The sequence below is a fragment of the Amblyomma americanum genome, chromosome 4 (genome assembly GCF_052857255.1).
Source record: "Amblyomma americanum isolate KBUSLIRL-KWMA chromosome 4, ASM5285725v1, whole genome shotgun sequence".
In the NCBI taxonomy this organism is placed as follows: Eukaryota; Metazoa; Arthropoda; class Arachnida; order Ixodida; family Ixodidae; genus Amblyomma; species Amblyomma americanum.
In genome coordinates this window covers 172,201,826-172,346,004 of record NC_135500.1, presented here as the reverse complement: position 1 = coordinate 172,346,004, position 144,179 = coordinate 172,201,826, and positions in this window count along the sequence as shown.

The following is a 144,179-nucleotide window of genomic DNA, read 5'->3' as shown; positions in this document are numbered from 1 at the left end:
CTTTTTTTTTTCGTCAAGATACACTTCAAATTTTATTTTTCTAGAGGCAGAAGTTTTAGCCATATTTATATATCAGAAATTTTAGCTCTGAAATCAATTCAAACCAACCGATTTGCTTAACTCAGTCTTACACTTACGTCGACCTCCTTGTTATCATTGTGTGGCGCAGGCCGTCTCCGTTTTAATAGTTTACTCTATTGGTCTTGTTTCTGAGGACATTTTTTCGGCAGCTGCGTTAGAATACGCAACAGTTAACGGTCCGTAGCTGAATTTATCAAAAGCAGTAAGAGCAAAAATATTTTCTTGCTTCCATATGTTGTGATAATGCCGTCCTTGGCATTCGCCAGTGGTACTAGGTCATTTTGATCATAATTATGCCTGCTCCCCAGATTGCATTGTTCCAATGTGTCCCTGAAGCTCCGCCTTCTCTACAAAGACCGCTTCTGAGCCTTGTATCCAAACTCATAGTTGCAATGATCAGCAAGGAGCACTCTTTACTGCATCAGACCTTGTGCCAACATCGTAAAGTTCGTTTTTAAGTATCTGCAGTCACGCGTTCACTGCCCAGTACCACTTTGTGCCCTTCAGGAGATTTAAAATTTAACCTCTTAAAAACAGTTCACTCTGGAAATTGACGCAGTAAGGAGCTAACTTTAGAAACAACCACGCAACAAGAAAGTTCCTCAATGTGATGGAATATTCAGAATGCTATCCACCACTTTTTCAGGGAAACGCTGTAACATGAAAACCATACCCAGTACAACTGGATGGTGGCTCGAAGAATCTTCATCAAATATTTATTTACAAGCCGATCTGCATCCTTAATTCTGCATGCAGTATGCATGGTTGCTTTCCTGCACAGGGCAAGAAAGTTGTGAAACGATGCTGCGACGGCCGCTGCAGGCGGGTTTACAGGCCTCCGTTCCGCTTCGCAAGTGAAAGTAATGCCTAGGCAGTGAATTTTCACTGCATAGCGAGACGCGTCGTTAGTTATCGCTAGGTTGAAAACTTTCCGAATTTAACTGAGAAGCAACTGGAGGTATACACCTGTAACAAAATATGGAATCGGTTGAGGCCAAGGAACAATAGCCTGTCCAAGAGGGGACTCCTCGACCACCGCGTTAGCAAATGAACCTCTTAATTATTTTACATTTAAAGCAAACAAGTACAGCGGAAGCGTTACAAGCAGTTCTTTCCGTATGTGTACAGGTGCGGACATGAGCAAACAGACAACGCTCTTCCGTTATAATTGCAATCAGGCCATCTCTATCAGAAATTAAAAAAAAACACGATTTGTACAAGAGAAATTGCACTAGCGTCCACTAGCATCCTGCGCATGCCAAGCTACCAGATCCAATTTGGTAACACAGGAAGAACGTTAGAATTCAATAGCGTACTCCATTTACTTTTGTCCACAGCTGTACGTCTTCGCCGGTACTTTATTTTCCTCGGTTCGCACATACTGCGGCTCCTTTAGGAACAGTTCTTGCCGCCCTAAAACAACTGCTTTTATGGTGGCAGTCTGGGCATGTTGGTGATTCATGATAAATGCACAGCACAAATAAAGACGATGACACAAGGTATACGTACGGAACACATGAGCGCTGATTTGCAACAGGTTATTTGGAACCTCAGACAAGTATATATAGCTGAAAATACCGGACAAACATCACGCATGCGCAGTAGGTGAAGCATTGATATTAACAAAAATATAACTGCTCCTTACGAGTAAGAACAATAGATTTCTTGGCCACGCTAGACCCACCCAACCGGTCATTCACTTTCAGCCTCTATAATTTTTGGAGTCAGTTGGCAACGGTTTTTGGCAAGAACAGAGCAATCTTAGTAACCAGGCTGGCGCACGAACACTTCATCTAAATCACTATCATTTTCACCTTCACCGTTTTTGTAAATTTTCTGCAGTGTGCGTCCAGAAACCCTCCGGGCCTTTTAGACAAATTATTGCAATGTTCTCGGAGGCGGTCGTTCAAACTCCTTCGTCCTATATAGTTCTTCTCAAGCTTGAAAGAGATGCTGTAGACAATAGAATGCGTACATTCTACGAACTTTGGTCGGTGCTTCTTCTTGCAACTGCGATTCTTCGAATCAACGGGTCTTGGCCGTGCGCAGAATTTGTGCAGCTTATCGGGGGCAGAAAAAACAACTTTCACGTTCTTCTCGTACGCCGATTTGTTTTAGGCGATGAGACAGGCCATGAATGTACGGGATCACAGCAATCCGTTTTGTTGAAGGTAGTAGTGACGTACGAGTCTCTTTGGGCACAGGCATTTAAGAAGGGCTTCCACGGCAATGATCAATACATTAGTAGGATACCCCGCGGTTCTGAGACGAAGGGTCTGTTCACTGAAGCTGGCAACCATAAGGACAAGACTACAATTAAAAAGCGCAGTTTTCGAGCATAACCCTACAATGCGCCTCTACCAGTTTAGAATGCGCTGAGGCGAGTGGAAGCAGTGGCTTGTTAGCGAGTGGCTCGTACATCCAGTAGATCTGTGCATTACGAAATAAAATCCTGTTATCCAGAAATCGAATACTGTCGTCAGAAGGCATCTCGTGTGTTAATTCTAAAGGCGACAAGCCTGCGCGTAAGAAGTTCAGTGTGTTAGCAGCTAGTACTTCAAGAGTCTGAGGAAGGATTATTAGAAAATCATTGGATAAAAGTTGACACATTGCATAAAGTTTCACATTGCATAAAAGTTGACCGAAGATAAAACTTTAGAAGTTCTAAGAAACCACTGCTTGACATCCCAGTTTCATTCATAAAAGCTACATTTCGAGATATATCAATATAGTCTTGGACACAAGAGAGCAAGCTTGACTGTGGCAACGAATAGAAAAAATCCTTAATGTCTACAGAGAATGCAATGAGGTTTCTATGAGTTGAACAGTTGAGGTAATTCAAGACGGCAATTCTGATGAAGTGTTCGTGCGCCAGCCCGCTTACCAAGATTGCTTTGTTGTTGCTAAAAACCATTGCCAACTGACTCGACAAATTATCTAGGCTGAAATGATATGCCGGTTGGGTGGGTCCTGCGTGGCCAAGGAATCTATGGCTCATACTCCTAAGGAGTTGTTATACTTATATCATCACATGAATGTGTCGCCTTCTGCGCATGCGTGATGTTTGCCTGGTTTTTTGAGCTATATATACTAGTCCGAGGTTCGAATAAACTGTTGCAAGTAAGTTATCCACATGCAAAGGGAACCGCTGATCTTTTCTGAGCATACAGAAAATTATTTTTTCATCGCAGCATTTGTGTTGAACAGGGAACAGTCGGCGAGATGAAGTTTTCAGCGTTGGATATGTGGAGGGGGATGATAACCTGGTGATAAATGAAGATAATTACTTCAGCGACCTCACGTTATCTAATGACGTCATCACTACCTGCCCACTGGACTGTGAGAGAACTGCTCATCGATGCCATGTTCAATGTAATTGTCAGTTGCCCACAATAAGGCACTCTGCATGAGCACTGCGAAAACCTGGGAAGAAGAACTTGGGTCTCACAGGCCTCATTGCTGGATGGATGGATGGAAGGTAGGAGCGTCCCCTTCGAAACGGGGCAGTGGTTGTTGCCATTATGTTCAGTTTTTTTCCTTTATTTTTGTTTACTCTGCTGTAAGTTAATACAATTCGCCATTTCCTTAAAAAAAACGTCTTCCTACACTTTTAAACTTATGTCACCTCTCTGCTTTAGAGCCACCAATCCTCCAATCGCTTTTTTTTTAATTTCCCTCGCAGATTTATTTACATGACTATTGCTATCTATGAACCGTAAGGCCTCAGGAAGAGTGACTGTACCTGCATCGACATCGGGATGGATACCATCGCATTTTAGGATGAGGTGTTTTATTGTTTCTTCAGATTTACCACACACAGCACATGTGTCATCTCCTTCGTTAAATTTTTTCTTTAGCTGCGCGTTCTAAGACACCCTGACCTAGCTTCAAACCGCTGTCTGTATTTTAAAACGCCACCTACTGGGCGAGTGGTAAGATGACTCCCGATATTTATGAATGCTATCGAGAAAGATAGGATGTCATTAATATACTCATGATCACCTTTGGACCAATCTTATGGGAAAGCCAAATTTGGAAATCTGAGGCCCTCCAAAATTTGTGTCGGCCTACCGCCAAAAATACAAAAAGAGCTCAAAAATTTTGGGTGTAGGCCCACCCCAGAAAATGCACTGAGGTGAATTAGTGCGACGAATTAGTGCGACTAGCCGCATTCACCAATGAGAACATTGACACTCATTCTAGACACCCCAGCAGGCGAACTAAATCCTGTTACATTTTTTTCCTTTGCGAATACGAGCAAGAAGGCTTTAAAGTTATTTTACTGTGAGATGGTCAAAGCTACACAGAGCTTTAAGTTAGTGCTTTAAAGCTCCCAGCGCTCGTAGAGACTACCTTAATTTTTATTGGTGTTATTTTGAGGCGAGACGCTGCTTTGTGCAATAATTGCAAAGCGTCCTGAAAGGATATTTGCTTGTCATTTGTCACCATGACATTAGCACTGTCAAGTGCTAATGTCATGTTCTGGGCCTAAATTAGTTTCTTGAAGATGTTGAGGTACTGGTATAATTGAGCCTATTACGCCTGTAAAATCACGGTACATCTTTAGTATCATTGTAATACTAAAGCTATATACTAAAGCTAGACTAAAGCTAAAGCTACTATATACTAAAGCTAGACTTCGAACGTCTCTATGTTGACGTCGCGGTTGGCCTGGTCGGTGTGTGCCGTCTACTGTCTGAAGCAAGGACTTCAGGTATTGAACAAGCCATGTATTCTAATTGAGGACTAATTTAAACCATTCCCGGAGAGACATTGTTTTTCTTTTTGCACATCAGCTTCTCAATTTTTGGTGGAGTTCACCTGACCAAGATTCCATCTCAAAGGTGGAATAAATGACATTGAATCACCTCGGCTATCTCCGTTAATCGCAGGACATGCGCCTGCGTTTATAAACCGGGTGTGCATGGCAATTGCCAACATTTTGACAGCCACGAGTTTGCCACCTACTGTAATTGGAGTAAGTTTTTGTTCTGCTGATAGTCCGTTTACTACATCCCATACTTTTCGTGGTTTAGTGTAAACATTTCGAAATTGGCCCTGACAGTATTTTTGCTTTGCTCTTTTTAAGTCAGCCTTTAAAGTATTTCCGAAATTTTGTATTTTAGAAATAGCTGATGTTCACGCTTTTGTAGGAACTTATGATATAGTTTGTTTTTTATTTGAATTGGTTTGTAGAGCGCCGTGTTGATACACGGTTTTGATATCTTTTCCTTTTGCGATGTGTAATGCTTTCCATGGGAAATCCAGCGTCATAATAGTATTTTAATATATTAAGTAATGTGCAGGCTTCGCCTGCATCATTTTGGACGTTCCATTCAACTGTTTCTGCAGAAGAGTAGAAGTTTTGCTTGTGCTATCAATAATTTGTCATCTGACGGACTTTAACTCAGTGCAGTTATTTTGCCGTGATATTAAGGGGTACGAAATAACACCGGTAGATGATCGCTTAAATCACACGAGAAAAGATCGCAGTTGAAATGTTGTTTACTCATATTTGTGACACAGCTATGTTTTAACATGAGTCTGTGTTGTGTTAACCTTGTTATGTCACGCACCCTGCTCATACAATTCGTGTTCATCATCAGAGATGGTATGTACGCTGTGCGACACGCCACCCGAAATTGTTCCGATCAATCACTTATGCCTAATAAGTCAGTGAGGCAATCACTGGAACAAAAATTTCAAAAGAATGCTGGAACGTACCGACATGGAGGGAGGTGCGCACATTCGGACATTTCTGTATGATATCTTATAAGTGGAGCCTAACTCTCATCCTCTCCCAGTCGCTGAAGTCTCCGCGCTGAAAAACTGCGTTATCCAGAAACAAGCAATGGTGCTCGGAGGCAAGTCTGAGATAAATTACTCTTCGAAGTTGTCAGCCTTTCAACGTTGTTGAGAAAGAAAACTTCGAGACTGTGCTTGGAGGAAATGAAAATCGCCAGAGTTCAGGACATTATTTGATGATAAAAACGAAAAGCGGTAGTGCGAAAAAAAAATGCCACATCCGTCAGCTTGACAACCGGGCGCCAAGATGAATGCGCTTGCTTTCAAGCTACTTTTTCTCGGTGTGAATACTGGCAAGAAACTCGAAGACAAAAAATTCTGCTCTGTTTCATTGATGTCACCTTGAAGACACAAAGCCTTATTCTTTTATTTGTATCTGGTTTTTCGGTATATCGATATGCTCGGTTGGGTGATATAAAATGCTAGATGAAAAAAAAGTCGTTGCGAAACGTCTTCAAACCAAAGTTTTTAGAGACCGAATGCGCACTGTAATTCATGAGAACTTAGAACAAATACGCAGGAAGGCAGCGAGCCGTGGAGTTTCCGCCACATCAAAAGGCGCGGTCATTCGCCGTGAAGGGTCTGCTCTGTATTGAGCCTTGCCCCGTCGGGGTTAGAGAGTTCGCTAAGGCAATAAATCAAAGAAAGGAGTGTCGATTGAAAGCTATAGGGAACTTATTACTAGAGACCTCGTAGGGGGTTGGGGTAGTTTCCAGAAGCATTCTTTTATGCCTTCTTTTTATATCCTGTCTTCAAGAAGTAGCAAAACTTGTGTTGCAGAAAGTCGTTTCGAAGCAGAGAAAAAAAATGGACTAAAGATCAGTTCTGTAAAAAATACACATCTCGGCGCCAGCTGAGCAATAATTTTTTGCCCCTTTTTAGTCTCAGAAAAAACATTCCTCTCAAAATATAGTAGCTAGCGGGAAGTGCTATTCACACGTGCTTACATAAGCAAATAAGTAGTTATTTCAATGACAATTTCATGCCTACTCACCGAATATGCTTTTTTTCCCGCTATAACTGGTTCAGAAATTTGCACTAATTGGTCACGAGGAACTTTCTTCAAAACTAATAGCATCCCTTATTGTCATTGTTCTATTTTCGGTGCAGTACGTCAAAAGTTAGAACTGCTTCGACGGCGCTTTGATGGATGAATCTGAGGCCCAAAAGATAAAAGAGACTCGAGGAACATGAGCCAAGAAGTAGGGGCTCTCCATAATGTGCACTGTAAATCACGCCACTCCCATGAGACTATGACTTAGGGAACTTGCACTGGCCTGGGGCATGCCTAAATCTAGCACACAAAACCACCTGGTTTTAGAGTGAGCAATCTACATAGTGTGATGGAGCAGAAGAGGCATTGGATCCTTGCTTCTGCGGTCGCCGGCTTATCAGCTTTCTGTTCCATTTGTATACTTCCAATCTGAGGTTTAGAGAGCACTAAGTGTTTTTGTTCAGGTTTTTTTAAACATCATTTGATTCTTGCAGTTGCCTGCCACCGTGGGTATGAACCGGGCCATCGAGCACTTCGGAAACAATAGCCGATAATGTTGCAGTTCGCGTTGAGAAGTAATCACTGCAACACAGAGAAACGCTTTTGTGCTACTACGACTATTTGCCATCTTTCTTTTCTCTATTGACGCTGTATGAGTGGTGAAAAACTTGCCTTAATTTTTCCATTATTCAATGGGGTTTTGAATAAAACACTTTCATTTAAGCGTCGTTTTGTTTGCTACGGGTTGCATGAGAAAGACGGAACCATTTGGACGGCCAAAAACGTGTACTCTGGAAAAAGAAACGCTGCCATAAAAGCTAAGTTTGTGAAAACTCACGAAATTATTTTTTTAGCTGATTCCTTTGAAATGGACGCTCTACACGCTATAAACGTGACCACTACTTATCTTTTACACATTAAAAACTGGTGCACTATTTTAACCAGCGAACAATCTGCCGACCAGAGTTCTACTAGCGAGTCTTAATTTAATACACATGCAATCTGAAGGGCGTTAACCAACGAAAATATATCGGTGCCTCAACGCGTAGGAAATTGCTTACGGCCGCCTACTATTGCCATTGCATTGGTGTCATTCAGCTTTCCACCGTTTATGCTTAGTTGGCTTATGGGCGTTTAACGTTCCAAAGCGACTCAGGCTATGAGGAACGCCGTAGTGAAGGGCTCCAGAAATTTCCATCACCTGGGGTTCTTTAACGTTTACTGACATCGCACAGTACACAGTCCTCTAGAATTTCGCCTCCATCGAAATTCGACCAACGCGGCCGGAATCGAACCCGCGTTGTTCGGGTCAGTAGCCAAGCGCCATAAACACTGTGCGACCGAGACGGCGCATTTCTGCATTCAAGATTGAAAACAGGTGTTATTTCTGCAGGCGCATGGTATCATGCACATGCAAAAAGGTTCGCTTTAAGGACACTGCAAGCATGACGTCACTGCAGGGATAAGTGATGGTTATAAGCCGTTCTACCCCCAAAAGACGCAGGTATGAAGGCGCGAAAGCGACCATCAGTAGCAGTCTGCCAACGTGCTTTCCGTGTTAGGAGCCAAAAAATAAGGCACTCTTGGGTTTTCCATTCAGTGTCGTTCGGGAAAGCAGTGCTTGCCTTGAAAAAGAGGTTGGTTTGTTATCTGCCTCGATAAGCGAATTTAGTGGCAGGTATGACTTTTGATGCGTGGCACAGACTCCTTCGACATGTAAACATCCGCCCCTTTAGTACTTCAGCTGCCAAAAAATCAGCGCGTGTGACATCGTAGAATAACGCTATACAAAGATTGAAAAACTGAAGTGTGATCGTTAACCGCAGCTTACTGCAGAACATTTGAGTGCAAACAATTCTGACCACTTTGGATTCCTCAACGTGCACTGACATCGCGCAGGAAACAGCCGCATCTAATTTCGCCTCCGCAGAAACACTGGTGCCACAACTGCGAACGAACCCGCATCCTCGGGATCCTAAAGCGAATGCTATAACCCCTCGGATCAGAGTGGCGGGTTGTGTGTGTGTTTGGCATGCTCTATGATATTAAGTAGTGTGGAAATCAATAATGAAAGCGCTGTAGAGAGTTGCAGCCGGATATATGGTACTTACGTCAAAGCTCTGTATCTCGTACCTGAAAATTGGTACAAAAAGTTTTCATTTCTTTTGTCCCTCACAGGTCTTTTTCTGGGTTTAGAGCACAATTAACGGAGTAAATTTGGTGTGCATAACGTGCTACACACTAAAAAAAAAACTGACAACTGCAACGGGGGACACAGTTGTCGTTTTTGTTAGTGTGTAGCGCTTTATTCACACCAAATGTACAACCAACTAGCCCACATTGCTGCCATGAAGTAAATTTATTTGAGCGCTTTTGATTTGATATTGACAACTAAGCAGTGGGCGTAGAGCAAAAACAAACTGCAAATAGCAGAAGCTGTTCCTCTGGATGTGACTGTTCTCTCGATTGCTTTGTTGTTTTTCTCTCACTACTGCAATCTAAAAACCCTTCTGATGTTTTGAAGGGCCCAAAGCGCCGGTATCGATATCAAAAGTGCTTTGTCACGTGACGCTCCTGTACAGAGCGCTGAAGGTCGTAATTTGAAGGGAAGTCTCTTAAGTTCACCCACAATGGTACGTGTACAATAGAAAACATGTTTTCTGCAGCAGCATCAGTAAAATCCATACAGCCTGATACTAGGATACATTTGCACCAGAAGTGAGACTGAGGAAATGCCTGACCTTACAAAGGCGTTTCCTTCCTGCCAGAAAACGACAGTCCCCATTGAGCGAGAGGTTCGCTGGATACTGCAACGACAAAAGGGCGTCGAAAGTTCTAGTGAGAAACGATTCGACTTCGGTGTGTACAGAGAGGCAACTGAAAATTTTCCTTAAAGTCTGCAGCAACCAAGTTCCAAATAACACCATCCATTGGGGCACCATGAGAAATAAAGCAAAACAAGGATCAGCAGCCAAAAACGATTCTCGGGCGAGCTGACATATGAAAGATTACGGCGCGCTACGTTTCCAATCGCTTCCAATCGACTTTGCGCACGTTTGATTTACTGCCCTCCCACGCTTCGAGTCAGTGAGCATGTACAGCTCAATAGAGCGCTTTCACATCACACTGAATGAGCCCACTCCTGAATGCCTTCAAAAACTGGAAAGCCGCATCATTCTTAAGTCTTCAAATTTTGTTGTGGTATCTTTTTGCTTGTTTCATGTTTTTACCTCTTTTTTTGGGGGAAGAATTTCTCCGGCAGCCTTTGGCTGGGCAGGCCTAGGAGCAATTTTCCACTGAAAAGCTAGGAGTCCACTCCAGCTTATATATAGGCAAGCTGTATCATTCTGACTAATACGTTTTTTGAACATGGAGCTATATATTAAGGAAAATAAATATTTCTCAACCGAAGAGCTTAAAACGTTCAACAGAAACTTTTTGCTCAAAATGTTTGCAGGGTTTTTTACTTCCGACTCTTCTTTGTCTTCTTTGAACAATAAGAGCGCCTAATAGCGGCTAATATATTGACTGATATGTTTGTGCTCATATAAGTGTCATGGAGTAAGCATTTCTTCTTCCCAGCAACACTTCGTGTAAGATGTGATGGTGCACATGCAGCACAAAAGGGGGCGCGCAAATTATTCCGCATGCGTCTCTAATTAGGTCACGTGATGTGCCTAGTCCCAAGTACTAGCCATGATTCGCAATGGCGGAACCTGTAAAAGCCTCTGCACGTGCAGTAGATGAAGCAAAAACAAGTCAGCTGACGCGAATACCACCATAGGCTGGCCCGTCAAGCGAAAGGAATTAGTACATATCTCCAGACGGGCAGAGTGGAAGATTCCGGTGAGCGGCAGCCAAGTGGATCAAAGTAAGGACCACTTCTAGCTTATGCTAGGCTTGGACCAGGAAGCTACTATCTCGGGATCACCCATAGCTTCTATTTCCGCATGCCATAGCACCTGTGCTGTACAGGAAAGGAGGTGCATGAAAGTGCTGCGACTTGCACGTGACCGCATAAGAAAAAGCTTCCTAAGAAAAGAGACTCGTAGCTGAAACAAGCGCTAAACAGAACACATGAACCAAGAAAAAAAATACAAGAAGGGACGCTTTCTTTGTAATTCGTTCTCTTTCTTCGTGTGTTACCTTTCGCGCTTTTTTCAGCTCTGCATTTTAACCAACTTGCGCATCCTGTTCTAAGGAAAGAAACCCATAGAAGTTGAGGTGTACATCAGTTGTCGTCTTGAAATTGTGTCACCTATACAGTCGACCAATGTTTCTCCGCTAAGCTGGAGCCACCAGAATGCTTTTTTACGCCATGTCTGTGCTCCTTTCGTGGCACCGATTTAGGCATCTGTATCTGGCAATTTTTATATTTTGCAATTCTTGAAAGCTGTATGCGTTGCATTCTTTGAGTTACATTTATTGCGTCGTCGTTCGTGAGTATCTTTTCACCACTTCAAATAACTCACCCATGCTGCAGAGAGACTAGTACAAAACGCCGCTTTTTCTACGACCAAAAACTGTCTGATAACAAAAAACTGAAAAGCATTCTAACCCATTAAGTTGTCGTAAGAAGTACTACAACAAAAGAGGTTGGTGCCGGCACCACTTACAGTTCATCAGCTTTGAGCAGCGGAAGAAGGATCGCGGTAGCCAATCCGCGTTCTTTTGTTTATCAAACAACGAAATAAATACCCTGTATGGCGGAGAAAGCTTGAATGGTCATTAGATTACGGCAACGAGGGTAGGTCATGACTGGCTGCTACTACTAGAAATGAGAGTTGAGCGACAATGTAGCCATTTGTTGTTCCGGTGGCGACAGCGGGCCAATGAGATCATGCCGGAAACGTTTTACACCTGTTCATAGTTTCATAGCTGCTTCAGCCGTTCGCCAGGGAGGCACAAAGTTTCAGTCGCTACTTTTATGCGCAGTATAATAGTCCCGTGCTCTCACAGCCATGCCGGTGTTGTACTTTGCCACCGACAGGGTGCAACAGGCAGATGGCAACCATGGCAACAATACCAGGTGGCAAGAGCCACTGGCCAAGGCTGGTATACGGAAGAGCCAGCGGCGGCCTGCCATAATTGCCAAGTGGCTATGTGGAGAAAAAAAATCCCCTTTATTTTTTAAGAGGAGAGGAGGGCGAGACCTGAATGTGCCTGCCACTTGAAGAACCCTGTGACCTTCCAAGGTTGACAAACACAAGAGGCAGCGTCAGCCTGTCAGTTGCCTCGGTTCGCAGGTTGCAAAGTAGAGAGAGCGACATCTCCATTTGTATCACGAGAGAAAGAGAGAAAGGAAGGTAATGAAACGAAAAGTGGAAAGATGGGCCGGCAGTAGGGTGACCCGCCTGCTACTCCACCCTGGGGAAGGGAGAAATGGAAAGTAAAAAAAGAGTGAGGGTGCGAATGGAGAGAGATGATATCATAATGCTATGAATTCCTCGAGGTGGTCTGGGTTAGAGAAGGCTACGCCCACACTGGGTAACACTCATCTCGCGAAACGTTACATAGCACATGAAGGGGATGCCTTCCTCATGCAGCATATGTCTTGCACGCAAACACACACCACGCGCGGTGCAAGCCCCAGAAACTCCACGTATTGAATTCGGACTCAGAATCTGGTTTTTGAACCTAATTACGATGTGTGTTCTATAGCCGTCTTATTAGAAGGTTGCAAAAGCAAGGCATTATACAGTGTATTTGCAAAATAAAAGGACGCTATGATAAAAACATCACACTGATTACCGCATGTCCCACAGAAAAGCCCGCATACCATCCTATCTATAACAACCACAACAACGTCGCGAAGCTAAATTTTAAATAAAAATCAATGGCGTGTAGGTTTTCAGAAGCTTTGCACAAGAGATGAAATGAATGCTTTGAAAATGGGTTCAGAGTTGGATGACATTAGTGTATCCGCGTTAACGTTTCACAAAGCTTAGCGAACTAAATTACTATAAAAGCATCGTCATTTGTTGAGGCCTGAAAGACCGGCATATTAAATGCCGCCGCCTCAGCCTTCAGCCTTCGTAAACTCGTGCTAATTCTCTAAATGCTCTTGGCCTCTGTTCAAATCTTTTAAACGCGAAAGGAATTGTTGGCTTTTCACTAAGCCACAGAGCGCCTTCATGAAGCAACCATGATGCAAACAGCCCCTGGGAGATGCAGCCATTGACGCCGAACCGACGTAAATCCGATGCAGAAGCGTCAATTAATTTTATGCGACCCCATGTGTGCAAGAGGACAGGAAATGACGCGGCTAGAGAAGCAGTTTCCGGAAGCACTGTCTCCTTCCGGTCGAAGCTGCTTCTATCTATAAAGTTGATGGTTTTTCTTTTCTTTGTTTTTTTTTTGCAAAGCAGGAAAAGACATTGTTTACCTACTGTCTCGTTTTTCTGCTGAAAATCTTATTGCTCTTCCATCGAGTTACTGAGGCGGCGCGGCTGCTGCTGACTCAAGCTGCACTGAGCAAGTCCCATCGATGGAGAACTCCTAGACCTCTCTGGATGAATATACGATGGGCGCTGAGCAATTTTTAATTCTGGTATCTCAGCGTTAAGAAGCAATAGCACTCAAATATGTTGCATACAGATGAGAGTTTATAATGTGCTTTTTTCAGAGATAAGGCCGCTTTCCACTACATAAACTACCAGCAGTGACGAAATGCTTGAAATTTGCAAATGTGCAGTAATATCAGCCACTGTGCAGCCCGAGATCAGGGCTGTAGTGTGGCCGGGGCCAAACATTAGCTCTCTCTGAACTCTGAACATAAGCGTGCAGTGATTTTCTCAGTGCAGCTCCACTGGTGGAGGATGTGACAAAAAGTACCTTTTCTGGGAAAGAATTCGTATCAAGTTTTTATTTCGAAGAAACAACATTAAATCATAACTCTTAAATAAAATTGCAGACCATGTGGCGTATTTTTTTCTGGATATTTGTTTTAGCACCCCTGCCTTGGGGATTAGGGTGTTTCGAGCATGGATCATGCTATCTGTGATGATTGTAGCATTATTAATTTTGAAAAAAATGGAAGAAAATCTTCGTCTTAGTAAAAACTCGAAATCCCTCCAGTGGTAATTCTTGAAAAATGTTTCCAGCAGTATTTTACAAATCTCTAGAAAGATTAGTAGCACCTGTTTTTTTTTCAGATTTCGCAGTAAGAGTATCCCTAAGATTCGTAATTTAGATATTCGGACAATTCACACGCCACTAGTCTCTAAATATAAGTTCATGTGTTACCCGCCACCCCCGTGACCCCACGCTGCACGGCTGTCCCAAAGAAAATTTTGCTGCTTTATCGGCAAAGATAGTCCTCGTGATGTTGCTACTTGTCACTCATATTCTCACCTAAAAGCAATGCAATGAGCATGCATGGTTCAAATTAGTCCCTTTCTTCTTTTTAACGCATTTCCGATAGTGCTGATGCTGCATTTTTTTTTCGAAGGGGGACACGTCATGACAATTTTCGAACACGTACTTGTTAGAAGGCAAACAATTTTAACAAAAATTATAGCCCCTATTGCATTTCTGATGTTTGTCGTGCTCTTGTAAATTGTTATACAGTTTATTCCCTAACACTCAGTTCCAAGATTAATAGCAATGATTTTATCGAATCACTTTCAATCATGTGCGGTAGTATATCTTAGAAAATACGAAGCTCACAAAAGACAACTATTATTAAGAATTTACTGTTGTTGTTTTTTAAACGTGGTTAAGGTTCAAATCAATCAGTCTGCGTCGGGGAAAGAAACGTATACTCTGATATATTGTTGCTATTAGTCTAACCTAGGACACACGAATCTAAATCTTCAACAGGCAGCTTTATGTGGTACATACTTTGGCAGTTTTTGACATTTTCTTTGGCGTCAAGGCACCCAGGGCAGATTCAATAAGGCGCCCTCTATACCTAATCTCCCCGAAATATTTTCTTATGTGGCGCAAGCAGCCCCCACTAGAAATGTGTCACAAGCCGCTAAACAGAAATTTTGATTAGTGCCCCATGCTTTCGTGATTTGTTGACTAGTTTTATTTTCGCATAGTCGCTTTCGCTTCAAAACATCCGGTAGGCATGTGAGTATTTGCGACGTCAAAGAATCAACGGAACTGATTTCAGCAGAGATCAAAACTCTGCTTGTCTGTTGAATCGAGAAATGCTTACTAATCCTATGTGCGTTTGACATCAGTGTGATATTCTGAAATTTTTGGAGGTTTGAATTACTGCAGGGAGGTGGCAGGCGGATAGTATATTTTTAGAGGTCAAGAATTTCCGTTTTCTGCTTGCGCGCGTAATTTCATGCTGGCAAGTAGTTAACCATATTTACCAAGAAAAAAAATCTACACCTAGGCAAATTGGGCTAAAATCATTTTTACACAGCCTTGTTTCTCGCACGTACACGAAACATTGGTAACTGCGCCTAATGATTTTTTTTCCGCGCAGTGAAACAAAAATCGAATGTAAGAGCATTTTTATGAGACATTCCAAATGATCCTGTATAATTTGAACAGAAGCCCTGCACGGCCACTGATATTTTGGGGACAGCAGCAGTTGTTTTCATAAAATACCATGGCGGAACCTCTTATTACTTTGATGCCGTCTGCCAAAATCACGCTCCAAGAAAGCAATCTAAAGGCTTATAACTAGCTTTGTTGATGTGCTGCTTACGATGGCATTAACCTGCATCCGGCCAGGCTCCCGAACAAACTAATGTATACGTTCGTGTGTAAGCTACGAAAAAAAGAAGTTCGGTGGACGTTCTTGAGATGGGACATTGCATACGGCGCGGAGAAAAATAAATGCGCCAAAGTTAAGCATCCTCAAGTAGCAGCACGTGGTGTCTGGAGTTATTGATTATGAAACACTCAGTCGACCTTGAAGGAGACAGTGGTTTTGTCTAAGAAGTAAGTTACTTCATACTGCTAAGGACCTAGCGTGAAGTCGAAGTGGCTCATTTGAGAGCCCAGTCGACGCAACTTGAATAGACGGGAAGCTGGCGCAGCAAATGCACTTCATCATTCCCCTTTCCATGTGCAGTGTGAGTCCCTAAGCTATTTATAACATCCAAAAAGGCGGTCCACAAATGATGCACGGGCTTCCCAGCAAATGCTGTTTTGGGGCAGACGAAAAGGAAAGAAAAATGAAGTGCCGCAGACCGGGCTACAGAGTATAACTGCCTTACGCGCATCGACCCAACAATCCGGCCGCTGCCGACCAGTGCCGTGGAGTTGTCCCAGGCATGTACCGGGCAGTAACAATAGAAACGTGTTGCAGCAGCGCTCACAGAGTGCAGTTACACATACGAGGTTGCTTGGACGACGGCTGTCAAATGAGCCTGTTGCAAAATATTTGCGACATTTTCTCGCTGCATGTTCCTTTATACTCGCGGAGGCAACGCGGGGAGGCATAACCGCGTCGTGTTTCGTAACCAAAATTGCAGAGCACATTCGCGGTTCTGGTTCGAGCTGTGCTGATTTAGAAAGAAGCAATTCCTTTGTTCTCGGTTCGTGCAATGGTGCTGTGGTACTGCAATAATGTAGTCGTTATGAATGGTGAAGTGAATTCAGATTTTAGATGGTATTGGATGACCTGATGGTGAATTCCCTTGAAGCTGTGTCGCCGGGATAAAGAACGTCGCTTGAACAGCTCTTTTCGAAAAACTTCTAATTAATAGGGTGTGTTACAACATGTTCAGTGTTAATCCTGAAGACTTTCTGCACACGTGTACGCGAATAAGTATAGAACAAGCTTGTCGCTAGAGATGGTTACGTGATCACTCTGAATACTTCTATACACCTTCCACTCCAAACACATCAACGCCCGCCAACTCCACTCGCTTGCATCACCCTTCTATGGTTATATAAAATTACTTTTTATCCTTCCGTCTTCTGTACAGGTAGCTCACTAGGTAACTTTAACGTTGTTGATGGGTATCAGCTGCAGGCGACAGTTTCCTGTCGTCAGGGAGGTTCCTTTGATTGCGTCAGATGCGGGTGCCGGCAAAGGAAGAGTAAGGTTAGCTGTGTGCTGAACTTGCTGGTTCTGCGTACAGCGTACACCGCTAATATGCAGCCGAAGTTTAATCACTGCGCATAACATTTTCAAGTTTATTTTACCCGCGGTTGGGAACACGTGCAGCGCTGTGCATTCAAATGATTATCGAGAATGAATTAGCAACACGCTGGTTCACTTTTATTTGGGAGCAACTCGTACCGCTGCCTTCGTGAATACGTGAGTGAAGTATCCTTTTTTCTTGTGACCGCCCAGCATCGCCCAGTGGCTACTCTCTTTGGTTTGATAGCATCTTTTGGTGGGCTCAATGAAGACCGCTAATGTACCTTCGTAATATAGGCCACACGCAATAATTTCGCATTGCTGAGACCATAGTGGAGGCTGAAGAATCGAGCGGTAGGAGAATTAATCCGGAGGCGCCGATAACAAAATCACTAATATGATTTATTATAATGAAGGCAGGTTACCGTTAGCGATAAATATTTTGGTATTTTAAACGAAAACAACAGCAAACACCCCGCGTTCTTGCAACAAGCAGTTTAGTATTTTTGTTTTGTTGTACTTGTCCGTTTATCGCACTTCTGTTAAGCGCCCGTTCCCTGGCTTGAGCGACATTGTCGTCGTCGTTAGCTGTAGCAGGATTAGGCGGAAGGTCAAAGATTGGGGGCATGGAGAGGGCGCGAGCGCTACAATTAAGTCGAACGAGAAGAAACAGGTAAGAACAGCTGGAGACAGGGTCGTGGCATGAGACGAAATGGTCAAATGAGGATGACATGCAGAGAGTGGAAGGGCTTAGAATAGGAAGTAGAAGCAGGCAGAAGATGATAACAAAGAGGCCTTCAGATCGCATGAAAGAAGTTCTGGGGATCAATGGGCGCGTCTTGAAAGAAGGCGAAGAAGAACGATCAAAGACCTGTCTGCTTGAGTCTAGAAATTCTCATACTGTTCTTGCTGTCGCATGCAAATAAAACCTGTGAAACATGTTATAAGCATACTGAGCCCCATCCTGGCATATATTTTTCATTTTTTTGTCTTTCTGCAGCTGTTTTCTCGGCTAATGTGCAAATTGCTCGCGTAATGGCTCGGCAATGGTCTGTTCAGATAAGGACGGCAGTCTAGCTCCCATGGCCACCTTTTTTTTTTCAACTATATATTATATGTGATGGGCAGCTGTGGCGACATATAATAATGAACCCTACATTCGCAAGAAACACTGTAGCTTTCTAAGAAAAAAAAATCTTGTATCACTAGAGGCGGAAAACGTGGCTTTTTCAATTTTGCCGAATCGCAACGTTGGATCCCCGCTCAACGAAGACTGAAATTTTGTGCAACCTGACTATTTTTTCAGCAACTACATGCAAACTTTTAGGTTGAAGCAACATATATGTTTTTATTTTTTGGAACTTCGAAGCAAAAAAATTGCGAAGTTTGCTTAAAAACGTTACGCTTGCCAATAAGGGCACGTGCCAGGCCGATAACGGGACTATAAGGTGTAAGAACTTTACGCGGAATTTTTCAGTATCATTTTTCGTTCATTTTTACTACCGTCTAGGAAAATTTGTAATTCTAGAAGGGAACCCGTTTTTGTAAATAAGGTATTGATATATTTTGGAGTTGAAAATTGCAAAAATGGCCACCATTCGGGCTGGGGCAAAGCGGAGAATGGATCGTTATGATTCTGCGAGGTGGTAACTTAGAGATGTGGACGCAGAGCGAGCTGCACGGTGCTCCAGGTGGATGCTTCGGTACACGTTAGCGCAACATAAAACAATCACTTGAAAGGAAGGCAACACGACGCACTTGATTGTTTGATTCTCTTATGTTCTGGCAACGTTTACCAAACAATACGCGCCAACTCGCCCAGCAACGAGTTTTACATGAACTGCAAGTGAATGCTCCTAATGTCTGAGAACTAAAAGATCGTCTAGTGAAAGCATCCGCGTTTCGACACTTGAAGCTTTTGGGTTTCCGACTATTTTTAGTTTACCATACATAGGTGAGAGTTACGAAGGCTATATGCAATTACCGACTGGATATGCCACAGATGAGATTTCCGCAAAATTACGATTTTGCTCGGTCATGGCTTACGTTTCTGTCGCTCCAAAATGGTTTTTAGGCTTGTTTCATTGCTGAAAATTTGAGTAGGTAGTTTGGATATGTGCTGTGACAAAAAAAATGATGACCAAATTATAAATCCTTACATTTTGCCCTTTTTCGCTGTTTGATATTTGGTGAAAGGTAATGAATTTCTATATACAGGGAGTTTCACCTAATACTTTACACAAATTTACTTTACACAAAATAGGTTTAAAGATACGTCAGCGGTTTTAAAGCAATTATGCTTTGTGCGCCTCCATCTTGGTTTTTCTCTAGTCCATCGGTCGGGGTTAAAGAAGAGAGGTCATGGACGCACTGGGTGAGGGGGAAGAAGACAACTTGCAAAGTCAGTTCACTCGATTGACCTTTTTCGTGTCCCTTTGAGAGCGTATTCGAGTCCATGAAAAGCGGAGGCCTGATAACTCAATAAAGCGGCACATTGGGACCATTTACCGGCGTCATTGCATAGTAACCACATTAACGAAGTCATTTTAGTGGATGTTGACTCTGTTTCCGCATAGCACGCTCGCGTGTGCGCTTATAATGTGCAAAGCTTCTCGCATGAATGCGTTCAGAATTTGAACGCTTGTACAGAATGCACTCTTATACTTCCTGCTTAAAAATACGGGAACCGACACCTAATAGAAACTCTGAGACAAAACTAATCGTACTCGAAGGAACACTTCCATAAACGACAACTTTAAATTTGAAAAAAAAACAATAGAACATACACAACGTCAAGAATGCGTAAAGAATTTTCAAAGTAAGTGCCGTCTTGTAACAAATACCAATGTAAATACACCATTTAAAAACTTGCTTGGCTGCGTTTTACCGATATCTACGTGCTTTATCGTGAATCGCCTTTGAAGGCCTTGATTTTTTCACAATCGCAGGCGACATCTTTCGTATGCTCTCTGCTTCGAGCTTGTAGCATGAAGTAACAGCTTACCTTTTTCGTACCGTGGAAGCTTTTTATGACTGAAGTGATCGTTTCCGCATACCAGGGTGGTCTCTGGGGATCAAATATTTTCTCCATTATTCAAACAGCGGTTTCATAAGAAGGATGTCGAGATGGGCGACTAGCGTAAATTCACACCGGCTTTTTGTTCATGCAGTCATCCTTTCCTTGTTGGCGCCTCCAAATACCAATCGTGAAGCCGAGAAAAGAACCAATGGTGTTTTGGTCGGAGACAGTCATACTAAAACGTGAAAATGTAGGCGCAGGCCAAGAAACAGAGCAAAACAGATTATAAGATCTTTTCAATCACTCACAGTAGCCGAAACGTCTTGTTTCTGTCTTATTTCTTGATCGGAGTCTGCATTTACGTTTTTTATTTGCAGTTCTCACGAATTTTTTGTGTATAAAACATGTTTTTTGGAGAGATGTTGATTTAGAATGCGGCCCGAACGTAATATTTTTATCGCTTTGACGCTCAAAAGAGCTGTGCGTCTAAGATTCACTGACGTTACATACACATGCAGACTGTAACAGCAGTGTATTGCCTTGAAGACAACTCGACTGGATTCACGCACTCCTCGCACGTGTTGCAATCTGAGAGAGAGAATTAGTCCTGGCTCTCCTCTTGCTAAATTCGTTTTGAAAGCCCGCGACAGCAGCGGATTGCCTCTGAGCCATGTTGTCTAGACAAAGTAGGTGTTTGGAGTAGCGGCTTGCAGTACGATGCTGCAAGCGCAAACTCCTACACAACTTCGCTGAAGACTCACGGACTACTTGCAGGATGGTCGTAAATAATTTGCAGAGGACAAAGTACGAGCGTTATGAAGCGACGGAGACTGCCTATACCTGGAAAAATGAACTATTGCGCTATTTTAGAATTTGAGTGGAGAAGAGCTGACAAGCCAAACACACCGATACCTGATTTTCAGGTTTTGAAAGACACACATTTTACAGAAAAAAAAAACGGGGCGAGTTGGAGGCTATTCATGAGGGTTTTGTGAGCGAAAAATTCGCAAATACACAAAAAGAAAACGGCGCTCGTCCTCTGTCCTCTTTCTGCTTAATTGTAAAGTTTGCATGGATAAAAACATGAGGAGTACTCATTGGAAAGATGCAACGTTTTTGCGAAGACACACACGAATTAAACTGCTTTTTTTCATTGTGTCGCTTGTTAAAGTGCACGATGTCTCTGAGAAGTCGTCTCTGCAGCCTATATGTAGTAACGTTGACATCCAGGACGCGAAGCGTCTAGAACACTCGATCCCACAATTTTCTACGCTTAGAGCAATCTTCGTCCAACCGTAACACCTTTTTTCTATTGGCTGCTCCTTATTAACCAGCACGATAATCGAATGAGGTGAATTTAACGAATACCTCGTTTTCAAAAGACCTGTCTGAGCCTGCGTGTCAGTACGCGGTGCCGGACACGTTTTAAGAACACGCTGCGAAAGCTGTAATTCAGAAATGAGTTCAAGTGTGCAGGCAAACGTAAGCACCTCCAAGCAGTCCCAGCGTCCCCTCTCACTGCTTTCTCCATTATTCCTGCCCCCACTTTTCATTCTCAGCACCCCATCTTTTACCTGTTCAGCTTATTCCTCCTTATCTACGTTTTCATCATATACAGGAAAGTTGGCTGTTCAATCAACTAATCGACTTAAAATTAAGTATATATACAAACACACTCTTCACCTAGTCCAGTGTTATGACGCTGTACTCCGCAGTCTATACTTTGCATAAAGTTAGCGCTCATTTCAGTTAGGATGATTCGGAGGGTGGCACACCGACAACTTTAAGTTGTATTTTTGTATTTATTTATCTAGTGATTACGACCAACGAATCGGCAATTAGTGTTCAACATTTTTTACATGCAAAAAACCTCAACTGAATATAAGCAAAAAGTTTGATCACTAGAAACCAAAAAGAAATTTCGCGAGCTTTACTTAAAGTTTTGTTTGGGTGAAGATGTTTTCAACCTCCTAAAGTCATAACCTGAATTATTCATAAACCATTCTTAACAAAGGAGAATTGTACATAAGCGCCAGATTATCCCTCGCCACGATTAAAAATCTTTCATAGTTCGAGAGAGTTTTCGTTAAAAAAAATATTTTTGCTCCACTTATCTAAGTCGTCAGGCAACGACTCTTTAAAATGATAACTAAATAAAATTTTCTTCTTGCAAGTTTTGCATCATCTTAACTGATATCACGCGTAAGAGCACTGCTTTACTCCTTCTTCAACACAGGCATGACAGAGTGATTCCTTGTTCATTATATTTTTCCGAGTTCCTTCCTTGGCTTCGGTATTTTTACAGGCTTCCCTTTCCTCTTGCTCTTTTTATCTTATTTTGATGCCAGATAATATTGGCCTTCTGAAATTAACTTAGCATGAAATCTTAGGCAAAAAAAAAACTTTTACGGGTAGTCACACATCAGTCAGCAGTTATTTCTGGCAACATAAAGAGCAAAAAGCGATCACATACTAAGATGTCCGGCTTCCTCTTGTTCGCTATGTGATCACATTTTGCGAGAGTACGTGACAACGAAGCTGATTCGCTCTCAATCTCTCGCTAAGGGCTGAAAATCTCCGCATTGTTTGCCGCGCCCTTCGGTATCAACTTAGCTTAGTTCGCGGAGCCGAGTAGCACGCCACAGCACTCGCGTGAGCGCGATTCGCAGGCGGCGTTCCTCCATCGATCAATGTCTCCACCGAAAGTCCGCGAATAGATCCTCTACAGAACTAGCAGGCGCCTGCCTCAACTGCGGGAATGAACACCGCCCTTCTGCACACTCTTGAGAACTCAACATCGGTCACCATCTGTTGATTTATGCACCCAGCTCTCAGTCCCGCGTGGGCGCCACCCTATATGTCCGGACTGAATGAAGCCTCGACCTTAGCGTGCCCGTGGCCAAAAACGCTGGCGTCTATGCAATACCTTGGTGCGAAGCACAAGAAAAAAATAGATGCTTCCCTACAAAGTGAGGCGCTGTGTGCACGCAATTTTTTTTCGGAGCAATCCTGCAATCTCACTTGGTACTGTTATGCTAAAATGAAAAATGATCTGCTCTGTCTTGAGCTATCTGGGAAAGTTGTCGCCACTTAAGCTGTCGAGCAGGCCTGGAAAAGAGAAATAAAAGCAGACGAAGGGGGCGGAAATATAGATGCTTAATTCTTTTCAATTCCCGGGGGCTATTCTATATGAGGGATGAATATATCATGTATGATATAACAGGCGAAAACACTCAATGGTCATGTGGGTTTATCGGCTGCAGCAACATATGAAATGCCTGAAGCCGATGGTGTCTGTGATAACGTCTTTCAAATGTTTTGGCAACAATTAACCGTTTCCATTATCTCCTACTTCGGAGCTATTCTCTATCGTAAAGTGTGCTGAAAGCATTAAAGCTTTCTAGAACGAGAATAAGCTGATTGCTCTCAAAACACAGAATATACGCAATGCACTCTGTACAAGGGAAACATTTTCTATGCTTTGAATGAGTAAATGTTTTAGTTAATTTATGCTTCTAGAACAGACACCTCGCGGTAGTGATTTTAATGAACGACATGAGAACACTTGGATCTGAGCGGGTTATGAGAATTGTATGACTTCTAAAATCAGAAAAAAATGACTAGACATAGAAAATGAGATCCACCAGCTTCCCCGAATCACCGTGTACAGTCTGCAGCAGTGAAGCCATGAAACAAAGCACGCGCTTGGTCAGACTCGTTATGGGGCTGAGGCGTGCACATACCATAATTAGTTTTGTCGAACCGGCTAAAGTTACAACCACGAGCCTCCCTAAAATTTTCCTTCAGGTACATACGATATCCTGTCCTCTGGCAGCTTTCCAGCAGGCGTCCTGATAATTCAGGTTTCAGCATTAGCGTCAGAATTCTGAAACTGAATTTGCGGGTTCACTTTTTCTTTGAAAGCAAACGCACGCACTCTATTCATTACCTTGTTTTAATGTCAAGGCAATGAGTGGCAAGCATTTAATCAGCCAGACAAGCTCTTTTCAGCATTAAAGGAAACTGAGATGAAGTTTTAACTTCATCTTTCGTGCGTGACGCTAATCTTCAACGGGTGTCCAATTCCGTACTATCCTTCACCGGCATAAAACACCGGAGACACCCTCTCTCTTATGCCCTCACTAGTGTCCTCACATAGCCCTCTTCTCTCGGCTTCGGTCGGAGGGAAGTGGGAAGGAGAAATACCAGCGCTGCCTCATGGGCCGCCATCCTTCTCTTCTCTCGTGCTTGGGCAGTGTTTAGAAAGACGCGATAGACAACAGAGGGACGACGAGATAAGGAAACGGACTGTGTATAGTGGTGAGCGTCCGCCCTAGTGACGACTGTCATCTTGAGCCTTCCACCTTCGCTACTGACCGATGCTACCGGTTCAGGAAGTTCACCAATATAGTTATTTTTGCCGATGTTTCGCCGGTGTGTCGTTCACAGCCACAGGTGGGGTGAGAGCTAGCGTAGCAGTTTTTAGCCTGACCATGGCAAATGCTCCTACACGTCCTTTATTAACAGGGGCAACCGGGGTGTAACTGCGCCTTAGCATCAAGGTAACTTCAGTCACACGACTAAAAAAACTTTCTAGCAGCTTCGCTGTTGAAATTATTTATCTCCTGGTGCGAGCAGGAAGTTGGAATCACCTCTTATACAGAGCAGTAACTTGCCTAACTAAGCTATCACTAAGGCTAGCAGATAGTAGGGTGAGGCTGAATTTCTGAATTCGATACGGGAACGGAGTTAGTCCAGCGAACTGACGTGAAACTGCCATTGTGAACCAGATTTCTGTTAGAGAGCATTTGCTCGTTAGCATCCACATGATTGCAGCCAAGGGGCTAAAAAGAAAGTTTTGTGGTTTCTCAGAAGCTCCGCAGTTGAAGAAAAATTCATCCTAGACCGGAATGCGAACCCCGGACAGTCCCCTATCCGGGGAACTAGATTGCAGGATTAAACTGACCAGCGCGATTCGCAGATGGTAGGAAAAGGCCTGATCGATTAACTCGATGCGGCATCAGTGTTAATCCAATTTATTGAGGCGAAGCTCCCGAGGTGGATCACACTTACAAAGGGAGGCAAGTGCTCCCGTGAGTCAACACCAGCTATGCCATTCGACTAAAAAGTAAAGCGCTACAGCTTTATTAGAATCTTCGCAGCTAAAGAAAATTTCTCCTCGTTCAGTGCATCTAACATGCCCGAACTTTAGTTCAACTTCGAAGCTTTAGAGAAAGCTGAGTACCTTTCTTTTAAAGTCGTACGGCTGCGTTAATGTGCATGCTATTGAACTATAGCTCCGTACTTAAAATCGACTGCCCTTTGTGAAGTTCCCCTAATACATTGGATCAAAATGGCCAATTACGGAGATTATCACCTCTGCAGGATGGGACTTTCGAAATGGTTCGTGAAGGTTTTGTGCCGAAGTGAGTGCAATCGTCTTCAAGTCTTTCAGTGATGCATCCCCTGTCTTTTTGACAGTCCCTACGAGTTGCCGTGTCCCGCCAGATTAGTAGTGATAAAAGCAATCGTAGTACAACAGACTTGGAGTTTCAAACGAATTATGGCCTCTCTCTCCGCGAACACGTCACAAGGTAGGAGCAGCGAGCTCTCATCCGGTCCCGCACTAGAAAGAAAAATGAGAACAGATATTAAAGAAAATTATGGCATGCACTTCAACCGCATGACCTTGAAGTCTTCTTTCCTTAAAAGCAGCAAGATACATGCTGAAAAAGAAAAAAAAGAAATTGGTGACTTTCTAAGCACATTCGCGCTCAAGATCTCAGCAGACTGAGAAGTGTCTTAAAAAAAGAAAAAAACACCGGTTCAGAACCAGCTTGACCTCTGTCGGTCTGTGTTGAAAACTTTTCTTCTCGAGCCTCACGGTGAAGAATATCGGCAAGGTTGACCTGGATATAATCTAGATCTGGGGACGCTACATTTAGTAGTTCTTGTACTTCTATCGGAGTACAGACAGAGTAAGTTTGCAAGTTGCTCAATGGAGCCCGAATCGCATCTATTTGATGCAAGCGCAGTCTTTTGAACCAGTGCAGTTGGCGTCAGATATGCGGTTACCATAGAAATGAAGCTTTGGGTTGTCGGCTGGCGGCAACAGGACCTTTGTCAACTAGTCAAGGCCGGCCTGAATGCTTCTGAAAAAGACCTCTGAATACATCCTTAAAAGGACTAAAACATCCTGTTGGACAAACATAAAGTAAACAGCCTTAATACTCTCCTAGCGAACGCTTTGATCGCGAATGATGGGGCAGAAAAATTTTTAGCGAACGTGTTTTATATGTATAGGTAAACTAAATGTCTACGAATGCGGGAGCAAAGAATCTCGCTTCAGGTGTGTGACATGCAATCGCATTCGCCATTCTTGATTTCTACAAAGTGAAAGAAAGGTAACGTACGTCTGAAATGAAGCTAGAGAGAGAATGCTTGATCCTGTTGTCATCACTGCACGCTTGATGAATAGGAATCATGAAAAGAAACAGCTGGAAAGCCTTTGGAGTGACAGGTACTGAAAATACCGGCAGCCATGTGATCAAATGTAGACCGCTTTCTCGAAATACACTTGACCCCCTGGCGCCAAATGATGCACCACGTCATTCTAATTCCACGTTGTTTATTTGGTCACATTCAGGGAGAACGCGTGAGAGCTAGATCACCTTTGCGCGCATTGAAAGTTCCCATTTCAGGAACACAATCACATCCACCGATAGAGAGGGCCAGGAAATGAGACTATTTATATTTTTTGAAGACGGAGGCACGGAGCAGCAATTGCTCTCTCTGCCTAAGTCAGTCTTTCCTGCGGTGATGAGCTCATGCCTCAAATTGTTTGCAAAGAAGTTGCCTTTAGTCCAGAATGGTAGAAACCTGAAACTAGAGCCTGGAAGCGCAATTTGCGTTAATGAGCGCTGTAAATAACTTAGACAAGTCATTCTTTCATCTCTAGCTGGACATATGCATGAAGCGCCTAACAGCAAAAAAAAAGGTTAGTCGCTTTCATTCTAGAGAGCCTCATTAAGTGTTGATCTTAGTAACTTCAGCCAAGCAGATATTATGTGGGCCATTTTACAGAATTATTTCAGGCGGTTATTTGTATTTTTCGTGAATTATTAATAAACCTTAAGTGCCCAGTTTTCATGGGTGTCTTCCTTAACCAGGATGTCTCGCCATATAACTTGCCGGAATGTATAATTTGGCCTGAAACAAAACCGCAATCTTCATTTACCATACCATTTGCAATTTGTGAGCTGGTTAAGAAATATTACTTAATTGGATTATAAGTAAATATTCCTCGACGGGTTTTTCTCCTGGGATTTCTACGCCTCGATTGAAATCGAGAAGTTACACTCATAAACAAATGCCAGCATAATTTACGGATCGAATGCTGCCATTTAAAAATAAATTCCCAATACTGAAAATTCTCCTTTTATGGGGTCTTTAAAGCGGACTTCAGCATCGGTATTAATAACTTAAATACGGTAGGGGCGTCACTGAAAGCACCTGCGAGTGTTTCATTTCAACCGATAATATTAGAAGTGTTCGTTTTAAAAGGGAATTTTTTTCTTCGTCATCGAGGATAAACTTCGCAGTCTATAAAAAGTTCCTGCGCGTGAGTACACCTCTTTAAAAAAGGAGGAATACATAAATAGAATACTATGTGCGAAAAAGCAACCATGACCCCTTAAATCATTTCCGAAAAAAATAGACAGGAACCAAGGGACGGAAACAAGCCTGTGGGAGTTATTTTGGAAGGAAAAAATAATGTTTAGGGCAACATCTACAACACTATTATTAATTAAGACCTTCATTACGCGAAGTTATAAGCTGCAAATTACCAACTGCATTCTTTGCTACGAAAATCTAATTTCATATTGACGTGCGAATAATGATGAAGTGAATGTTATCATTTTGCTCTCAGAACATCTTTTCGAGAATATACGATAAAAGCAAGCTCTGAAAGGCACCAATCTGTCTGTTATTAATTTCTTCTTTACCTAACACGACCTGGAACAATAGTAAACTATCATTGAAGAAATGTTGTGAGGGCAATTTTCACACTCTGCGCTAAGACCCTAAAAAAATTCGAACCTTCAACAAAGCAGAAATTTATTGCGTTGGGATCTGTATTCAAATGTTCAGCACGGTTGCGCAAAGGGGCATAGGCATTTTTGAACCACGTGGCACCAGCCTTCTAAGCGAATTTTTGCGCGATTTTAAGTCATTCCAGAAGTGAAATTCTCCGTCCTTCCTGATACAACAGTTTCTCCTTCATATTTTCTAAATATTAGCAGCATCGCTTTATACTCGACCTCTTTACATAGCCAGATTTATTCGATGCTATTGGATTACTCATAGTTTCTTATGAACTGGACAGCATGTACAAACACGTTAACAACTGGCTCCTTTAGTTACCATCAAACTTCTGACAGCTCGGCCACTCCTTTAGTATTAGCGCGATTCTTGAGAAAGTGCTTATAGCGACCAAGAAAGCCCCTACGTTAGTTAGGGATAAAGAAGCGCCAGTGATCCTAAAAATGACACGATACGCACTCTGCAGAACAAGTGTTTAAACTGAGGAGATTTAACGTTCCCAATGAGTTTCGTGTTGCCCTCCTTTTCAAATTTTGTTTTCTAACACTGTTTTGCTCGCCTTCGTTACGAACAATTTTTCTTCGATCCTCAACATCGTCTCAATAGGATTTGTGCAGAGGAGCCAGGAACATGAACAGTCCAGAAGAAAAGCAAAAAATACAACAGGCTACAGTGTTCGTTGCAGGCGTGCCGTGCGGAATCGCGTGAATGGAATCCAGACCGCGGGATCGGTGTACGTGCCGTGAATGCCTTCAGCTCAAAGCTGCGCCTGACATGCCGAGGCATCTGTCCTAGCCTTGAGGGTCTCCTTAACGCCATTGTTGCTTGCTCTTGCGTCGTCGAATTCGGTCTCTGGGGAGCGTGATTCAAGAAATGTTCTCGCTTGAGCAATGATTCTGTGTTCAATCGCATTGTTATGAAAAGTGCATTAAGCTGTGATTATTTTTTGTATGTCGCTGCTCTCCGCTTTCTAGCTCACTCTCTCCTCTCCTTCTCTATTTATTTCCGCTAGCAGCAGCTCAGGCGCTTCGGGCCTCTATGGAAGACTCCATGGCTGGCAACATATTTTCCTTCTGTTTTATTCTACTGCGAGTAAAAAGTCACTAATATTATTACGTGAGTGCAAATGACTCCGTTAAGCAAACGCGATTTCGTTTTGCCGTTTTCCGCATTTTACTGTAATCTATTCGGCAATACTTCAGCCCAGTTTTTAAGCCCATCCTTGCGTGAAGCTCTTGCTCTGCCTCTAAAAAGGCTGTAATGTCTCAGCCTCAAAAAGCAGCTACGAAAATAAAACAACCGTTCTTATTTAAATGGTTATGAGCAATACGCCTTCTCCAATATTACACAGATTGCGAGGAAGATAAGTCCCAGCCCTTTACAGAGTACACGTGCAATGCCAGTTACAGCAGTAACTGCACGATGTAGCAGGAATAATCATGCAATCTTCCAAATACCTCAAACGTTAGCTTAGCGAGAGAAATTTGTGTCTATGTCTACTAATTTTCTTCGTAGCCTCCACTGTCTTTATTGTAATATTGAATAAGACACCAATCACTCGAGTTTATTCGCAGTATTCGGATTCCATGAAGTACCATGGTATTGGTTTCTGCTCTTTTTTTTTTCCTGAGGAGACAATAACATCAATCGAACCGCTTTGCTGCGAACACATATACTGTAATTAAAACTTTATATAGGAGAGTCAATTAAAGTTCCGGCCTTTCCACTAGAAAAAGAAAAGGTTAACTTAGCCGAGTCCTACCCAGTTTTCTTGAAATTCCACGAAATGCCTTATAACCTTTTATGCAATGAAAATGTGAGCTCGAACGGTAGCACGAACGTTTCATCCACACGAAGCTGGCTGCCACGAAAACAAGAAATCGTAGTTAGAAGATAAAAAGAATTGCAATTTCAAAATTTAGACGACAGGGCGGGCATAACAACTTTCAAAGCAATAAAAGAGAGCGCTTAAACCTTGCACCAATTTACACCACAAATTGAATAATGCTATTTGCTAACTAGTTTCTCCAGATATTTTTTAGGATTGCTAGATTTCTCGCAGTGTACAACGACTCACCTTAAACCTTTAAATTAAGTGCAGTGTATGCCTTATATCTAAGTATCCCATCTCATTCATAGGCCGTGTGTTACAAAGTACATACATCAAGCTCACGTCCTATTGCATTCCTCAACGAAATATAAAATGAAGAAGTATTCAGTGTTGGCGTAAAAAAAAAACCTAACCGCGGGAAGCGTCGACAAAGGTGGTAAGAAAGACAACACATAAGAAATAAAGCGAACGCTAAGAAAGAAAGATGTGATTCTTGACAATGGGAAGCAAAATGAACGAGGCCCTTCTTGGAAATTTGCTCTTCGGAAACGCGCGAAAATAGAAAGCGGTTTACAGGCACGGGGTCCCAAGAGTATTACTTTGTTTATTCAGTCTTTCTACAAAATAAAATAAATTTTATTCTGAAGTACAAGTTACCTTACAAAGCTGGAGTATTTGCCACTGGACATCAATAGCCCTTCATGGTGTCGACCGCAGCTCTGAGAACGGGCTTCCTGAGGGAGGAATGTCCAGACCACGACCTCCGTAGAACAACGCCTCCTTTGCTCCTATAGTGAAGTTGGTAGGATTTCCTTTCTTCCAAATCTTGGAATCTTTTTAACACGGTGCATGCCTTTCAGAAAAGGCACATTGAACAAGCTCTTCAGATGAACTCATTATTTTCAGGAAGACAGCAAAAAAAAAAAGTTACAAGTGCGGGCAGACAAGTGTCTAGCGATGGCCCGGACACTTCGCGGTGGATGTTTTTCTCTAAATACTAACGGGCCCGCATTGTGGCTTAGCCACTTTTTGAGGTCAAAGAAAAATTTGGCCAGTTAAAAGCAGAAGTGGTTCGCAGGCGTGGGAATCGCTTCAAGTACATAGTATTTTGTTGTGAACCAGGTAAGGGCACTTAATATCTTTCGCTGTTCAAAAAGAAAATACACGATTCAGCGTGTGACCGCGTGCGATGGGAAGTCAAAGTTGTTTGCGTAGTGAACCAGTCGTGCTTTTAATTCTACGTGGTGGTCATTGTCACGGCGGAACGCCTAGCTTTATTTACTTAACTGTACTTATGGCATTCTATCACTAACGAAGTTTCTTGTTGTAGGAAACAATCCCCTTTTTCTTAGTCTCCAACACAACAATTCAGTCTCTTTTATGGTTGGAATAAACATTATAGATACTTATTTCGCACAGGCCGCAAACGCTTGCTCTTTGAAAGAATACTATAGTTACAGCCGACACTTGTAATTATGCTCGTTTTATTTTCGTTGACGTAGGGTATCAAAATGTAGTAATTCTAGGCGCGCTCAGTATTTATCAAAACAGTGTAATTACGCTTGCCTTTGAGCATAATGAAAATGATGGAAAACGCACCAATAAGAAGTGAACATCGGGAAAAATTTCAATAGTCTGTGCACTTTCAAAGTCCCACATAAATTAGCGTGGAGCCAACTTTTGTTACATGGCCTAAATTATTGATGAAAGTCAGTGAAAACGCGTTATGCTGATAAATAAGGGGTGGCGACATTGAGCTTCCTCTACGGTCAATTGAGCTTCCTCTACGGTCTGCAGGGTGTTCTTAGGCTGATGTTTTTTTTATGTAGTGCACGCACATCTTTTTTTGTTTTTTGAGACTTTTACAGTCGTCCGAATAGCCTGCTGTTAAGCGTGCCCTGCATGCATGTTGCTTGCCTGTGAGGCGTGCTTTGCCTGCAGCATCAAAAGCCATAAACTAGAAAATTCTGAAAAACTGAAGTGCACCCACCACCAGAAAGACAGAGAACTGAAATAAGAAATTGAAGTCGTTTTTAACGGCGTTTTTTGGCTCGGTAGAGTCGGAAATTTGTATGCCTGCAAAGTTCTTTGTGCTCATATACTCGTACCCTCCGCCATTAAATTTCGCAACAACACATATATCTACCTAATTCCTGGTGTTTCCTTGAGATGGCAATAAAAAATTAAAGCCGCATCGTACATTCGAACCTTAGTCCAAACAAGCCCTTGAGTAATTCGCTACATTAACGGCGACGTTCTTACCGGTATGCGACAACGCCCAAGGTAATTGTCGTGTACAATGTAGTGAATGCCGAAAGAGAGTGCGGCTATTTAAGGTGAGTCACGGGCGAAGAATGGAGGTCTTTGTTTGCATTTTGAAAGATTTAAACAATTCAAACCGTGCACATCATTAATGTGTGAGTTTTGCGAGAAAAATGTTCCTTTAGAACTGTGCAATACAAAAGCAGGTATAGTGTTTTCATCCAACTACAGGAAAAAGAAGAAATTGTAAAATAGATAAGAAATAGAAATAAAATAGATTGTAAAATCTCTTGAGTGTTCTGAATACAGGCTTAAATTAGTATTTTCTGTTCTTAAAATATATTTATTAGTGGATCTCAATCTTGCTTGCTAGAAGAACAATAATCTGTGAAAGGAAAACGAAAATAAAAGTTTGCATGTAAGACAGCATCCAGTTTGTTTTCCTTTCCACTATAGTAAGGAAAATCAATGAGGATAAGTGTCACGAGACTTTGCTTCAGTGTAGATTCGTTCTTGGATATTTTTTTGCAACTGCTTTCGTTGTCACATGCAAAACAGCAAAATGTAGCGTGTGGAACAAGAACGCTCAGTTTATACATGCTGAGTTGTCCGAAGGCAGTGCTCAGTCACGGTGCCTTATTCGTTTTCGTGGCGATCAGATACGTATGCATTAAACCTCTTAGTGCCATTGTATTAGTGCTTACGACTTAGAGTGCATAAACAAATACACATTTTAGGTTCACTTTTTAGTCTTCAAAACTGCGTTAGTTTTTCCTGTCTCAACACGTTGTTGTGCGGTTCAAAGCAAATTCGTACAAAAATTGAAACCGATTGCATACGTCACCAACACTGAACGCTTGTGACTGAGTCCTTCAATTTTTATTACAGGTAAAAGATATTTGAGCCCTTAATCCGCCGTCGTGGGCTGAAAATCTCTGGGCTGCGCCGTTGCTCGTCAATCTGTTGTTAGAATCTAACCGCTGCAATGTGAATTTTCATTTCATTCCGTTTTGATATCGTCTTTTGTATTCTTTGGCCTCGCTTACTCGTCTTCGATAAGAAAGAGACGCATTGAAAAGGAACTGTTGGCTAGTTTTTTTCTTTTCGTCTCCATAACTGTTCAGCCACGTATGTAGTGAAAAATCGCCGCTGCGCAAAAGCCCCTTCCACCGGAAACATTCACCGCCAAATGAAAAGGTAGTAGTCACAAATAACACCTGCTCACCACACAAGCGCTTTCGCGGGACCACTCGAGGGTTGAATGCTTCAGAGGCAGCCCCACGTTGCTTTGATATATAAAGTGCTCATAAATTGGCGCAGACATCGCCATTCGTCTCTCTGGCGATGTGAAGGTGAAGCGCGCTCTTGCTGTGGCAGACAAGCGGCGATTCCCTTCGGACGGATTGTCAACCTGCATGACAGTGGCCGACGAGAAGAATGACCTCCATTCTCTGTACTCCTTTGCTGTATCCTCTTGCCTAGCCTTTCAGAATGATATTTATTGCCGCAAGAAGCGGAAAGAACGTGTCAGCTATGGTTTTGGCGTTTTTTTTTCTAGCTCGCTCGTTCCGCATGTTGGTCCTTGGCGAAAAAACTGCAGCCATTTTTCCTCTTCTTTTTGTATGTGCACTTGAAATTTCTTCAGTCGTTTGTCGCCTGAGCGCCTGTGTGTGTCTATGTCAGTGTCCTTTCATTTGTCATTCACTCTTCTTCTTTCCGTCCCTTTCTGCTCGCGTGCATATTTTTACCTGTGGATCGCATTCTTCAACGCTTCATGCTTGAGAAAAGTATACAGCTGGCTACTCGTCAGTGGTCTTAGCTCCTTCTGAGCAAGACGGCTATGACTTATATGTTGCCTTACATGTATTTACTCGTCGTCGTCCTCGTTCTGTTAGGTAATGAGACGTAGGTTAGAAACAAGTGCTTTCGCGTCAGCTCCGCAAGTGCTAAAAATTTTCCTTCTGCCATTTGTTGTTCCTAGGACGGTTTAAAGTGCTCAGTAGATTCCTGACGTGAATGAAGGCTTGCGATTTTCCCGCTGTGCAATCTTTGCATTAACCGCTGCTTCAAGTATTGCCAAAATACATAAGTTGCTTGTATCTCCACCTACTTGAAACTGGTGTTACTTGTCTAGCCAAGCAGGTTTTGATCCGAAGCGTCATATGTTGCACGCCTGAAAACAAATTTTTTATAAACAGAAGCAGTTACATCAAGCCACTAGCAAAGGAAGTAAAACGTTTGGAAGCATTAGGAGAATAATGAAATTAGGAGATATAACGAACAAACGAAGCAAAAAGAAAAAGCAGGGAAAGAAAAAGAGCAAAAAAGAATGAATAAAAATTTAGTTACCCAACTAAACATTGAAAGCACCCTGCAAAAAGCTGCGAAAGAAGCTTGACAAGTGCGCCAGTCATTTTCATATAGGTAGCAGTCCGCAAGAAACATATACAAAGCAGACTGCAACATCGTCGTGATCCCCGTTATTCAACACACGGGACCGTTGAGTGCAAAACAAGCTATAGATATTTAAGTACACGAGGATTTTAATACATGAGTGCACATACATGTATATGCATTATATTTGCATACAAAGCTAGAGTAATGAAAAGGTAACTACAAAAGAAGAAAGAAAATTCTTTCGGGATAGACCAGGAGCAGGAAAAAAAAAAGCTAGTTTCTAAGCCACATTGGCCATGTGGTCGGAGGTGAACTAGGTCAGCGCTAAATTCAAGAAAAGAAGAAAAGGCTAAATCGAAGCAATTAGGCTATACAATTGCAGAGGCGCAGATTTTAAGATATTTTCATGGGGTGCGTGAAACTTTTTTCAAAGACATGGTAAAGTGCCCCATACGTTGCCTTCGCGTGATATGTAGTTGTAGAAACATGACGAAGTTGAGCTTATATTCTTACAGACGAATATAGGACCGTGAAGATTCGTAAGCTTTTGAAGATTAGCACCATTCCTTACTAATTTCTTTTTTTAAGCATGAACAATTATAGTTCTGTATTTGTAAGGAACATTTGGTATATTTTAGTCTACAAATAACTGAATGCTGGGTAGTCTTTTACCGAAAAAGGGAATCACTTGCAAAACCTTTTCTTTCGAAGGTAAATCTTCATATTTTAGGAGGTAGTTGTTTTTTATACTGGATGGCTATAAACTAAACATGACCAAAATTTTATGGGAAAATTTAAATGTAGAGGTAATAAATAAATAAAGCAGCTAGTGGTTTCTACAATATGTGATAGCTTATTTACTACTGCATTTATCGCAACTAAACACCTTGCACCTTATACTGTTTTGCAGCTTCTGCTAAAACAGGACATAAACACTGTGCACAACAGCGGGTGCCTCCTTTCGTGGGCGCAATTCAATAGCTTTAGATTTAAATGCACTATTTTTATTCATTTAATTCCACACCAGCTGTAAAGACTGGCTATTGTTTCTTCCTCATAAACTAAACATTCCAAATAGTTATAGAAAAATAATATAAATACGTCATCAGCATACAATTCGTATTTTGTATTTTAGGACGTAGTTGGAATGTCATTAGCGTAAACTTTAATAAGACGAGAAGGTTAACCTGCGCTTAATCTAGACCACAAGTTCGACTGGGAACAATTACTTTCCACTTTGAAATGCAGCTGCAGTGGACGGGACTGACGTAGCGTTTCCGTGCGGGCGGAGTGAAGGACGTGACTTGAAGGCGCTGTGCAAGACAACAGATGCACGTCCTATTCACAGCGTTGTTCTGTATCCTAGACTGCGCCTTCAATGCTGCCTTTCTGGCACAGTTCCGGTGTGGCTACCAAGTGCGACACTGATTTGTTTGTGACCGTCTCACAGGCCCGTTTTGGTGCCCCAAAGGAGATTCCCTGGGGTTGTTCGCAGAGCCCCGTTCAGGCGGGAGGTGGTTTCCTGGTTGGGCGTTTGCTTTAAATGAATTTAAATCTAGCTAAGTCTTCAGCAGAGCTTAGCTGCTCTTTTTTTCTTGTCTGGCTAGTTCACAGACCAAGTTATTCAGTATAACCGTGGCTGAATCTCTTTGGTAAACACCGTTGCTGCATCCAGATTGCTCAAAACAGGCGGGCCGACGCCTACAACAGAGTGCAAACCCAGGGTAACAATTTCTTGTAATTTCCTTGAGGGTTATTCAACTCCGCAACCTTGCGAACTCAACCGACCCATACCATTTCAAAGCCCTGCATTACGGCACCTCTTTCGATTTTACTCCCTCCTACACGCCCTCTCTCAGGGCGCGCTTGAGGTGTCCTCATTTATTGTATCTTCCCTTTCCATTCCAAAAACGCAAAGCCACCAGGGTCAGTGTAACCTGCTCTTCGGCTACTTTCTCTCTTTCCACCTGCAGATCATGGGCTTCGCGCCAGAGCCATGCAGCAGGAATGCGATCCTCGTTTCACCTAAATGGCTTGATTGCGTGTAAAATGAGGGGACCTAGTATACTGCCGTAAGGCACCCCGGGTTTGATCCTTCCAACAACTGATTCGGTATTGTTGATACTGACGTACTGACTACGATGTTTGTGTACGAGATAAGAAGTGCTTGACGGAACTAAAGTGCACACTATTCAGTGCAGTGTGCATGTTGCAAAGAGATGTGATACGAGTATGAATTAATGTTCCGAACTCTTTTGGAAATACCGCCAGAATAGATATTGGCCTGCAGTTGTATACGCATTTTTTATCGCCTTTCATGAACAGAGCTATACCTTTTGCAATGGCGAAGTACCTACTTACAGATAGAGATTCGAGATAATGGTGAGAACTGGACAGATAACATCTGGCACATACTCTGCTTGCCGAATGTTATTGCTATCTGTATCCCCGGATCGGCTGGTGCTCGTCTTCGCTAACTCAATTAGTATTTAAGAGCCTATTGAAGGGCTTATGTGCATGTTGTATAGAGTAACAAAGGAGCTGTAGTCATTAGCACTACCTACAAGCATCGTTTGGTCCGTTATCGCCCTCTTCAAAAAATAATCGTCGAGAGTCTCAGAGAAATGTTTTCCGGACAATAGTTACTCTTCAACAATTATTTTCAGAGAGCCAAACACATGCTTGGTTGTGCTGCACATGCGCGTTTCCCGCACCCTGTTGCTCCTTCACATGATCCAAGCCTCGTGAAATAGGGCGATTCTCTAAACAGTCTGAGTTGCTAAGTCAATTTGTTCCTTTCGACTTTAAATGCGGCATAAACGCAAAATTGCGATATGCAACAAATAGCTTGTAATTTAACGTAGGGTTTGTGCAGTCTAATATTTGCAGGCACAGCTCAACTTCAAATAGGTTATAAAGAAAGCGTTTTTATAGAAAGAAAAGCTGTGAGAGCAACATCATACGGTATATCAAAAGCTTTAACCCCCCCCCCCCCCCCCCCTCCACTCCATACAGAGCTCAACCACGCTGGAAACCGCATTTCTGAAAGTAAAGTTTTTTTTAATGCAGGAATCTTTAACCTTTACATTTCCCCTGCTCTTTGTTTGCACGCTTTGTACATCGGCTTTCTGTGCGTCCAAAGCTGCAGTTTTAGCATACGCATAAATACACGCGAGGTGTTTAAACCGGGCGCAAAAATTCTCGTTTCCTTTTTCTTGCGGTCATGATGTAACCGATGTTTGCTGTCTATACTACGCAGCGTCTTAAATTATCACTGACACAGACGACGTTGCGGAGGCAGGCGGTGAGCGGTGAAAGCCAGGAGAAGCCTTCAACGTGTGCGCACAGGTAACGAGCGCTACGCGGCCCTATTACGGTCAGCCAGTGGCTCTAGGCCCCCTACACAGGGATCGCCGTTAGTGTAACGGCGATGCAACGTGTAATTCAGGTAGCCGCACGTCTGCTGCTTCTGGGCCAATCAGTAGGTACACACTGTTGGCGCGAAAGCTTGTCGTCCGGCGCTGGAGCTGCAGACAAAATTTTTACTGGCTTTTGGAAATGTTACGCGCTGGGTTTCTATGACCCAGCACAAGGGAGTCGACACCGGTCGAAGATTCCACAAATACTGCTGCCAATCTCTCGGAAGAGAATTGTCTTCTGAAGCGAAAGGCAAAAGTTTAATACTAAAGAGGACCGACAGCGTGATCGCCTAAGGAATCGTCAGGAGAGATCTTTGGCAACAGAACAGAAGCGAGGGCAAAAATGCCTTCGGAAGTAGAGGTTAGAGGTACGGTTCAGCATGCATGCATTACTTCAATGGGTTAGTCTAGTTGTATTGCAAACTACAACGGTAAGTTTTAGTAATGTTGGGAAAGAAACGCGCAAAAGGAACCGCCTCTTTTTGTAATCGTGTTTATGGGAAATAAAATAACCAAGCGGTCACCGTCTTAGCTAACGACCCACGCTCGGAATTGACTTTATTCAAAGTTTTTATGTAAGAGTTTAGCAAATGATATAAATCACTAATGACAGCGGACAGTGGATTCAAGCAACCGCTTGTGGAAATACCTTAACAAAAGTATTTAATCAGATCACTGTACACGAGTGAGTTAATAAAGTCACCACCTAACAACAAGCTGTACTGATTCATGTTTTCATAACTGAGGAAGGAAGCGAGAAACTAGATGATGGTTTAGCTTGGTTTATGAGACACAATGCCGGTGCCTGCGAAGAGACGGCGCCGGTCTTTCCACTGTTAGAGACCATTTACGCTATCGCGTTTAAACGTGCCTTGGATGAAGTCAATGACCGATAGCGCTATTGAAAGAGGAATTTATTTCATTATTTGAGCAGTGCGCCACTACGCATAGATTTGGGAAGGGGATGTTTATGGTTTTATGGGAGTTTAACGTCCCAAAACGACTCAGGCTATCAGGTACGCCGTAGTGAAGGAAGGGCTCCGGAAATTTCAGCCACCTGGGGTTCTCTACCGGGCACTGACATCGCACAGTACACGGGCCTCTGGCATTTCGCCTCCATTGAAATTCGACCACCGTGGCCGGGATCGAACCCACATCTTTCGGGTCAGCAGCCGAGTGCCTTAACCCCTGAGCCACCGCGGCGGCAGAAAGTGGACGTGGACTTAGGGCATAGTTAAGAGAAGGAATGTAGCCCAATATTCTGAGAAAACCGCAAAGTGAGAATAGATTGGGCCATTGTAATGTCCACTTCAGATCTCCTTTTGCGCGGGCAGTGTTAGTTTGCAGAAGCCGTCACTGCACCCGTTCGCATAAAGTGTCGCACGGCACAGAAGTTTAGTAAAGGGACACTGTAGGCGCTCTTCTCAGCCATTGTTTGTCACGCTACCGATGATGGTAAGACGCAGTCAACGCCACTTCCTGAATCAGAGGCACGAGTACCTTTTCGAGCGGAGCAAGACGGAGGAGAAGGGTAAACAACTCTGACCATTTACCTGGAAATATGACTAGAAATGCAATTATCCCTCCCACTTGAAAGTATTGCTTAAGCAACACAAGCTTACGCTCCTCTTAAACCTCATAATCTAGGAGCAAGAATACATTAATCAGATGAATGGCTCGGGCCTTACCGTGAGCGCTGTCTATACACGCTAGCTCAAATCGGCAATAAAACTGAACTACCAATTGAAATGCAGCAAGGAATACAGCTTAGTTCATCTTCTGCAAAGTCGTGCTCCGCTGTTCTACCTATAGTCTCCTGGCTATTTCGAGCGGATAATCAACGTCGCTGGGCGCTGTCGACATACTGTGCAAAGCAGCTTCCTTCAAACAATGCATAGCAAAGTAGTTGGCCTTAGCCTCATTTGCAATAGTCACCGGTCGCTCGCCGGGCCCTTACGTTACGGAACCGCTGATTTAGTACCGACTGCAAGTGCGCAGTTTAGGCGGGAAGCCACTCGGCCACTGGGTCGCTCGAGCAGCGACCAATCGTTAATCGTTATCTCCCGCCGCCTGTTGGCGAATCTAACAAAGCCGCTATAGAGGAGTGTCCGGCGCACCAGCTATTAATCAGCGAGCGGCTGCATCGACAGGATAGATTTCCGCTTGCAGCCTTTTTCTACTTGACTGAGCACTGCCGTTCTGGATTCTGACGTGATTTGATGCAGGTTAGACTACGCAAAGTGTTCGCCCGGGTGGTTTGTGAAAATTTGGCATTCCGAACAATCGACCTACTTTGTGCACGCTCGAGTAGTGACAAGGCGGGCGAGCATCGTGTCTCGTTTCGTACTTGAAGTTATATCTGTACCTCTGCCATCATGCGTTTGGTGTTCCCAAAGGCACACATGAGAGAATACGAAAGAAAATGCAGGAATATGACGGACAGATACAGTATAAAAGCTCAGACAAACCTCATCGCGGCCCCTCTGCATGGCGGGAATGAATATGTTCATTCCTCCATTGTCAATAGGTGTTTTCAAATATCTGTAGCTATTTGACTACGGAATGGGTGTGAACCTATGCTGAAACACCAAAGTAGCTGCCCAAGGGTGCTTTCCTGTTTAACCATGTAAGCCATTTGGTGGTAATGCTTGCTGTTTTGTAAACACAATACCAAGCCCTCAAAAAGCTCACGCACAAAGTCTGCGCACGCGGATTATGAAGGTTTTCCTGAACAGGTGATCAATTTTGTTCTTCCAATTTTTATCCTTTCCTGAAGAGCCGAGGTTAAACAGTGAAAACTCTAACTATTGTGCTAACTATTCAGCAGGGCTTAAAAGAAAGGGCTTAGAATAAAAGAACAGACTGGCATCCTAAGCGGTGCATATCCTGGATGATATATTTTCAAAAGTCTGCATTCCATGTTTGTCTTTCCCTCAAGCTAGGCAAGGCAAAACATACTTCAAACTAGCACTGAAAGAAAAATAACGCGCTGAAAACCAGTAAAGTATAAACCACAGCTGGAGCGACATTCCTAGGGAAGCTGACTTACATTCCTTGCAAGTAGCCATGTGGCATTTTCATTTGGTTACAAAGAGACGGCCTGTCACACTGCTCGCTTGGGAAAGGAAGCGAGCAGTGTCCGCCTGTGAATGCGAATAGTGGCCTTTTGTTGGGCATCTCTTTTTCAAGAATCATCTCGAGCAACATCAGCGCCTTTCGGCGACGTTTTAGAAATGCAGAGCCAACCATTGATGTCTCTCGACTTAAATTGTCACCGCCCTCTCGGAAGTGAAGTGGTGTCAGTTGTAAATGCCACTCTCGAAAAAAAAGTGCCAGGGTAAAATAGTTCTGAATGAAAGAAAACGTGCTATTCTACAACGGCGGGAACTGTATGACTGCCCAGGAACTCGTTTTTCTTACTTCTCCATGCATCTTGTCTATTGGACGTTCTCAATGGGAATCACGAAGTTTTTGTAGCTCTTTCACATCCTCTTTTTATTTTATCTCTTCTTCTTGGTGCCGGGATCTGAAGCCAGGAATTTCTTTGCCTCTTTGTGATCTTGGTATACCTTATTTGGTTGTTCCCCTCTAAAAGTTTTGTCCCTCCTTCCAAGGCACAGACATAAACAGAACTGCGAAAGATTACTTTGACATTCTTTCTTTCTGTAAAGCGCAAAAGAAGTGCGCCTTGCTCTGATTGATATTGCTTCTGGAAGTGTTTCTGTGCGCTTCAAGAAATATAAATATAAAAAATATGCAGACATTGGAATGTCCGGTGGAGTAGCAGCATTCGGTCTTCTTTCGACGTGTCCAGTGAGAATTGTCTGTGTTTGTGTATCGCTACTGATTTATATAATGTAACGCGTATACCAGAAACTGGTGTCCAGAATGAACAGATGGTAGGCTTCGTTCTGCACGCCATCTTCTGCAGTCGTTTGTAGTATCACTCCAAGTAGGCTCAAAATGCGGTTTTAGCGCCAGTATACCTTGGATGGCAATAGAGAGACAGCGTTTGATGCGACAGGAATATAAAAAGTGTACTTTAGGTAAAATGATTACCTGGTTGGTCAGTAGCCGGTACAAAGGTATTGCGAAGTATCAAGCCGTGTTACGGTGCCCATGACTCTTCAGTATATGTTCCTCTACGCGCTGGTTGTAAAAAGCTTCCTAGGCTCTCTATTTTTGCTCCGGAGAGTTATACCCGCGCCTGACAGGAAAATTTATTGCCAGTAAGTGCTTACTGATCTAAATTTTAATAGAAATATATCGGTGCCACACGTAAAAATTTAATGTCATTACCCTCACTGCCATTCGCTACCTACTGAGTTTGCCACAACTCATTCGCCCGGGAAATGTGTACTCTCGTCCCCAATCCACGCGCAGGAAAGCACGTAACCTTGCTAGTAACGACTTCCTAACTAGTAGTAAATGGTTAATTCATAGCTTTCAGTCACATGAGGAATATCTACTGCATTTTTGATGCAAAGGGTACCGTTTTTACCAGCACTTCTCACAGGTACTTTCGGCTTGTAGGCTGATACTCTAGTTTATGACTATTTTTTTTAATTGCCATTCAAGAGCAGCGGCATTTTTTTGTCAAAATAATTTTTATATTCCTTTTGAATAACATTCCATAGATACTGTGCTCATTAGCACTGTTTATATTTAGGTGAAATTTTGCACTGCTTTGCTTGCGTTATTGTGATCGTGACTTTCGTAGAATATTATTAAATGTGGACGTGTAGCATCATCTCCGAAAATAATGGAATTTACAAACTTAAGGCCTTAACCATTTACTGCCATTTCTTGTGCGCGTGTGGCACAAGTACTATCCTTTTAGGGCTCGAAGAATAATGATTTAACAGAAAGCTCACAGAACGCAATGTGCTTCTCAATCGTCACTACAGTATTTTCTTCGCCCTGAGAGGGAGACAAGGCTCTTTGTACGGCTATTCAGTATTATCCCCATATCTCTTCACGAAGTAGCTATGTCTGAAAAAATATCAATGAACGAGTCCTTAGATATTGAAAAATTATGCGGCTAGAATTAACGCACTAGTAGTGGAAGATTATTTCATACAAATTCTCATTAAAATGTATCACAAGCTTTATAGTGCTGTAAAATTAAGAGCTTTGTTAAACAGACAAGAAAAAACACTGAGATTCGGTTTTTTAACCGTTTTCCGCTTCGTAGTAATACTAATAATTGCAGTTACCTTGTGCGGCACCAGTTCAACAGCGATTACTGTTCGTACAGTCGCTATATTTCGACACGAAATGAATATTAGATAAGTTTGTGACGATGAACTTTTGAAAAGCTTCGATTTTTAGCGGTTGTTTCCGACTAGCACGCAGGTTGCTGCGCATTGGAAAGAAAAATGATTACAGTATGGACTGTGCACATTAGTATGAATTGATGCTAACATGATAATTTTTTATAGAGGCTTGGTTACAGCCGTGAACTCGAGGCCTTAACTGTTGCAGTCACATGGCAGGCAGCAGTAAGAACACATTGTTGGACCAAATTAGAAACCATCCAGATTGCAATCGTAGCGGGCCAGTCCAGAACCACAGTAAAGGAAACGTATTAGCATGAGCGCCACGTTAATTTATTAATGTGTTAGGATCAGAACGGTTGCGTGAACGAAAGCCAGCCGTTCGATGCATGGACGCTGAGCGTGGAGGACAAACAAAACTTACAACAGATATAGCTTCGAGTAAGATTCGAACCCAGAGTGGCGCGTACAGAACAGCTCCGCTGGCCAATGATATATATATATATATATATATATATATATATATATATATATATATATATATATATATATATATATATATATATATATATATATACTATAGGGCCGTCTATTGAGATTCGGATGCAGGCAAAACCGAGGCACTTGTTTATATTATTTGCTAATTGAAAAAATATATATACCACAGAAGCTCTCTAAATTCATGTTCCTATGCCGCATAGCCTTACAGATAAAAGTGGAGAAATCTTCTTTCTCAAATATATGCTGCTAGAACTTTAAAATCTACAGCACTCAGACCTAAATCAAGAGGATAAATGAAGCCATATGTACACTTGTTCGACCGTGGCTAAACAATTTACTTCTAGGAAAGAGTTATTCGCAGTCAAGTCTGTGTTTCCTGCCTCGACAAAACGCGAGAACATGTCGAACTATTTGAAAAAAATTGGCTAAATCAATAACCATAAGAATGTAATATTTTAATTTGTGGTTCTGGTATATTTACGCTTGTTCTTGACTTTGACTGATCGTGTCATTTCCGAAACTGTGACTTATGGTCAGAGCATGCAGAACACTATGGAAAATTTCGAAAGTGCAGTAGCTCTGGTATGATTACAAAAACATGAGAGTTCTCGTTCAGAAGATGAGGGTCTGATAAAACGACTGGGAGGGCTCCTGTGGCACATGCGGGTAATAAATTCGCTCCAGCTAGTGACGTCCAGTGGAGAGCGGCAAGTAAGGCAGGTGATCGTTTGCGTGGTACGTATATGGTCTTTAAATGCTGCCGTCATGTGCACAAACGCGAATTAATTGTGCTTCAAAGATCGTTTATAACACTGCACGGACCCCCTCAACAATGCATCATACCTAGCAATTCTGGACAAAATCATAGTTAATCAATAAATCGTTTATGAACGCATTTTTTGTATATTATACGATTTCACTATAACAATCAATATCTATTTAGATCACCCAACGGTTTTTGCTATCGTCAAGACCATTCTCAATTGATTTTTATGACCGCTTTAACTGTTTAATCCGACCGATGGAAACACAAAAAAAGCACATTTTCCTACATATCAGAACGGAGCATTACCTTCAATATTTTCATAACGGTGTAATACAATTTTACAATTGTCAAAATTTTTGCCCAAGAAAGCTGGACATGAATACAAATGGAGTTGAAAAAGTGACAGCCCGGGCGGCCCTCCGCGGCGCGAATTTCAGCGAGACCTGTTATGGTGGGCACAGTGTTAAACGCAGCTGATATTTAAGGACTAGTGACAAATGGAGCCGTTTACTTGTTGCGACGAAGGCCTTGTGATCAGTTAAGGGCACTTTATGTTTTAGGTATCTGGCACAGGATCTGCATTTTAAAATTGCATGTCACTCACCATGTGTCCGATGGAGGTGAGATTTACGGCTTAGGTGGCAAGGTCCTCCACTAACTGTACTCTAGGGTTGGTGACAGAGGTGGTTGTACGACAGTCCACTCAGGCAGAAGATGAGGTTAAGAAAAGTGTTGAAAAATTTTTCTGCCTAAGAATAAAGAGCTCTATTACTCTATCCTTGCTGTCTCTGACTAAAATGAACACTCGGCGTCAGTAAATTTGCTGGCGCTGTATTTTTTTACCTTACTTAGGCTTTCGTCCCGATTAGTTACATCTTGTTTACCAAACTTGCAGGATATGTCATAACTAGTCCCGCAGTAATAATGATCATACTTCCATTATTATTTGGTCGTACTTTCATTTGCACTAGTGGCAGTGTCACATTCCTGATATTCAAACTGCTGCTGTCGCCACGAAAGAACAGCATTAGGAATCAGGGCACAAATAAAAGCTCGTGATTTTTTCTTTACCCGCATTGTTTTTTCTTTAGACTGCATTTATTCATACGCATATTAACTATGACATTGTAGCATGGTGAACGCTTACTACTGTCATTCGCACTCGACTCAACACATTATAATTAAGACAACGCATTGTTAGCAGGAGTTCGTGTTTCCATTGATATGCCTTTGCTACGTGGGTATAATGTCTCAGCACAATCTAGCCATCAAGTGTTTAGGTCAGTTAGCAACAAACTTTGCTTTCAATTGATTTACAACAGTTTTGTGAAGCTGAAAAACAAGTTTTCATTATTTATGGAAAAGGGAGTGCCCATTTCGCCTATATTTCATCATGCAACAATCCACCCCTGAGTTTAATGTCACAGGTCACCTGTGCTCTTCTCTATGTAAAAATCAAGTTTTAAAACTTTTATTTTACCACAAAAAAAGTTAACAGCATTTTTGGTCCTTTTCTTGAAGTTCTAATCCTTCAATATTTCGAGGAATCTTGGTTTTGTTGAATGTATTCTTTGACAATAATCCGCCCCTTAGTTTAACATCACCGATGTCTTTGTCTAAGTTTGAATAAAATTTCAAAACTTTTCTTTTGCAGCAAGAAACAGCATATGAGGGTCTTTTTCTGAATTTTTTGTCTTTGAGCATTTCGAATAATCATCATTTTTATGAATATATTCTTTGACAACTCTACCCTTAAATTTTTTGCTTCAATTGTGCTTTTCTCTTCCTTGTAGTAATTAATACCCCAAGAGTTTGCCTTCCGCTGAATCATTCCTGTTTTTTCTGCTTTCCTTGCAAAATGATACAAGTAAAACAGTGGTTAATTATTTAGCCATATTTGCTTTTCACTCCGTTAATTAAATTGTTTCGTTAGCGCTACATGTGAAATTTCTGTATGTAAGTTAACCATGCTACTATTTTAGAAGTACCTGTCTGTGTTGCTGCGTGTTTATTTGTAGCTTAGTTTAGTATTAGCTTATTGAGGGTGCCAATTTCTCGACTATGGGGCCGTCACCTTCATTTTGATGATTATGTACTCAACTCTCTTGCACTGAATAATTTTTTTTCGGCATTTCTCTAGGGACACTAAAGGGGAATACTGATAGGGTAGGCTAACCTGATGACAAATGGGCAATTTTCCCGTAAATAACGCTTTTATAAGCCAGAAAATTGCATAAAAGCAGTGCGCATGGGGCGCCGCCGCTGCAAGGTTCGTGAAGCGGCGGCGAACGATGCATTCATGACCGACCACTATTTCGTCGTCTCGACAGGCAATGGGCGCGCGATGGGCGCACAGCAATCTGTGCGAAGGGTATCGTAATTAAAGCAGTGCAAAATAGACGGAAGGGAAAGTTAGTTGCATGCACGAGCGCTGAAATTTTCGCTTCTCATTCTGCGTATTCTGCGTACTCAGGCTGCACGTGGCCGTTGTACGCAGCAAGTTCGGAACCGCATGCTCTCAATGGCATTTGCACTGTGTGCACTTGGTAAGCGGCCGGCGAAGCGTTTTCTTCCTCACTTCAGCCATTGAGACGGCTACTTAGCACAAGCTGCGGGTGTTATGAAATGGCAAAGTGTTTCCTTAGTTCTAGTACGCGCTCATACGGAAACACGCATTCATGCATGTGGTAAACATGTGAAGCGCTATGTAAGCGCGTGGTCTTCCTTGTTTTCTGCGTAGTGGAAAAGCGAATGCGCTTTTATATGAGCTGAACAATAGCCGATAATTAACATATGTATGCACCTTCACCTCTCATTTGGCTCATTAAAGCAAAAAGGCTCCTAGTGCGGGTGATCATGCACGTAGTACGAGTGGCGCCGGCACGCAAGACACAGTCTTTCGCTATAGAAAACATTCAACCAGCTGATGTGTGTCCATTAAAAGTATGCGTACATTCCCTGCCGACAGCTACAGGTGATACTCGGCAGACTGCGGCTAAGCGTTCCTTACCCTGATTCGTTTCCGCTTACAGTGCACAACAAGCAGTTCACTCTCGTAGAAACCGCAAGTACCACATCGGTCCATCGTTAGGGCTTTCTGCGATAATGCCTACTGCGCAGCTAATCAACAAACACGCATTAATCAACAGCCCGGTGTGCAATTTGTGGAGGAATGCGGGTGCATTTTTTCAACCAGGATATGGTGGCGAATTAATACTTTAAAGCGTGACTGCTGCTCGCATGCTTTTGAAGATCCTTCGAAGCATATCTGCATACTTCACTACGACAAACAATGCACCGAAGGCCGCCCTCTCTTGTTATCCTCGCCAATGCACGCATTCGTGAGAGCGATCTGCAGATCGTCCCGCAGTCTGCAGCTGCCCTAGATAATTTGAAGTAGAAATGCAAACTGAAATACAAGTGGAGCGGGGGCAGCGGTGGCCTGCACTTGCATATCGCTGTCGTCACCACCGATCTGTTGACTTTTGATTTTCGGTTTCTGGCCGAGTTTACGGTCCTTAAAAACGGCTCCTCTCATTGATAGTGTTGCAGAGAAGTCACACGACAGATCATTCTTCGGACGCGCTTTGAATCTGGAAGGATTTTGGGACTTTTATTTGTGGTTTTGTCAGCAACGCATCCACCTTTCCGCGCAGGAAAAACGCTGGTAGCGTTCCCGCAGAATAATCTATTTCGTATTCCTTAGTTAGATATTTTCTTTTAGCATCCTTTGAATGCTATGCTACCAAAGCTCAAGAATTAAGTTATACCGAGAGAGCTCTTTGCTCGCAGTTTACGGCTTGTCGAAAGCCGGAGCCTGTCTACTTGGTTCAACGAAGCCTGACTAAAAACCGCTAAATACTACGCAAACAACTCCTAAATAATTAAGGACGAAATTTCTGGAAGCGGGCGGCAGCGCTGAGAATGCTCGAACCATCTCTCCGCGCTGTCTTCTTCGCCAAGGTCGCGGGAAGAGGAGCACCTGGGCCACGCACTGGGATGCACCTGTGGAAGCCCAAGCCTTCGAAGGACTTAAACAAAGTTCTTTTCATTCTTCTACTTCGGCGCGCGCGCCCCAAAGCCCTGCATTAGCTATAGCAGCCCTAAATTATCTTCTGCGCCTAAATTCATTTTTACAGCCATCAATTTACGCCTCAGGACATCGAAATTACTTTTCAGCAAGAAAATCAATCCCTCTTTGAGGCTTGCTTTATCGCAGTGATCTCACGTATATATCAGAATTGCGGTTTCGAACTGAAGCCTCCCTGCTCAGCGAAACTCCGCACAAAATAAACTCTTAGACTAAGGCAGCGCCAATATTTTCATTTTGTCAGACATAATTAAGATCGCAACAGCGTGGGTTTCGTGCATAATACGGACGGCTTGCATATATTGCTTCCACAAGCCTGCGCTATGCCAAGGTACTTCCATTTCGTCGATACCCGAGAAAAGGTTGTCCTTCTCATGACAGAGTTTCTTCAAAACCGATTTTCCCCCTCATAGCATTAACGAAGAGACCGCGCGTTGTTTTCAGCGGTAACGCAAATAATCTTCAGTGAATTAATGCGCAGCTGACGTTCCCATTCGTGTGGCACGCGGATCGTGCGAACAAAAGAGACAATGAGGTTTGAGGCGTGCCCACCTATCACATTCGCCGAGGAGCTCAACACCGGGTGCGAATGGCGTTCACATAAAAATTTAGCATACTGCGGCGAAAAGTATATAGATTAGTGCTGCTTCCTTTTCGTGAGTCGTCACGCGCTTCAGCGCTTCGCTGTTCTTACTACGCGCAGCTGTGGGCTTGTGCTCTAATTTTCGCGTTGCGAGCCAGCAATTATGGAGTATTCTTGTTCGCAGCACACTCATCGCGGAAATCGTTATGTTGTGCTTAGTACCAGTTTTCATTCCCTGAGTTCGCAAGAAATCTAGCCGCCTCAGAGTATTTGCTTATTGCAGGATTTCACACAGAGGCGATACTGCCCAGAGATTTGAGTATGCAGGTACATACACGAATGCTGAGTACTTAAACTAATATAGCGTTCATTTACATTAGCGCGATACCTTATCAATTTGTTCTTAATGATAATGTATCGAAAGGATACACCTCCCTTTGACTGGTTTCTATAGGAGTACCTAGTAGCTTTCTTGTGTTCGTTTTCACTAATCTTTATGTAGCGCTCAGTTTACTCGACCGAACAAAAACGTAGTAGAACCGCAGCTAAAGACCATTAAAAAAGTTAGCACTGGAGAAATCATAATTGTCTCGATATGTGTAGTGCGCTGGAAGTTTATTCGCCGCAGTGACAGGGAGGCTAGCGCGTTCGGCTACGAATCAAGGCAGCGGTGACCGCATATCTTTGGAGGCGAAGCGGAGAAGCTCGTGTGAGCTGAGCTATGAGAGGGCACGTTACGAAGTTCTAATGTTCTAACTTACTCCGCAGCCGTTCACTTTGGTGTTCCAAATTGCCATTGTATGGCTCTGAGATGTTAAACTCCGCATAGGATGGATGGTGGCACTGCAATGGACTATGCTCTACTGCGACTGAATGTGTGCATAGATGGTGACTGCGGGAGTGGAATATGTTCTACTGGGACTGAATGTGTGCATAGATGGTGACTGCGGGAGTGGAATATATACTATCATAAGTGACTGTGCGCATAGCGGGGCCGATAAGGCAGGTTTTAGGTCATTATTGACATATAAGTGACGCTACGGTGGAGCAATTGCCGGCAGAACAAGCAAGGCTAATCACACCTGTACCATACAACTCAACTAAACTCTGGTCGTCGAGAGGTACGAAAACCCGCCACAGATATTATACTCTATACCAGCTCTAGCATGCCGTTGGGTGTGTTATTTTATCCTAACTGTTCTCAGAACGACACGGTGGCTGCCGACACACATTGCGGACACGACCTCGCCGACTTTGACAAGTAATATTTTCGCGTTAATAGTTTTTTTCTGTGGTGCCGTCGCTTTCGACTTTTGCTCGAAAAGTGGTCGAAGGTTTTATGATAAAAACCTATTAGACACATGACAAGTGTTTTTACTTCGCGGATCATCTTACATGGCTGTAACACCGTTATTGACAAAGCTGACATTGAGCTATGGTACTCTTGTCGCAGCACGAAAAAAATTTACGGGTCTTTAGAGAATAAATAGTGTACGCTTATCGTTCGCTAAACCCACGAACTGTCTGAAATAGTCGGCACTCCAGAAGAAGAAAAATTGATACGAAGTAATGGATAGACCACCTGACATATCTAAACGGGCGTGGCTGCAGTATCCCTGTGGTATTTTTAAGCGCTACTTTTAGCCCTGCTCAAACGTATATCTCTGCCACTCGTGAGTGTTGTTCGGCCACCTTCGGTCGAGCGCTAAGAAATTTAATCACGTACATAGAGCTCTAAATAGCTGCCCACTTGCTGGGGTAAATATCCTGTTGATTTTAGGTTCTCAAAAAGTTTTCGACAGTAGCAATGAATTGAGTTGCCCTCACTACCGATGGAAAAAGCCTTTTTGGATAGCCGCCTTAGTGGCTGAGTGGTTGTAGTGCTCAGCTGCTGGCCCGAAAGACGCGGGCTCGATCCCGGCCGCGGCGGCAGAATTTCGATGGAGGCGAAATTCTAGAATCCCGTGTGCTGTGCGATGTAAGTCCACGTTAAAGAGCCCCAGGTGGTCAAAATTTCCGGAGCCCTTCATTACGGCGTCCCTCATAGCCTGGGTCGCTTTGGGACGTTAAACGCCCCAAAACCAAACCAAACCTTTTTTGGATAACTTAAGAGTCATGTACCATTTGCTCTGCAGTAGATTGTGCGTGTATGCAATGCCACATAGAAGAATTGGACACTATTTCATCAAAATCAGAAGGTTGCTGTGGTGCTCGCAGTCTTGGTTCAGTGACAGTTGCCATCAGGTAGAGAATACGTGTTCGAAGCTTTTGTCGCAGCTTCTGTGGCAGCTTTTCGGTGGAGTTCTAAAACGCTTCAGTGCTTAGACTTCACCGATTTAGTGAATCTGTGGCGCACAATGATGCGTGAAGCAAAGCAACCGCTTTTATTGTTGCATATTCCCGGCCATTTACGGGTGACGATGAAGCAAGTGCTGAGAAGGTGAGTGCGATATCTGCAGGCCGAGCCGAACGCCTGGCTTTCTTTGTTCTGCTCGCGCTCACCTAGCTTCCTCGACATCGCTCGTGCTTGAACGGTGTGCTACAAATGCTGTGTGAATGAAAATACTTTGGAGCCTCACACTGCGGCGTATCATCATCATCATCATCAGCCCTACTACACCCATTGCAGGGCAAAGGCCTCTCCCATGTCTCTCCAATTAACCCTATTTTTTGCCAGCTGCATCCAACCTTTGCCTGCAAACTTCTTAATCTCATCCGCCCATCTAACCTTCTGCCGCCCCCTGCTAAGCTTACTTTCTCTTGGAACCCACTCCGTTACCCTTAAAGACCAGCGGTTATCTTGCCTTCGCATTACATGCCCTGCCCAAGCCCATTTCTTTCTCTTGATTTCTACTAGGATGTCGTTAACCCGTGTTTGTTCCCTCACCCACTCTGCCCGCTTCCGATTTCTTAACGTTACACCTATCATTTTTCTTTCCATGGCTCGCTGCGTTGTCCTTAACTTAAGCTGAACTCTTTTCGTTAGCCTCCACGTTTCTGCCCCGTAGGTGAGTACCGGTAAGATTATGCTGTTGTACACTTTCCTCTTGAGGGAAATTGGTAAACTGCCACTCATGATCTGCGAGAATTTGCCATATGCGCTCCACCCCATTCTTATCCTTCTAGTTATCTCCCTCTCATAATCCGGATCAGCTTTCACTACCTGCCCTAAGTAGACGTATTCCGTCACTATTTCTAGGCTCTCGCTGCCAATTGTAAACTGTTGTTCCCTTGCTAGGCTGTTGAACATTACCTTGGTTTTCTGCATGTGAATTTTTAGACCCATCGATCTGCTCTGCCTGTCTAACTCGTTGATCATGATTTGCAGTTCACCTCCTGAGTGACTCAGCAAGGCAGTGTCATCAGCAAATCTCAGATTATTTAGGTATTCTCCATTTATTCTTATTCCCAACTCTTCCCAACTCAGGCCTCGAAATACCTCCTGCAAACATGCGGTGAACAGCATTGGCGAGATCGTGTCTCCTTGCCTGACGCCCTTCCTTATTGGAATTTTATTGCTGACTTTATGGAGGACTATAGTAGCTGTGCAGTTGCTATATATATCTTCCAGTATTTTGACATAAGGCTCTTCCACCCCCTGATTCCGCAATGCCTGTATGACTGCTGCGTATAATAAGGCTTTACTTTCCCCATTGAGCGAAAACCCACCTATGTGGGTGTTTGTGCATTATTGGGACTGGGCATCCCACTGCTGTCACCACTGTTGGGTCTCGTGCATCCCACACTCGCGCCTTCTATTGCGTTGAAAAGACTGCGCCAATGACCCAAGACTGTGTCTCTCCTCACCTGATGTCTCCGTCTCCGCTGTCAGTTCAGCACGGCTCGGTTTTTATAGCCTCGGGAACCGTTCCAGCAACCAGTAGTTTGAACCCTCCAATCAGGTCACGCCGCTGGTGGCCGTTTTAATCAGAGGAGTGGAGGAGAGGTGCTCAGCTGTTAAATGTTTGGGGCTTGGAAAGGGCTGCTGGCGAAAGGTTGGCTGAGTCTCGACCCGGCTGTAGTCAGGGGGGAGTGATTCAGTCGGGCAAGCCTGGATGAGGCAAGTTTGGCTGAGTCATGCTGCAAGCCGCGGCATGTCCGATATTCCGGGATTCTTTCAGCGATGCGGGGCGCACGGCGCATGGTTACACTTTGTGCCAGAGGAATGCGAGCTTGGCGATAACAGTGTGTGCGTTGTGTGTTAAAACTCAAAGGTACACATGAAAGATGACGTCCTCATGCAACTCGGCAGGCAGCGGTTATAATATTGAGTGGTCGCGACAGGTAGTTCGCGAAGAGCAACCGTGATCGTATTGTCCTACTGGTGGCAGCACCTGCCTCTCCAGTGCACTTGTAATTAAGGTAATGATTGGTCGCGCGAGGTTGATCGGGAAGAGCAACCTTGGTTGCATTGTCGCACCGGTGGGAGCACCTGTTATCTCAGGCGATTGGAACGAGGTAGCTAAGTTAATGACTGGCCACGTAGGGTTGCTCGGGAAGAGCACCTTGAATCGCACAAAGCCCACTGGTGACAGGATGTGCCATCATAGGATAGTGGCGTGCCACTTAATTCTTGCACCACTGGGCCAGGAGTGGTATGATGATTCCTAAGGATCGATGAATGTAAATTTGTGAATTACATCATGCAGACGGTTGGCGCATCCAAATGCAACCTGATGCGGCAGCTAATTGGAGAGGGGGCGCTGGCCTCAGTAGGGAGGCGACTGCCCTCACGAATTTAGCGCGCAGATCTGAAGGGATGCGGCGGCGTCGCAGCGGCTACGTAAAGCCATGTAGATTGCTTTAGTTTGGTATATGGGGGTTTAACCTCCAAAAAGCGATTCAGATTAAGGGGGATGCCGTAGTGAAGGGCTCCGAAAATTTCGACCACCTGGGCTTATTTAGCGTGCACTGACATCGCACAGTACATGGGCCTCTAGAATTTCGCCTCCATCGATATTCGGCCGCCGCGGCCGGGATCGAACCCACATCTTTCTTGTCAGCAGCCGAGCGCCATAGCCACTCAGCCACCGCAGCGGCCTGTAAAGCCATGCAGAGGCAGAATTGTCAGCTGCATGGCATCGGGTTACATCACGCGGCAGCGCTCGGCGACTGCGTTCACAACAAAGTGAGTTGGCGGGCTTACGCCTTCTCACACCTAAGCACTCTTAAGTGTCTCTGTCAAGTTTTTAAAAAATTCTCTGCAGTTGTGCCGTAGGATGTGAAAAACGATTATTGCGCATATTTTTTGCAGAGAACACCAGGAATGTATGTATGCAGGCCATTTTACAAGACACAAAAAGATGCCACTGTATACGAAACCGGCTTCGATTTAGAACCAAGCGTTAGGCTCCGCTCGGGAAGTTCGCAAGAACAAAAATCTGCATGTAGAACATAAATTTCCTTCGAGTGGGGAGACAGGCAACGGCATTTTTCGACTTTGACATCTGTCAGCAGAAGTGACACCTCTGCCACTTTTCGACTTTTGCAACTTTCTTACAGCAAGTTCAAGTTTATCTGACTGTCACTTGGACGCAATCTGCTTCCTGGAGGTGCATCGATATTCGCGAGCTGGGACGGCTCCGAGAGATACGGTTGCCCGGAAATTTGTCCTCCGGATGCGGACATTTTCCGGCGCACTCCTCTTCTTTCTGGTGACGTCGACAGCGGCGCTCCATTTCCTTCCGCCTGGTCTTGCGACGAGAAACCACCACGTGTTTTTGACGGCCACTCGTCGGCGCGTTTTGCATCGTGCATAGAATCGCGCTCCTGTGAGTACCTAAACGTCTGTGAAAGTTACTGCCCCGAAACGGTAATAATGGCTGCATCATCTCTGTACTAAACAGGCAGCGGCACCATCTTTTTCTGCGGTTATGCCGCATCAGTTCTATTATTAAATGGGCTTAAGAGGTTACAGGTATATGCCGGTTAAAATTTGTACATCTGAATATATCTCATATATGTATAAAATTATTATTTTATGGGCGCAAACGAAAATAAACACGGACGGATACGGTTCGCACTGATATGATGCATTCGCAATCTTAACTGTTTTTGGCCGCCTATTTTTCGCCGTACATTTAACGCAGTGGCAGTGTGGTGAGCACAGCACTGTGCAGATACGATGTAAATAAGGCGATTTTTATTACTTGTAAGCTTGATAAAAAATGGCCTAAAATCAAGCTAGGCCGTTAGATTCTGGGGTTGCAGATGGTGACTTATAGGCCTTTCTCATGTCGTCATTAGTTTTCAGTAATCTCAAAGGAAATGTTAGAATTCACCGCAACAGGTATACATACATAGGCCTAGCGATAACAGCTCTGCGATCAAAAGTTTATCATTTTCCGCCACCATTCACTGAACAATGCATTAAAAAAGGCTAGGAGATTGAAGTCAAACGATTTTATATGGCGCGAAAGATTTGAAATATCTTTTATTTGGAAAAAAAAAGGTTACAAACAAGTCAGAAAATTCGAAAGCCTTCGTCATTAAGAACAGCTCACGTCCAACGTGTCGCTCTGAGAAATTATTTTCTGCGACAGACTTGCTTCGGCCGCTACTTTCGGTCAAATATTTGCAAACTATCGGCAAACACACATTTAGAAGAAAAAGATGTCTACATCAGCATCAGCTTCACATAGATGAATAAACTCCGTTTCGAGAAAAGCAATTACTTCCTTCAGAGCTCTGAAGTGGTCAATCTTCCATCGAGAAATTATAGAGTATTTCTGTACTACACCTTTCCTTTTGCAGTTTTTTATGAGGATAGGAGCACTAAAGAACGAAGGCTGTTGGCAAGAAACCAACGGAATAAGTTTTTCTTTTTTCCTGCTCGTGACATCTAGCCATATATGTTCCCCAAGAGAGGACATGCTGAGATAAAAAGGCAAGGTATAAACTCGTGCAATTCTATGGTAACAAAACAAAATTCTTTCGTATTTATACCTCCTTTTTTACTACTCTAAATAATTACACGTGCTTACCATAACTATCAAAGATTGCTTCGACCTAATAGGGTATCAAAGCGCAAGAAAGATTACCGCTAGGATACACGTTGGTCATTTGTTTAAAAAATTCTTCCCAAATAGCGAGAAAAGCTCTAAGCAAATTAGCTGGGCGCAAATTTATGCTAGCCTTCCTCTGGAATGGATCTTACCTGTTCCAAGAAAACACTGAAGACGGCGCCAAGATTAATGACGTGAAAACTCGACCAGCGATTGTAAAGAGCAAAGTAAATCATCAATAAAGAAAAAAAACGTATTTCGACACGCTCATACTTCTGTTCAGAGAACTAAGCGAGAAAACGCGGAAAGATATCTTGAGGAAGGGAAGAGCAACAAGCAACTCTGGCGAGGGAGGCTCGCGTGGTGAAAATATCCATGTAGGTAGACTAAAATAGCAGAGAGTGAAAAATAAGCAACGAAAATAATACCTGGCGGATCTTTTGCGGATAGCGCCTACGGAAAAGCGCGTCCGTGTCATTAGGCTGATGGGTTTTTCAAGGGTTTCTGATACACAGCTCGTTCCCGGTCCCTTCTTCTCGCGGCATCATTCGTTAATCCTCTGTTGAGCTCCAGAGTGCTCAAACTGTCTATTACCGCCGCTGCTGGATGTCTCCTTGTGTCTTCGTGCTTATGTCTTCAGGACTCGTTTTGTAGATACATGTCGTCTAACCGACTACACGTGCACAGTCTTTCAGTTGCACTAATGAAGCGGGCGCGGCTATCATCCTTTAAAATAGACCGTTTCAGAGCTCTTCTTAATATTCGAACACGTGAGGCATTAAAAAAAAATGGAAAAAATCGCGCCAAACGCTGTGGCGTAGGCTACTCATCCATACTGTTATCCTCAGGGTATACCAAATAGATTTATACCAATTCTTTTATTTTCTGGCTGTTCATATCTTTATATTCTTTGATTGGTTGAATTGAATTTGGCGACAAAACTGGCAATAAAAGCAGGATTTTTGTGCGTTTCTTCTGCACAGTGCCGCAATTAATATTATACTCGCGAGAATCATTTTCCGAATATTTTGCTTGGTGCCCTGAGCAACATTGAAAAAATTGAGATATATTTTGAATGGGGAAGAGTTAAATGAAAACTGGAAAAAGACGACAGAAAGAGACGATATACAACATGCGAAGGTTGAGGATTCGTGCTGGGGCAACTTTTGTATGCTGGAAAATGGCACATGCGTCGACTTGTAGTTGGCATTGTGCGCGGGCTTTTACTTGGTGTTAGCAGAAATAACTAGCCCCAGTGATCACCTCGCGTAAGCGACGTTGGCTGTGCATCGGTACTGATAAATGAAAGCCTACCTAAGAGCCTGAGTGGTGGCCCAGGCACATTAATTATTCCGGAACGTATGGAAACCGCTTCCTGTATAGAGCTGTGAATGCAGAAACCCATCAACTGGCTTTAAATCACAGATTTTTTAAATGAGCGGAAGACCCCATGAAACAAAACGGCGCTGTTTCTTCTTGGCAATAACGATTACCACAACGCGGGCTATTGTTGCTAATAAGCGGCCGAAAATACTATTTATAAAGCCGCTTCATTATTACGAAACATTGAGAAAAACGTTTCGCGCTGACTTTGCTGAAAACTGCACCTCTGATACAGGCAGTGGGCTCCATTTTACTGGTTGTTTACGCTTCGGACTAGACGACTTCTATCCAAATGCACACTTTTTGACCGAACCTCAATGAAAATTTAAGACGTGAAATGTAGGCCACCATTACTGCGCTAAACAAGTTATTTGCTGCAGATATGCAAACACAAACACGCAGTATATATATATATATATATATATATATATATATATATATATATATATATATATATATATATATATATATATATATATATATATATATATATATATATATACTAATGCATATGGCAAACAGTGTACAATAAACAATCGGTATATTCACAAAGTTTGCAGCTTTCCGAAAGAGACTGGCCTCCATTCTTTCTTGCAAGTTCGTCTTGCGTCACCCATTCCTGACCCAAAACCTATGCTTTCGTTCACACTTGTCGAATGAAAAACAATTTTGACTCTATGGCCATTGGCACCAACGACTAGCGCATTGCAGTTGTATATTTACAATATGCATGGCCTGTTACGCGCCTTTTAATTTGCGTGGAATAATTTGATCAGAACAGAAACTTTTTCTAGTGCCTGGCAAGAAGTGAACGACAGTATAAAATTTGTAATATAATAAAACTGATAACGCTTCAGGCGACAGCACGCTCAGAGTTGCGCTGTACAGAATCAGTCTGTAGGCTTTTTGTGGGTGTCCCGCTTTTTTTTTCAGAACTAAAGGACCGCGTGGCCGCTTTCCATGCTACGGTTTAGTAGCTTTTCGTTGCTTTTTTTTATCCTTCCGCTTGCTTTATCCCCCTACACTCGTGTAAAGTAGCCGAGAGGGCTTTGCCTGGTAGACCTCCCTGCTTTCCCTTTCTTCTGTCTCTCAGAGTCGATCTTCCTCTCTTGCGCTTGCACCACCTGAGCCCAACACCACTCAACCCAGGAATGGGCGCTCAAGAGCCATGCTGTGAAGCAAGGAGCGAAAACAAAAATTGGGGATTCGACTGACAACTTATAAGCGCAGCGTGGTAGTCCCATCGTTGTGCAATACAGACTTTATGTACCTCTGAGTGAAGAAAGAAAGACTGTGTATAAGAACAAAAGAAAATGGGTTTACAGTCAGGAGGCAGATCAGGCCAGTGAACAATTTATGCAGTGTTTGTTCTGGTGCACTACTGAGGTGTAAAGCTGGAATAGTGCTTACCTTTACTCAAGTAAAACTCTAGTTTGGGCGAGTTGGTTCATGTTGAAAGAAAAACTGGTAATGGCGCAAGAAACAGGGACACAGAAGGCACACAAAAGACAGGACTGACTACCAGTTTTTCTTTTTACCTTTACTGCGCCTTCTTTAAAATGATAATTCTAAAACATGACTGCTGTTAACAATTTCAGAATGTTTTTCTATTGGCACATCCAGCTTTATTCCTCTTTTAAATAAAGTGACTGTATTCCGACGCAAGGCAGTCCGAAATCCTTGCGAGAGTGGTAGATTGATTTTGACTCTAAGAAAGCCGTTTTCTCTGATCAAACGCCATCTGCCTATGAAGCTTTGCGATCGACAAAAGTTGTGTTGATCGCTATAAAAAATAAATAATTGTCCTTCTTTTGTAACACGATAAATAACAGCCATAACTTCACCATATGTAACTTAAATTTAGGGAACTGCCCGTTTCTGCTCAAAACGACAGAATGCATTGAGGAAGGCATAGAGGGCAAAAATATTAACTGGAAAATAAAGGACACGAAAACCGCGGAGTTATAGTGCAACACAACCCCCCCGTGGAGAAGCTGTGTTCCCCAAGCCTTAAGGGATGACGACCGCCCCGCAATCGAACAAGTGCCCTGCTTCTTATCGAAGAAGTTCAGGATTCAAGGAGCTCGAACGGAAGTACAGCGCTACGTTTACCAATTCGTAGATCGGGGGCAGAGAACACGCGTATACTCAATAAATTTTTGTGCAACTGGCTTCAAAGCAGGATTTTGAGGCACATGTGAACACGCTTGATATGCTTCTCATGAAATATTCAATAAAGAAATAATCTGGAAATGTATTTGCCGCTGGACAAGAAACCCTCAGGTTCCTAAAAGGGCAGTTTGACCACGTTTGACATGGTCAGAGACTGCATTTCTTTCTTTCCAAGTACTTAATTGTTTCGTGCAGTCAGATAAACAAGTCGACACATATGCGATATTGTCGATTCTAACATCGTTTTACAGAACACTAAAACCATCTTTTGCGTGCATGCCCACCTAGCTAGGGCAGGAGAAATCACCTACTGACAATAGAATGTTGAACTGGGCGAGTGCGAGCAGCTTCATAGAATTCAGCGTGGACAGACAAGGAAGAGACAAGACGAAACGAGCGAAAACAGACAAAGGCGAGAAACACTCGTGTGATCATTTTTGCACATTGTAATGATTTCCGTTCCCTGTGCATTACGTGTGCATTCTGAGTTCGATCTCAACTTTTTCGCCATTGTCTGTTCACGCCGAATTCAATGCGGCCATCAACAGACGCAGCATTTTTTTTGTTTGCTTTGTTAACTAGCTTGCAGCCCGCATGACTTTATAACTGCGTTGAACTCACATATACAGGACGCTTTGTTATTTTGGGACGTTAGCGTTACGCTGAGGTTGTTTCAGGAAGCGAGGTCAGAAGCGAGCGTGCTACTCCAGCCGCCAATGCATGCACGTCTCCCTGGGCTCGTTCTCTGCCCACCAATGGCGGGTGTTTTTCCGGCCCTCACTTTCGCGTGCGGTCGTGCTCGAGCGCGAGCGGCAGGCATCTGCTTTCCTCGCGGGCTACTCGCAACCCAGCACGATATTTTCAATCTTGCAAGCATCGTACGCCTGTGTTCGCAAATAGATCTCCTCCTCTCCGCCACTGTAGCCATCGGCCTTTGTTCGGACCACAAAGCTGTTGCCAGCAACCTATGGGAATGCGGAGAAGTTCGCCACGTGTTATTCTGTCTCCCTTTGTTTCCCACGCTTCCATTATCCAGGGCATCGGAAGTGGCCGAAGGTAAAGGCACGCTGACATGCCACGCGCAGTGGGCCTGCGTGTGAGGACGCTCAGAGCGAGCGCATTGTTTTCGCTACGCAGGTAATAAGGCAGCGAGAACACGAAGCCGGAAGCATCGTTGATGACAGCGACCGAGTGCGGAGAACGCAGACACTTCCCACTTAAGCTTTCCGTCATGTGTTGCTTTCAGTACAGAGGATTGACAGCGTTTTCAGATTGCTTGGTTAGTACACCACAGCTGGTTGGCGACGGAATCCTGTGCGTCGTCGGTGAGAAGACAACCACGGGATAGAATCCGCATCGAGCAGGCTTGTATCAGTAAGAGACACAGATATGTAGAATTCATGTTGGATTTTCTTATTTTCTGCTAAAACCTTTCAGACATGCAAAATGCAAGTTGGATCTTCACTGTTTTATGAAAAATAATACTGAGAAGAGACCACTAGGTGTAAAAGAAAACATCACCCAAGAGGCATTGACAGTTTAAATCATAAGCGTCTTTTCAAGACGTTAAATACAAACAGTAGGCTGAAACAGTGATAAGATCTGAAAACAAGGCGTACATATTACGCACAAAGCCACGTGAACATCATGCACAAGAAACAAGAAAACAATAGGTTACATTACTACATTGGGTACACAAGGATTAAACACGCGCTTGTTGAACTTTACATACTCGACATAAGTGAGCCTCTGTTGCACCGAGGGGCGCTGAAGGTTTCAGCAGTGATGGGATTCACGGTAGACCAGATGGAGTGAATCAAGCTACAAATGGCTTCTATAGACGGGCAGTGATACTTAGCTTCACACTAAATCCCCGCTTCGTGAATATCCTTAACCAGGGCCCTTACACAGTTAATCAGAATCTTTTACAGGGGGTAGGCTGCCGGGCTGTGCAGCTGTTATTTTGCATATGCTCGATGGATCGTTGACGTCTGAAGAAACATTCGGGGGACACTTAGGCTCCGCATAAAGATTATGACTGTAGGGAGTTAATACTCACTACACGAAGCCGGAAGCATCGTTGATGACAGCGACCTGTGTTCGAGCTTGCGCATCGCTTCGCAGATCCGGACACTGTCGGACAAGATACACAAGGCCTCCCTATAACCAAGTCGACCAAACGTGCCTCTATGGCCTAGGGGTAGCATGTCCGAGTCGAAACCAAGGGTCTCAGGTTCGATTCCCATCGAATTATCAAATTTTCGTTAAAACTGAGTTAATTTACTTTACATTCTTAAATATATAATGCGTACGAGTGATGTTTCTACCTTATGATCATGAGTTGCGAAATGTCTAAATAAATTTTCAATTCAGCAGCTCCACGTGTGACAAATAGCGACCATCTTTACTCATCCAGATTTTTTTGACTAGCTAGCGCCCATTACGACGTCGTATTCTTCGCTGAATGCCACACTTACGCTATCGCGTCAACACGCACATTGACGGGCGCATGTGTTTTGGCGAAATGTTGCCGTTGCAGAGACCTAAACGAGCTCCTTGCCTATACGCAATAGGCCCCAGCAGACCGCCCTATTGCCGCTGCACACAGAATACCGAAGGGAGCCTGAGCACGCATTACATGCGCTTCTTACGCCGGTTGTTTCTAACTGGATATATGCGGCATGGCTCCAGTATACGCGCAGCACGGTTACCTAAGGGAGATACTTCTCGACACTTATGGAAGAAAGATTTAGTGCTTGGGCCTCACGCCACCCGTTTCATCGATCTTTTTTGTGAAGTCTGCTTGACCTGTACGGTGCCCCACCTCCCACGGTGGGAGGGGGGAGGGGACCTGCCCTAGTGCTAAGCCCTCAAAACGTTAATCTGACGTGATATGACTGTAGTCTTGAAGAAGATGGGACCCTGGTCGAAACGTCGAGGATATGTCTTTGAGATGTGCCTATTTTATTCATTCCTGTATATATGTATAGTTATGAAAACAGGTAGGCTTCCGAAGCAAAAATGTTGAATGAAGATAGGAACTGCTCAAAGGCATTTATTGTCAACATTTCGAACAGCGTCCGGCCTTCTTCAAGACTACTGTGGTATCTCGTAAGATTGAAGTTTTGAAGCCTTGTGAGCTGCAGAGACAGGAGAAAAGAAAGTAAACTTGTGAACAGCAACAACAGCTCAAGGAAGGGGGAGGAAGCAGACAGGTACAAGATCGGGAGGGCAACAAGGAAAACAAAAAGAGAAAAACGAGTGAACGGGGAGGAAGGTGGGGCAGGGGACATTCCTAGGGCCCCAGCGCCGAAAGTACAGGAAGAAACAAACAAGACAGTAAGATACGCGCCACCTTCGATGCAGGGCCAACTATCCGCTGAGAAAATCATTCAGGTGGCGGCAAATATACAGAGCGAGAGCTTTTCACTAATTTTCACTAATTATCTATGAGCGCACTGATGGAAATGCTAGAAAGAGACTGAAAAGGTTAGGTCGTCACGAGCATGTGGGTAAGAACACACACGACATGGGTCTGCGCTTAACTGAGCAATGTTTCTTTCTAACGGCGCGGCTGATTCTTCTTGAGCAGGTCGTTGAACCGAGACCGCAGGGAGTACCTCTTTATTAGTGGCGGCGACGCAAGGCTCTGTGAGGCTTTCAAGCTCTCGCAAGGAGCAAAATAAGAGAAATAGAAAACTAACTGGCCAAGAAAGACGCTCAAGGTTACAGAACGATGTTCCCAAATGTTGATCATTGCTTCACTTCCTGCCACGTGCAATATACTCATAGCCCACGGAAAGCGCAACATTAGCATGCGGCGTCAACCATAGCCGCCACATATCAATAATTACCTGACATTCGTGATAAATTGTGAGACAATTGTTATCGCAGTGTATATTTGCTTGAATGAAACTATCCCTTACCAAGGTAAACCAATTATTCTTTAACAAATAGTGCGTTCTTCTTGTGAGGGAATGCGCTGTATGTGTTTTCAGATATGATAGAAATTTTGAATTTCCCGACAATAAACATGGCGGTCGTTATTGTGTGGCTAGCGAAGCCACTTAACTACCTTTAGCATTCACATAATCTTATCATACGATCTAAAATACTGCGTCCGCCCATTTGCCACACAAATACGCCATTCCATTTGTATGGACTGTGCTACTGCGCCTGCTAGCCCGGATTTTGGTATAAAGCATTTCGGGTATCTGCTTTCAGTGGGCTTTAACGTTCTAATCACCTGCAGTGCCTTCGCAGAAAAAATACATTCTCCTTTTGCGGTAATGTCATTTAGTTCTGAAGAGCGAATAAAACTACACGCTCAACAAAGAAGTCTTCCATAGCCATTGTAATCTACCCCTTTCCGGGTTGAGATAAGTTTCTGCGGGCTGCCAAAGTAGAAATGCGTCTTGAAATCAGAAGTCTTTTATGTCAATGCTTGCTTTGTAGGGACCATGAGAGTAAATACTTAGGTGAACTGGTGTGAACCGCATGAATGCGTTATTATGATCTGGTCATTATTTATCTCCGGTTAGGCCACACGCACCTAACGCGCAACTTCCTGCTAACAAAGCAAGACAAACCTGTTTGCGAATGCGGAGATGGTCTTACTGTTAATCACATTTTATTTTCATGTGTGAAACTTGAAACACCAAGAAAAAAGTATCTTACTCAATTTTACAACGAATACATTCCTTTTAATCCAGCACTGCTCTTAGATGATAATGCCATTGTTAACAAACCTTCAGTTTTTAGCGTTTTAAAAGAAGCAGGGGTACTTGAAGAACTGCAAATTCTGAACCACTGTTTTGCTTTATTGCATGGTACACCTCAGCCACATTCTCATTTCTGAGAAGAAGGCTGAGCCCTTTGATTTGTTGGAAACCTCAGGATCCTTGCCCAGCCAAGGATAGCCGCTCAGGTTACCTTACCTTCTCTGTGGCTTTTACCATTAGCTATTTCCCGCTTTCTTCTTCTCTGTTTCTTACCAAGCAGTTCAATATTTTTAGGGCACCTACATCATCGACTATTTTTCATATTGCTAAACATTCCATAGAAAACCATTTCTATACCTTGAGCTTAGCGCATGATGGCCTTAGCTGCCTATGTGCCACAAAACCCAACACAACACACAACACTCTACAGATATAAGCAGAGTCTTTGTTCCTGCTCTACTTTAACCGGCAAGTTTTCTTCATTTTTGTTTGTTCGTTGCGCTTTCGAACTTTCTGCCTTTGATCCTCGAGAAGATAGCAAGTTTCCGAGTTCGGCAGTAATGTCACATTGGTAAGACAAATGCGCTTAGTGCCAGGAAAGCCTCGGCTGGCGCCACAACAAAGAAGATCTGTCTTTGCAAGGACTTCGTGTGGACGCTCCCGCATTGAATGTAGAGAGACAGCGAGTGCGACGTGTTCCGAATGCTCTCTTCACAAACCTTGGGATGCCACCCCGCTCCACACGTCGTTGGAATATTTCTAGGCCCCCGACGATTCTCTGAGCTGGTACGTTTGGGCTCGCCTATGGCATTGCTGAATGAACCCGAAATATTTTTTGTGTTTTCAGTGTCATTCTCGCTGGCATCAGTGCAATTACAACGATTTGGAGAGTTAAGTTTGTTCGCAATTTTTTTTCTAAGTATACTGCAAGGGGTATACTTCTACGCGTATAGGGAAACAAAACGCAATATAAATTTCTACTCCTATTTGACCCTTGTCAAATGAAAATGGCATGTATTGGATGTGCTAGATTCTAATGGCAGTTGATGCGGCATCACATAGACGAACATCGTTTCTTGGTGTCGGCTCGTACAAGCGTGATAGTCATTGAAACAGAGTAGCTTGCTTCGTTAGCTAAGTTCGCACCAATAATCGTCAAAATATTAAAAATTTTGGGGCAATATAAGACTACTTACGTGCTATGAAGTTGAAGGATTAGTGTGTCATCGTGTCTGTTTGACCCCGACACATGTTGTGCACTGAGAAATGAAACTAAGGCGTGCCTCGGAACGCTGGGAATGAGCCAGAGAAGGCATACAATTAAAGGGTAAAACTTCGTCGGTTCGAATGCCTGTCGCGAGCTAGCCTCCAACTTGACTAGCCCATGCATACTATTTGCAACGAACGATCGTATGGAATCGTCTGGAACGCTGTACGAATCTGGTCTTGAAAACTGGCGCCACATGAGATGAGAGTCCTCCAGTTATGCCGTTGAGGGATTAACTAAGGAGTGAGACAGTTACTGCGCCATTAACAATCCTCAAAACCACTTTTCGAAGAAGCCGCCGAGGATAGCGCCGCAGTATTTTATACCGTCCGGTGCGCATTAACGAACACATCACACTGTGCAGAGAGGACATTTCAGTTGGCCTCTGTCGGACTTTATCCGCAGCAATCGGGCTTAGCTCTTTTTCTCAGTTTAGAAACCGAGCGCAGAGCCCGTGAGCCATTGCGGCGAGTGCGTTTCTTCGACTTGAGAGATTTCTCGGTTGTATCGCTTTTTATGACACACAAATAATACAAGCTAACAAAACACACTTTCCTAAACTATCAAGCGCTTCCTGTCAAAAAGTGTGCTGAACATTGTAGAAACGTAAGAAACAATTGCCGGTTGCAATCGTAAAACCTCAAGTAAACGTTTATAAGTCTTGAAGAGCACACTAATACCATTTTTTTCGGCGCAACCATTACGGGCGCTTACGAGCGATTTAATTGATCCGTGCTTAATCATGAGCCCCCCAATACTATAAAACGATGTTTGAGACGGAAGAACAAAAACGTGATGTGTGCAAGCTGAGCTCAGGAGTGCAGTTTCCTACGCGTGGAGCCGTGATAGCTTACATTGTCGCTTCTTTGCATCCAACTTTCTGGATGCACTATACCGGATGCAATTCCGTACGCGTCGGAGGAAACGTCGCTTTTAAAAGACTCAATTTCCATTTCCGAAATTACTTTCATGTTTGATTTTCCTGTTGTGTTCTCGAAACCTGCTTGAGGGCCGAAATGAATGTACAGTGAAAAATTAGAACAGGGTAAAAATTGGGTTTGAGCCAAACGTAGTGCATCTCGCGACTTCCTTTTCCTTTCACTCTTCACTCGGCTTACTTTTTGGGATTTTTACATCGAGGTTGTCATCTTGGTTTAAGAAATAGTTTGGTTCTTTTCAATTTCTTGTTTTCGTCAGTTGCAATTTTTTCCTTGGTCAATTTACGCTGAACAATTTTCGCTGCAAGATTCTCGGATGCGGTAATCAAAAATAGGGCTTTGGCGGTTGCCGAAAATAATTCCTTATTCCTAAAGTGCATATATTCACTTTGGCACTCTGCCTGGTAGTCGCGTCACTACAGTAATGCGTGTATTTCATGGGTGTATTGCTACGAAGTTTGTTGCTTCACTAGATTCTAGATGCGAAATCAAGACGCGTCCACAGAAGAATCTGTGCTGCTATCCTGAGTAAGCACAATCTTTAAATTCGCACCCGTGCTCACAATATTCTTGTTGCAGATGCCTCTCGCTCCGATGCTGTCCTGTGCCTCTCATGCTATCAGTTTAGGAAATCAATCACTTACGATGAATTCCTGCTGTTCTTTTCCTGCCATCTGCAATTAGGATGAACAAGAACGATTTCAGTGTTAATGTTTCACTTGTTTCCTTTACTATGTGCTTAAAGCGCGCCATCAAGGCAAAAAGCCATTGCCGTTAATTTTTTAATCCGCGTCTTCAAGATCAGGATATGAAAGTCAATGGCGGGAGGCCGCCTGTTTTTGCTGTATTACAGAGCATAGGGGCTTAAGTAACGTGAATATTTTCTGCCTTTAGAAACCCTTTTGAAGTGTGAACTAATAATGTATCCAGCACCCCTGAGCACATGAGTGGACGGGGAATGCGGTAGTTAGTGGTGTATTTTTTACAGGCTGTGTCACCCAATTTATGTGTAGGTTTTAGAGCAGATTCAATTTGTAATTACGGCTGTGGCAGGTTCACTGGTCAAAGAAAGCCGCGGTAAAGTACGGAAATTGTATCCAGGTATAGTTGTGTCCTATATTAATCTACAGAATAAATAGTTATTCATCGCAGCGCAGTTTGCGATACACGATTTCTTTTTGCGCCATTTTTGTTCCGGGAATAAACTTTGTCCGCCCAATAAGCAGCGAAGAAAGTTTATCACATACATTCGTAGGCCCGTTGGTGCTTTTGTTGTTTGTCCTTGACTTTTACATGCGATGTTTACATAAAATGGGTATACAAAACTTGCTCCATTATGTAAGGCGTTAGATTAGATTAAATAAATACTTCTTACTTGAAAATCATACCATGCTTATTTTGTCGTTATTAGACAGTAGTCATTAGAAGCTTACAATTTTTTCTCCGCTCTCTATGTTAAATGAACGCAAAAGTGCTTTGATGTTCTTTCTCGCTTGACAAATTATTCATTTTTTGTTTATTCGTCTGTTGAGTGGTGAGGGATGAATAAGGATACCGATATTTCGTAAGTTACTCACATGCTCACGGTTCGGTCAAGAAATAATTGCTGTGATGCTTAGGGCTCATTACCGAATCCAGTACAAATACATAGACATCGTATTGTCGCCCGAATCCAACTCGATGAGGGCCGTGTCGTACCGTGCGCTCAAAAGAGTTGAGGTGAGTTCGATATTGTTTGCCGCTCTGCGATATGTAATTACCAAAGTTCCAGTGAGAATTCGTCTGGTATCTTGCTGGCGCTTTGTTGACCCGTCCGAATTCTCTCGCGAAATGAAATCTTTTCGCTGCAGCAGAAATGATTCATTAAGTCTCTCACATGCTTTCAGCGTGGGATATGCAGCTTTCAGAAATACGGTTATTCGGCTTCCCGTATCTATTGCGCACGAACTAGGCCACTGTAAGAGGCTGATTACTGTACACAAAACTCACATCATGTGCCATCAGTCTGAAGTGAAATGAAAGCAGGGTGACCGTATACTTAGCATAGTGAAGAGTGAAATATGTTCTGCCCAATACGTACATGCCGAACTGAATGAAACCTGCACAAAGCGGTCTTCGTGCCATTGAACTGAAAATCAAGAGCGTCAGTATTCGTTCTCGTACAGCTTAAATATTTTTCCTTCCCATCTCATTTCTTTTTTCGCGTTCCACTTGAAGCTGAGTGTGCACCCTCAGTTTACCTCTTCGAGAGGTTATGCGTACCTAATTCTCGACGTTACTTAGGAACCCGGCAACCTTAAGCTTGCTTGCGTGCGGGCGAGGACAGTTTTTTGTGCATGGATGAGCTGCGTGCCAACATAACATTCTTAAATTTAGAATAAAGTACTTATAGTTTCCGACCGCATACTGAGTTCAATTCAGAATTAAAGCCGGCTGAAGCAATTTTCAAAATTGCATTTTTTATGGAACTTTAACATTCGAAAGCGGCTCAGGCTATGAGGAACACCTTGAAAAATTTTGCTACGTTTTGTGAAATCTGAGTAAATTGTAGTCAAATTTTGAATTTCCGCGTCTTCGCTCCTTTCCCTCTCTTCTCATCACTTTTTGCACGCTGGAAGGTTGGTCCGCTGGCCCCACGCACTCGGCCCCTTCGCCGGCCGCCGATGCGAGCGAGAACTGCGCAGGAGGAGGCGGACCAACGCCCCCTAAACGGTTTGGCGTTGGTGGAGCTGGCACGCCGAATCAGTGATAGCAGTGCGCTGCTCCCGTAACGAGCGCTATATGACGCCTTGAGCGCGGATTCGAGTGAAAGCCCGAAAGTTGTATTGTAAATTATAGGCTTGCTTTTGAGGAGTTTTACATGGTATGAACGCTCGGTAGCCTGTACTCTACATAATGCAAGTATTCTACAGCTAACTTCAATCACCCTTTTCAAGGACCCTTCAATGGCTACAACGCGGCAGCGATTTCTCTCGCCCCCGCAGACACTGACACTGTTTCCTATTACATAATCACAATCTCTATGTGAGAGAACACGCGACATGCATACAGGTTGTTTCGCCTAAGATTTTCCACAATTTTTAAAGATTAGCTTTTTGAGATAGAAAAGCGCTTTTTTCGGCATAGCATTTTAAGCGGTATAGTACGAGCTAAGACGGGCTAACTAGCAGGCTGGTTAACTAGTACTGAATGATGAACTTTCAACTATAACTGGTAGGCTCTTTAATTGTTCTGAGGCGTGTAGCCCACCGTAAGCAATATCCATGTCATTTTTTAGAATTTCGAAAACGTAGTTACGCTCGGCGCTGGGACACAACAAATTTTGGCTATTTCAACAGGTTGCGCGCACTCGAGAGGTTACTTTGCCTGCAAGCTTTTCGAAAGTACATTTATTTTGGTGCGATGTAGCCAAAATTTGATTGGCCGCTGCGCCGAAGGTAACCGCTTTTTCGAAGTTCTAAAAACTGATATGGATATTACTTACAGTGCGCTACACGCCTCTCAGTAATTAAGGAGCCTTTAACAGTAATAGTGAAAACGTTAACCATTGAATATTCGTTAATCAGCCTGCTAGTTAGCACGTCTTAGCTGTATTCTGATGTATTACACCACTGAAAATACTATGGCGAAAAAAGCGCTCGTCTAACTCAAAAAGTCTATTTTTAAAAATGTGTCAAGTCTTAGATGAAACGCCCGGTATAAAGCCACGCTTTAAAGGAAACGTACGAACGTGCCTGCATGGCCTAACGGCAGCGTTATTCACTCACAACCGAAGGGTAAGGAGTTCAGTTCTCAATTACCCCAATTTTTGTGGCGAATTGGGCGTGTTGGCACATAATTACAAGCACAGCAGCGCACAAAAGACGGGGACATAGTAGAAAGACAGGGACGAGCGCTCGTCTTAGTCTTTCTACTTTATAGCCTCTTTTGTGCGCTGCTGTGCCTGTAACCATAATTTTCTTTTCAGCGCAATAAATTTCTATTATATACTTACAGGTCCTAATGGCGTTTGAACTAGGTTGAGAGCTTCTAATAAACCATGCTCTGTTTTATTCGCTTTTCAAATCTGCCACTCCACGTGAGGCCTAGCCACTATATCGAGCAATTCGCATTTTTTGTTCACAACTGCATTGACAGAAACAGTGACGCCAGCTATTTTGCAGAATGACTCTATTACGCTGCCGCGTGAAACATTCTGACCTAAAAAAATGACAATTTCCCTTGAAGCATTCCCGATATCCCCACGTTGCTGAGCTGCTGTCGATTAAACTCGCGAGGCCTTGGCTGCTAACAACAAAGGTCACTGATAGGAGTGAATTGCCCGATACTCTATTGGTCTCGAATATCTGTGGCCTTTAGAATGTTCAAAATAGGAAGTGCAGTATTCGGCCCGTGCTTGAAACTTACGACTGTTCCTACATCAAGAGTATGAAGATCGCACTTGCATACACTTATAGCAGTAGCGCTGAACAAATTTCTCAATGTTATGAATTTTATATTTTAAGCCTTCAACAGACGGAATAGAACCGAAAGATCACAAAGACCGCGTTACAAGCGCAACATTTTCCTTCGTTTCATACTAAAATCTACCGTATGGAGGGCAGGTATTAAATTTTTGTTTACCATGTTCCTCAAGGTTACAAGGCAGCGCCGAAATTTTTGCTCTTTTGCTCTGAGGTCGACCAGCGTCTCTACAGCTATTGGTCTTACTGAAATCTGGCAGCAGTGTTCAGTCTGATATGCGATCGTCATCAAATACCGGGCCACATTCCGAAAGGTAGAATAATGACTAATAAGCTGACTCTTATCGATTGATTGCCTTGTTATAATAAGAAAAAGAACACTCTTTTCTGAAAACGAAGCTCTTATAAGCTATAAAAGTAAAAAAAACGATACATGTTTACCACCCCCGGTGTTTTCACGAACTACGGTAACCGCTACAGTTTTGCATAGTCTTAACCTTGTTCATTATTCGAAGCTAGCTCTGTGCCTAATCTCAATATATGCACGGAATTATTACGGATGGACTTATTTCGATCAATTTATATCCAGATTGTAAGCTCCTTGAAGTTCTTTTGATGCTACCTCCTCAATGCACAAGCCAGAAAACGGTAATAGACGTATTAAAGGTATTCTTCTCAGCGTGGAGGTAAGCGGCTGTCGAATTTGCATCGAAAGCGCCGACTGGAGTATGTATAGAAAAACAATGACGCTTTTATATATGTAACTGAGCATTGCGCAGCTTTATGAGCTCTAATCAACTGTGTCTCGTGAAACTGCCACTCATGAATCTTGCGGCTGGAAATGGGAAATAAATACAGAATGAACCATACAGCACTTTATCGGGAGATTATTAAGCACGGAGTTTTTTGAACAATACTTTCCTTTTCGCTGCCTTACTAGGAAATGGAAATTTTAGGATGCCGACTCTATCCGCATGTGGACAAAGCTTTTTTCTCTATTTGGGATTACTATATCATTCAGTCAATAATCGTGCACTCCAAGCTCATTTATTGAGTCGTGATCTGATTAAAAAAAATAACGATTTTAGCTCCTTCAATGTGTGTGCGGAATCCACCATTCATGACGAACCGCGGCTGTTTGAATCAATAGCGCCTCCATCGCTGCAATTCTCGCCACGGGAAGCACATTATCTTTGCAGACATAAGAGAAAATTAGATCGAAACATGACGAAGGCTTCATTTTCCGTATCGTTTATTTATGGTTGCATGCTCTATTCCACGATTTATGCGCTGATTGCACGTTCTAGCCAGAGACAAATCATCATTAGACGCGACAAGAAGACAAAAGATCTGAAGAGCGAACATTCTGTTAGCTTCCGGATAATCTTCACGTATAGACTAGAAGAAGCAAGCGAGCAAGCATGCGCGAGCAACCGCAAGCAACTCGAGGAAAGGACAAGCCAGCGCTAGCAAGAAAGCACGAGCTAGGAAGCACAAGCATTTGCCGGAGGTTCTTTGCTATCCAAAAGGTGTTGCACAGATTTATATGTAAGAAATCAAAAATGTGGTGAATTGGCAGCGTCCTACACTTCCAGAGTCAACATGTGGGCTCTGTACTTTGCGTACTGGCGAGTAAAAAAGCTGGTAGTGGCAATGCGGGCAACTTCCATGGATCGCGCACTTTTTATATGTGGGCAATTTTGGGTACAAACATCTTGCGATGTTCTGCAGAGAATCTGTAATAACTTTACCGCAGACTACGGTTCTTACCACTGAAGTAAACTGACCTGCACATTTTACATATATATGATTAAGCAATGCCCCGGGCCAAATATATGTAGGTATAGGAAATTCAGAGCGACAAGGAACACGATGGATTCAGATAAATGAAATTATTTACGCCCTGCCATCACACTTTACCTTAATAATCTCCTTATATACCTATACATCGTAAGCTGAAATTTTTTCGTACCCTTGCAACGCGGTACACTTTGCTACGGAATGAAAGACAGTAAAGGAATATTTGTTCTGCTGCTTCCCTTCTATATTTACCAGCGCCAAGCTGAACGACGAAAAGGGAGAATTTTCATGCGAGACTACACACTTCATTCACTATAACATAAAAACTCGAGATAGTTCACAAAGAATTTTTCACAGCAATACATAACTTTCGGTGACACGAAAAATGTGACCACTTACACATTCCAACATGTCACAATCTAAGAAATCAGGGTTTACGTTATGTTGGAATCAAAAAAGCAGCCCAGCTTTGTTCGCCATGATGGTAATGGTGTAAACATTTATTGGGTATAACAAAGACATTTATCCCGTCTGGAAGAGCCCTCAATCCACGGTTCCTGCAGCTGCTGTAGTCAGCCAGGACCGCCTTGATGTGGTCATCCAGACCCGAGCTGGAGGTCAAAGCATCCTTTTGTCGGAGGTCCTTTTAGTGCGCAAACGCTAATTTCAGAGGTACCAACCCCAAGCAAACGTCCGTTGTTTGTTCGCCTAGTCCGAGCGCTCTGTCTCGCGGAACTGCCCGCTCTTCCTCGTCTTCTACGTGACAGTAATTCGGTGGTTCTGACCCGAAAAAAATCGTCCCTTGCGTTTCCGAAGCTGGCCTATCGCGAGCGCTCTGTTCCACGAAACTGCCCGCGCATCGTGTTCTTCTACGTAGCAAAAATCGGTTGTTTCGCACTGACTCTAATGTACTAAACATTCTGTGCACATTTTAGTGCGTAAGCAATAATGCGATGGGTCTTTTGTGGCCGTTGTCTGTTCGCCTAGCGCGAGCGCTTCGTTCCGCGGCGCTTCCCGCTCTTCGCCGTGTTTTACGTGGAACTAATCTGATGGTTCTGGCTCAAGCAAAACCATCTCGTGCGAGGCCGTAGCTGGCTGAGCACGAGCGTTGCGGTTTCGCTTCAGGCATACAGCGACATATTGGAATACTACATAGAAGGCAGGCAAAAGTACCCGCCGCCACGTAACGAGCTATACACGCAACAGTCAGTCTCTTGGTGGCAACTACAGACAAAATTGCGCCCGTGTTTGCTTATCTGCAACAAAATGATCCCGAAAGCATACGCTACATCTATAATTTTCCTTTCTATAGCCCACGGCGTTGTCGTCAATTTCAGTTGAACTCTTTTCGTTGGCGTCCAAGCTTTTGCCGCATAGATGAGTTGCGGTAACATACAGCAGCTATGCACTTTTCTCTTGAGTGATATTTGTGAACTGTCATTCATGATCTGAGAGTACCTGCCAAATGCGCTCCACCCCTTTCTCATTCTTCTAATTACTTTACTATCGCCTGAATGTGGTCAAGAGGAAACTAGGTATAGCTAAATATCATATCTATGGATAAAAAAGAAGGCTAATATCGTTAGCAATATGGTAAAATAATTAAAGTAGCCGATGATTTCTGCATACATCTATGAAGTAGCTGGTGTAATTAGGACGTTAAGGAGTAATTCTATAGTGCAGAGCAATTGGACACCCCGCCAGCGACAAAAAAGGAAGTAAAGAAAGCCTTACGTGGGCAATGCGAATACGAAAATCAGCTGGTGAGGATACGGTAAGAGCAGATGTGTTGAATAACGGTGGGAATATTGTGCTACAAAAATAAGCCACCACATATAAGCAATGCCGGAAGCGTGCCGGAAGCTTCTAAGACCGCTAACATAATCTTAATTCATATGAATGGCGACATCAAGGGTTTCAAAAGACAGGCAGATCAGTGTACTGTCCTGTGTCTACAAGGTGTTTACTAAGGTAATCGCTAATAGAATCAGGACAACATTAGGCAATTATCAACTAACTGACGAGGGGGCTTTCATAAACGGTACTCAACAATATTCCATGTTCACACTATCAATAACATAAGGAAAATGCACAAAATATAACCATGCCCTAAGTACAGCCTTGGCAGTTTACGAGAAACCATTTGGTTCAGTCGTAACCTCAGCAGTCATCTAAGCACAACAGAATCAGGCTTTAGATTAGCGTTATGTAAATATACTAGAAGATATTTATATCGGCTACACAGCCAGCATAGTCGACGATAAATTCGGCAAAAAAATTTAAATAAGAACGGCTGTCTGGCAGACAGACATAATTTTTTCAATGCTAATCACTGCGTGCTTAAAGAGGGTATTCCTGAACTATGAAGTTGAAATTTGAAGTATTTGTGAATCCAAAAAGAAGTTACAAGGATATACAGCGAGAGGTTTCAAGGTGCAAGACGGACTGGGAATAACTTTGGGAGAACATTTGCCTTGCCCAGAAACTCCGGCGATGAACTTACGTTGTGGAATCTGCGTCAGTTCTTCTTTCGGACGAACGCGCCGCTTGGTTTATACCTTTGCAGGCATAATGCATGGCAAAAAAAGGCAAAGCGAGGCAGGTGAGATGGGCAGTCATGATGTCAGGTATAGACGAAATGTCTGCCCGAAAAACATGCTTATGACCTGCTACTGCTTACTTTGCAGAACGAGGTCGCCTACATCCACATAGCCACCAAACGGTACCTGGTAATTATGGAAATAATTGCAAGAAATACCTGTCAACATTCAAGCAGTTGCATACATGAAATCGGCAGACTGCAAGCATGCCATTTCATTCATTCATGTCATGCATGAATCCGGCATTATTCATCAGTGGAAAAAGAGTGCCTTTAGAATGGGAGCAAAAAATTTTAAAAAAAACGAAGAAACAGATATGAAGACTGATAGCAACACGCGGACGGCACGAAAGTTCAGAGAACAACTTTTGGACATTCCTAAAACATGTACATAACAAAATCTGCCGTGATTTCTCCAGGCACTAACGTAGGTATCGAGGAAGAAAATAATCCCCTGAGATGACAGCTACCTCACGCTTTTCGCTTGCTCCAGCAATAAATTGCATTCTGGAGGGCGAAAGAAAAAGGATGTAGTAGAGGAAGTCAGAATAACGGCCATTCTTTTCGTGGGCCACTGTCATGATGGTTGACAATCCGTCCGACGGGAGTCGCCTCTCGTCTGCCGCACTAAGAGCGTGCGTCATCCTGATATCGCAAGACAGACGAATTTCGATGTCTGCGCCGATTTATGAGCGCAGTATAAATCAACTCAACGTGGACCTGCCTCTCAGAGATTCCAGACTCAAGTGCGTTGGCGAAAAGAGCGCGGGTGTGAGTGGGCAGGTGTTGTTTTTGACTTGTGCCGTTTCGACTGGCGGAAAAACGTTTTCGGCAGAACTTGTTTGTGAAAGGGCACATTTGTCACTTAAGAGCTGCGGGTAATATTTAAGAAGTAGCGGACGACGTAAGACTACTCGGCTTGCTTTGTGCATTATGGTGCCTACTTATTTGGCATAGGTTAGGGGCCAGGAATGATATGAAAACATTTATATGTTCGAACGTCAAAGCCGAAGAATCGAGGAGAGCAAGGAAGCATTCTTGTGGATGCACGGCTGCTGAAACAATTATTTTTCTTCCTTGTCAATAAGGAATGGAATCATGAGAATATCTTCATCTGTTGTGCATAGTATTGCCATTCATTATGCGCTCCTCATGAAAAAATCATCTGGTTTCAGACTGAATCAATTGAAAGTTTATTTTTTTGCTTGTATGAAGCACCTAGGTGCTCTAACAGGGAGCGTATTAAAATAACATACCACGAGTTTCACCATTCTACCACTGCTACACTAAATGACTATAGATGCAGGTTTTAGCGGACGCCGACGACGAAAAGCTTTTATGTCTTAGGGGCATCCTGAGGAAAGAACGTCATGATCTATGTGTTTTCCTCGGCTATAAAAGGTAGACTCGTATGCCCGTACTTTTTTCTAGCTAATCAGCTTGAGAAGACGAGCACAAGGCTAACGAAAAGCTTTTACCCACTGAAAAACCAATAGGTACCGGCAAAGAAGCATTTTGAAATGAAAACTCCAAAGCAGTCATTAGCTGAAATAAGTAAGCTGATCGATGTGTGACTATATTTTCTGGACGAAAATTTTAATTCAGGAAATTATTAGACATACCGACTGGATAGTACAAGAGTGTTGGGGAGATAAAGCGAGGCGTCTTTTTATAGAAAGAAATATTTTTTACCAAGTCAGAAAGAATGATTAGTGTCCGCTAGCCCTGCATACGTGTCTGCGTGAGCACAGTCCGGGTGAGAAGTTTTTGTAGCTGAGTTTTTTTGTACAACGGATGTACGTTTGTACGAGTTGAGCTGCGTCTGTATCGACGGCAGTTGTTTAGACGAGTTTGTTATTGTCTCTACCACAACCCCGAGCTCATATATCCTCAGCTTTTCTGTCACCGAGTGAGTAGGAGTGCGACACATACGTAGTCTATCTGCCAGGCAAAGAACAAAGGAATAAATAACACTGAGTAGACGAACGGCATTGTTATCGTCTTTTCGTAATTATTCTCCATTCCTTTTTTAGGGTGCTTCCACCTGAGGGTGCAACGACGTCAGTCTCACAACAGCCACAAAAAATCTAAGACAGAATTTTTTTAGTGACTATCAATATGTTTAAGATAGACGATACACGAAAATGTATTTTTAATACTGATGCTCCTATGCTTTCATTTTTGCCAATTGATACCCAATATCAATACTGAAATGCATCGAAACAAAGTAACGAATGTACATGTATCTTTGATACTGCCCATTGCTGAGGCACACGAATTCCTGGCAGACTATTCGATCGCCATTCTGAAGAAAAATAATTAGTCTAAAGTTGTTCTTAGGAGAAGGTACAGCAGGCCTGCGAAACTATAGTTGCCCTATCGATCTGACGAATATCAGGTTGCAGAAGAGCCAAGACTAATTCTGTTGAGCGTAAAAATTCTTTGTTGCTATTTTTAATTTTTTATTCCTCGCAATACGTTGAAAAGAAAAAAAATTATGATAGGGATACGCGTGTTCCGTTATAAATCGTTCCTATTCTTCTCCATAGAGCGCAGCAAAGGGCGGATGCAATCGATATGCAGTGTCTACCGCCGGCCCTTTAAAGGAAGATTTGCTTATTCTGACGCTCCAATGCCGTTATGCGGGGCGCCCATAGGGCTCGAAACTTTTTTCAACCGTAAATCTTTTTATCATTGTTCATTGTACTGAGTTTGTTATCTAAGCTTGAGAGAACTGAGTAGCATATACATTCGCCTGATGAGATGCGGGAATATATTGCTTTTACAAGTAACCCCACTTTTTATGTGCCGCATTATTTAATACCGGCGTCGAAAAGCGTGCCTAAAAGACCTTTACCGTTTCTTTCGCTTTTCATTCACTTAGCACAATAAATTTCAGGCAGATAGAATACACAGAGGCAGGCACCTATGCCTGCACATATGCACCAAAAATAGGATAATATTCGTGGCATGTTCAACAAAGCGATAGTAGGACATGAACATGTGAATTAATACGGTGGCATACTCGCTCTCAACAACGTTTCAAAATTCAGCCCGCAGCATTTTAGGCGTACTATTGAATAGGCGAGTTGGTTCGTTACCGGGTTGATTAAAAAACAGCGAAAAACGCACTCATAATAAAAAACAAAAACACTTATTTTCAAACTTCAGCGCACTATGGGCGTGTTTCAAAGTGCAAGAGATTGACAACATATGTTGCTTTTGCTCTTCCCATGTATACTCTCGCGCATTTTTATTTATTTGAAATCGTTCGCTCGAAACACCCGCACACGATATTGGTAGCGCGTACAGAAACTCTCAGTATTCGTTTTATGTTTCTGAAGTGCTGCTTCAAGTTTAGTTTCAGCGCCTGCCTTTTGATGAGTCTTAAAATGACTGGCGAAAGCGTTAAGAAAATTTAAAGTTGTTCCCCAGTCAGCGAGCTTAATTGCGCCCAAAGGAATGAAGGCCACGTGGAAACGTTCATTGATGGATGCTTTTTTTGGATGTGTAGTTTTAATGAAGACTTTTTCATTATTTCATTCATTTTTATTTTCTATTATTCTTGTTCTTTTTACAATATCGAGTATGCGTAGAGTAACTTTCTGTACTCATTCAATTTTGCACGGGACAGCGATTTGGTTAGTTTGGCGTTGCTTATGCCATCAAGGCTTCGTGAAAACTATGTGCCTTGCATCGCTCAAGGCTTCTTTCCACAAAAACAGCCTGTTCACAAAGTTCCTGTTCAATACCTTATCAATACATTCTAGACACATTTGCTTTCCTTCATGTTCTACCCTTGGATGTTATGGCGGCCTTCTTGACGGCTTTTTAAACGGAAGTTTTAACGGCGTTAATTTTTCACGTAAAGGAGAATAAGGTAATATCTGGTGCGCCAAAATAGCTCTCAAGATTGACGGTTTACGTAGGTGTTTAGCAAGCATCCGGTTGTAGAAAGAAAATAGCCACACCAGCACTCAGGGCGTTAATGTTTGGAGCTCTGTGTTCAGTTAGTAGGTGCTGATGAAGTGAACAGTTGTGTTCTGGAGGCTGCCTATTCTTTTTTCCTAAATAGTCGACACGAGCAGGACTGGAACTTTGCTTTTTTATTGCAAAAAAAAGTGTTGTTTCTCTCGCCTATTGCACTTACAGAAGAAAATTATGCACACAGGACCACGCCTCACGTCGCGTTGTCACAAAATGTTGGCGCAAAGTAAACCGAAGGTAAATGATCCCTGGTTTCCTTTTCCTTTCTTTTGTTTTTCTCAAGAAAGCACGTTCTTACAATTTTCTGCGTCATCTTACAGATCGTGCGATTTTATCCATGCGTACCACGCCCATTTAGACCTCGAGAAACCGGCGTTATGAACGGGTAGTTCAGTAGTGCTCAGTGCAGTTCTAGACGCTGTTGCTCACGACACCTGTCTTTCACTTATAGAAAGACAGCTGTAGACAACGGCAGAAACTTCAGACCGACGTTCGTTAAGTCTGCGTGCGCCTGTCGCCAATTTCAAATGTTTCCTTTGTCGTTTGACTGCACAGATTTGCCCAATAAGCGGCTTAATTTCAAGTCTTCGCTCGACTGCTTCCCCGCCATCGGCGGCCGCAGCCATTGTTGCGGGACTGTGGCGGGAGAAGCTCAATATTCTGAATATAGACAACCACGAGCACGGCAGCATCAGTAGTAGGAATTAGCTTACCATATTTCTATAATGCACGATGCCTAGGCAGTTATCGGGGTCTTCGTTGCATCACGGAATCACTACCTCACACGTCAAGATCTTGTGGCATTAACACTTTTGCTCCTCCAGACTGGTGCCTAACCTAGTGTATTCACGTGACTTGCAGTCAGCATCGCGGCGACGTTCGCGAAGGTCTTTTGCAGTAATCTCTCAGGCTCCCAATACTTTTTATCACGGTAGTGAGCGACTCGGTCATGAGCTGGTTTCAGAGCATTGTTGCACGCGAACTGCGGAATTGATTGATGACGTAATAACCGCACAATTCAGCTGCATACTGATTGTGGTAGCACTTTTACACGCACTTCTTTGCATTCTGCTTTTTCTATGCCTTGACATTATCCCTAGACTTTTTTCCTGACACGTTACAAAATTTCATTATCATTAATTCGCACATTTAAGAAATTACAAATTTTGAGGCTTCAGAAATAGGCTTAAAATGTAACCAATGCCAATATATGCCCGTTCTGGGCTTGAAGATAGGTTTGCTCACTCTTTTGTAGATATTATTGGCCAAAAAGTTTTCTTTCCAGAGACTCTATTCTGTAACGTTTCACAGAATGATTCTGAATTTTAAGGCAGCAATTTTGCGGCGCAAAAAGCTCGCTGCGCTGCCCATACCTAAAATAGGTGCAAACTTTGCACTTTATGCAGTAATTTCATGCGGTCGCACTTCAACTGCTTTGCAAAACTGCGTGTTCAGATAGGCATTAGTATGTCAGTGGCTTAGTGTTACAGTGCTTGAAACGCAGAACCTTACCAAATAAAATATCTGGAGAACACACTGCGTTTCTTTCGTGCCTATTTAGTAGCTTTCGTCTGGTGAGGCCGTACTGCTTCCTATGCAGCAGTGTTATTTCTACCATCCATTGCAAATGCGATATGTCTCTTAATATAGACGGGGAAAGCTAAAAGAAAGGATTGTCAAGGGGTGTGACTGATCAGAAATATAAGGAAGGAAAGGTGGGGGCTCTCAATGTCTTCTGGCGCGGCGGCTGAATTTCGCAAGGGCATGAAAAAAAAAGAGATTAGGAAAAACCGTTGCGATGTATAATTGTATTATCTGTAGGCATTGCGATTGCATTCAAAACAGTAGATGCCTTTCCCGGAAATGACTTGTTGGGGCTGTGGGACCCAAGTTGCTCTTCGTGACCAATATGCTGCAGTTCGTCCCGTGCACCTACTGTGACCTGCGACGCTTGGTAGGTGGACGCTTCGCAGAGACGAATCCGGTCTGGTGACTTTACTGTTGGTTTATCAAAGTCACGTCCTTACAGCCAATGAGAATTCTCACGTCGAGCGACGTTACATTCTGTCAGGTAATGACACGTCTCTCCAGATAACGGGATTTGTCCGATGTGGTGATGTCATTTATGATGTCAGTGCCCGGCCGTCAAGCTTGTTTTTTTTTTTTTACGATGACAGGTGGTCGCGTCCGGTTTTTTCTCCGGTGGTGGTTTATGATGGTTATAATTAAGATGAATATGTAGTGGTCATCAAATCACTGCATATTCATATTGTGGCACGAACAGGTGACATGAACAATTTAGAGGCTTACTGTTTCCTACCATCGGGAAGTGGCAGGTCTGTACCATAATTTTAAGCTTTAGACCCCGCATTTCTTTTTCGAAATATATGGTCCGGAACTTTCGTTATTTCCTATTCTTTTTCTTGGCTTGTTACTTCCGAAATGTAGCAGAAACAAGACAGCCTAAAAAATAAATAAATAAAATGAACGATATTTATTCAAACGAGAATACTGCAGCAGGGAGAAGAACGAAACATGACTGTTCTTGAAAAGATATAAAGTTTGATTTCGGCCATGTCTTTTAAATAAGTGTTTTAATACAAAAATACTACGCAATAAATAAACAGTCCGCTGCGTTGGCCAGATTTCATGAAGCGAAATTCAAAATCTACCATGTGATGAGATTTTGGTACAGGTTTAAGAGAAAAAGGTGGTCAGCATCAATACACCGGCCTTCAGTTGACATGTGCCATATCTGCCCGCTTTGCGCAAGCACAAAATACACAAATATTGTTAAGATTATCAGGTTATAAAAGTTGATTGGCTACTGTAAACGATGTGAAGACCACAATTCCTGGAAATAAATCTACCAAAGCGTTCCTAAGCCATCACAGAAGGCGGAAAGGGGAAACGACGGTCGGAAGCGAGATGACTTTGCGATAGGGCCTGCAAAATGTTTAGGAACCAACTTCCGGTACTTTTCCTGCACACTGTCGTAAGAACGCGTGTGTGGAAAACTCTTTTAGAAGCAGAAATCTGCAAAAAGCGCAGCGACACTCTCGGATATCTTCAAGATCTTATGCGAAAAAATAGCTTCGGAGGCTGCGAGGCTTCCCCGTCCATAATGCACCGCCTTTTGTTTCAATTTTTCTCTGAAAGACGATAATAATTATAATAATTGGTTTTTTGGGGAAAGGAAATGGCGCAGTATCTGTCTCATATATCGTTGGACACCTGAACCGCGCCGTAAGGGAAGGGATAAGGGAGGGAGTGAAAGAAGGAAGAAAGAGGTGCCGTAGTGGAGGGCTCCGGAATAATTTCGACCACCTGGGTATGTTTAACGTGCACTGACATCGCACAGCACACGGGCGCCTAAGCGTTTTTCCTCCATAGAAACGCAGCCGCCGCGGTCGGGTTGGAACCCGGGAACTCCGGATCAGTAGTCGAGCGCCCTAACCACTGAGCCACCGCGGCGGGTACCGAAAGACGAGGAAAACTCATTTGTCTTCCTTCGTTCCAGGCATTCGTTCAATGAAGAAATGTTTTCTAGATAATCAGTGTCTGCTCGCTACACAGTAAGACACAAGGGGGCGCTCAGTGCTATGAGTGCGGCCCTTTCCTTGTCTGGTTCTTGACACATGTGGCCATAAAAAACGAAGCATTCCTTCAGAGTAAACGTCATTCGCTTGGCCTTAAAGCCTATTAACTGGCAAAATAAGATGAGCAGACAAATTGCTTGTGCTAGGGTGGGTACGAGGCCCGTCTCCTGGAGAGCGGAGATTCTGAAAACGGCTGCTAAGGAGCAAATAAATGAATTGATGTAATACGCTGAACCGGGAACCAAATCTAAAGCGTACAAAATATTTGTTACTACATCATAAATGTTGTTTTAAAAGAACAAGTTCCAGTGAACCTTAAACTTCAGTGGCGGTAGAAGTCTTAGGATCCTTCGCCTGAGTGTCATTTAGGCAACTACAAGTAAACAAACCTTATGCGCGACGTACATTCAGTGCACATCAAAACCAAGGTCGGTTCAAATGACCCGTAGTAAAGGGCAATATAAAAGAAGGCTTATAGAGGCAGCCGGAGAAATTTCCACTTTCATGAAGTGCATGTGGCCTTTCATGCTGGGGTCAACTCTACACACAGGGTCAATTCTCGACCCACAGATTTGTGACTTGAAAAGTTATAAAGGAAAACTCGCAATGAATTTGCAGAAAAAGCAGCGGAAGCAGATAAAACTAAAATGATTTGTGGAGAAAAATGGTGTTAGATTTACTCAAAGACTATATGGAACTTTGTTTAAAACTTTGAGGTTGAACACACTGATGAATATCGTTTTAGCCACCTCATAAAAACGTCTGCTTTTTGAATTAACGCTGATCAGAAGTTGTCTATAAAACTTATGGAGTTTAGGCCTGCAGCAAAACGTTCTATCGTACATGCCGATTTTGGTGGTCTCAGAACAGGCGAGAATAACTGAGAGTACAGGGTTTCAGAATAACTGAGATATTGTATAGCATGCTTTCTCTCCAATACCATGTAACCAGAGCGCAGTGATAAACCCAATGACTCATGTGATGCGTCAACAAACAATGAGCATCATCAAGCAGCTATGAACACAGAAAATCAACCTAAGAACATGGTAGTCTTGATCAGGCGTACAAATGCTTCAAGGGAAGGCAACAGAACGCGACTACCCATAGAACGTGGCCATCATTTTTCATAGCTGCTGAAGCGATTTAAAAGTGTAATTCTCATTCGTCAACAAAGACGTTGGATGGCGAAGGACGCTTCACTAAAGTATTTTTGTTGCATCTCCCCCTGGAGGGTTAAAACACGATTATACAAAAAAGCAAGCAATGGTGATTGATGCTCAAGAGACTTGCAAAACCAAGAAACGGGCCGCAGAAGTCCGACTGCGCTTTCGGCGCATGGCATTCAGGCCACGTCCGCGGAGCCTTCGGCGTAAATTCCATTCACGCTATTCCTCTTTCCACGCCGGACATAAACACGCTGGCCAGTTGTCTTTTTTTTTGTTCCCTCAAGTGCTTCTTTGAAACAGTAATCTCCTGTTTTAACGTCTCCCAAGCGGGCAGTGCGCTCACATGTTGTTAAAGATCAAATGATAAGCGTGCAAAATAAAGAGGGTGCCATAAATATCAATACAAAAATAACGATGACATAGAACTCCAAGAAATCACATCGTTAGGGTTTGTGCTCATGATAAATTTTTAGTGAGGTGTTGCTATCACTAGTTTAGCCAATTTTACTGACTGAAAAGCAGTTTCAGGAGAGACAACCATTTTTAAGAGGAATGCGTTTCTCTTGCCAGGCAAACTACGAGGCCGCTACAGCTCATTGAGAATTCAAAACCAGAAATGAAAAACTGGCAGATCGTGAAATGCCACATACGCACATTTTACAGGCCTGAATCTACACAGGTAACGAACTTCATACGCAACAGCTGTAGGAAGGCGCATAAGCGTATTCGGTTTTGCTCTTAGCTTCAGGCTCTTTGCTTGAGCTTCTAGATTCTCACCTATGGCCCGGAATAGAATGAATAGTATCTTTGTTTATTTTCTGTGCTTACCAAGATAAAAGCCGCTTTCAGATTCCCGCTGTCAAGTTGCAATACCGCTGACTACAGAGATTTCTTTTACTAAGCTCGAGGAAGGAACTCATCAGAGGGGAAGAGATTGTGTGGCAGTGGAAAAGCAAGTGCTCCCTAAGGTCTCAATCACCGGAGCAATAGACGCACTTCCTGGACCTTCGTATGGCGCCCTATTATTGTGCTCCTTTAAGAGGCACTTCTATTTCGCCCAGAGGTGTTGTGGCTCTTACGCTTCCTTTGTGGGCGTGCGAGAATAAACGGTGAATGAGAATGAGGCGGTCTAGCTCTCAGGTGCGGGCCCGGCTCAAGCGCTCTTCGAGAAGGCGTTGGTTATTTGATCAATGCTGCTGGAAGGTTTCTCGACATTCTCACAGGGAGCCAAGGAAGCTTTCTTCGTACATTTCCAGCGTTCCTGATAGAATGAGAATGCGACCAAGTCATTGCTAACAGCCATTCTAAAGTCTATTGCTTTTTCTACGGGTGTGTTCAATCCAAACCGGTGATTGCAGTCGTACGTCACCCGAGAGAAAGGAGATTCTTGGCACCGGTATTTCAACAATGCCGGACTGCCTGTAGACAGGCTTGGCAATTTCCTAAAAATTTCCGGTGCAACTACTCATATGAGCGCAGAGGTTGCCGAATAGTGCGCCGAGGCTGCTAGCTCCACCTGTCTTCCTAGAAGGTTCAGGTTGAATTCTTCGGTGCAAACGTTTGGCCCAAGTTTAAGTCACAATTCAGACTTTTAATAATCTAATTTCGAAAGAAAATTGTAACAAAACGCTGGCTGGGTTACCTGGTTCTACGGGCTAGGATATGCTTCGCTAAAGATCAAACTGCGAGCATAGAAATGAGCGTTCCGCTCTCCATGAAAGGTTCATATCCCCAGCATGCTGGACTGTCAAACGATGTGGGCGGGGTTATGTAGGTCACCTCCGCTCAAGGAGGAGCTTGCGGTGGCAGCTGTTGTGAATTCGGTTTCGGTCACTTGAGTGGAAAAAGATTGGCTCTTTTTGTGGCAAAATTGTTGAGCTGTCTGTTTCGGAGCATTTGCCGCCAAAGGACTTCCTCATAGACAAGAGGTAATCACGGCGTCATTTCCGCCTTCTATTATGTAAAAATAACCACAGGCCGCATTCCGTAGCTGTCAATTACCATTTGTCCATTTGTTCACTTAATCATTTGTCCCTTTTGTCATTGGTCACTGAGATGTACCCGCGGCTTTCAAGCGTCTGTGGTAAGTGACCCGACCATTGGGTGACAAGAATTAATTTTCAACAGCGCTAGACAACAAGACCAGGCATAGGAAGAGACGAACACGGCGCTGCGCTATATCTGGTCCTGTTGTCTAGCGTTGTTGACCATTGAATCTTGTCATGAAGCACCAACTCACCCAGTCTGCAGCCCTTCTACAGACCATTGGGTGGTTGGCGACCGGGCCACACAATTAGCTGCCATTGACTGCGATATGCAGCCAATGGCTAGGTCCGGTTGCTGACTATTCAAATGGTCAGTTCGCTTTGAGCAGACGCCTTAAAATTGCGCGTATGCCTTTGTGACCAGTAACAGACCACTAAATCCACAATGAACAGTTATGATATATGGCCCCAGTTCAACCTCTTGAAGCTTTGCTACAAACTGGACTAATTTTTAAAGCTTTTTAGTGAGTTAAGACTTCTTTTATAGCCCTTTCTCTCTCTCTCTCTTTGTGTGAGAGTATCAGTGAGTCTGTGAGTATTAAATATCATGCGAGGGTGAGTGAGTGCCTGTGCGTGCTTGTGTATGACGCTATAATTCCCTAATTCCGTTGCTTGTGCCGTATACTTGCGTCGTGCCACTAACACCGATAATCCCGGGGCAGCGTGAAGAGGTCGTCAGAGGGTGCAGACTAGAATTCTCAGCCCTCTGTGTGCGCGTGCTAAGCCTCCCCATTTCACACAGTCGTGAAAGAGAGGTTTTGCTTCGGAGGATCCGAGTCATTGTTTCCCTCACTACTGTCGTAATTCGAAAGTGCCTTTGATTTCATCCCGGCCGCGGCAGTCGAATTTTGATGGTGACGAAATTCTAGAGGCCCGTGTACTGTGCGATGTCAGTGCACGTTAAAGAACCCCAGTTGGTCAAAATTTCCGGAGCCCTTCACTACGGCGTCCCTCATAGCCTGAGTCGCTTTGGGACGTAAATCCCCAATAAACCAAACCTTTGATTTCAAGTCTTGTATCCCTGCCCTGAGTGTTTACCCTGCCAATCCCGGAACACTGAGACCAATATCAAACAGCTTCTCGAGGTTTTCTTGGCGCCGAAGCCTTTGTAAATCCCCCACCTGACTGCAGTGAATCTCTTGTAGAAGAGTATTTCGTTATACATCGCTTGAACGCAAGGACCGCATCATCGCCCACCCCTTTACTTCATTAGATCAGTCAAAATTTTTGTTTAAGTTAACCATACTTTTCTTTCGACCATAATTTCATTCCCTCTTTGTACCTTGAGTAAATATATGACTTAAAAATAGGTTTTGGAATATCTGCCCGCTTTCTCCAGCAACCTATCTATAATTTTTCTTATAACCATACTTTTATTTCGACCACAATTACATCCCCTCTTTATACCTTGAGTTAATATATGAGTTAAAAAATAGGTTTTGGAATATCTGGCCGCTTTCTCCTGCAACCTATCTATAACTTCTCTCATAACCATACTTTTCTTTCGACCATAATTACATCCCCTCTTTATACCCTGAATAAAGGTATGACTTAAAAAATAGGTTTAGGAATATCTGCCCGCTCTCTCCTGCAACCTATCTATAACTTCTCTCATAACCATACTTTTCCTTCGACCATAATTACATCCCCTCTTTATACCTTGCGTACAGATATGACTTAAAAAAAAGGTTTTTGAATATCTGGCCGCTCTCTCCTGCAACCTATCTATAACTTCTCTCATTACCATACTTTTTTTTCGACCATAATTACATCCCCTCTTTATACCTTGAATAAAGGTATGACTTAAAGATAGGTTTTGGAATATCTGCCCGCTCTCTCCTGCAACCTATCTATAACTTCTCTCATAACCATACTTTTCTTTCGACCATAATTACATCCCCTCTTTATACTTTGAATAAAGGTATGACTTAAAAAATAGGTTTCGGAATATCTGCCCGCTCTCTCCTGCAACCTATCTATAACTTCTCTCATAACCATACTTTTCCTTCGACCATAATTACATCCCCTCTTTATACCTTGCGTACAGATATGACATAAAAATAGGTTTTGAAATATCTGCCCGCTCTCTCCTGCAACCTATCTATAATTTCTCTCATAACCATACTTTTCTTTCGACCGCAATTACATCCCCTCTTTATACCTTGAGTAAAGATATGACTTAAAAAAAAAGGTTTCGGGATATCTGGCCACTCTCTCCTGCAACCTATCCATAACTTCTCTCATAACCATACTTTTCTTTTGACCATAATTACAACCCATCTTTATACCTTGAGTAAAGATATGACTTAAAAAATAGGTTTTGAAATATCTGCCCGCTCTCTCCTGCAACCTATCTATAACTTCTCTCATAACCATACTTTTACTTCGACCATAATTACATCCCCTCTTTCCACCTTGCGTAAAGATATGTCATAAAAATAGGTTTTGAAATATCTGCCCGCTCTCTCCTGCAACCTATCTATAATTCCTCTCATAAACATACTTTTCTTTCGACCACAATTACAACCCCTCTTTATAACTTGAGTAAAGATATGACTTAAAAAAAGGTTTCGGAATATCTGGCCGCTCTCTCCTGCAACCTATCTATAACTTCTCTCATAACCATACTTTTCTTTCGACCATAATTACAACCCATCTTTATACCTTGAGTAAAGATATGACCTAAAAAATAGGTTTTGCAATATCTGCCCGCTCTCTCCTGCAACCTATTTATAATTTCTCTCATAAACATACTTTTCTTTCGACCACAATTACATCCCCTCTTTATAACTTGAGTAAAGATATGACTTAAAAAATAGGTTTTGAAATATCTGCCCGCTCTCTCCTGTAACCTATCTATAAATTCTCTGGAAACCATACTTTGCTTTTCACCATAATTACAACCCATCTTTATACCTTGAGTAAAGATATGACTTAAAAATAGGTTTTAGAATATCTGTCCGCTCTCTCCTGCAACCTATCTATAACATCTCTCATAACCATAATTTTCTTTCGACCATAATTACATCCCCTCTTTATAGCTTGAGTAAATATATGACTTAAAAAATTGGTTTTGGAATATCTTCTCTTCGTTCTGCTGACGTTACCCGGTAGTTTAGATGCCAGAATGTTTTCTCCAATGTTAGGAACCAGAAAATTTTTTGTGATAAACATACAAAGTTAAATCGCAGTGTTCCGATGGAAGAAATATCAGCACAAAGCGGAAGTCTCTCCCACCCCGCAAGGTAATTATTTCTGCCGCTTCGCGTCGCAGTATAACGTGAAATCCAGTGTTTCCGGATACGAGCAGTCAATTTTTAGGTGTGCCTTTTGCATTGGACAACACGCTCTCAGAGTTGTGCAGCTAGCTGCATTACTGAACAGGTAGCGAATGCCGAATTCGCAAGGGAGCGAAAAAAGGCAGATTGAACACCTCCAGTGCAGGCGTGAGAACCCATGGGCCTCAAGGGGACATATTAGCAGGCTTCCTGCGTAGGGATTGATAGATGGTGGAAGGATGAGTTAGAATCTCGCGCACGCGAAGGTTGGGCGACGTGATACTCGGCCTCGTGCTCTCAGCTGCCGTTTTGCCGAGTTAAAGCATGCACATTCTTCCTTGCCCCTACGAAAAACATCAAACGGTATTGAGTTCGTTGCTGTGTCATGTTTAAAACGGGATCGGAAACACAATAGACAACACATCATACTTTGTGGTAATGTTCCCTCCCATTTTATTGTGGCAAGTTTTTTTCAAACAGATACCAAAGAGAGCATATTTCAGTGTCCATTCACTTTTGATTCCGCCTCATTTTAGTACGGTGGCTTGCGGAATGGACAATCCTGGGAAAGAGCTGGTGGAAAGTTTGTGTTTAAAATGAGTGACGAAGGGGAAGAACAAAAGAAACAAGATAGGCAAGGGCAGGACTCTTCTCTTGAAGCCTCCGAAAGGGCTCTTACGACGTTGTCTTTGATGCGAGCGGTGATCAGATTTCTCTAGCAGGATTGTAGCCTCCTGACACTACTTCCACGATATCCGAGATTAACGTAGCTGCTTTCCACAGAATATCTACAATGTTCTGACCTACTAGTACCGCCAAGTGCAATTTCCGCTATCGCTGATTTCTAGTTGTGCAGTTCTTTGCAGGCACATGATCGTTCGGGAAATATTTTTTTAAGCCTCTCGCTATCTCTGAACCATTCGGATGGCACTGTTATATTAGTTTACACTGTTATATCGACCCTGCCTTCCATCAATGGCTCCGCAATGCGTTTAATCGAACCTGTATTTCAAATTTTGTTTAATGGTCATAAAAAAATTTGCTCACATTTTTTTTTCTTTTTCACGCCAATGTGCTCGCATACGGTTCTGCGTTATTGGCTTGTAAGTCGATTCGCTAATAGGTCACAAAAAGTGTGAGTTGTCAGAAGACAGTCTATCGCCTGATATGATGAAATTACTTGGACGTGCTCTAGACGGCGCTGCGGCTTGTGTATCTCAAGTTATGTCTTTATTTCTATCTTCTCATCCCTTTCGTCAGGCCGCGATTTGGACTTGGTAGAGTTGCGCTTCCACGGTGGTGTACTTAACGCACCTGTGCTCTCGGTATATAGCTGAGATAGTAATAAGGGAGTAATTAGTCATTGCCATCCAATAAGTAATTACTCTCTTATTACACATTTAATCCACCTTGGGGGATTCCCCTAAACATTTGACCATCCAAGATAACCAAAGAAAACGTAGGCGAGAACGAAACAGTAAGCGATGGAAGAGAAATGGCGGACAGTGGGGGAAAATATCCGGCTGGCTTAAAGGGCGAAGTGAAAAGGATTATGGCTTTATGCACTTGGAGGTAGCTGTGTTTTCCTGCGTATTTTAATGTCTTTCTGACTAACAGACTTTCTCGCCTACTCCTACTTGCTCTACGACACCATACGAAGGCACCGACTCAAAAATGAGTTCTGAATGCGAAGTTTCGGTATGTGTGCCGGATAAAAGTCGGTGATAATGATATATTGGTTCATACCGAAGCATTCACGAGAAAAGAGGCACGTTCAAACTCTAGAAAGACAACCGTAAGCTCCGAGATGCAGTTTTACAAAACGTTTTAGGTAGTTTTGTTTTAAACACCACGGGTGTGAGTGTTATTGGCTCCAGGCGCCAAGGATGTGTGTAAGGATTAACTGGAATGTACTGCAGAGAATATTTCGGAGCTCTGTGGATATTTCTGAACGGCCATAGCATTTAAAAATACCTTCCTGATTATTTGGGTGCATTCCTTTGAAAACACTGCGATAAGAAATTCAATATCTTCCGGACCTGAAGATGCAGGAGTGCTGTGTTTTATGTTGTGTCACCGCAATCCAACCTGAGTTCCCAGAAAACTCCCATGACACCTTCGCCATAGCTACGGCACGCACTCAAATTACTACGTTTCCTCTTTAAACAAGTGCTAAGCTTGGCACTAGCACGAAAGAAAAAGTATAGAAAAGGCACCGAGGAAACCCACCGCGCATCTACTAGCTCCTTACTTCAGAAAGATGCACTTGTACTGAAATAAACAGAGGAGGTATAAAAGGAAAGGCCACATGAGTGGATGTCGGAGCACGTCTACACAGCGTGAACAGGCATCCAAGTAAGCAATATCTTATCGTGATAAATCTAAGGAAAGCGTTAATACACTTGTCACATTTCTTTCAATGCAGAAGGCTTCTGTAATTTACCCAGAAAGCTGACTTTTTTACTTTACCACTGATGCGTACGGCGTGGAACCGTGGCTCTCTTTTTGTACAATTTTTGCACCTCTTGCATTATTCAGCTAGGCAACCAGCCGCTGTTGCCTTTTGTACTTCACATCGGTGCCCCGTAAACTTTCGTTCAAGTTATATCACCGTATGGTTGACGTAGTACTGTTTACACGAGAGAGGGATCTCAAAAACCACTCCGGCTTTGCATGTTGTGAAACGAGTGGCAAGCTTATTTTTCAACTCAGGTTGTTAATTTGGTCCGCTGACAGCTCGGCAGATTAGCGCAGCCTGTTGGGAGCCGAATATACGACACGTACTCTGCACATTGCTTCCAGTTTCTTAATGTGGCTTAAAGTAAAGTTTAGTTACGGTTGAATGCCACACGCACCTGTAGTAAAGGAAAAAAAACCTTTGTAGGGAGATTATAGATGTCTACTGCACTGAAAAGAAAGTTTATTAGCGTGCGATCACTCCTCCTTTATTTTTATCACGAAACGAAATAGCTTACTGGCTGCCTGTTCAGGCTGTGCACATGTGCGCTAACACCCACTCATTTTGCCTTTCACTTTATACTGCCTCCTTCGTATTTTTGTATAAGTCTATCGTTCTGCAGGAAAAAAGTAGTTGATGTCCAGTGCTTGTCCTGGGTACCTTTTCTATGTCTTCGCCTTCTGCGCTGGTGCCAAGATTGATGAATCACCGACTGCCACAACTTTCTGCACCGTTCTGCTGGTTCAGCATTTTCTTGAAAGGATTCATAGTTGCCACACAACTTCTCCGCGTGCCTCGATTGAATTTGCGAAACAGTTTTCTCTTGTAACACATTACTTGGTGCTAGAATTCGAAACACTGTCCTCTGCTGGCGGGCTGCTTTCCGAGGCAATCCACTGCTGTCGCGTCCTGTCCAAACGAATTTCGCAAGGAGGACGCCAGGGCCGAATCCTTCTCACAGATTGCGAAACGCACGGTGCATGCGTGGACGCTGTGCAAACGACTACAAGTTGGCGCCTTGTTATTAAAGTTGGTTCGTGTTCTTGACGTTGGCTGCTGCGAGCGGCGCAGCTAACGTTGAGCGCCGAGGGTGGTGAAAAGGAATGCAGTGGGGCTGCATATGAATTGAAAAACCGCTTCTAAAATGCACGTTAACTTCGTGTGGTTTCAACAGGTACTTGGGGAAATTAACTTGGGAGCGAACCCTGCTGTCCCGCAAACTCCTAAGATTTGTCTCCTTCGTACATGCCAAAAAGATTGCAACGAAGTTAGTATCAAAATACAAATGGAGCAATTTGAGCTCAGAATATTCGCAAGTTGCCGACATGACGATGCGTGTATCTAACTAGTGAAAAATATGGTGTTCGAGGATAGGAGCAAGAAACTACGGATACTAACCCACCACGTGATTACAAAGCAAACAAGCTTATGAAAAATAGCCGCTGAAATTTTACGCAGTCAAGTTAATTCGGGCCCGTCAGCCGGGCAAAATACCTCAATTTAGAGACCCACTGCTCAGTGGGTTTCTAAATCTGTCTTTAGGCAGCAGTTTACCGTTATACAGCACTCGTATCTTTCACGTATCTCACGTATTTTACACTACTTTCAAGGAATGAAGGCAGTGCGCAAAGACATCATATATGGTGTGGACGTCGCACTAGACAGCCCCTGTCGTTACCAGCTGAGACACAGAAAATTGCTTGGATGATGGCTGCAAGGCACCTGAGCTCTTATTGATGCCATTCATTCTTTTGGAATCCTTGGGCTGTCGTGTTTGTGCCAGAGGTTGTGACATCGCAGCACGCAAGCGCTTAACACAAAACGTAAATAAGGGCTTTATTCACCCTTTTATACTTTGCCTACCGACACAAATAATTCAGGACGAGAGAAGTAAGTGCTGTGGAATTTATAATACAAAATATGAAAGTAAATAGGTCTTGTCATGTCTTCCATCTGAATGTGAAAAGCCATTGGCCTCCGTGGCCTGCGCTATTACCAAGCTTATCCCCGACTTCTCGCTTACACACACGGACGTTAGCCTCAAGAGGTCAGCTGTGTCGTTTGTCCTCTTGGGCGAACATCACATTAAATATTACAAAACCTTGTTCATTGGCAGCTACAACATAAGATTGAAAATGGACAAATAACGACTTGTTACGCCTAGATAACTAAAAATAAGCTCATCCAACCAACTGGAGCTGCATAAAAAGAAAGAACTCGACTGCAAACAGCACCGCACTGGCTTCACCCTGAGAAGAAGTAGAGCACTGAAACACGGTAGCGGGCGTTGTTTTATCTGGTTTTTAAGACAGGTTTTGTCTTTAGCTGTTCGCAACAGCCGCAGAATATTTATAGAAAACACTTTTAGCAATAGAAACGGGAGCACATTCAAAGAGATCTGCTTATTTCAAAAAATAAAACTTCCATCTAAGCGCGAAGACTGTACGCCGTGATCGTATTAGCACTTTATTTTTCGATTATCAGAAATAAGAAAAGAATCCACTAAGGCGCGTCTTGCATTTAAAAGCTCCGTGTTATGACTGGTCGTGATCATTAAGGAAAGAGCATCTCTTCTCGCGAAGCACGTCTTCTTGTGCGGATTCCTAGGAACAAATCCAGTGCGGCTCAACAAACTTCGCAGTACAAGTGTAACACTGAGTACAGCTTGCATCGCCCGAAGCGTTTCATAATCTTATCCTCAAGCTCGTTGTGCTGGCATGGAAGAAGGCTCACCTCCTTATTCGCTGCAGATATGGCATGGAAGAAGGCTCACCTGCTTATTCTCTGCAGATATCCCATGAGAGAGGACAACTTATCAGCGGCGGAATTTGCATTTCCTTCTATCCTCCCAACTGCGGTTCCACTTTATTTCGCTCTGCACATCTTTCCGAAGGCAATAAAAACTGATGTTAGAAAGGGGGGTAATAAATTAGATGCGTTCGATTGGGACAAAGTCAACAAGAGCAGTTTTTCGCGTCCTTAGGGGAGCGATAAAATAGCACTCCACTACAAGCCTTCTTCTTCTCCAGCCCGCACAGTCGCTACACTCGATCGGGTTGAGACAGCCGGTGAAGTTCTGTTAGCGATGAAGTTCGTATCATGGCTCGCCAGCGCCACAGTGGTAGGATTCCTGGTTCACGGAAATAAATTCGGTAGGTTTTCGTCTCACCTGACTTATGGGATTCATCTCGAATGCCCGGTCGCAATTTGAGAATCGTCTGATATTTCGTACCAATGTTTGCGGGCCGCCGTCAAAGATGTTCTTATCAGGCCTACTGGAGAGAATGAAGTATTTACTACTTTTAAAAAGCAGACACAAAGTAACATCCGATGTATGGGCCATTGTTAACAGATAGCGGTTGGCAGTTGGGGACTGCTTCCGTTTTTAAAAGAGAAAATGCTTACGCATTATTCGGTAACCGAAGCCGTTTTCCTTAATTTTGCTTATCAACAGGAAAGTCTCTGTACAAGCGAAAGGGAAAGAATTAAACCGTGCCGTGAAACTTTTTTATTCCTGTCATCATTCAAGTGAAGCCACACTATTAATGAAAAGAATTAGCCTCCTCCTCAATCAGTGCGGTATTAGTCCCGTCCACTCTATCTCAGCCAGACAGATAAGCTTGTCATTGAATATTAGCACGACACCCGGGACTGCTTTAGTGCTCACTTCTGAACCCCTAAGCAGCCCTGCGCACTTGAAGGCAGCCTACATCCCTTCCTTTTTTCTTGTACTTCAGCTGGCTGAGCTGTACTTAGTCGCATTCTGCCTTGATCGTTGGGGTCCTTAATTAACACAGTTCTCAAGTACTGTAAATCCCAATCTTATACCCCTGTCACACGGGCATTTAAATGGCCCTCGAACCGATAGCCTATCGACTCGAAGGCGATCGAGCGCTGCTACACGGGCAGTTTCAATGGCCATCGAGTCAATAGCCTATCGACTCAACGGAGCAGCGCGGAATCGAGATATCGAGGGCCTTCGAGCGCTGCCCAAGGTTGCTAGCGTTGCTTCGAGCGGCGCCAAGCGCACTTTTGTACACGACACATTGACGGTACAAAAGCATGAACTAACATTATTCGCCTAAAACTTAATGCAAGCAGTCTGTACAATAATTTTAAAATTGTATCAGACTGGTGTAAAGCGCATTAAGCGCATTAATTTTGCGTTGCGGTCTTTGCGTTGCTTGCATACTTAGCGTTGACATGGCGGCGCCCTGCCCGTCGCTTCACAGAGATAACAGCTTCGTCACTAATCCCTCAAAGCAATATCGTGTTCTAAGCTGTTGTATTCGCCTTCGATTTGGCCACTATTGCCCTCGCATAAAGTTTCAAGAGACAAATAGCTCTTGTTTTTCAGATATCAAGGCGATTTCCCAGGTATTAAGCCTGACGAAGCAACGCTCCGGCGCAATTGGACTGGCTTGGTTTTGGCGCGTCTTGTATTAGAGTGGCTACATTAGTGTCTGCATCTGTCCGTTGCGTACGTGCAATTAAAAGGGTTTTAAACGACATGCGCGTAAGTGTGTATTTCAGCATTTAGTTTACAGTTATCAAATATTTTTGTTATTTTTGCAATATCAAATGTAGCGATTGTGGCGCCACACAAGCTTGGCGTAAGACACGAGAACCATTTCATTGGACAATGAGATTTGCCGTGTAACAGCGACACAACTCCTTAGAGTTCGATGGCGATTGAGAATTTCGAAGACCCTCGACCTGATGGCCATTGAAACTCGCCGTGTGACAGGGGTATTAATCTCACCTCTCGTGATCTAGATCTGTGGAAGAAGATCCGACACATTAAAGACGATTGCACACGCCCAAAGGTATCCCGTGGCTGCTTATCACGTAATGTACAGTAAAAGCCTGGTGATTTGCTCGGCGAACTGATAAACTGATAAAATGAAAGTAAAAGGTTCGCTTGCCAAGAAGAGAAGTCTTGCAGCCGGTCTCTCAATTTGACGAAAGCGTTTTTTCAAGGGGACAGTAAGACCTTATTTGTCATTAACTGGGAATTTTATAAAGGTTGTTGTTAAGAAAATGAATCTAGTCAGTGCAGGTTTCAATAAAATTCGGACCACGAAACTAAAGAAAGTAGGATAGGAATAGAGTGGAGTGCATCTGACACTTTGAGATCATGAATGACAGTTTGCCAGTGTGACTCAAGAGAAAAATTGGTAGGGTTTTAACGTAGTTAAGCCGAGTAAACGTACGAAACTGTATGTTTAGCTTGATTGGCTCATGGTCATGCTTTGCTGAGTCGTGGGCACGGCTGGCGACGATATTAGATTCAGGTTACGCTCTGATCGATCTGTTCGCGTCGCAGATGGAAGTTGATGAAGACGACGATGTGCAAGCTACAGCGCGAGAGTATGCTGCTGCTGCTGTTGTTTTGTCAGGCACACAGCAACAATAACAACAGAGTGCTGAAGTTTAACACGAGGCGTGTTGGGTTGCTTGGTTTAGGTGTGTGGTATTACGATTTGTGTTGATTTTCGCTTGTTTTATGGATTATTTGTACATAGTTAATAACGTACAACATTGCTTCAATGTAATAAATACCATGTTTAAGAAAAAATATTGCCAATAGCCTAGCGCTGTTTCGCAGCAGCCTTTGAAGCTGACATGTTTGCGCCACCGTGGATTCTACTCCTAGTCGTGGATGTTGATGTGATAATGTTTTTTATCCTCCTAGCGTGGCACCGGTGTTGCTAGGCAACGGCTCAAGATCCAAATATCATAATATCCTCAGATTCTTGGTGGATGTTTGTGAGTGTATAAGTACTTTCGCACTAAAAGAACATGTAAGCTGACTCTCACCTACGGCGCAGAAACCCGGAGGGTAACGAAAATATTAGAACTTGATTGAGGACAATGCAGCAGACTATGGAAAGCAAAACGACGGGTATAACGTTAAGAGATAGGAACAGACCAGAGTGGGTGTAGGAATGAAGCGGTGTTATTGACTGTCTAGTCGAGATCAACCAAAAGAAATAGGCATGGGAAGGCTCTCAGATACGAAGACAACAAAACCGATAGCCGTCAAGGGTAAGTGACTGGATTCCAAGAGGAGGCCAGCATAGGAGAAGGGAGCAGAAGGTCAATCTCACGGAAGAGATAAGTGTTAGCGGAATAAGGTGGGCACATTTGGTTGATGCTCATGACTGGAATTTTTTCGAAGGCTAACTTTTAACACAATAGCAAACAATGTATTACCACCATTATACGCGACAATTTGTTCCCACATCAAACTTATTGAAGAACTGCTTTGTGCGCTTGGTGAAAGTATAGATAATTATTTATTTTAATACGAAATGAGGTAACCATTTGAAGAATTTCTTTACCCAATAGTCTAATTCATCACACTTCACACGCAAGCCTTTTCCAGTTATCACTGCTTGACTCCTCCGAAGCATAGAATCCAGCAAGCTATCAGTGAACGTTTGGCGATATTTTCCCACCTTTCCAGCAGCTTGTCCACTATATGCTCGACACTGATGGCTTTTTTGTTTCCCTGAGATTGCGCCACGCTTAACTAAACATATTTAATAGAAATGATCTGAGTAGGATGGCTTGGCCAATGCATAACGTCTACCGCCCTCTTCTACATCCAAGTTTTCACAAGTAGAAAAGAATGCTTCTGGTAATAATTTTGTTGAAAAACATATCCAAATCCCAGACTCGTGAGTACCTGTGGAGGCATAACCTTTTCTAGAATGCCCTGTTGAGCCTCTTCACTCATGGTACATTGAATTCTGCCAAGTAGACAACCTCCATGAGCGGAGAATCAGCTCTCTACAATTACGTTCTAGTCTCTGTGGTTTAACACGGGAAGTTTATAACAAAGTTGATATAAATTGCTTTTTGGAAGACTTAAACAACGATTTCCGTTATTGCCACAGGGCAAGAACATAAATTCGTCTTACGAAATCACTCTTGCACTCATAGTCTCATAGTCTGTGGATTTACAATAGAGCCTGAAAATGAGCCATGTCTTCGGAAATGTTGAGTCAGTCTAGAGTTTTTTAGGCTCGCGCGATCAATGTCTTTCTCGACAACTTGTTCGGTCTTTCTAGCGTCCCTCCTACGAAAATAAGACTCTGAATCTATATCTCTTCAAAATTTGCGAAGACGTGGACTAAGCTATCCTGAAATCCAGTTCAAGGTGATGTTTGATTCCATGGTTGTGTCCGTGGATAATCGCCATCTTAGCAGTCTTTATGACGTTACGTGAATATGGCACTCCGCCCATTGCTTATAAAATTGCATATTTATACTTGTAAGCACAGAATATGTCTGCTGAAAGTTACAGAAAGATAATCATAATTTCGAACATACTGAAAACTAAAGCTATGGGGAGCACCCATCATAGCACGAAAATGAAATATGGTTTGAAGGCAAGCTTGTACGACACCAGCAACTCCTTACAGAAGAGGGCGCTGTTGCATCATGATATGTTCAGTAATAGGAAATACGTTTTTATATCCGCAATACTTTGAATTTATACGAAAAAGTTAAGATATATCTTTCTTCACTAGTGTATATGTCAGAGGGTAACACATGGATATGTGGATGCCTACCTGTATATGTTAAAATGGCGTGAAAAGCTCGCTGGCGCTGTCAAGGCATGAGGTGTTCCAAACATTTTAGTGATATGCTGCAGCTGCGCAATAAGCCTTTTAAAATGCCTCAAACCTGCGCTGAACTCGACAGCATTTCTAGTTTTACATGCGCACCACATATAGTTGAATTAGAAGTTAGCCATGGCGGGCACATGTTGAAGCAGAAGAATCTAGAAACCTGCGCTTCTAATTGAGGCTAAACTTGACTTAAAATTGAGCACTGTTATGGGGATGTCACGTATAAGGATTTATATGCTTAAAATAAAGTGTCTCGCATGACAAGAGAAGTGTTTGGTCTAGGTAAGTGGTCTGGGAATACGAGCCTTCAACAGTTTTCGTAGCGGCACAAAGCTATCAAGTGCTGAATTTTGAGAGCGTGTTTTTACTGTATGCGCATGCGTGAATTCGGATGCCTGTTTTCTGTTGTTTGACCTACAACGTCATTTTGAGCTCTTTCGGAGAGAGAAGAAAAAGAAATGTTTTTATAAAAAATTAAAAAGTTCTCGGAACAGACCGAGAACGTGCAGAGAAATAAAAGCGGCACTGTTTATAACCCACTGAAATGGAAAATGAAATTCAATTCAACGCTTGATGTAAGTTAAAACTGGCGGGTCATGAAAAAAACAACGCCAGCTTAAACAAAAGTCATACCTAAAAACAACTATTCCGTTTTGGCGGCGCGTACTGCCGAGGAATACAAACGATCAGCTTGTGCATTGCCGCCTCGCTTGCTTTGCATGCTAGAAGGCCTGAATTACGCAGAACATGTGTTTGCCTATTCTAGACAGATGGAGGAGGCATACGCAGCGCACGTGCGCATTCTTCGGTGCGCAAACTTTTGCGTGATCGGGCAATGCATTCAGCTCTGCTGGGTGCTGGCGGCACGTAGGCGCCATGACACAAAACTTTGGAGCGTTCTCTCGAGTTGCGAATAGAATAGCTTTTCGGGGTTGGTGTCAGAAAGGGGCAGCATGCGAAGAATTGCGTGCGGTGGCCAACAAGCACGTCGGCTGCAGGGGCGTGCAACTGAAGGCGACGTGGGAGCGCATGCATCATCCCACCTTATTTTTGGCCGAGAACCAAAAGGAGACGAAGCGCCTGCTTTTCTTTGTTTTTGTGCCCGCTTGTCATTTTAGCACGCATTGTTCTATTAGCTGAACGCTTAGAACGAAAAGGAGAAAAATGCCAATTCTCCAGCGTCAAACGTTTCACTCGGCTCCAGTGGAATCGAGCTCATAAACGCGTGTTTGTCACGCGTTGGTGAGCTCAAGAAACAGAGTCAACGCAAGAAACAAAGATTCAGTGGAAAGAAAAGGTATAAAGCCTATTTCGGGGCTTTGGAACGAGACAAAAAGCAATGCTTTTCTTAGCCCTTTATTGGTAGCTGCAAGGTGACAGCATCAGTAAGCGTGCCTTCTAGGAACGTTCACTAGCCAGCCGTACAAGGTCTGGATGCCGTATAATAGTGCCGTTTTTTGCGTATCTATCGTGTTCTAGACGCGGTGTCTAATTGGAATGGCCACATGGCAAATAATTTTTCCCCATAGACACGTAAAGCAGATTACTCACTGTTCTCTAAAAAAATGCGGCCATCGCTGCCACTTTCTTGCAGGCCGAGGCTTTCGTGAGGACAGTCTTTACCTGCTATTTTTTGATAGAGACTGACTTTTGCGCTTCCTAAAACAAATGTACAGGTGGGCAACAGCACGTAGCCATGCGCGCACAAAAATAAAATCGGCTCTCGCCACGACTGACATCATCTCGGTGACTTCGTGTACTGCTTTTGTGTTCGCGCGACAGACAACACATGACTGTGGCGATGACTATCGCCCATTAGCTAGATGCACGAGAGTTCAAATAAATGTCTCCAGGCGGGACAAATGACATAAAAAAGAGTCAGCTTATCAGCGGAGAGTAGTGCTTGCAAAGCTGCAGCATATGCCCGCTTTGCCTAGCTGTGACGTCACAGGCATCAACCTGTAGTCGTTTTTGATGCAGCCAGAGGTGTCGAGGTCAATCATTTAACGTGTGAAGAACACTGTTTCCACTTATTCTGGGCAAAAAAAAAATCGAGTTAACCATTTTGAAGACCTAACATTTGCATTTAATAATTTCACACAACGCAAAAATTCTATCTCAACATTTTTTTACATTTCTCAACATTTTGTTACAAGTTTGGAACCACCGTGATTAAAAAAGTGTTCCTATTTCAAATACTTCTACAGTACTTGAGAGAAAATGACTTCCTTGGTCAGCTTCTCTCTGCTCAGTAAAACTAAACTGTAAATTCAAAATCCCTTCCTTCGCAAAAAATTCGCCTCACAAAAAGTAATAAAAATCTCGCTATAAATTTCTCAGGAGAGGGGAAAAATTGTCATAAATGTTAGCCTTACTTATAATTTTAGTCCACTATTGCAATATCAGCACGAATGTTTTGTGCAGACCTTAATTGATGAATAGGAAACTTTTAGGTAATAAAACAGCGAAGTTACAGAAAAAGAAGAATTGGACAAAAGAGAAACGGAAACTACAAAGAGCACTGCCATAAAGACAAATTAGCGGAGCATGGGCGTGACTAATGGGCTGACGGATCAAGCTGGGCTGGCGAACATAATAGGCCTGATAGACAGTACGTCAGCTGCTTCGGGTGAGTCGTTCAGGTGCGCCAGGAGCATCAGTCGTCGGGCTACTGTTTCCGGGCATTTGGCTCAGCAAGCAATCGCGCGGCATTAAACTGCACCCTCTTGTCTGTGGCTCTTCCATACAGCGTAAAATTGGTTCAAACACGAACTTGTTTGCGTGCCTTAAAAATAAAGTGCAAAAATAACAACTCATTTCCTGCACTGAACAAAACTCCACCCTCTTCTCTACGGCTATTCCGTACAGCGTAAAATTGGTTCCAAAAGAAACATTTTGTATGCGTCCTTTAAACAGAAACTGTAAAAACAACTGCTCATTTTCGGAACTGAACAGAAAAGGAGATAAAAGAATCAATTAGTAAACTTATAATATCAGCAACACAAGAAAAAAAAGATAACAAAGGCGGTAACAAATAATTTTTGGGTAACTACGCTAAGACAGACAACACACTTCTGTAAGCCCTATGCCACAGATACTGATTGCAGACAGTAAGCAGTCTAGAATATATAAAAAATGGCAAGTTTCTAAGCACACTAGATGTTTAAGCTTATCGGTTAATCTTTGTTTAAGACTCAGCGTGACGGCAAGGTGCGTTACAGAGACCACTCGGAAATCGCACAGAGGAGTAGTGGCTTCTTGTTCTATCTGTTCATTTATGCTCTGTTTAACTTTTCGCATTTGCCTCACGGGCTCTCAGCTGCAGCCGAGAACTAAAGGTGTATGCGCGGACAAAGCACAAATGCAGTCAATATGCCATTATGATATTTGTTGATAACTGCACCTTCAAAAGCAAGCCTCTAGCAGCTGCATTTGTTTGACTTTCCCCACCAAATTCTCTCACTATGTATCGTATAAAGTGGTGAATGAAAAGCCATTGCTTCTCCTTGGTAATTTTGAAGGTGGTGCTTCTATTTTAGCGAGGCATATTGAACAGTTAATGCGGAGAAGGCCAAAAGGGTGACCAAACCATCATCGTTATGTCACAGTGGCAGAGATAAAAGGAGGTGCAACTACAAACCTGAGAACAAATTAAACACCAGATTTTAGAGCGCCGCTGAAAGCACAAATGTGGTTCTAATGTAGACTCATGAATGAATCTCAGAGATGACAAGGCGAAGCACACAGAGGTGTGGTGCAAATGGTGTCTTGCATTTCAGAGTGAATTTATAGAGAGTTGCCTTTTAAAGGCAATAAATAGTGAAGCGGTTACCCGCACAAACATTGATTTATCCTGTCTGCTTCTTGGCTCCGGAGGTTCAGTTGCCCCAGTTGAAGCTCCTTAAATACTGCTCTTTTGTGAATTATTCGAGCAGTAGAGGGAGGCGTAGCGACATCAGCTGTTAGAGTGGGTTGTCCGGGCGAACGGGATTTTTGCAGTACCCCGCCTGTTCTAACGCATGAGGTGGTACACGCTTTTGATTTAGGGAATGTCAAGAAATTTCGTTGTGAAGCTGTGCTCGTGAAGCATTTCCGTTGGAGTTAGTCCCATTGAGTTCGATGCGTTTTATCTAAAGACATACACACGCACGCACACACAAACAAGCGCACGGAAGCCTGGAAGCATCGAGTTTAAGAAGAACAGCCACTTTGGAGAGAAAACAATGAGAATATAAAGCACACAGAAAATCGAAAACCACTGCACACTGTGCGCAGCAAAAATATAGTGTGGCGGCAGCTGGTAAGGCCTTATCAAGTCAGCAAAATAGTGCTCCACGCAAAAATAGGCAATGTGCGTGAGTACGAAGGGGACATAATTATTATTACTGTTTGCTTACAGTGACAGTGTTTTGTTACTTTTGTTCGAGTGGGAGGAGCCCGTATTCCCACCGGAGCAAATATATTGAAGCTCACACAAATTTCTAGAGCATGGATTTTAGGATCGCGAATAAAATAAATGCTAGGCAAATTTAAAAGTACCAACTTTACATAACGGATATAAAACGAATGGAGGAAAAGAAAGAAGCTGTGTCGCGTAAAGATTTTTGAATGCACTGAGAATAGGTGAGATAATGAAATGTACACGCAAGTCTTCCTCAGGGAACCGTGGGTACTGACGACACCACCCACAGAACTGTGAATGCAGAGCCGCAAGACCTACCCACTCTTTCATCAACACCCGTAATTACAAAATTCCAATCATTCGATAACTGAACTTCAGGCTGCCATCTTCGCAATTGCAAAGTACAAGTCCACAGCACCCACCTGAAAACTACTTACCTTGATGAGTCTGAACAAAGGCCTTCTTTAATCCTCATGGCTAATTGCACGCACTTTAATAGAAGCAATTTTTCCCTTTACAAAACAGCAGAGCTCGAACGGCGGGACTTTTTTGGAGCAGGAATTTGAATGCGTGCTTCACATAACCTTGCGAAAACTGATGCAGTTTTGTTTCACCATGCTGCCGCAGGAAGCATGTAGTAAATTTTGGCAAGAAAGCGTGCCCACTTTGCTTCAACGTGCCGTTGCAGCGCAGTCCCCGGGGATTTTGTGCAAGGTTCGCACACTCTCTAAACCTTGTCGCAACACGTGTTCATTTTTACTGCCTCACATACCTTCGATATTAGCTGGCTTCTCGAAATAACTGCGTCATTTGCGAACCCTTGTTCTTTGAATATAAGGATGGTGCGACCAGTGTTGGAACACATGAACAGACTAGAGATGAAATTAATGAATTTCGTCACTAACTAGGCCGGCAGAAAACCACCCGCAACTTCGATCTCTAGCGATCCTTTATTGCAGGGATTTTTGTACGAGGTAGTTTCTACTCCCTACCAGACGGCGAGGTTGATGACCATGATGCTTTTCGCAGTAAGAACGTGTCGCTTCTACATACTGGCAACAGACAGATTTTTTTGCTACGACAAAGTTTTCTTCATTACGTATTTACTTCATACATTTCTTAAGGGCGAAACAGAGCTGATTCGCCAAATATTCCTGCCGAAAACGTCTATGAGTTCTTAAATTTGGTCATTTGCAATGGTCTGCATGGGGCACTAGTTGGAGGAGCACGGTTAATGTTCAGAGAAAATGTGGGTGATTTGTGCGACCTTAAGCGCTAGTTATTGAATAGCAGTACACCTTAAAAAAATACCCATATAGAGAAAAGCTGTTGCTACATTGCTACCGAAGACTTTCCGTAATGTTAAAACAGACGTTCCGTAAAACCGATTCAGCATGCGTAGAGGGAATACGAAGAGGTGCTGCACGAATAAAGCAAGCTATGTTAAAGGAATACGGACAAATGCCATAAAGAGAGTGAGCACTGCGTAAGGTAATTACAAGACATTCATTTGTATTACAGCAGCTGTTCTTTTATTGCTTTTTGATCTGTATAGCCTGGCTTCAGCAGAGGATCTCGATTCAATATGCCGCACACAAACAGGGCACGATGTACACACAGTAACTAGATTACCAGTGCTTCCTTCCTACTTACGTACTCTCTTTCTGGGGCTCTCGTGCTCGCGCCATTGGCGCTTGCATTGATTTCATTAATCTCTATTCTTTTATTTGAATGAGACCACATTGAACTTATTGGATTTAACCGACCATGGCGGAACCAACCATGGTTATCGCGAACCGAGCTTGGTGAGCTCGGTTTCAGTCGCTAACCGAGAAAATGGCGGCGTGTGCGGAAGGAGGGTGCCCGCCAGCGTTAGAGTGCAAAAAGCGCACGAGCTCACCTGGGTCAGCAAGCGCACATTTTTTTCTCACGAAATCATTTTTGAAGAGCAACACATTTAAATACTCATTCCCTTAGTGTTTCCCTACGGCGCTCTTATAGAACCTGCGATTCAGGTTTTACAGCGCAACAGCGCAGCACCGAACCACAGTGCTCAAGCTCGCGTTCTAGCGCTGTAACGAGGAAAAGAAGGTCCTGTCCTTGCCGCATCATGCAAGCAGGCAATAAGTTCGCAACATTAGCAGCACCGGATGCCGCCAGCTTAGCGCAGGTGTTCCGCCCGCCACCGCAGCGGACGAGGGGACGCTCTGGCAGTGTTCTCATAGCTAGTCGTTGCTTAGCCTATCGGTGTTTTCGCATCGAAGACACACCGTACGGTGCTCTTGAATTGACCAGCGCCATAGTAGGCGGCACACCCATTCACTGTGGCGTTGAACATTCTCTTAGAAAAAAACTCATCCTATTAAATTTGTATCGTAACTCTCTGTAATGCAGTAATATTTAGAATAGCTAAAGCCGCCGGCAGTGCGTTTCTATTCGCAGTAAGTGGGAATTTCGCCGCAAAAAAAAAACAAAACACCATAGGACTGCTATATTATCTGTAGAAGTATCTCACACATCGGTCGTGGTAGGACACTGTACAATATAGCTGGCATCAACCAAGTGTTTTAGGTATAGCTGGATTCCCTACCTGGTTGGTGAAAAGACGGCTTTGTGATGAAAAATGAGGCACAAGGAAAAACGTTTACCTCTCAGCGAGGCATGCGAGAAAAAAAAGCTGGAAATAATCTGCCTAAGTAAAAAACAAAAAAAACAACAAAAACAATATCAACAGAGAGAAGAAAGAAGCTCCCCAAACTAATCTACATAAGCCGTTTCCGTCGCAGTTAGCGCGCGTGAAACGTGAGGAAATAGATGCAAGTTTTTGCGTTTGGTTTACTTCTGGTTTGTGCCGATAACTTGGTCTCTTGTCAGCTGCATTAATCTCTGCGCTTCTAATTAGGTACTTTGGAACAGGGCAAAAACATTTGACGTGAAAGAAAATGCGTAGGCCTAAATAAACTGCAGGCTAGTGAGCATGTCTTTGGAATCTGAGACTAAGCGGTAGACTAAATTACTTCAGACGCGTGACTTTTACGAATCTAGGTTGTTCTGCGGTCTACTAAATTTATAAGTTCTTAATCAGGAAATGTTTGCTATTTGTTCTCGATTTCGGCGCCTGTGGAGTGGACCGTTTCCTTCGAGTGATATATCCACGCCGGTTCTACAAGTTAAATCAAAGGCATGATACTAAAGACCAAGTTTTACCATGATTTATTCCTAAGTGAGTGCGACTTAAGAGTGGATCACCTTCTTTCGCTCAATCTAAGTGCACCATACTTAGGGGCCCTTAGCGAGGCCTCACTTGGAGCATTCTTTTCCTGATGTAGGTACAAGTCCACTAAATCGCTCAAGTCACTCAGCGGCTGGTACGGCGTCAGTGGTGGCGCCGAGTTCAATATGGCGGCTTTTAGTCAGGCGAGACTTCCTATCCGCAGCATGTATAATGTATAATAAGGTATAATGTGTGGTGTCCAAATGCGCAATGCTTTTCGTTTGCAACGGTCAGAATATTTTTCGTGCCCTTCTTCTTGATCTTTTTCCGTGGATAGACTGACTCATTCCTTCGATCATTCACTCATGAAATCATTTTTTTTTGACTACAGTGAAAGATGGTCTAGGCCTACTTGGCAAAACAATTCATGATTTAGTTAACCGACACAGATGACCAAAATTGAAACTGGTCACTCTCCTCATCGGGGATCGAAGGTTTTCTGAAGCGAGTGTGAAGTACACTGTATATAACAACGTCAATTCACAAAGGAGGTTCAGAGTGCGGCAGTCCTCCTTATATGAGGCTCTCCTAGTACATACCAGTGTTTGTGTTGGAATTTGTTTTAAGAAACACAGTCACTCTGAAAAAAAAAAATATTCCCCTATCGAAAATCACAAGAATTGAAGTCTGAGCTCAAAATACTGAACTGTTTTAACTGAGCGCTCGGCCGCAGAATTCTAAACAGATTTCACGGCTTTTACAGCGATTGTTTCAAATAATTTCATGAGTACTTGTCATATAGATTAGAAACCACCAAGCCATCTCGGCAAAGACATGTCGCGCAAACTCATTTCAGCTAACTTGCCTACATGGTGCAGGGATTGCAATAAATAGGAAATGCTAATGTAAAGTTGTATCAAATATAGCACTAAGCTTCCAAAGTACGATGATCGTTATAGAAAAAATAATATTCAAAGTACACAAGAGTAAACAAGCCCCCAACAAATTGGAGTTGTGATATTCAGCTATTTATGAAAGGAACTAAATGTTGTGTGTGCTTGCATTAGTATACTGTAATGCAAGTGGAGAAATGTTTATATAATATCAGTGTCGAGAACAATCAAAACGGTTGCAGGAATTTTTTTTCATTGACATCTTTAAGGCAAAAGTTGTGAAAGATTTTGTGAAAAAAAGAACAAATCGCTACGGTAGCTTGCAAAACAGAAAGCACTTTAGGTTGACGCGTTTTCGTCCAACTCAGTTGTAAATCGGCCCACAGTATCTAGACCGCTGTATAATTTTTTTCTTGGTTTTTGATTCATGTTTACAGAGGTTCGACTGCAAGCACAAAAACACCGCTATTGTTCGAAAGTCAGCAGCTGCACTTCAAATGACTGCAAACAGTAATGGCACGCAAACACCTCTATCAAATTTTGCACACAAAATCTTTTTTTTTGCAAATGTTCACTGGCGGTAGCCCATCTGCGTCCATTCTTCGTTTCCGCACCTCGACATCGCAAACACCCCGGGCAAATCCAACGTGCCCCAGGTGTTTGCGTTAGCATTTTGAGATTTTATTCGCGCTTTCCGAAAAGAAGTGTGCAAATTATTTTTTATCGCAAAGATTGAGTGCATCAGCAAAAATGCGAGTTTAAGATCGGTCACATCTATGCCCGTGTTTCATGACAAAAATTTCGCAGTTAGGCGCACGGCCATACAAATCAACGTCAGCAAAATGATAATCAGCCTTCAAAGACCTCTGGCGGTATGGCGAGCGGCCGGACAGGCTTTGCAACTGTGGACACATTCCAGACGGTCCCGAGTTGCATTCAGTTATTTTGTCGAAAGAAAAGGGCGGTTTTGTTTTTGTTTTCTTCTCTTAGTAGTAGAAGCAGCAGCCAACGGTCTCTGGTCCTCGTTGACATTGTCCTGTTTATCAGTACGCTTGTTCCATCGGCAAACAACTCAGTCTGTTAATTGTTTTTCTTGCTGGAAGAAAATCTGTCAGACTTTCATCAATGTACAAAACGAATTTGGTCAGGCAGGAGGACTGTGCTCAGGCTACTGAAAGTAGGAGAAGATAAACGCGTTGATGTGCGCTGGCTGTAACTTTTGTTGCCTTTCTTGGGACATTTATTTCTATTGCTGAGGTTTTGATATTTAACCTGTTTGAGCTAACTTCGTGTTCGAAAGAGCGGCGCTTTCTTTTGCGGACCACCAATAGGAGAGTGTTCGGTACAGATTGATGACGTATAAGAGAAAATAATGACGCGGTCTAAGAAGACCTATACGTGAACTTCTGAATGAACAAAAGCTGCCAATTCCCGGACACTCTATCCACCTCTACCTAGCCATATACCCTATAGATAAACAATACCTACCACTAACCTATGAAACTCACACGATCGCGTTAAGGCGTACACCGCTCAGTGAAATTCTCACATTCTCGCAATTAACAAATCACCTGTTCCGGAACGCACAACAAGGACTACAATAAAAACAATTTGGTTGAACTCAAACTGGCGTTGTTATAGCTTTCGGTATCAAACAACTTTTCTGTTCCTTCAGGTGAAAGAAAAACAAAACAAAGGAATTAGGTGCTATGCTAATTTAAGGTTAGAATTCCAAAATGCTGAAGCATGAGCTCGACGAACAGAAGCTGCTAGCCTTCTATTGCAGAACAAACGCGACAGAAACACTCACTTAATGTTTTTAGTTCATTACCGAGCATAAGAGAAACAACGTACGATGATTCCGAAGTCGCATTTGGTAGAATTAATTGAAAAAATATTTGCTCGCCGTTTGTGCCAGCTTCCGAGTAAAATTTCGACGCGCTCAGTGAGCGCGTACTTTATAAGGGCGCAGGGAAAATATTGTATTTTTTAAATGGACGTTAAAAGCGCACTAGAAAAAAAAACTGCTGGAGTAAAAGCCCGCCTGAGGCTATATATTGTCTGGTTCTTACGGAGAGCCTAAGGGCATTTTCCGCTCTTGTCGTGGCAGGTTAGGAGAGCGAGCACGTTGTAAAAGTATGCCTTATAAAGCTACACTTGTGAGGAATGAAGGACCTGTGAGCGTACTTGAAATACATAAAAAACAACTACATAAGCTCTGCAGTGCGCGTAGTGAGGCTGATGATGATGATGATGGCATTAGCTTTCACATCGCTCAGAGTGACACTATGAGGAAAACTTCTGCAGAAAATACCTTAAACAATGAGACGCGAAAAAATGCCAGCTGTTTCATTTAACCATGTTGAATTAGGCGCCACTTGTCCTCGAGGAATCTACCTTTACTGTGTTTGATAGAAAAACTATAGAGTCCCATTATCCAAAAGTGAGTAGGCCCCAAGAGCTTAAATAAAACTCACCGACTAAGATAACGTTTTCTTGCATAGCCTTTTCTTGTAATGAACAGTTGATAGTTTTTGCATGAATATGATAAGAGCAATTTTCACTTCACTTTATTACCCTAAAGACCACCAATTCTGGTGCATTACATGGGGGGGCGGGTAGCATCAATAGGATATAAATTATAAATAAGCGAATGTATATTCACGGTGAAACATCGCCGTTATTCACTTGAACAAACTTAGGGGACACTTAAGCGGCACCTTCAAGAGCAGAACCATACGACCGTGCCTGCGTGGCTTAGGTGGAGCATGTTCTAATCGGAATGCAATGGTGCTGGAGGGTTCGGTTCCCGTCAGCCTCCCATGGGATTTGAGAAGCGCGAGTTTGCAGCTCGTACCAAATTGGCCAAGTCACGTGGCGTCGAGCAACCCTTCGACCAATCTGTGCCCGGCCATTTCAGCTGCCAGGAACCGCCTGGCAGGGTTATATTCGTGATTTTTCGGTCACAACAACGCCGACAACCCCGACATCATATTTTCTGGAGAACAGGGCCTTTGGAACTATTGCATTAAAGGGTAAATAGGCAAATGACATCGCTTGAACGGTCATTTCAGTCTACAACTGAGCAGGGCAGAAATGATGCATCATGACTGTAGTGTGAGCAGGTGGGAGGGCAACTTGAAAGGTAAGACTAGTGCTAAGTGGAATGCGTGCCGGAGTGCTGATGTAATGCGAAAGATGAAATGAGCTGCAATAGATCTTGTGAAACAACCTCATAATGGCAGCTCAACAGCTACAAGCCAGGTTTGTCAGGCCAGACTACGATTTTAACGATGATATTGGGGCCTTGTATGACTAGCACGAATGAATGAATTTAGCAGCTTGATTCCGGGGTAATCTTGTAGGATGTATCAAATAAATTTTATTAGCGATCCAGATGAAAGATGCAAATCAGCTTTGGTCTAACAATCGACTTTTGTGGGAGCAAATTTAAATCTGGTGGCGCATGGAACAGAGGACGTTTTTGAATGGCAAGGCTTAAGCTTGCTGATATTAAGATGTTAGATCACTGCTGAGGTTAAGCCAATACTGAGACTTACGCCCAAGTATTTTAAGACTGGTTTAATTTTTTTCATAACTCCGGAGTTTACGTAAGTCAAAAGAATTGGATTAAGGGTTCGCGATGAAATGTCGTGACTTTGCATTTGCTGGTGTTAAGATCCATGAGACATTGATTCTGCCAGTCCTCAATAAAAGTTAAGGTAATCTGGAGAACTAACTGATGAGATGAATTGCTACTGCAGAGTAGTAAAGCTAATGAACGAATGTTGGAGTTAACTTGCGTGGGTAGATCATCGACGTATAATAATAATGAACGTGTACACAGAACGCACCGTACTCGACGTCTTATGTTACTGGAATCTAATAAAATGCGTGTATATTACCGTAAAAGAAGTGAGAATAACACAATTAAAAATTTGTTTGCCTGCAGCATTATCTTGAGCTGCAAGTTTAGCTCAGATATGATTGTGATGTAGTTTCTTAAAGGTCTTCGCGAAATCAAGGATGACTGCGTCAATTTTAAGGTGAGAATGAGCATTCACATTGAGGTCATAAAAATTGTATTTGTTTTTCACTGGACAAGCCATTACAGAATTCGTGTTGAGAATGATGAAAAAATTAATTCATTAAAGGAAATCAAATATTTGAGACTACAGACATGCTGCTCGATATTGCATTGCACGCTAGTCACGTATATGGTGCGGCAATTAAGAGGTTATTCCTTGTTACCTGATTTCAAGACGGGAATGCATTTTCCGCCAAGAAATAGCTGGCTACGACGCGTGTACAAAGTGATTGTAGAACCAGTGACAACAAGCGTGCTTCTCAAACATACCGAGTATTTTTGGGAGTGTGGAGGTGATTTCGTCTATACCAATCAGAGATCCCATCGTCATATTCTCGGTAAAACAAGCGATACTCTAGGCAGAAAAAGTAGTGGAAGGCATAAAGGTAATGGCAGATAAATTGTGACAGATAGTAGCGCACCAATTTGTTTGGTAAAAACAGACGCGAATGCGGCGTTGAACTAGTTGGCAGACTCAGTACCACTCGTTCGTGGCAAACCCCGCTGTTAGGAGTGATAACGGGCGCACATGGTGGTAGAATACATGTAGGACTTTGTTACGTGATTTGTTATGGTTAAAGTCATCTGCAGGCAGGTTTGAAAAAATGCTCAGTTGGCGTACAGATTGACTGCAAGTGTGTGTCCTCGGCACTGTAATATTTGCTCCAAGGGCTTTCATCAGATTGGCATACATGAATGTCAAAATATTATGTCAAGGGTAATCCGGCTGAACAAGCTCGCATAAAAACAACATTGCTTTCGCGAAGAAGGTTCGAAATCTTATAATGCAAAAATGTCCGCAATAAATTCTACGATTATACCGCTCTATCTGCCAACACATGTGATGATTGTAATTCCCTTCATAAGAACATTTGAATTCCTAATCACGGTGGGTTGAAATTGGCGTTAGAGAAACTTACATTAATCGAAGAGATTTTTTAGTGTCATTGTGTCTGAACCTGCTCTAGTGGTACTTACTTCGTGGCCAAGAGTTACAAATGGTATCAGAATACAAAAATCTTGGTCGTCAGTGTTCTCTTTGCACGTCTTGATTTAAACGAATTGGCATCCAATGTTATATAGCTTTTAATCAAGTTGTATAGCTGCATGTCTTCTTACGTGCGAGCCCGAATGAAAATGAAACAGTTAACATACAAAACGCTTGTCTGCCTTATTCTTGATTGTGGCTGTGTCAACTCAATCATTCGTAAGAAAACCGCTATTAAAAGACAGAAATTGGTCCTAAAAATTTAGTTCGCTGCATCTTCCACCCCTATATTAGAGGTTTTTCTCTTCTCCTTAATGCAGCTTAACTGCTCTCAACCCTATCATCTCACCGCCACGTAGTATGCCTGAAATTACAGCGCACAGCAGTTGTCTGTCTCTCAACGCTCGCATCACCAAAATAGTTGCTTGAAAACACGCAAGCCTTGCATCACTATATTTTCCAGCGGCTGAACGAAAGTCATTTTATTATGTCTTGGCCGTGTATAAATACAATTTCTTTTCTCAGACAACTGAACTCGGGAAATCGCTGCCTGAGCGCATCCGCTCATTACCTATGGATATGTTTTTGAGCCCCATTGCCTGTTTTAAATGTTGTCATTTATGAGCTCGTATTCTTTTGAGACACAACTTTTTTTTTCCCTGCCTCTCCTTTGTAACACTCACCGAGGCCACAGTCGACAAAAATTAACCAATAAATAAATACTGCAGCCGGGTACGTCTTCTCCGCCAAGAAATTAAGACACTGATTTGAGGCCCCACACAGGGCCAGTTTCTGTTTGTTCGAATCTTGCTACATCATTCCGGAAGTTTCGGAGAGCTCAAGGTACGTCTTGTAGCGAAAATGTCCTGAATTTTTGTTAGTTCAGAAATGAATTCGTATCAATGCTTCCGGTATAAAATTCACTAGCTCGTTCTTTTTAGTATTATATAGGCGCATTTTTGTTTGGAACAATTTTGCGAGGTATTTAGGAATCACCTTTGCAAATATATCCCGTGATGTAGAGGGATAGGTGATTTCATAAAAATAAAGGCAGTAATTTTGGGACACAGCATAGCAAAATAAAATTGTATTATTTCGTCTCTAAAGATCTGTTTGAATTAAGCTGTCTCGAAAATGGCATCACCTTCCACGAAGAGAGGACAAAAGGCACGCATTACGGAACCATGGCATCTGCTCTCACGAGAGTTCGGTCGTAATGGCAGGCTGACAGTCAACTGTGCTTTGTAATTGCCTTCTCTTGGGGCCTCCTGTCGCTCGGGCCTGTTGTCTGCATTTAGAAATGAAAGCCGCGCACAAGGTACGGGATTTCAAAAGCGACCAGGGAATTCCTTTCGCGCATTGGCATTCGGTCGGTTAGGAACCGAAAGATCCCCGAACTTCTTTGACATGTTCAGAATAAGGAAGGGCAACCCAATGTTTCGTGTGGCACACCTTGAAATGCCGCCAACGTTTAATGCCACGGACGACATTATTCGCCTTGCAAAGATGGCAACAAAGGGACATCGGGGAAATTAAAGAACGAATAATCAAAGCGCATGCAGATCAACCCCCGAAGCGATGTCCGTTCTCTCTTTCTGCAGGGTTTGTACTTCACCGGATGTTGCAATACTGCAAGTTTCAGGAAACATCGGGTTGCGACTATTTTGTGTAGTTGGATTTCCTTCTTTTATTCTCTTCTGCTGATTTTAATCTCTTCCACAGCAATTGAAGTGAAATTCAAAGTTTTTCAGCATGAAATAGTCACAGTAAGATGGTTATTCCAGAAGCAGATCTTTGCACCAAAGGGGAGCTATACCACTCCTTGACAAACGGGTTAATTCGTTAGTTTTTTATGTCATGAACATATAACCAATAAATTTTACCTCCACACGGAGCAGAAAGCCCGAAATGCAGCTTGAAATTTGATCTCAAATTTGTTTGTGCATTCTTTTTTTCAAATTCGAGCCCTCGTCTTGTAACGCGTTTACGCTTGCAGATTTTGAAACAGGTATTTTTAGTTACAATCAGTGTCACATGAAAGACACAAGGAACTGCAGCGGAACAGATCTCGAGCTTTCTGATTTGAGACACGAGGATGACAGTGACCCAAAAAATTTACATTTGCATGATGAATTCAAAGCCACTTATTCAGTTACGAGCGGAAAGCAGAAGGTGTATTTGAAGCGTTTATCTTTTTGCGTGCTTAGAACCACGGCAGGAGCAAAGAAAGCGAACGCAGCGAGTGGTGAGTTTCAGTTCCCGACAACTACGATTGTACTAAACGCAATATATGAATTCTTGTTGAAAGAGATTCAAGAAGCGTAGTCTTTTATCAACAGAAGCATAACGTAGCACTTCTGAAACTGTAGCAGAATCCGTCTTTAATGGACGCTATTAAATCCACCATAAGACGAAGCAAAATCTTGTGCACTGAAACGTCTGCTGGATCCTCATCTCGGTGAGTAAACAAACAAGCAAATATGAAAAAGTTCGTTTTACTGAGGCGCATGTAAAGGGTAATTTTATTGGTGCTTAGCATCAAAAGCTGTATAATTAGGCATTGCTTTTTTCGTGAAATAAAACAGAAACAGTGCTATTTTAACAATTCTTTTATGTTTTCAAAAGACGACTTGACGATGAAGAGGTGCAGGGTCACCTGGGGCATAGCGTGCAGTCGACATTGCCACTGTTGGTGTTAAAACGCATAAACGTAAGAATCGCCCGCTCCGTAATCTGCTAGGCAGGGGAAACAACAGGTTAATATTTTCTTATCCACTTGAAAATTGTGAAAATTTGAGCGCGCTTTCAGGCGGGTAGCATCAAGTCACACTTGAGGTCCTCTTGCTGAACGCGCCTTTTAATCCCACCCAGGCTACATCCTCTTGTAACATTAAATTCTAGGAGACCGGAACTTCCTTTTGCCAGTTCTTCAGAACTCGAAAAGTTGACGGATGCTGTAGGACGAGAGCGGAAAGTGCTGTACTAATTTTCTAATCAGAGTTTGGAGTATTTATATAAACGAATAAGACCAACCAGACTATGTGCAACATATTGTAATAGAAGCTTAGGGTGAGAGAAGACAAGCCTTCTTGTTTTGGGGCTAATTAATACCTTTTACAAAAAGCTTAATTTAACACACAAAGGCAACTATGACGCGCTTAGTTCTAGACATGGCCCTGACCAACAGGGGAGACCATTTTTTACCTTCTCGCTGTATTGTTTTACAAGGGAACAAGTTAACAACTGCGAGTTTGAGATCAATTTCTAAGACGTGCAAATACAGCAAACTTATTGCCAGAAAATAAAACCTTTCGCTGGCGTATAGAATTGAAGGGAACAAGAAAAAACCCAAACATTTGAAATGCCGTGAGGGAGGTCGTAACAAACAGTGACCTCCTCATCTATGATTATAATGTACGAATACTGCATTTTCAGCCCAAAATTTATTGTTTGCAAAAACACAAATTGTAAAGAGTGGGAAAATTGGAACACTTCAGTAACTCTTAGTACCTGAATTGTTGTCAGCATGAAGACAGGAGCACGTGGCTTCTCACGCCATCTGCGCACTATGATGGCGTCGCCAGCAACCAGCTTATACGTCCTCTAAACGTGGGCAGCTGTGCTGGATGGTGGTTTGTGCCTGTATGGGTCTCTTCCAGTCCCCATAAGACACACGGACAGACAGAGAGTAGGCACCACGGACGCTGGGCTTCAAGTAGATTTAAGTCCAGAAAAACTAGGCACCAGTGCCGCGTACTGTATATAAATGCCTGCTTTTTGTAGAATAAAATATAGTTGAAGTCCAGTTTTCGTGGTATCTGCTATCCTTGTTTTCGTGTGTTTTATCTGCGCTGGAAAGATGATTCATAGCGGACATGTCCTGCGCGTTTCTGAGTTGATAGGTTTATTATTCGTGCGCCAAATATAATGGCCTGCAAGTACTCGAGGCTACGTGCTCCAGTCTTCACACTAGCTGTGATTTTTAAAGCAGATTCCAGTTTCAATTGAAGAGGCACTGCAACATATCAATCTCGTAAAAGTCCTTTTTAGACGTTGTCGTTACATGAGAGACAGCAGCTACAGTCTCCTAAGACAATAACAGCAACGTAAGGCACGTGTAATGAATAGAATTTTTTTTGGCGGCTCCTTCATTTTGGAACCAAACGGGTAAACTGTGAAGCACACAAAAACCGCTCACGAGGCGAAAGTTACTTTGCAGCGATTAGCCTATGCATCGTTTCGTGCAGCTAAAATCAATTGAGAGATCGAGACGCCGCTTTTGTGGCGGCGATTCTTTCAGGCCGAGCAGTGCTTTAGTGCAGCTATGTACTTACGCACACGTGCAATGGCTGGCGGAAATAGACGTAGGAACGATTCTGCCTCACTTCATTTTGGGTCGGAGTCTGACCTGTTCTCAAAACGGGTCCTGGATCGACCGACTTGGCTGCTGCCCACTAACAGCTTTTACTCAAGCCATTGAGGCTAGGAACTTCAGATCAATGAATGTTCCTAATTCTGTAGATGTATGCACTCTAGGTACTGGCCTGCTGTGTCGCACTTGTGGTAGCGTCACCACGCGCCGTCGGATACGAAGCGGGTTTTAATTTAGGTCTACGTGAGCACTGGACCTTTCGCGTGCACTTGTTCGGAATATTGATTCACTTGGAAATGTTTTGCGCGGCTCCGTCTTTTATTCTGCGCGCCATAGTTTTATTGTTTCTCTCTGTCAGACATTTGCTGAAGAAGAAAATGAAGGAGTTTAGTATGACATGTAAATGAGAACAAGGATAAGCCACCCAGAAGAAAAGGTATCATAGATGCCTTTTCCTAATCGAAATGTAGCTCACAATTTTAAATACATTGAAACTTGTGGTCCCAAGTCACCTATGGGCTGAAGTTATTTTTTTATTTTATCGGAGGCTGTTGGTGTTATCGCAACAGATTATCTGTCAGCAGGCAACTGTCATAGGATGTTTTCTATATAGTTAAAACAAACAAACTGCCCCACGCACCAACCTTTTTCAAAAATGCATGAAACTTCAAAAACAAGAAAGAGGGCCTCTCGGCTGCTCGTAATCTGTAGAACGGCATGCGACAGCTGTTATTCATCCCCCTCTCCCATCAGCGTTTTCACTCGCCATCCGAAAGAGTGAAACCCACATAACTCTCTTTATCGATCAGCAAACAAGACTGGGAGTGTTAGGCTGAACACAAAGAAGAAAACTGATGTATTAAACCAAGATAAAACAAGCCAATTAAGAGTAGCAGATTTGACATGTTAAAGAAGTGGAACAACCATCTCCAATCGTGCACAGTTTTTCAACGCTGGTCATCAAGTGATTTTTTGTTGTTGTGTGCGTAAAAGTTCCGAAATCACTCCTTACTGAATGACCTTTCAAATGATAAATCTACAAAACCATGTTGCATGGAAAACTGCATCACTGCATCAGATAGAAATTGCTTTCTTCTAAGAATGTGCATTAACAAAAATCATTATCCTCGCGATTTTCATAACATCTGCGGGACAGCTACACAGGCTCAAGTAGCTACAGGGTGACATCTGAAAGTCGCTGTGAAACGTTTTTCACATTGTAGCCTGAAGAATCGGGGTCAAGGCAAAGGAACGAACACAATGTGAATATGGACGGTTTTCTGAGTTAAATCTAATTGATTTGAGATCGAGTTCCCTGTTGGTATTCGTCCATATTCGGAATTCACGAAACGTTTAAGGCTGACACGGGGGAAAGAGCGTATTTGTTGATGGCCACGTCTATTTAAATCATTTTTGCGTTAGGCTTTACCCCATTATTATTTGCGCCATTTTACGAAGCCATTCTAACATGTCTGCCTGATTAAATCTACTTGAAGGCTGCTCTGCGGGCATCAAGTTTTTGTCTGAGTGCAGCTATCTGTAAGCAAACTTCACTTGGGTGTGACGCAATCGCGCATCATCCGCACTCTCATATGCAGTCGCAAACGCAGCAATAAAAAAAGTGGCAAAGTTGTAGCGTAGCTAATCCAAGTAGACGTGCGAAATGATGTGTTTACCCTGACTGAGTCATGGTGTTGCTTTTCTGGGTCGTCGGCACGTCTGGCGACAGTATTAAACTAAAGGTTAAGCACTGATCGAGATAAAGCTGGTCTGATCTGTTCGAGCCGCAGAAGTGGACGAAGACGACGATGTGCAATGCATAGCGCGAAAGTGTGTCGAATTTTAACACGAGGCGTGATTGGCTCCGGCGATCGCACAGTCGCTGGGCTTATCGATGTAGGAGCATCCTGCAGTGCTTCTCGATCATTATAGCGCATTGAGAGGCCCTCTCACGCTCGTCTAGATCGGATTTATGTATCTTGTGCTCTAGTTTCTCGGGGGCTTGTACTGGAAAATAAAGCGGTTTCGTTTTCTGATCATTGTATGGCGGTTGCTCGGCTCAGTAGCAAGGACCGTTCACAATGTAGGCCTCAGTGGCCGCTCTGGAAGTTAAACTTATCACTAATGAATCACCAAGAGTTTATTATTTTTGTGCGCTTGCCGCTGATATCCTGTTTTTCTCGAAGCCTACTCTTGTTTGCGCATGAGAATCGTTCAAGCAGGAAGTACGTTAGATAGCTATTGAAATCGGCTCTAGTAAGTCATTTTACACGAAGCATCAGGAACAGCCACTTAACAAAAGTTTGTGCAGCCTATAAGAATTGGAATGTAAGCGCCTCGCTTATATACGGATGAAATTGCCAATATCAAAAGTGAGTTACAAAGGCATGATGCGGTGCGGTACAGGGGTGCCCTAATCAGACTCGTACCAAGCGTGCTTCGCATTGTGAACGCCCGACACGGCAAGCTTTGTTTGATGAGCGCCTTCATACGATTGTAACGCGGGTTCCGAAAATTATGTTCAATGTGACTCTAGGGACAGTTATTAGCGAAGTAATGTCGGCATTCGTGGATAATTACACGGCGTTGTTTTTTTTACTGTATACTGCAGATAATGTTCCAGATCCAAGCAGAACAAATACATATTAGATATTACAAATACAAGGGCAACAAGTAGAAAAAACTAAAAATAAAAAGGCATGCAGAATGACTATGCACTCACAATCATCGTGTCGGTGAATTCCGCTCGCTGATGGTACGCGGAAAATAGGAAAATTTAAAAGTGTCAGTTCTAGCAAAGTACGGTGGAAGTGGACCGGGATGATGGTGACGTGTGATGCGTGTTGCTAAATATGATAAGTAGGGTGCAGGATCAAGCGCCAATTTGTGAACTATGAGCAAAGAAAGAAATTCTTGTCGGCTAATTTTTCTTCTTGCCTCAAGAGGTTGGATACAGTTAGATTTCATTAGCTCAGATGAAGAATGAAATGGTGAAAATATAGAATAAATAAATCTTACGGCTTTTCTTTGGATTCTTTCAAGTTTCTTAATTTTGGTATTAACATAAAGGTCCCACGCCACGCTCGCATATTCGGGCATAGGCCTGATTAGTGAGCTAGTTATCAGGTACCCCTGATGCCGAAAATTCTGACGTCATCTCTAGTTTCACATCTCTTGTGATACCTTTATCAGAAGAGGACTGTTCCGAAATTAGCGCCTCTTTCACACTTCACGAGGTAGAATTGCTACCCGATCACTTACCTCTCTCAAAAACGCCTGATCCTGATGGGATTTCGAGTGAATTTTTGTAAATCATTTAACTCCATTCTAACGCCTGTCTTCGGGATGTGTTTTGAGGCAGAGGCTCTTCCACAGTCTTTTACAAGGAGTCACACATTCTTAATTCCAAAAAAGTACTGATGCCATTTCGCCTGTATGTAAGACAGTTAGTTGCCCGTTTCTTTTTTTTTTTGTGACTGTACCCATCCTTTGATTAGAGCATTCTTGCAGATTAATTTCGTGACCCTGTTTCCAAACTTAGAGGTTTCATCAAATTTTACTGAGCGCCCCACTTCACTGGGCTTTATGCAGGAAGTTTGTGCCTGTGTGGGGTTCTTGACAGTACGATCGTCTAATGTGTACTTATTTTCTGGATCGCGTAAGAGTCTGAACCGGGATTTGATAAGGATGCTCTTTCCATCGCTATTTTATCGTTCTGTACACTTTGGCCTCAAAGGTCATCATATCTTAACGCGAGTGTTTAAGATGCCGACCCCTCCTTGCATTAAAACGTTCTTCTATAAAATGCGCACAGAAGCTCTACTGTTAACACGTGGCTCCATTGAAAAAACATTTTTTCGCCGTTTGTTTACTGCTGTCTGCGCAATGTACCTGAAACCATTGAACACTATTTTATGAACTCCCAGCAAGCGATTTTGTTTAGGGATGTGTTGCAGAGGATGCTAAACAAAGACTTTGTTTTAAATTCCTACAGTGTTCATTACCTTGCGGCTACTCAGCCTGATTACGAACCATAGGACATATTTTCCTCATTGGACTTCACAGCCTGTGGAAAACGTGCATGCTGGACCGCAACGCTGAACCTCTTCTTTCTGTCAGAAGCCATTCCAGTCCAATGATGCTCCAACTCAGGGACATGAGAGGTTTTCTACCGGACTGGTTTCCACTGATGATGCGGTGTCTATCTTCACCACCTTTTTACCTGTGTTGTTTTCTGTCTAGCTAGTGCAGTGCGGTCAGAAGCGGCATGATATGGAAATAATCTGTATATACCCTCTTCCTGTACTTACATAACCTAGTGTAATAAATACCATGTAGGTAAAAACAAAAGCGGCAACAGCATAGTTATCTCGTGCAGTGGGCAGCGAAACTCGTCTGTTCGCGCCGTTGCGTGTTCGAGACCCACTCGCGGTAATATATTTTTTTATTCATGTGTTGCTTGTAGGCTAGGTTTTGTGCCAAGGTTCAAACTCAAGCTTCGCACAAACTGGGTGAGCCGGTTAGGCCTAGTGAAGTACTGCTTTTGCACTGAAATATGAGACTTTTCGACTATTATAGACGTTTCACGAAAAGACTACTCATATATTTGCCCGCTTTAATGAACGTTTCTTTTTCTAGTTTAATAGTAGACGTCGCGATATATTTGTTCTAATAACTGACGTCTTATTTCTGTGCTTTACTATCACCGATGTTGAGTTATATTTTATGACTGGGCCCGGAGTCTAGGCAATGACTGATCGGTGGAACAGTGTTGTTTGTACAAAATGTCTAAAGTATGCATGCGAAGGAAAACTTCCAATAGCAGTCTTTAATACCAATTTTGAAGAATCGCACTACCCTAGCCATAGCGTCAGAGGTCACCTGCAGGTAAAGAAAAAGGATAGCACTCAGCTTTTAATCCTTCATTTTCAGTTTTTGTTTCGTGTTTTCTTCGTTTTTTAAAATGATTTATTGAAAACAAAAACAAGAACACGACACTGAATAACTACGAATTTGCTGCTGCCCCGTTCTAACCGAATAAATGTTACGAAGACAGCGCAGTGTTATTGGTCAGCGTCCTGGTTTAGCGATTGTCGTTGATCTCTCTCGAATACCGAGAGTGAAGGCGTTGCGACCCTCCTTGCGACACGCTTCGCCAACAGTGAATAACTACTTTATAATCGATCACAAACCTTGGATACATCAGCCACAGCAGCCTTAAGCAGACCTTCGCACTGAAGTCGCCCATCAGTACAGTGTACTGTGATTTTACTTTATTCATTGCCGATTCCTCGTCATCATAGAAGCCTTCAGCGATCTGGTCATCATGGCTGGATGTAAGCGCGTAGGCCTGCATTACTTTCAGCTTCTATCTCCTACTGAGTCTAATTACAATAGCTGCTACCCTTTCGCTAATACTATAGAACTTCTCTACGTTGCCAGCTATATCCTGATTAATGAGAAATCCCACACCTATTTCTCGCCTATCCGGTAATTCGCGATAGCACAGTATGTGTCCGCCCTTTAGTACTGTATACGCCTCACCTTTCCTCTTCACTTCACCAAGCCCTATAATGTCCTATTTAATTCCCGCTAGTTCTTCGAACAGCACTGCTAGGCTATCCTAACTAGATAAAGTTCTAGAGCTAAACGCTGCAAGGTTCAGATTCCAACGGCTCCGGTCCGGAGCTAGAAATTCTTAGCACCATCCACTGCGTCACAGGTCTGACCCCCGCTGTGTTCAGTTGCTCCGCAGCCGCTGCGGACTGAGGGTTGATTGGTTTGTTCATAGAAGGTTTTTTTGGCCAAGTACTACTTGGTACTAGTAGTACCAAGTAAAAAAAGAATCCTGTTCTGGTGAGGGAGTCCGTTGTCGGTTCTGGTCACCGAGACCAGGTAGCACCCCAGGCCTGGTTATGCAATTCTATCGACACGCGGATTTTTTGTGTTAGAATTGCGCGGCATCAGGATATGAACCCCGGTCCTCTTGCACGCGAGGCGGACGCTCTACCTCTACGCCATTGCTGCGATGTGTGATATGGTATGGTATGGTAAAGTGTGGCATGGCATGCGATGGTATGATATGGTACGGGACAGTACGGTTCGGTACGACAATATGGTACGGTTAGGTATAGTAAGGTAAGGTAAGGTCTCTTGTGCTATGGTAAGGTATGATATGTGGGGATTAAAGCCCTAAAGCGGCACCTGCCCTACCGGAGGCACCATAACGAAGGATGCAGGTGGGTTTAGGCCATTAAGGGTTCCTTAACGGTGACTGACATTGCACAGCGCAACAGGACACGAGCGCTGTTGGACATCGCCTGCATCGAAACGGTGCCGGATCGGCAGAGTCGATCCTGAGTCCTTGGACTAAAAACACTTTAGCGCCATTGCGACTAAGCCACAGCTGCAAGAGGCTCCCTCCCCTTTCCCAGGACCACTGCCCCACGTTCAGGGCCACCTTTCCCGCCTTCACGTATTTTCCACGCGTTGTGAAAACACACGAACACGTACGCGGAAAACGTCGTCTTGAATGGTGGGCTGTAACGTCGCGACCGGATGTGCCATGTCCCATGAAAGTTACCAGGCCAACAGGTTTGCCTCTGCAGCTGCACTACAACCCATATAGCATTTTTTGCTCTGAAATACTCTGGAGGAGTAGTTGGAACTAGTACTTTGCCGGTTAACCGTTAACAGTAGCACGGATGACTCCGCAACAGCGCTACACAGGTCGGCAGTCGACTTAGCAGGAGAAGTTTTGAATTGAAAACAATCTCTCCTTCAAAGTCTCACAGCCATATTCATTCCTTTTCAGTGCTTTTTAGATCCACTCAATGGATTCAAAAAGCCTTCGCGCTTTGAGCAAGAGTCATTTAAGATGTGCTGATTATAGTGTTTTCCACAATTAAGCAGCATACAGAAACGCACAGGACGTGCGTTCAGTGCGTCTAAGGTCAAACTGTACAAATTGAGGGTAGCCGCCTAGTTGAGGGCTCAGCTCTGCAGCCAACAGGAGCTGCTCTTAACCAAGAATGAACTCGACTGAAGAAGTGCGCCAAAGTGGGCTGCATCGGTTGACATCTGAATGCTCACTTCTTATCTTTAACAAGCAAGTTGCTTTAATGTCTCCTTTAATGTGATCATATTAGTAGCACAGCAAGGACTCAGTGTTTTGAAAAAAAAAAATCACAGGTGTTTTAGTGACGGCAGAAATAAGCAGTTTTTTAATAAATATACTTTCTATTACACGAAGAAAATTAAGGTGCTGTAACAGCAAGCTCGTGTACTTGCATCACAGAGGTAAAATAAGAGCTTCCTCCTAATTTAATTTCTTGTTAGCGGTCAAATTTTTGTGATAGAATCCGCTGCAGCAAGATTTCAACATTATAATAATAATATTAATTGGTTTTTTGGGGGAAAGGAAATGGCGCAGTATCTGTCTCATATATCGTTGGACACCTGAACCGCGCCGTAAGGGAAGGGATAAAGGAGGGAGTGAAAGAAGAAAGGAAGAAGGAGGTGCCGTAGTGGAGGGCTCCGGAATAATTTCGACCACCTGGGGATCTTTAACGTGCACTGACATCGCACAGCACACGGGCGCCTTAGCGTTTTTCCTCCATAAAAACGCAGCCGCCGCGGTCGGGTTCGAACCCGGGAACTCCGGATCAGTATTTCAACATTAGGCAGAACTCATATCTTGAAATCTTGTTGAACTCATATCTTGAAATCTACCGCTTTCAAGTTGCCGGCTCTTTAGGTTCCTCTCTCGGCAAAGTCATGCTTGCGCATCCTCCGCACATTCCTTCTTGCTTTCAGGTAAGAAAAACTGAGACAAGACTGCACCGTAAGTAACGTTTCCTCTTTTTAGGGACTCAGTCTGAAGAACTCCACGTTGCTATATTCGTTCTTCGGTAATTCCGCTGGCAAGTGGGCGAGTGTGTTTGTACAAATGCCAGCCTAGCAAAAAAGTTCCGGTAGAACCACTGAATCAACTTTGCTGGCAGCGAAGAAAAGGCAGCAACAACGTTCCGGATCTCCTTAGAGGTCTTCCGCCGAAGCGCTAACGTCAGCCACCCCTGCGCTATCCTCGGCGTTGAGAACAACCTTGTTCTCAGGTCTCCTTTTTCAAGAGAACTCAAAGAAACGTAAAATTCAGAAAACAAAGTGTTGTTGCATCTCTTTGTAAAACTTTATCAGCCAAGAACGTTCGTTAAGAATTTTTTTGCTTGCATTCTCACAAAAAAAGAACTTTTATGTACTTTATAAGCTAAAGATTGCGCTAAGGATAAAAAACTGGGTAGAGGCTACGTGGGGTGAACATACGAGAAGCTGCGTGGATAATTTGAGGATAGTGCTTTATGACTGTTGCTACTATCTTTCAGGATTAATGTTTTAGTATTTGAAGGGGAAAAATTCGCGTTCTAGATTTCGAGTTTGAATGCAGGTTCAATTAAAGTTGTGCAGAAAAATTTTGTAATTAAGTTTGCTTTCGCGTCATTCTCACAGCAATGACGATCGGCTATTAGCGCTCGTTGTTATCCGGTACACAAAATGCTGTCTGTTTCACTGACATATACTATACCGAAATTCCAGGCTGCACTCAGGTACTATATGTAAACTGAGATATTTCTCACATTTACTGCTCTCATTTGTCAGCATAGAATACCATAACCAAGTGAAGCACCTCCTGCTCTGTGAAGTTGACCTGCCTCATTTCGTTGCTATAGTGGGATAGCACTGATTCGGCAGTAAAGGAGCCATTTCGAACCCTCATCAGACAGCCCCTCTCCTTTTGAAATTCTCTCCCGATCTTTCGCAATGCCTTCAAGGTGATCGCTGTCAGTATGTGTAGCGCTCACACAACGGCGCTTTAAGACGCCAAAGCAGTACCTCAGTCCTGACCCATGGTGTATAAAATGTAAGCCAGGAGCTATGGACACTATGTTTCAAGACAAAGTTAATCTTCTTATTCATTAGTAATATTAAATATTTATATTTATTTAAATTATTATTTAATATTATTTCTAAAATTTATTAGTTACCTTGTTTTTTAAGGTCAACAGAATGAATTGCAAGAAAAAGCAAGCATAGAAGGGGGGGGGGGCAAAAAAATAGGTGAGCGGATGAGATTAGAAAGCTGGCCGGGATACGGTGGCTGCAATGAGGAAAAGACAGGAGTAATTGAAGAGTATTAAGATAGGTCTTTTCTCTGCAGTGGGCGTAATCAGGCTGATGATGATGAGTACGTACAAGACGTATCTTTGTCCCTTAGTTCCTTCAACGTTTTACTGCCGCAGATTAGGGTATCTTGAAAGCGTATGTTCGAGCACAAAATACGCTGTAGCCCAATTAATAAAAAATGTGATAAAAGTGCAAAAATTTAATGAAACCTGGTTTTACACGAAAACGAAGGGCTCTATACAGTGTGTTTGCCTACGACACAAATGAGCTGGCCGATGCACGCTGATGAGCCTGAAAAGTGGACGGTGCCACTCTCGCCATTATTTCTTCATTGCAGGAACACCAAGACACCCGGAAGCTTTCTGTAGGCAGCGCGTTGTCGCTGCGCACTGAGTACGGGACACGGTGACATCAAACTGTGCAAACAAACTGAGTGCGGGACATGATGGCATAAACTGTGTGAACACTCCTGGGCTAGCAACCAACACCGCAGGTTAACCTTTCGTTGCGCCGTCACTGCTATCTTCCACTGGGAACTACATAGGTCACTGCTGAAGCATGGAAGAGTTATCGCCTTCCTCTCGCGCGTTTTGAGCGAGTAGTTTTCAAAATATGTCTTACCGACTAGCTCATCATTCTGCACTATTAAAGCCGTAATATAATCGGATGCTTAAATCAGACTTGAAATATTCCAACTGTGCTTCATGCAAATACTAAGGATATTTAAAGTTTAAAATACCTGCTAGAACGATGTAAACTCCACGTGAATTGACGCCTAGATGGTTGGATCATGAAATGATAGCAAACAGGCCACTTATCGACTGCTTCTCACGTTACAGTCATACTGTAATCAAGGAATAAATATCCAAAAGACGCTAATATTTACGCGAGCACGAAATACGCAAAACTAAACAAAACTCAAACTGCGTGCGCTTGCAAAAAAATTAGCAGTGGCCCAAGTTGGCTAACCCTGGAATTCAGCGAAAAGCAAGGACGCTTGCTAAGCGCCTGAGGCTCGTCCATGGCAGCTCTGCTACACGGTCGTGACAGCCGTTCTATATATACCCTACGACCACGTGGTTATGACGTGGTACCACATGGTCTTACGACACCCTATCGGAAGTCATTACATGGCTTCACATCACCGCATCGGATGCTATTAAGGTCGAAGGTCAGCCCAATGGTCTCCCAATGTTAAAAGTCAGAAGTCAGAGGTCAACTTAATGTCAGAGGTCAAAGGTCAGGGTCAAGGGTTCGACACCGCAACTGTACACCCCATATGGTCATACACGGCTAACGCGTTTGGGCTGAACGTCATTCAAGGTTATTCTCCTGCCTACGCGACGACTGCTTTAGCTAGCTTAGTGAAGCATTTCGCTACAAACATGTGGATGTAAAAGGCACCACAAAGCTCAGATATCCGGTCATGAGCGAGCGTCGTTGGAATTTGCGACCCAAAGCCGTTGAGAGAGCGAGAGTAAGCACTTGTGCTGAGCGCGCGTCTGGAAAGCAGTGAGCGCTGTAGGTCAGACGCACACGCCAGATTGGAAACGCCCATCGTTCGGCTTTGGGTTGGACGGAGCCTGAGGCGGTTGCTTCCAGCGGAGGGCGAGATTGGTTTGTGTTTATAGTGAGCGGCACGCGTTTGGCGCGGCTGGCACAGGAGAGAAAAGTTTGCGCTCAAACGCTGGCGTCCTATTTCTTCCTCCCAACTGTCGGGCGTTCTGCGCGAGTCGGCGGGAAAGTGCGGAGTGCTCGGAGCGTACGCGGGCATTTTTTTCGCACAGTAGGCGCAGGAGAAACTGCAAGCCGTTCCCAACGTACGCATTCTTTGGGCCACAGTAAAACAAAATATTTCGTGGCTGAAATGCTTTAGACATAGCCTACATTCAGAAATAGAAGTTCTTTCTGTGACCTCAGCAGCTGTAAACGAAAAGCACCAAGTGCTCATGCTTCCTGGCCTGCACTTTTGTTTGCTGGCTTCTTGCGCGAGCACTCTGTGCAGTTAGTTTCAGAACGAAAGTTGTATTCTTCCCGTACAAAGCTGAAGGTCACGTATCTATGAAATTTGACCTTAGAACATCTGCTCCTTCGCTGCTCCGCGTTCGCCGATGCTCGTCGCGATATGCTCGCGGCCTATAGGGCGCAGGGCATACTACCAGACTCCATCAAGACGCTATTGTGGCCGCAGGGCAGTGCGCGCACTCGTGAGCGAATTTTGGTGAGCCTCTGTGCATTCCTCGAACACACGGGCTTGACGTCCCGTCTGTTCTCCGTCAGGTAGTTACACGCAGTGACCGAACGCTCCACGAGTTCTACCTTGAACGATTAATAACTGGACGCCCCACTCCAGTTGTAACCTACACAGTGCTGTGCGCGTGTGTGATTTAATTCCTCTAAACTGAACTAATCACGCGCACAACCTGGACACATTACTTATTGTGTAAATAGTTTGTACATATTACTTCTCCCCCTGTCCTCTATTCCTGTCCCCTCACCTCTTTCATTTCATTTCTCCATTCTGCCTGCTGTCCTTTATTTCCGCTGCCCCAGCTCAGGTGCTTCAGTATCGATGGCAGATGCCGGGGCTAGCAAAAACTTTTCCTTCCTTTTTACTATTATTTTTAATAAAGCCACTACCACCACCACCTTCAAATCAGCAGGAGCGGAGGCTTGGCTCTGAGGGCATGCCACGTCACTCGCCACGCCTCGCCACGCGCTTAGCCGACGGCGCTCGTCTTATAAGACTCAACCGTGTTGAACCACCGCATTTTTTTTTGCTTTGCTCTGATCTGGCGCACACAAACGCTGCACCAAATGGAACATCTATTATAATTCTTTATCTTCGCAATAGCATAGTTTCCGCGTCGCCCGCTCCCCTGCCTAGCGCTCACATGATACCATTGCTTTCGAAACCAAAGTTCACGACAAACCCAGTGCCAAAAACTGCTAGCAAGAAATAAGGTTGGCGATATTCTTCCAGGCGGTCGAGAAAGCCTACCGTGTATTCATGTGGAAAGTTCCGCCAAGTGGTGCGCGGCATTGCACATAAACCACCGAAGAAAAAAACGCAACCACAAAAGAAAGGAAAACACAGGACGAGGGCCGGATTCTTTTGGAAGAGAACCGTGCTGTGACTTCCTTTCTTCTGTGGCTCTGTCTTTTTAATGCTGGTTAACGGCGACTCCATGTAATTGTTCTCATCGATGTGTTATAAGAAGCACTTGACAAGACTGCGGCTCATTGTTTTCACAATAGAGCCACAGCCTTATTGCTCCAATTGAGAAAATTCAAGCAAGGAGCGGCTAGCAGTTTTAAGAGTGTTTTGCCACGGGCGCTCCAACAGAGACTGCTCCATCGAGCGCGCCAACGGAGCCGACGAAATGAAAGAAAAATGGCCTAAAAAATCTCTTTGACATAAAAGTAAATTCACTTAATACAGACTAATTTTTACACGAAAATGCACAGTAACACTAGCGGCTTTATGAGCACACATGTGAAGAACGGACGGGCAATTTTCTGCTCGCAATTTCTGTGAAGGTATTTGCGCAGGTATTAGCAATTTTTGCGAAGGAGAGCAGTGACAAAGCTGAAGTATTTGGGACGTCTCAAAACGCGCCAGCCCCCTTGCTGAGAGCAGCAGTACAATTGAATACACGATACTTTTTTGCATCATCTGTTAAGTTCAGAATATTCAGCAGGATTCAGCATGTACGCCCGTGTCAAATATAAACTTAATTATTTATCGATGTGTTGGAACAATGCATGTAGGTTTCCGACACATGCCTTCAGGCATCAACAATATATAAGGAATGTAGAATCGATCTGTCATTTTGTTGTGTGATGACGAAGTTTTTCTCTGTTCAGCCCTTACGCTCACATTTGTGCCTCTTTCAAAGCGTCGGTTTGGTCTGGAATAAACCGGTGTCTTTTATGCCCACTGTGGGAGTGTCGCCCTAAGGGCGAGACCATTGATGCCAGGCATTGTTCCGTAGAAGGCGAGGCCTTCAGCAGTAAAACGAATTCAAGATCCATCCAGTGCACCCGCCGCGTTGGCTCAGTGGTTAGGGCGCCCGACTACTGAGCCGGAGTTCCCGGGTTCGAACCCGACCGCGGCGGCTGCGTTTTTATGGAGGAAAAACGCTAAGGCGCCCGTGTGCTGTGCGATGTCAGTGCACGTTAAAGATACGAAGGTGGTCGAAATTAATCCGGAGCCCTCCACTACGGCACCTATTTCTTCCTTTCTTCTTTCACTCCCTCCCTTATCCCTTCCCATACGGCGTGGTTCAGGTGTCCAACGATATATGAGACAGATACTGCGCCATTTCCTTTCCCCCAAAAAACCAATTATTATTATTATTATCCATCCAGTGCAATTAGTTGATGAAAGACTGATTTTACATTTGCTATTCTGTGTAAGGGATGAATATCTTTAGGCACTACGGAATATCGCGATGGCTTCTTGCTACTCAACGGTATACCTATGACGCTGTTTGCTGTTTCTTACGCAGGCTTCTCTGTCGATGCCATGGCTTTTGTTCGAGAAACCGCCAATTTTCGCGCTTTTTACATTTCGATATTACGGGGCATGACCTTATTTTGTAATACCTAATGTCGAGCTGCTGCCTTAAGTTTGAGACAGACTGCGACGGCTCGAGAAGCTGCGAAGTCTTTCAGTCTGGTAGCTTGGGACAAGAACACGAGTGTGAATCCTGCCAAATCTTTTTGTTTCTAAGGAAGGAAGAGCACCACGTTATAATTTCGCTTTTAACCGCTTAGATATTCGGGTTTTGTCTCGTGTACCTCATATGAGCGGTCACTCTGCAAGGAGAAACGAGCTTTATGCGTGCTGCCAGTCGGAAACGTTCTTTTAAACGTGCCGCTATTAAGCAGTTTGAGAAATTGCTGTTTGTTTATCTAAATTCTTAGCAATAAAAAATATTACTTGCTTTTTAGACTGCTACTACAAACGTTAGAAATCCACTAATTAAACGCAGATAAAGTTTGAGGGCCAGTGTCAACGTTTTTAAATCAGCATCTTGACTTTTCGGAAGTCTCCACCTACACATGGCGATCTGGAGCGAAGCGAAGCTGTAGTTCCATTCCTCGGCATTCCTCAGCGCAAACAACGAAAAAGAACTCATGGATTCATGACCTCTCAAAGTCATTACATAATGGGCAACAGTGATGCAAGGAGCAGATGTGATGTGTTTACCTGAAAGTTATATGACTTTGTCGGCTTTCTTGTTTTCGCTTTCAGCGCCATGTTTTCTGCTGGCGTCTATTAGTCGAGTATTTTTGGCAACAGAAATTGCTATCGCCCCTGTGGCCTCGACGTATTCTCATGCCTAGCGCTTGACTTCTCCAGTTAATCAGTGAATTGTCAACAAGATTTTTGACGCATAAATAAAACTAGATTCTGGTAAACACTATACACTTCCTTTCCTGATTTTTGTTCATTTTTTTCAGTGATAGTATATGATCGCCTGCGGACTAACCTACCAGAACAAGCGTCCTCCTGAGAATCACCTGTGGTGACAAGTGGCTGATAAAATGGTGGACTGGGATTTTAACGTCAGTCTTTTTAAAGTCGCAAGGCAAAATAATAATGGGACAATGATTCAGGAAAAATGATAAATATAATTCCCCGTTTCATTACATGCCCACACTTGTGCAGAAAAAAGCATTCTTTACGTATGAGACTACTCAAAAGGCTTGTAGGGTACCTGTCATTAACAAGAAGCCTATGATTTAAAAAATGCAAGCAGATTTTTAGAACTAAAACCGGATTGCTAATACTAATTCCAGACACCTTTCGCACAAGACCATTCCCAGAGAGCACTCAACACTTTGTTTTCGGTCAGAAAAACAAGAACTTAAAGCTACTTTAGCAAATACTCTACTTCAGCAGCGCATTACGTTAGATTTTATTTTTGACCAACAGCTGAAAGTTCGGTCACCACGACCGGAAACTGCAGTGCCAAAATTTTTACAAGAAAATAGGCTTTGCGGGCAAGTGGGGACATATTAAAATATTAAAAGACTGCGAAACAAGAAAGCTCACGAGGACCTTAATGAAAAAAATTATGAGATCACTACGGCACCCGCATTGGAGGAATGGGTAAGCATTGAGGGCTACTTGCCCCTCCTCGCCATCAGAAATTATATCCTTGTGTTTTACACTATTTTGTAATCTTGAGCTTGCAACACCAACTTCCGCAATAGTTCATTCATTTGAGGCTAAAAGCAAGTAGGCATAGCACGATCGTGTGCTCCTGTTCGCTTTTGTCAGGAGTCCAACTCGCTGCCACTGTGACTGTGTGGTCGTCGCTCTGGACTAATGCTTCTGATCAGATCGAACAAAAGGCTCGTGCGATGTCATACACACAGTGAACACACTACAGAACCACATTTCTTCCTTCATGGTAAGCGCGAATCCTGGTAGCAAAGTCAAACCACTACAATTTTAAAGCGCGAGATTATGTTTCCTCGAAGGTACTAAATGACCGAGAAGGTACGAGAAGAAAAGTTTCGTGCCAATGATTTTTTTTTTGTCGATATTGGTAGCCTCTTTTGGAAGATGTTTTCTTGGCTCTTCTGGTTTTATAAATGGTTGTTTAAGCTTCAGGAAACCATAATGGCTCCTACTCTTTTTCTATGTATCTCTTCACGCCCGGCTGTGCATCTGGTTCATAGCCATTACTTCGGGAATGATTTTTTGCTAGTCAGTTTCACGCGAATATCTCTCGTCAGTAGTCGATGTAGTGCATTGCGAACAAAACTTTTGTGCTTTTTCCTATACTGCTGAAGCATCTATTATGATTTTTGACATCGTTTATTACTCTTGGAGCGGCAGAAAAATCTCCCATTTATCTCGCCACTGAAGTATAACTTATAGACACTGAGATAAAAAACTATGAAGTGAAAAAGATGGGTTTCCGCATGATGGTATCTCTTGCTCGCGCCTTCTCAACGCATTAGGCTTTCACTATTTTTCTTTGAGTAGGCACATACAATCGCATTTTTTTTTGCACAAAGATTATTTCAGTATTTTTTATCTCCTCTTATACTGTGTGAAATCACAGCTTATAATATTAAGTATCTATTCTCGGGAATGATTATATCCTTGTGCTTTATTATTTCTTCAAGTGAAGAAATTTGAAAGACGAAACAGAAGGGCGGTCCAATATGATCTACGGTAACGTACATCCTTCTTTATCCAACTCCACGAAAATACTTTTCCTTTTCGTCACATGGAGAATCTACAGGCATCAGTGGAGGACGACCACAAGCCGACAAAGAATCTTTTGCCTGAACTCCAGCTGCTGTTGTATGCTGTTGTATGTATCCTAAGTTGTAAGCCTTCTCTCTTCCAAAGTACTCTAAAAGGTACTCTGTATGCTACTGTTTGAATTGTATGCTTAGATTTATTTTTGGCATAACCTTTTCTTTGGTCGCCTTATTTGCTTGGCTGCGAACAATTTTGTATTTGCTACAGCTTCGGTTGTTTTTCCTACGGAATAGCACAGTGCTCCTACGGGCGGAGAGGTAACAAAGATAAGGAGTCCAAACAAAGTGCATTCGTTTTCGTATAGGTATAAAGCATAATAACAGAAAGAGAGTATGAAAATGAAGTTAATTTTTCCGGGCACTGCGTGGCCGGGTACCTCAGAATAGGGAATAGGGATAAAGAGAACGAAAGGGAAGCCAGAAGGAAAGTTGGTATCGTTGTGTAAGTGGAACGTGGCAACGTTCACGCATCCTGTGAGGTGAAAATAAAATAAAAAATTGGGGCTCTAATCCAAGCTGTGAAGGTGGTCGGACAAGGAAGCTAGATGTTTGAAGTCAATTTTTAGCCTGATGTTTTCCCTTACGACAACGGCACGCAAACGCAACCGTAATCTTTACCTGCAAACACACACGGGGAGAAGGATCGTGCTCCCCATTGTTTGCAGGTGCCATTATTGTACATTACGCGGTTTACACTTTATGCGAGGGCTTCGAATGTCGCAACCCCTTTCGAAGCAGGTGAAAACTTAACGTTTACCGGAACGCGTAGTGCAATTGTCAGAACCGCACGCCAGAAATACTCGTCATCTTACGGAGAGCTTTGGGTGTTCACCAAGATATGTGCGATAGTAGTCATTCCCTCAAATTGTCCGACGGGCAAGGCGTCAAGCCAGACGGACGATGGCGTTCCCCAGACTCCTTGGAAACGCTGCAACAGGATGCCGTGTTCCGCTCTTAAAGACGAATGAAGTTTTTACTTTCCTTTTATTTTTGATAAATTTTTCTTTAATTTCTTTTTATTACGACTGCATATACGACGATTTCTATGTTGCACTTTTGTTATTTTGTTTTTCTTATTTTTTACGATTTTATTTTTATTCTGTACATATTTTATTTATTTTTTAGCATTAATACTCTTTTATGATATCCAATTTCTATGCTGTTCAGCACTTTTCTACTCTTGGGGTTTTTTGCTGACGACGACAACGACGACACGAAAATTTCCTTGGACGGTAGAGATATGCAGCTTCGCTGTAAATAAAACATTGCACAGCGGGCTTACAGCTAAGCCGTCAAGCTTCTGGCTCCTAAATATTTAAACAAACCTTTAATATCTTTCTGTCTCTATGAAAGTAGAAAATATATCCCAGAATCTCAGCCCTTGTAAGGAGACCAGATTCCACACTGGAAGGGACTTCACGCAGACACACTCGTTAATTGGTATAGCGATCGGGGTCGAAAATTGACTGCGTAATTGTTTCCTCGGTGCGGCAGTATTAAGGGGAATAAGCGATGCAAATCAGATACGAATAAGTGTTCGCAAATTCTACTCTAGGTCCCCAACGACGAAACAACATGCGATAAATCATACAGTGATACAGCTATATGAGCAATATTCTTCTTCACTGGATTCTACAAACAAGTATTCAGAATACCTGGAAAATGAATAGTAAAATTGCAGCGGCAGAAGCATACTGTAAAACTACTGTGTATAATTTATTGACCTGTTTCTCACACAAACAGAAAAAGGACCTATAGCATCCGACACATCGCACAGGAGTGACCACTCCTTCAAAGGACGCCATATTCACAGCAGTCGAAGTCATAAGTGGTCATAATTGTACTATCCCTTCCGCCGTATTATATGACAAACATCTCCTTGTAAGATGAAATTCACTGCCAGATGGCTTAATCAATTGTTGTCACATGATGAAGAGCGGCCATAACAAAAAAAAAGTGGTGGGCTTAATGAGGTTTCGAGAGAATGCAAAAAAATGGCGTTGGTTTAGGTTTGGTTAAACCTGGAGTGACGCGATAGCTACAGCTGGCTGAGTGGAAGTTGGCCACGTGACCAACCCCGTGACGAACCACGTGATCAGCCACAGCGCCACGCCGCCGGCAGCTGCTCCGCGCCACGTGACCAACCACGTGACAACGTGGCGGCGCAGACACAGGGTGGCGCGCCGCCACGCTGAAGGTTCAAAATGCTACCGTAATATAGCTATCGCGACAAAAGTAACAGTCGCCAGTCTTCACTGAGAGCACTACGAGCCAATGTTTATTTCAGCCGTGTTGCAAGATCGCCAATGTCACCAGCAAAATATGACGGCGCTATTTAGGTCGGCCTATTGCTCGAGAACACGATAAGTGGCCTGGGCAGATCGCTGGAGAAAGCAACGATGGATGACGACAGTCGACTACGACCGATGCAGCCGACGAGCTATACGGGGCAGACAACGGCTGGTCAAGCTGGTGCTTGATGAAGGTTGGACATCAGCGATGCTCTGTCTTGTTCTTGATCGCTATATTTGTCTGCAGGTTCGTCGCCATATGTTCATTCGTCGCTTTTTTGTATTTCTGAGCATTTACACTGCTCTTTTTCTATTGGGACACATCTGGTGCTGTTGCGGACTTAGACGACTAAACTGGTGTCAGCAGTGCTGGAGTCTATCCGTAAGAGAAATGGTGCCACAGCGAGAATTATAAGAGGATAACTGGACGGCTGACAACCATTATGTGCAGCTCTGACCAACTTAAAGGTAATGCTGACGACTGCAATCACGCATCCTTTGGTTGCTATCAGCAGAGGTTCTTATTGAGGCTTATGCCTCGGAGACGGTACAATTATGAAGTGAGCTGAAAAACGGTGCCTAGTTTTCAGGAAATCTCTTTGTACCGATTCGACGTGAAAAGACGCTATCCTCATCATGCAAGTTTTTCATCTCGCGTTCGTATGTGCGTAGTCTATAGTTTTCATTATACTGAATAATTTCTTCGTTGTTCGAGGATGCATAGAGAATATTTCTACAATAAATGACCAGATTTTTCGCACAACGGTTCTCAGAAAATTAGAGGGAGATGTTGTCTTTGAAAGAAACTTCGTGTGGGAGAGCGAATCGAATCGTGCGACGGTGAATAATTCAGGAAACAGTGACGACTCGGAGGCGTATTCTTTAACAAACAGACAAGGAAAACTGTATTAACTTTACGGATACACAAAGAGTGGTCAGACGGAACACCCGGCACACACGTCTCTCTTCCTTGCCGTCTAAAAAGCCACTGTCTTGTCGAGAGTCCGAGGGGCCCGGTAGCTTTCCGCTGCCCCGGCCGTTCCGCTTCCCAACTCGCATCCCGGGCGCCGTCGTCGAAACTCGATCCCGGGCCAGACACCGGCGCTCCAAAAACTGGGCGTGTCCCCGCACTGCTTCGGTCCCCAATGGCACCCCGTCGCGCACACGTGCGAAGGAAACACACGCACACAAAACTCAAAGGAGGGCACACGGGCGACGAGAAACACAGGCAGTAGTCAACGATGCCGTTCGTGGAAGACGCACTCTCCCTTCCCCCCAAAAAAGACAGAATACACAACAGGAGAGTCTATGAACGTGGGTTGCAAGAGGCAGATTCGTGCGCGTTTGCACAGCTTCTGCATAGTGGCTCCCAATACATTGTTCGAAAACTGCTGGCCACAGAGGACCTAGTGACGTCAACCGTTCTCTAGAAGCTTCTATTATTGTTGGGTAAACTAAGAGCAAATGGTACGTCACTTAACATTTTGCGTTGAATGGTAATCTGACATTGATATTCATCTTTGGCGAGACATCCTCTCAACAGCGACAATGACTGATGCGGCTGTTGTCTTGCCTGGAGAAAGTTATTTCAAGCACGAGGGCCATACAGTTGTTGGGCGAGTTCTTTGGGCTGGCCTGCCTTTTCGAAGAAGGTTTCCTTCTGGGTTGTGCTCATGCGCACGTTGGCGATCTTGTTCGTTCGTTTTTATTTCTACGTCTTGCTCTTTTCCTATCTAAACACTTGCAGTTACGGCGTTGGAAACTCTCAGCATGAATGCGTTGGGACCTGGCGTCGTTGTCTCATCTTCTCAGCATTTTTTTTCACCAGCATCCGTTCGCGGTTTTTCTTCATTTCACGGGCGCACAGCTCCGAATAATCATATAGTAATCACTTGAGTTTTCGCTTGCGGTTGTGGAGCTGTTCTTCTACTTCCTTGGTTCGCGCATCTTCGTTGCCAGTTAATAAGAGTCAGAGCGACGCCACGCTCAGGTGCCTGTACCCGTGCGCCACGCGCCACTCCGCGATCCTGAGAAGCCTTTGAGTGACGTGTCACGACGCGCGACACACACCTTCTCCCTGCGAAGTCATTTTGTGGTTGCCGAAGAAAGGTTTAAAAGTGAACCACCTTTGTATCGTTTGTGCTGTAATATTGTACACAGATGCCTGAAGCTGGTATATCTTCGTTTCCTTTCATAGCGCCGCTCAGACCGACACTATTATAATTGCTCCCTTCCGGTACACATTTATTTTTACAGCGAGCATCAGTAGTTTTGTCAATGAAATTTCATTCTTGGGCTTCTCACAATAGAAATCTCATTATCCTAAATTGAATATTGAGGAATATCGTTGATTACTCAACACAGTGGACGCCCGAGTATTTAAAAAGTTAAAGGCGCACCTAGAGACGCCAATGACAAAAAACCCTAGTGCGCTCCGCGATCATTAAACCTAACTAAACAAAGGGTTGGAGCGCAAGCTGACACATCAGTTTTCATCTATATATTCTCGAGACCAAAATTTGGTACTAAATGCTAAGAATATGTTGCCGATGCTCAAGTGCACCTTGCCATCATGAATCTATTGATTCGGTAACATGCGAGTGCACTGAAACCATTTACGCTAGTTGAAACGCAGAAACTAACGTCACTTTATCATTTCCTCTGGTTTGATTTCGCAATTCAACCTTGAACTTCCCCGCTAGAGCCGCAGAAAACTTGCAAGCAGCCCGTAATCGCCCTATAGTGACCACTTACCGAATCAATTTTGTTGCTTTTGTTCAGGGGTTTTCTTAGCGTTCATGGCCTTAATATAGCATACGCAGCCTAACTATCAGCGGAAATGATTAATGAAGCTGCCAGCATAACAAATGCGTTTATATCGTAAGTTGCTTCCATTAAGGAAGAAAGATACCGAAAAGAATGACTTCAGTTTTCGTTCTCCCATCGGAACCGTTTGATGCTCTCGGACGCTTTGATAGTTTGAAACGCGCGTAGCGCGACACAGACAGCAACACACAGCAGATGGACGAGACACGGGCTCCCATGAACGGGCTGAACATTATACTAAACGGTATAATGTGCGCACAGAAAACTAAACAAAAAAGGAGCGCCATTAGAAAAAGAAAGCTTCGAAAAACGTGCTCTGCCAGTTATATCATAATTACTGCACTTGGAATTGTTGGACACATGCGTCTTTTAACCTCTGAATTAAAAATATCTGCCGGTGGTAGAAATATTAAGCGCAAAAAAGAATCCGCTATGTCAGCCAAACAAAATTTGGCACCAAAAAGTTTAGCGCTGGCGTCTTGCATATCTGCGGAAAATAACGCGTTCTGTTATAACACATATTATATTTTTTGGATTTATAATAAGGCAGTCCAGGCCTACGCAGTTTTACGTTGACAGCACTGACTGAGATGTCTCTCTATGTGAGATCGGAAACTTTTTAAGCTTGTTAGTCTGCTACATACTTTTCGTCTGTGACAACATCGGGCTAATGGGGGGGGGGGGGGGGGGAAATTCGGGAAGTGGACGCCTGCTCGTCGGTCCATGCTTCCGCTCCTCGTTTTGTATCTGATGGCGCCATCGTCGTTAGCGGCACACCACATCTCCACAACGCGTCTCTTATACGTCACACTGCGACGCACACGTCACATCATTACGTACACACGTCACACACCTCCCTGTCAACGCCGACGTCGTCATTACGGAGAGTAGCGCAGCATCGGTCGCCTCTCCCGGGAGCCGCGCACTCGCTCGGGCGCTAAATGGTGAGGCCTTGGACGACATTCATTTTTTTTTTCGGGTCGGGGTGGCCTCACTTCTCCAGCGCCTGCTCTGCTTCTTCTTCACTGATGCCGCGGCCTGTTCCCGGAGGTCGCGGCACTGTCGGCTGTGACGCCGAGAGCGCTCTACTGCTGTAAGCCGTCCAGTGACGCACGATGACGCATATGGCCACCATGCCGACTCCATGCGGCCCCGTCTCCCTGCACAACACGAGCAGCCGACGCACCTGTAGGCCCGTCTTAGGTTACCGTCACCGATCGGTCCCCTGGCCTGAAGTTTCTTTCTCGCACCCTTTACCCCTGATTGAGTAGGCGCTCTCAACGAGCTTCTCTGTCGCGCCGTTGTTTCTGCTGCAGTTTCTTGAATACAGCTCGTGCTCAGAGGACCTCGGGGTAAAGATGGTGTAAAGCCATCTTAAGGCGCCGGCCCATTAGCAACTTTGCAGAAGTACAGCTAGTGAATACATGACGCGACGTCCTGTAATCAAGCAGGTTTTCGCTGATTTGATCTCAAAATCGCTCGGAGGTATTTTATGATCTTGTCATTGACGGTTTCAACTACTCTTCAGCTTCTCCGCTAGAGGCTGGGTGATACGAAGAATCCGTAATCGCCCTGATCCCGTTATTAGACAGGATTTCCTCGTACTAGCGCTGACGAAAGCTGGACCGATGTCACTGACGACAAGTTCCGGCAACCCACCCGTATAAAAAAAACGCACGCAGGAGCAGACTGTTGCTCCGGCTGGTGAAGTCTGCACACGCAGCACCTGGACCCACTTGGAGAATGCATCGAAAAGAGGAAAAAAAAACATATTTCCTGGTAGGGCACCCAAAAATCAATGTGCAGCCGCGAACAGATATTTTGAAGAAATGACCAAAGTGTTTGTCGGAGAGGCCATCGGGCACGGCGCCACGTTTGGCAAGGACAACCAAATTTGTCTTCAATATCTTTGTCTAACCACAGCCACTACCTCTGGCTTCCCGTGACAATCTTCATTTTATCCATTCCCGGATGCACCGCGCTCACGATCAGTCGCTTTGCGAAGGGACCACATTCTTCTGTATTGGGGCAACCATATTCGTGTTCACAATGCCCCCTCAATATGGAAAGGATAAGGTCTTGGTCTGTGGCTCCTGCCACCACCACGCCGGACAATAGGCTCAATCGGTTCTTTCGAGAATAAACACAACATCCACCACTTCTTTTCCACCGTCTGCACCACCGTCTCTATATGGACACACTACGCCAACACATAGCGTTACACGCGTGTCACGCGTCCAACTACTCTAAAACATCCACGTGTCCAGTCGCACATTTACAAAACCTACATTTATTACCCGAAGTTTGGCGCTGAGACATTGTGCTCAACGGAGCTGAGAAAGCTCACGAGGACGTTCGCAAGATCATTTTGTGTAGTTCCCAAACTAATTCAGCGACTCTGAAAGCATTGAGACTTTCATAGGAGTTTTCGGTCTTCTCTGTGTATTCCCGCACTAAACATTTAGGATTATGAGCTGGACAAGGCGGATGGTGGTTCTTCAGTGCTTTTATTGAGTGGCGAAGACGTCGCAGCTGTTAAATAATGGCTGTTGTTTAGCTCTGGTTAAACCTGGAGTGACGCGATAGCTACAGCTGGCCGAGTAGAATTCGCTCAGTCGAATTGTAAAACCAGTCTTTCGCCGCTCCGTTTTGCTTGGCGTTCCTTCATCTTCTTCCCTGGACGTGGATTCGCTCTCTCCCCATCTCCCCCCCCCCCCCCCCCCCCCCCCACTCGGTTTCACTGCCACGCCGCCGGCAGCAGCAGCTGCTGCGTACCACGTGACCAAGCATGTGACCACGGAGCCGCCAGGCTTAAGGCTCGAAATGCTAGCTATCTAATGCTAGTAATGTAGCTATCGCTACAAAATGTCATCGTCATCATCATCAGCGTAACAATAGTCACTGCAGGATAAAAGCATCAGCTATCTCGCATATCGTTGCAGTTCACCCTATCTTGTGCCTGCTGCGGACTCCTTGTTCCAGCAAACTTCCTAATCTCATCCGCAAAACTTGACTCTCTGACGCTTTCAGTTAAGCTTGCCTCCTCTGGAAATCTACTTTGTTACATGAAACAATCAGTTATCTTGCGTGTACAGTACATGGCCTGCGAATGTCAATTACGTTTACTCAGTTTGGACCAGGAATTCAATAGGGAATTAATAAAGCCGCAGAAACACATAAAACTGCCTACGTGTGAGAAGGCGTAAGCCCGCCCGCTCACTTTGTGAACGCATTCAAATAGCTAATGGGTTAATGCCCATATATGCAGAATTGGTCTTTCTCTCCTTAACTTTAATAAGATCCATGGCAGTCCTCACACCACTTATGGCGCAGTGGTGCAGCGGTTAAGCGGTGCGCCACTGCCCTGGGATGGCAGGTGCTGCCATCAGTGGGACTTGTGCGATCTTGGTTGTTCCAAGCAACCTCGCGCAACCAGTCATTAAGTTAACCGCCAACTGCTAAGTTGCATGAGGGCGTTATCTTTTGTGGCAACCGCCGAGTGTCAACACACGCACACACGCATATACGCTTACGCGCATGCACGCACGCATACACCTATACACGCACACAGACACAGCAGACGGCTTTTCGCTTAATATGACAAGTAAAGGATACGCCTTAAAAAGCGTTCCTGTAATATTTTGAGACGTCGTGTCACTAAAAATCGGCTCTCTAAAGGTATTTATTTTATGTCTGCAGCTAGTCAAAGACTGTTAAAGGTGGCTTTCTGGAGAACTCCGAAATCGTTTAGATCACCTGGTGTTCCTTCACGTGCCATACGTAGTATTGCGCATGTCCACTTTTGCATTTTGCTTGTAGCAAAATGCTTTTACAAAATGCATTTTGCTTCTAGAAAAAAGTCGCATTTTGTTTCTAGCAAAACTCGGCTGTTTCGGCCTGAACATCATGCCTTCCCTTGGCTTCATCAACCGAGAGCCGTAGTCACGAAGCCCCTACGGGAGGTACAATGGGCCTCTGTCGATGTTGAAGAGTTCGTCGAAATCTTTGTAGGTCGAGAAATTTTCATTCCGACTGGAGGTTCTAACCGTGACAAGTGAAGAGAACGACACCCATTCAATGGCGCAAAAAAAAAATGCTGGTGATGGTCGACGCAGGCGACTCCAGACAAATTTTATTTTGTTGCAGGTGGTGAAAGCTCGACTGACTTGTTCAATAAAGAGTACAAGATTTTTGCTGTAGTTAGTTTTTCCCCAAAAGAACAAGCAGGAAAAGCAGCAAGAAGGCAAGCGGCCTTATAGTGGGTACAGAAAAATCGACGGGACATTCCTGGGTACTAGCATTTAAGACGACTCTTAAGTCGACATAAACGCAATATGTCGGTTACGGTTGGCTTCCATCATTCTTCCTTGAAGGAAGGCATGACTCTTTCTACTCGGTTGAACTGAGTGATACGACTTTCTGTTGTAAAGTACTTAGCTTTGTGCAGAATATTCAAAGACAGGTGAGCGGGGCATCACTTCGCGTCACTGTTGCTTAGACTCAAAAATCTCATGTGTGGTAATAAGTTACAACGCCCTGAAATACTTTTCTTACAGACAGTAGCTTGCCAACATAAGATAATGAGTAGGATATTTTGGTTTTGGAAACGCTTGGGAACTGTGAGCACAATACATGTTTTTAAAATAAATGTAAGCATTTTTTTGTAATTTTGCATTCTAATGAAAAACTGTCTACAGGTTCATCACCACAATGCTAAGGAGTTATAAAGACAAGAAATTATTACAGATTCTGCCTCTCTACATACCTTACGCAGTGTTTTATAAGTGTATGATTCTCCGTACGAATAAGGCCGGAAGTGAGCAGCGCGTTTCATCTTTCAAGGGACACAACTGACGTCGAGCATTTCAGGAACTCCAGAGCAGAAAAACAGTCCAGCCTCATTCCAGGAAGCCATCAACGTTTTTGTTGTCTCTA